Below are 121896 nucleotides of genomic sequence, written 5' to 3'. Positions count from 1 at the left end.
GGGTCTAAATAATCATGTGGAAGATTCAAGATGGCTCCTCAGAGAAACGGTCGTGTTTATGATTCGTTAGTTAAGTGCTGTAAAAAGTGTCTAAAAGTTGCACAAAGTGGTTTGTTATGTGCAAAATGTGGAACCTTATCACATAGTGGCTGCCTGAAGCAATTAAAATCTATAAAATATATCGACGATGAAACAGTTATATGCTGTGAAGAAAGTGTGAGGTTAAGTGATACATCAAACGAAATCTTGGATAAAGGGGCTGACGATGAGGACCCGAGGATAACTGAAATCAGGTGCTTAAAGAAAATTATTTATCAAAATGATATTATAATATCAAATCAACAAATAACGATAAATTTACTAAAAGAACAAATAGATTTATTTAAATATATGCAATTAACCGACCAGTCGCCATCTACTCAACAAAATTTGAATTTAGTAAACCACTCTAACAGAAACCTCAATTTTGAACGACCGATACAGTCTAGCAGTAAAGAATACCCAAAAAACAAAAAAACTACACCCGCAAAAAATATTGCTGTTAATGAAGGTCTAGCTGTTGATAAAGAAAGGAGTTCCCCAACAAAAACTGTGTTTAAAAATGTTACCAATAAAAATAAACAAGTTGTTTCCTGAATCGAAAATAATAAACAATTATCAGCTGATATCTTAAGAATACAAACGGAAGCAAAATGTTCAGATATTATTAATTTAACAAACGATGATAATTTGATAAATATTGAGAATACAAATTCGGTTACAAATACTAGTGGGCAAGAATGGAAAATGGTTAGACACAAAAAAAGGAATGGACGTTTTGTTATAGGTAATAATGAGAACTCAGAAATCAGTGGTGTCCCATAATTTAGCCATCTCCATGTTACTAGAGTAGACCAACATACAACGGCAGAAAATCTTAAGAAGATGTTAGAAAAACACTTTCCAGAAGTAATATGTACGTCGTTAATGGCTAAGCATCCCAATATATATTCATCTTTTAAAGTTTCAATTTTTGAACAAAATTTCGGTAAAGCGATGGACCCAAAACTATGGCCAGTAGGCTCCTATGTAAGTAGGTTTTTTATGAAGCGTCCAACACATACGCAAATAAAGTGAATTATAAACAAATGACTTTTAAACAGGAAAAAGGAACGGATGAGTACGATCTCCTACTGTCAAATATTCAGGGACTAAATCAATTTAAAATGGATTGTTTATTTGCTGATTATAAGGAGTCTGACTTGAAATTTCTTTGTATGACTGAGACGTGGTCAGCTGATGGCGAGGTGATTCATTATAGTTTTCCAAATTTTAATATTGTAAATTCTTTTAGTAGATCCCAATATAAATGTGGTGGCGTTGCAATCTGGGCAAGGAATGATATGAAGGTTAGTTCCATTTTACTCGATCAGTACTGTGTTGAAAAAGACATTGAGGTATGTGGGCTGAAGTGGCATTATAATTTAAATCAACACACAATTTTAGTTTGCTACAGATCTCCTAAAGGTAAATTTGATGTATTTTATGAAAAACTTAATCTTATTTTAAATTCAAATTTTAAACCAAATCAATTCTTATTTTTAACAGGCGATTTTAATGTAAATTCCATGACACTAAATAATTTACACAGATTTTCTGGTCTTCTAGCATCTTATGGTTTGTCACCCAGAAACTTTACACCTACAAGGTCGACTTCCACATGCGGAAATATTTTGGATCAGGTATATACAAATTGTGATGATTGTATAGGTACTGTAAATGTAAATACTGAATCAGATCACGATATATTCCTATTGAGGTTGAATTTTATTAATCTAACTATGACATCAGTTCTAAATACTTTCAGAGTAACACATGAAGGCGCTATAGATGTATTCAACAATCTCTTGAGTAAAGAAACATGGCAAGATGTTTATCATGCAACTGATGTTGAGAGTAAATATAATGCCTTTCATGATAAATTACAGTTCTATTTCAATATTAGTTGTCCTATTAGAAAAACCAAACATTACCAAAACCAAATAAAAAAAACATGGGTCACACAAGAAGTAAAATCTTCTTCAGAAAGTCTGAAGGAGTTGTATATTTTGAGTAAGGCATACCCTGACCTAAAAACTCTATACAGGCAAAAAAAAATCATCACAAAGTTCTTGTTGAGGCCACAAGGGGCCAGTTTTATTTTAACAAAATCTCTGAATCCTCTAACAAAAACAAAACCACATGGGCTGTTATAAATGAACTTAATGGAAAACAAAAAAATCACAAACATATCTGTCTAAAAATAGATGATACTAGGATTACAGATTCAGATATAATATGTAACAAATTTAATGATTACTTTATAGATGCACCAATAGATATAATTAGTAAAATAATTCAATCAGATTTAAATTTTCAGCATTCCAACGATTTTAATCAAAATAGTTTGTTCATATCCTATGTAACAGAGGAAGATATCTTAGACATAATAAAATATAAAATTAAAAACAAACCATCGTGTGGTTTTGATGAAATATCAGGTATAGTAATTAAGAAAATTGCGTCTCAGATTTTGACACCACTTGCTCACATTATAAATGCTTCTTTTAATGCTGGTGTTTTTCCCAGTTTGCTGAAAACTTCTATCATTTCACCGGTATTAAAACAAGGTGATCCTGAATTAATGTCAAATTTTCGACCATTGTCTGTTCCATCTGTGATATCTAAGATTATTGAATATGCAATGCTAAAACAACTTTTATTATTTTTAGATATCAACCAAATTATCACAAAGCATCAACATGGATTTCGAAATAAATTTTCTACTTCCACAGCCATTAACAGTTTCTATAAGGAAGTCTTAATCTCTATTGAAAACAGTGAAAATCCAACTGCCATTTTTTGTGACCTCAGTCGTGCTTTTGATTGTGTGCAACACGATGTACTCCTTGATAGATTGTACAGATATGGTGTTAGGGGAGTTGCCCATAGTTGGTTTGGTTAGTATCTGAAAGACCGGCATCAAATAGTTAGAGTGAAAAATAACTTCAAGATTTCAATGTCTGATCCGATTGTTAATAAAAATGGGGTACCACAAGGCTCCATATTGGGCCCGATATTATTTATTTTGTATATTAATGAATTACCAAATGTAATGTCTGATGCATTTGTATCAGTTTATGCTGATGACTCAACAATGCTATATCGCGATAAAGACATAAATTTTTTACAAGATAAAATAACAAACTCACTGAAGACCTTCTCTGATTGGTCGCTCCTGTTTAATGTTCACAAAACTAAATTTTTATCATTTACATCTCGTTCAAATTCTACTAAACCAAATTTAAGTATTTCCATCAATGGTGAGGGTATTTTGAGTTGTAGTGATGTGAAGTTTTTAGGAGTGACTTTCGACTCTCATTTATCTTTTAAGACTCATTGTTGGAATGTATGTAAAAAACTCAATTCTAAATGTTATCAATTGAGAAATTTGGGTAGAATACTTAGTCTGCAACACCTTCGTCTTTTTTATTTTGCTGAGGTACAATCGACAATGAGTTACGGTATAACTGTCTGGGGTGGCTCTTCTAGTATAAAGGACGTTTTTAAGGCCCAAAAGTGTATTGTCAGATGTATTGCTGGTGTTCCGTATGGTTGGTCTTGTAAAAACCTATTTAGAGATTTAAATATATTAACAGTGTATGGAATTTACATTTTGGAATTATTGATACTAATTCATAAAAATAAAAGAACTTTTTTATGTAACAGTGATATTCACTCACACAACACAAGAAATAAGAGACAGTTTGTAGTACCCTATCGACATTTAGAAATAAGTAGGAAGTCATCTACTGTCTCTGGTTTACTACTGTATAATCAACTTCCTCAAAAATTTAAAAACATTCATTCAACTACAGCTTTTAAAAACCAAGTCAAAGAGTACCTAGTGACCATGTGTCCTTATACATTAGGTGAATACTACCAGAGTGTATCTGTGAATGCCCAAGCTGCAACATAACCAAATTTAATATTATTTTAATTATATTATGATGTCCATATTGTACGTTTTATATGTATTTTAATGTTTAAAATATTTTTAGTGTATTGTTTTCATTTTTTTTGTAATGACTTTATAGTGATTTATATTATACTTTGTAATAATTTAAAATTTATATTTATAATTTTAGTTTTGACTTGCTGTAAACCTTGTTGTAACTTACAGTCAAATAAACTATCTATCTATCTATCTATGTCTGCTGTATAAAAATAGTGATGAACTTGATTGCAAGAAATATAGGGACATTACAGACTTACTTACTTATTTTACGACAATTAAGGCAGCACTGATATCGATCTTTTTTGCACATGTGTAGTTGGGCCCAACGTGTTTTGTTGGCCGACGATATTATGTAACCAGATGTTAGCTATTTTTAGTTTCTCAGAATTTTAAGTTCTTAGAACTAATTGATTTTTTATTTTTGTTTATGTGGTTCATTTCGGGAAATAATCTTTTTTTATAGTTAATTTCTGTCTCCAATATCTTGACATCTGACAAATTCAATGTGTGGCTTGTGTGCAATGGTGTGCTACTGCACAAGAATTTTCTCTATTTTCCAATCACTTTTGTGCTGTTATTGTTTGTTTTAACCACTACGATGTTTGCTTTATATTTTGCCCATCACATTTAAGACAAAAAAGTTGTTATTTAGGAATTTTAGGTTGGTATTGAAGAAAGTTGGTATTTACAAAGTTGAAAAGTTGGTAGTATTATAAAAAAGTTCTGGTCTGAAAAGTGTCTGGTATTCAAACTTCGAGAATAAGCTGCAATTAGATATGCTGTTATATTTGGCTATTTTGATTTTAGGAATCTCACTCAGCAGCTTGATTATATTGTTAATTAAGCCATTTACTTTTGGGGTTTTAAGCCATTAAAACGCCACGCTTGGCTAGTGCGTGTTGGTGAGTTGGTTTGGAAGTAGGGGAAGGAAAGGGTGGATATGGAAATGCTTTGAGTTTGGACATGGTTTCTCAAGGAATGGTAGGCTGGGGAAATTCATGAGCTCGCGTGGGGAGGTGTGCTATTCCTGAAGTAGATCTATTCCCTGGCAGGACCGCAGAGAAGTATACACCTGCTACCACTTATATCAACATAAATGCAGAGAAACTCAGTCGTTAAAATGGAATTGGTCAGAACACGTCGCCAGATTATCAGACTGACGACCTGAAGCGAGTTAGCAATAACTGGAAGTAAGCCGCACAAGACAGAGACAGATGGAAAAAGCTGAGGGAGACCTATGTCCAGCAGTGGGCACATACAGGTTGATGATGATAAGCCATTTAAGTAAATGATGGCATCTGTTGGTCTGTTATCACATTTCTTGTCATTTAAGTCTAAGTTGTAGATTAGTTGCTTGAGAATTTTACTGGGATAGCCGTTATTTACAATATGTTGTATAACATATGCCATTGACTTTTAGATTCGATCAAACCATGTTGTTTTCGGCCTTCTTCGTTTTTTTGCTCAGGTGGCTGAGAGTCCAATATTAACTTCGGTACGCGATGGTCTGTAATTCTCTGTATATGTTCGTATCAAATAAGTTGTTTTTGTTGTATTTATCCTAGGATGGTGGTTGTTCTGTCCACCTGTCTGTAAATAATAACTGCATTATTTAATGCAATGATAGACTTTAAGATCCCATCTAAAGTGACGAAACTTCCCGCACAATAAACAGCATTTAAATAGATTTTAAATTTTTATCAATATTTTTTAATCAAGTTTATATCCTTCTCTCGACTCTCAGACAGCTTCTATCCACTTCTTTCAATGTTCAACATTTTGTTTGTTGAACAAACCTCAGTCTCAGAGCAGTATTCAGATTTTTGTCACAGAACAATTGCTTAAATTTTAAGAACGCTGCCCTTGCCATTTCTATTCGTACCCTGATCTCTTGGTCTGGATCTAATTCTGTGTTGATGTAAGCTCCCAGATATTTATATTTTGTCACTCTCTCTATTTGCTGTCCACCAAGAGTTAGTTGTTCAATTTTATTGGACTCCTTGATACTATCATAAATTTGGTCTTATCTGTGTTGATGTCAAGTCCCATTTGAATGCATTCACTATTTATTGCATCTAGTATAGTTTGTAGTTCTTCTATACTCTCAGCCATAATTACCGTGTCATCTGCAAATCTGATGGTGTTTATGATTTCTTCACCAATTCTTATTCCCTCTTTTCTTTCCCATAAGGCTTTTCTGAATATGACCTGTGAGTACACGTTGAAAAGCGTCGGAGACAAGATGCATCCTTGCCTAACCCCTCTCGCAATCGGTATATTATTTGTTTCTATATCGTTCACCTTTCTTTTCCAAACTGAGTTTCATCTATCTGCTCCTCACATTTCTTATAAATTCGGTTTTGAACAATTTTCAAGAGAATCTTTAAAGGGTGGCACATTAGGCTTATTAATCTATAGTCATTACATGATTTGGAATTGTTGTTTTTTGGTAGAGGTAAAAATATCGATTTAAATTGCGATTGCTCTTTGTATAAATTATAATATAATGTTTTAAAAATCGCTATGTTATTTTGTATCTAATTAAACTTTTTTAATTTAAAATGATTTATTTTTTTCGCGATTAATGCGTACTCGAAAAATTCTTGTTAAGTTTTGTTTTATCGGTTTTGCAATATATAATTAATTACTAGATATTCTTCCGATTGGCTCCCTATCTATTTAGCTAAAACTTAAGGCCTCTTTTGACATAATAATCTCAACGTTAATATCCCCATAGAGCACGTGTCTCCGAATTTAAAATCAGCTGTAAGGAATTCCCCTAAAAGCAAAGATGAGTGCGGGAGAACAGCATCCGTGCTCATCTGAGCAAAATGTGTGACACAAAACGGTTGTCTCCAAACAAAATGGTCGTATGTATACAAACGAAATGTAACGTTTCGACGAAAACCACGTCATGCGAAACATTATTTCAGCAGCTCGCAGAGTTGCCGTTGTAAAACAAAGGTAATAAACACGCACGGCATTTTACGCTCTGACTGGTGTCAATGGGACCAACCCGCACACATTACGGATATCTACGTTTGTACAAACCGCATTACAACTTTTGTACTATTGACTTACATCTATTTACCTTTAGCTCTTAAAGGAAATGCCTCTTCGATAATTAATAGCAAAGTTCCCAGAAATATCCAAGTTAGTTGGTATAAACAAAAAAATCAACATTAAAAACGGTTATTTACATTAAACAAGAAATATATTATATTTAAGAAATTATTTATTTTCAGTTTATACATCATTGATAGTTGCACCAGACAGACCTATACTAGAGATTTTTTCTTCTGTACTATAATAGACCAGTGAAATAAAATTCTCATACATGTAAAATGTAAAGTAATTCGTTTCAAAACAAATTCATAAAAAAATTGAAGTTTTGGTAAACAAATATGAATTTATGTCAAAAGCAAAATCACCGAAAATCACTATTTTTAACTTTTTTCAAAACTTTTTTCGTAATAAAAAGTTTTCAGTTAAGTTTTACGGGTGAAAAATTTGACACTTGAAAGATGAACTACTTTAAAAAACTAGCAAAACTTCTTAAGGATTATGCCTTTAACCCTGTAACCCTCACACCTTAAATGCATTGATATATAATTCTAAAAATTCGTGTGAGTGTTTTTTAAGCGAATACAAACGTATTGGCGGTGTTGGTATACGCAATTTTTGTATAAAAAGTGGAGTTTAAAAATGTTGCCCTCAAGTAACATTCTTAATATTGTTCTGAAGCTATTTTCTTGTGGCATTTTAAATTAATTACTATTTAAATGGGAATAAGCCACAATTAAAGGTTAAAATACGTTTATTGACGTTTCAATTTCCACTTCGGAAATCGTTCTCAAAAAAAAAAAAAAATTTTTTTGAGAACGATTTCCGAAGTGTTGAATTTGTTTATTAGAAGTTGTAGAACACTTTATAAAATCTCATTTTGTTTTTTATCTATATTTTTAAGATACCTGTCTAAGTTAAAATACCATTTTCAAAATTATAATTTACTAAAATCAAGTTTAAATAATGACCTGATTTGTTAATAAAGTTTTTCGTTAATAACTTTGCGAGAAATGAATATAAAATAATGTCATTTCGATATTCGTTTAGCTGGCAACTTTTCACAAATTAAAAAAAAAAAGCTGTTCTAGGGGACCATTTGTGACCGAGATAGCCATTTTTTTTTCAGAAATTCACCATTTGTTTATTTACTAATATTAATAAATGAAACCGTGCAATTATAACGTTCAATACTTATACTTAAGAATAACTATTATAAAAATTGAATATAGTTGATTTTATTATTATAAATAACGATTTGAAAACAGCAAGTTTCAAATAATTCCAAATATGAAAAGTGGTGGGGAGAATGAACCTGTCGCTTTAAAAAGTGAAATGGAAACTTCAAATTGAATTTGTATGAAAATTTTACAATATCTCCCGAAGTACTGGGCCAATTTTATTCTGGCCTATATCAAGAAAATAATAATAAATGCAAGGTCAGTTTTGTAGCAGCCACACTTGAGAAACAGTTGTAAACTAGACGTTAGAATAAGTGTGCACTATGCACTTGGCTAAAGAAGACATTTAATTTTTATCTTGTGGTGCCTTTCCGTTACGGATGTTGGCTACTAGCATGGCAATTCTAACTTTATTGACCACAGCTCGAAATAGTCATGAGGTGGTCAAGGAAAACCATTTTCGTAAGTTCTGGAGCCAAGATATTCTTTTTCTTCCTAGTCTCCTCTTTCCGTAGACGTTTCCCTGTAATATAAGTTGCAGCAGGTTATATCTATGATCGTTTCGCATTATATGTCCAAGATATTCTAGCTTGCGCTGTTTCACTGTGGATATAATTTCACATGTTTTATCCATCACCACATCTCAAACGCCTCGAGTTTTCCCATGGATGCCTTGATTAGTATCCATGATTCAACCCCATAGAGCAGCACTGTAAACACGTAGCATCTCAATACACGGATTTTCGTTTTTAAGGGTAGGTCGTGGCTCTTAAATATCTTGCTCATTCTGGCAAATGCTGACCTGGCTTTTTCAATTCTTTGTTTTATTTCAACTGAGTGGTCTTATTGGTCGTTTATGGTGGTTCCTAAATAGTAGTAACGGGGCACTTGTAGTATTTGTTGCTGATCTACCAGTAATTGACAAGGTGGAATATGCTTTTTACTGATGACCATGTACGTTGTTTTCTTGATGTTAAAATCAAGCCTGTATTCTTGACTGATTCTCCACAATTGCGTTACTAGTGTCTGTAAATCTTCTAAACTGTCTGCAAAGAGGATGCTGTCGCCTGCATATCTGATGTTATTCAGACGCTCACCATTTATGAGAATACCCTCTTCGATATGCTCTAAGGCCTGGCTCATGACGTGTTCCGAATAGACGTTAAATAATAGGGGAGAGAGTATTAAGGCCTGTCGTACTCCTTTCTTTATTGCAACTTCTTTTGTTAGTTGGTATTTCACCCGAATGGTTGCTGATTGGTTGTAGTATATGTTTTTAATTACTCGAAGGTCTCTGTTATCCAGATCAGTTGCCTTTAGTATATCCATGAGCTTAACGTGCTTGATTCTGTCGAAAGCTTTCTGGTAGTCGATAAAGCATACATAAATTTGACGTCTCTACACCTTTGATATAATACCTGAATCGCGAACAAAGCTTCTCTTGTACCTAACGCATCCCTAACTCCAAACTGCGTTCGTGAGATCTGTGATTCGCATTTCTGATAAATTCTTCTGTGTATTATCTTTAAGAAGGTCTTAAGAATGTGGCTCATTAGACTGATAATCCGATGCTCTTCGCATTTTTTTGCATTAGGTTTTTTAGGTATAGCAATAAATGTAGATTTTAACCAGCTTTCTGGGATTCTTCCCGAGTCATAGATTTTATTGAACGTTGTCATAAGCCACTTTACTCCTTCGTCTCCCATGATTTTTATAAATTCTGAATGAAAGTTGTCGGGCCCTGGTGCTTTACCCGCTTTGGTTGCTTTAATTGCGGCTTTGACTGCGTCTTAAGTGATTGGTGGTCCTGTGTCGTATTCCATAAATATCTGGTTGTTATCTCTGTCGTCATCGAATGTCTTCTCAACGTATCTCTTCCATATACATTCTTTGTTTGTTGAATGCCTATTACCGGGTCGCCATGATCATCGGTCATATATCTTGATCTCTTGGGTTTGTACATTCCTGCTACCTCTTTTACCTTCTTGTGGAGATTAAACGAGTCGTGTCTACTTTCCAATGATTCTATTTCTCTGCATTGATCTTCCAACCATTTGTTTTTGGTTTCTCAAATAGTTTTTCTTATTTCTTTGTCAATTCATTTATACTCCTACATGTCTCTGTTTTTAGCTCTTCTTCTATCCTACATCATATTTAGGATTTTATCAGTAATCCACTCCATCTTTTTAACCGTTGTTGGGCGAATAAATTGATTTTTATAATTATAATAATTAGTGTTGTGTATTAATCTGCATATTATAGGCAAAAATAATTATTTTTCCTAAAGAGTGAAATAATAATTGAAAGGCCAAATACTAAAGAATGTATTTACAACCTTTACTTTAATTTTAAAGTTATAGCCCAGGGAAATAAGCATTTTTTCATGACACTCGTCCGGCCAGACAAACGACAGTTGTTTTGAGTAGTATGGACCTCTGTAACAAAAACCTATATGTTTCCTGCAGTCGATTTTTTGGACTTAATTAGTTATTAACAAATTAAGGTCAAAAAACGGAAAATTTTTGCTTTTTTCGTCCATCAGCAAAAAGTGAAGCATTTTAAACAAATTTTAGAAGAAAAGAAACTTATAAGTCATATGAAATCCTTCAAAATGCCGTTTTCTAAATGTTTATATCCTTATTTGTTGCTTGAAAAGTTGCAAAATAAGTCAAAAATTTCGGTTTTTTATAAATGTTAATAACTTTTTTGAAAATAAACTTATAATATTTATATTTCATGGAATGCTGTGCCTTATAGTGCTTAAAATATGGTCAAAATTTCAAAGTCATAAGTCAAATAGTTTAAAAGTTATTTTATTTGTTTATCCCAAATTAATTTTTTTGCAACAATATAAGTCAGAAAATTATATAGTTTTAGTAATTGTAATGATGGTTTCTGGAAGAAGAAGACTTGTTCTATTATTAACAGTAATAAAAATTTAAGAAAATTAATTTTAAATATTGCAAAATAATTTTGCAAGAACATGTCGCTTTTTTGCTTATAAACAATTAGAATAACTTTTTAACCATTACCTGTAAGAATATTATTTTTTTATATTTAAGAAGCATGAATTTTTTCACAAAAATTGTCCTAAAATAATTTGCGACAAAGTTAGCCTTATTTTTTATTTTATTCATAGCAGCTTTGTTTATAACAATTAATAAATCTAATTAACGTTATTTAAAAGACCATACTTTATAGTTTTAACGTACCAAATTCTAAAAAGATTGCCCTTCAATAAAATCGTCCACAAAGTTTCAAAATGTGGTCCTTAAAATCGGCTGGCTTCGAAACTCACGGGAGCCGAAGGGAGGGGGAAGGAGCTGTTAGCTGTGTCTCTGGTTCTTAATGGATTTCGACGTTCCTTTTTTTAATTTGTATGTACTGTTTGCGTACATTACGAATATGCATTATTTCAATAAATAAATTGTTAAATAAACTATCTAATTTGCTTCAAATTTTTTTTTTATTTTTATTGTACTCGTAATATTTGAGATAATTTTAATTTAAAAACATAAAGATTTATAATTAATTTATACCTCTTTAATAAAATTGTAAATAATTTATTTATAATAGATTTTATGAAAACAACAAATTGTCGTATTCAATTGTTTCTAAAAATTGTATTGCTTTGGAAATATTAATTAAAATAATTTTTCTAATGGCTATTCTTTATTATTTTATTATTATTCTTTTTAAGTTAGAGTTAATTTCATGTTATCGAATGAACTATCCTACAATAAAGTCGTCCCAAGAATGCAACTCAGTAATATTGGGAATATCATTTTAAAGTCATCTACTTTAAAATATATGTTAATGTATATATATATATATATATATATATATATATATATATATACAGGGTGATTGATTAGTGCAAGGAAGCTCAGTAGATCTGTTATAGTAAAAATTACAAAAAAAAGGTATTAACAAAAATTGTAGGCAGCTTTAAACTCCAAATTTTAAAATTAGTTACAATCTTACAGGGTGTTCCATAAGATGGTGGCAGACCAAACTTTCGTTTTTTTAAACGGAACACCCGGTATTTTATTTTAAATTTGAAATCTGCTTTACTTCTACATCACAACAATGTAAAGTTTTATTATGTTATACCGGGGATTTAAAAAGTTATAACCAATATTACCTGAAAATCGTATTGTCGTAATGTCAGTTTCTGAGAAATCAATCATGGCCGACTCAAAATAATTATTGGTAAACGTTAAAATATCTACCAAATTAATACTTTGATAGAAAAATAAAAATATCTAGAAAACTAATAACTTTAGGTATAGTGAGAACTTTATAAAATTTGAAGTACGATATTAGTACTTTTCGATAATGATATAAAATACAGGATGTTCTATTTAAAATTACGAAGAAAATATTGTACTTGCATTTTGACTTACCCTGTATTTGATTTAACAAATATTATAAAACGAATATGTTTTATAATTTTTAACAATTATTAAAAAACTATGATTGCAATAGATCAATGTTCCTATATTCCTTTTTAATTATACAGTGAGTTAAACTTGATACGATTTTCAGATAATATTGGTTATAACTTTTTAAATACCTGGTATAACATAATAAAACTTTACATTGTTGTGATGTGGAAGTGAAGCATATTTCAAATTTAAAATAAAAAACAGGGCGTTCCATTTAAAAAAAACATAAGTTTGGTCTGCCACCATCTTATGGAACACCCTGTAAGATTGTATCTAATTTTAAAATGTGGAGTTTAAAGCTGCCTACAATTTTTGTCAATAACTTTTTTTTGTAATTTTTACAATAACAGATCTACTAAGATATCTTAATTGTTATAAACAAAGCTGCTATGAATTAAATAAAAAAAGAGGCTAACATTGTCCCAAATTATTTTAGGACAATTTTTTTCTTTTAAATTTGTGAAAAAAATTAGGCTTTTTAAATATAAAAAAACAATATTCTTACAGGCAATGGTTAAAAAGTTATTCTAATTGTTTATAAGCAAAAAATCGACATGTTTTTGCAAAATTATTTTGCAATATTTAAAATTAATTTTCTAAATTTTTTTTAATGTTAATTATAGAACAAGTCTTCTTATTCCAGAAACCATCATTACAATTACTAAAACTATATAATTTTCTGACTTATATTGTTGAAAAAAAAAATTAATTTGGGATAAACAAATAAAATAACTTTTAAACTATTTGACCGATCACTTTGAAATTTTAACAATATTTTAAGCACACCAAGTCACAACATTTCATGAAATATGAATGTTATAAGTTTATTTTCAAAAAAGTTATTAACATTTATAAAAAACCGAAATTTTTGACCTATTTTGTAATTTCCTAAGCAACAAATAGGGATAGAAACATTTAAAAAACGCCATTTTGAAGGTTTTTATATGACTCAAAAGTTTCTTTTCTTGTAAAATGTGTTTAAAATGCTTCACTTTTTGTCGATAGACTAAAAAAGCAAAAATTTTCCGTTTTTTGACCTTAATTTGTTAATAACTAATTAAGTCCAAAAAATCGACTGCAGGAAACATATAGGTTTTTGTTACAGAGGTCCATACTACTCAAAACAACTGTCGTTTGTCTGGCCGGACGAGTGTCAAAAACAGGGTACTTTTTTTGCTTATTTCCCTGGCCTATTATATTAATTCAAAAATAAAGATAATGAAATAAATAAAGTAAATAATTTCAAAATTGACCATTTGACCAATTAGCCAAAAAGGGTTTTTGCTGAAAATTTACCGTCACAGTTTTACTAAATCTTAAAAAATCTGTGCAAAACATTTTAGCGTCTGGTTAATTATTAATTCGGTTGGCCCGACGAAAAGAACAATCTTTAGCGCCCTCAGAAAATCGGATAGTAATTACCAGCAGATGAATTGCAAATGACACCCTTCAGTGACGAGGAACAAATATTGTTGAAAAGGGTTTAATTAATCTTCGCTGTAGAATTGAAATCAAGGTCAAATTACAAAAATAAAGTGAGTAGCTATAATATTCAGGTTATGTTCTTAAGTTCAAAAAACCAACGCAAACAATTTTTGGGAGTATAAAGAAGAGCTGAAAACCGAGCTAATTGGAAATATTTAGCTTGACTTCATCTATGAATAGAATATATAGTCCAGTCGTTAGAGACTTGATCTCTACAAACTATAGGAACAAGCTGAATTGAAGCTCAAAATGATGCAAAAAAAGTTCCCACACCTATCCTCGAGCTTCCTTCTAAAATAGGGTGGTAATGATTGAATAATGTTGTCTACCATTGCATTAAAAACAAATAATGTCGTTTCTTTTTTTATCCTTAACACGAGCTCCGTATCAGGATTGTCGTTTAACCTTCTCCCAATAACTTTTACGTTCTTGATTAAAGAATTTCTATACCAAGACGATCGCAAATATTTTTTTGCTCTACAGTATATATTATCAACACATTATTCCATTCTTAGCTCTTCTAAAACAACAGCTCAACTTTGAACTTCACCCACAGATCCATTTCCTGTGACTGAAGTATCTCTAAACCTATAATAAAATCAAAAGACTTTATTTGTAATAAAATTCTTTTTAATTGCGTTTTTATTTTGGATCAGATGCATTATCAATACATTTCTCAATCGATTCTATTACATCTTTAAACCAATCCCGAAAAATTACTAAAAAAGATCCCCAAAATTTTTAGCTATAGGGTATATAAGATCACTGTTTTTGGACCCCTAAAATTTCCAGAGTTTACAATTGTAATTTAGGTGATAATTTTTCGACTGTTCTAACAACCATTCAAATTTCGTCATTTTGTGTCATGTGGAACAATTTCACCCAAACATATCAACATTAGAGTGATAATTGCATTCAGTGCAATTTTCAATCCCTATGACAACACGATCGAGTTTGACAACTTCATCCAAATAAATTTCAAAATGTCAATCTAATGTTAACTTAAATTTTAATAATTTTACTTTCACTAACTGTACTTTTAATAAATAAATGTTTCGTTATGTTGAGTTATGATTTTTTTTTTCGAAAAATTATCCGCCGAATATCCCTCGGACATTGATGAATGCCTCATAATTTCATGACAAATTTCTCAAGCTCGTTGCTTCAGCCTTCGGCTTCGTGCTGTTACCAAGGAACGAGCTTTCGATTGTCATGAAATTATCTCGTCTGTTATCAATGTCCTAGGGATATTACTACTAAAAATTGATTTTGGCCATTGCCATGTCCAAGTTTTGCGCCATAGCAATTCATAAAAAATAATTTTATCAAGTATTTTTATATTTTTGGAAGAGTGCCTAATTTCAGCGCCCCTTCTAGATCGCGTGTAGGTGCCACACCACCCATGTTTAATACGATAAACATGCCTAAACCTACAAGTCTTGCTTCAGATTTTAAGTACAATTTATGACTTTTCTGGTTTATTTACTTGTGGATGTTAGATTTTTGCCGCATTTAGGTTTTTTTTGGCCTGATTTTGCATTTAAAAGTTATTTATATTACAATTTTATGGTTAATGTATTTTAATTTACATACAAAGGTAACCTCATTCACACAGTTAAGGAATGATTTTGTTTAAGTTTCCGCAAAAGTGAAAGAAATGACAAAAAGGAAAGATATTATTGAGTTTCTTTAGATTATGCCTGAAAAAACTCTTAACTCTCAAGCACAAGAACTCATTTTAAATTTAATCGGGTACTTGGAATTCGAAAAAAAAAATGAGTGACTGTTGAAACACTAAAAACTTTTGTTTTCAAAACTTTTACAAAAATTTATTTTAAATTCTTATCGCTACAGTTGCTTCGGTAGAGTACCTTTCTTAAGGGTGCGAGTGTTTTGTGGGTTAGGGAAGTCGCTATCGTATATTATGTAGAGTATAGGTGCCAACACGAAACTTTGGGGAGCTCCTGCTGTAGGAGTAAAAGAGACTGAGAAATTATCTCGCATCTTTACTGTCATTTTACGTTAAGTGAGATACGAGATTCTTGACCAGTTTAGCATGCCAGACTTGGTCAAAGGCTTTTTGAACATAGAGAAAAATGCAGAATGATAGTTTAGCGTCGTTTAGACTTTGAGTGATGTGTGTGACGATTTCTGTCAATGCCGTGAGGTGGAGTGACCTTCTCTAAAGCCGAATTTGAATGTAGGGATGATATTATCTTCTGTAGTAAAGTCTACGAGTCTCTCCTTAAGGATCCTCTAGAAGACCTTAGCCAAGACGTTTAGTACAATGTTGTCAGGTCCCGGTGAATTTGAACTGCCGATTTGGCAGAATTGTTCGACTGTTTGTTGATCCACAGGTGACATGATTGGATGCTCATCCGGTTCCAGTGGATCGAAGGTGGTGGCGAGTTTTCTTTCTATTTTTGGTATGTGTTTACATTTTATAGTCTTTAACTGAATAGGTTGAGGAGAAGAGATCTGTTTGTCTCAAGTTGGTCATTCAGAATTATGTCTGTATTTTATATTTTGTTGATTTCAACAGTTGTTGATTTCAATCAAGATAGCTTAAGACCTTTATTTTGACTATATTCGTCATTTAAAGAATGATACTGGTATAGATACAGTCCCACCATTTAAGTTTGTATACACCACTCTGTAAGTGCTTTTTCGTTTGGTTCTTGTTATTTTTAATATATTTGCCCAAGTTTTTATTTGTTCCAAAATATGGTAATATTCCTTTCTTTTTTATGTGTTTGGCTTTACAAAAATAGCAAAATAGCAAAAATATTAACAAAAATAGCCAAAGTCATAAAAAAGAAAGGAATAACACCAGCTTTTAAAATAAACAACACTTGGGAAAATATATTAAAAACAATAAGAGCCAAAAGAGAAAGCACTTTTTAGCCAAATAATTTAATAAGCTACTTCCAATATAGCTGTAATTCTGGACTAAAATTTTAAAGCAAAACCAACATTTACATTCTATTAATTGGAGAACATTAAATTTTATAATATAATCCGTCATCGGAGGAGTAGCAACTTTCTGTCAATTGCTCTTGCGTGGAGTAAATTTCTGACTCATGTCGTAAGCTTTAAATGATGACGCACGGTTAGAGAACCATGGACTCAACTGTATGGTAGCTACTGTTCTGACCTAAAAATTCATACAACTATATTTAAGTTTCAAGAGACAACTCCACTATAATTTGAAAGCATAACAAGAAGCAAAAGACGCTCCCGTCTGTGAAAACTTTTGCCGGAATCTAGGAAGTATACTTTTCATGATGTACATTAAGTTTTTTTTGTGTATGCATATGTGTTAAACTTAATATAACATAAAAGTAACGCCACTGGTGATTATCAAGACTGAATGAATTGCAAAGAAGTAGAGTTTAACGTGAAGAGCAAAAAAGCTATAAGATTACCTAACGGTAATCATCAGTCCCTAATTATGCAAAACCATAGTTATTAGATTATAATTAAGGAAACGCATTGCAATAACGGCAATATAGCCCAATGCGAACGATGACAAAAAGACACACACACTCAACCCGCCGCCCTTTGTTATACACTAACGAGTTTCTAACAAGGAACGCAAAGACTTTGAAGTCAAGTTAGGCAACCAACCGTCGCACCATGCCGCGTACTCCCCAGAGATCACCCTCGGCAGAGTCAAACTCGGTAAACGTGACCCACTCACCGAATATCAAAGACGCCAATAATTATTATTGTTAACACCGGCTTTAGTCTATTATTTCATTGTCAAAAACATAAAAGCCTATTCAAAATGGTGTGGTAACGACTTTATCCGAAACGTTTTATTAGCAACAGCTTAAAATATTATTAATTTATAATTTGGCAGGAAATTAGGAACAGTTTCAGATTATCAGATACGTCATTATTTATTATTTTCTTCATACATATGCTGAATTACTAAATATTTTTCTTTGATTTATCTTTTAATAAATAAGGAAAATAGTATATATAAGTAACATCTGACTGGTTATGCAAAAACCATCGGTTTTACGACAAAATTTTTCGCAGATATCTGAAGCTTTTAAAACATAGGTGGGGGTTACTAGATGACGAATAGATGAAAAAGTACTGGTATTTTTACCTTGCGTTTTTTTTAAACAATAATTTATGATTACAATTTGATTTTTCAATCAGTTTTTCCCTTATATTTTACATAAACAATATTTATATCATTTTTTTATATCAATAATATCTTTATTTTCCCGTTTTTTAAATTAAAATTAATAAATAATTTTTTTTGCACTAATTTATAAATTTTATTAATTTTTTTATTAACAAAACGAAATGTTAATAATACGTTTTAACATCGAGCATTTACCGTCTTTTAAATTTGTGCGAAATTTCCTCCCGATCAGTCAAATAGTTTAAAAGTTATTTAGTTTGTTTATCCCTGAGGCTAGATATTTAAACTATTGAACTTACTCTACTAATTATACTGGACACATTTAGCAAATTTCATAGGATTCTTTAAGACTTAAACTATCTCAAAAGTTAAATGCATATTGCGTTTTCATCGAAATTATTTACAAAATAAACGTTTGAAAAAAAGGTATGTTTTTTTAATTATCATCATCATGAGCCGTTTTGAGTCCACTGCTGGACAAAGACCTCCTGTAAATAATTCCAATGCATTCTATCTTGAGCACCCTAAATTTAGTTGTGCTGAATGCCAGAATTTTCTTCGTCCACTTTTTATCTTTTGATCTGGCAATATGCCCCGCCCAGTTCCATTTCAATGTTGTAATCCTTTGAACTGCGCCAGTAACACCAGTTTTTCTCGTAATTATTGTATTTGACACTCTGTCTTTGAGGGATATATTCAGCATAGACCTCTCCATCGCTCTCTGTGCCACTTGTATTTTATTGATTACTTTTCTGGTAAGGGTCAATGTTTCTGCTCCATACGTTAGAACTGGGAGTAGACATTGATCAAAGACCTTCCTTTTCAAGCATATGGGAATATCTGATATAAAGAGTTCTCTCAGTTTTCCGTAAGCCAGACCATGCCAGTCCTATTCTCCTGTTTAGCTCCGTTGTTTGATTATCTCTTCCTAATTTAATCTCGTGGCCCAGATATTTATAGCTATTCACCTGTTCAATGTGCGTGCCGTTAGTTGAGATATTTTTCGCCAGTACTAGGTTGGTCATATATTGTGTTTTAAAAAAATTAGTTTTAAGTCCAACTCGTGTGCACGAGCTCTAAAGGTCTTGAAGAAGCTGGCAGGCATGATCTACCCGGTTTGCAATAAGGACTATGTCGTCTGAAAATCTTAAGTTGTTTAGAAATTCTCCATTTATGTTGACTCCAATATTCTCCCAATTATTGTTTCTCATAGCACTCTGCAACAAAGCGGTGAATAGCTTAGAAGAGATGGTATCTCCTTGCCTAATACCCCTCTCGAAGGGAAATAGTGCGCTATTATATATATTCCAAAGAAGAGTTGTGTACATATGATCAATACTGCACTCTGTAAGAGCTGTTAACATGGAGCTATGCTAGACTGAGTCAAACGCTTTCTCAAAGTCTACAAATATTAATATCAATGGCTTGTTGTATTCTGTAGCTTTCTCTATTAAGGATTTTATTACTGGTAGGTGGTCATTCGTTCCAAAACCACTCCTAAATCGGGCCTGCTCTAATGGTTGGTGAAAATCCAGCTTAGGTTCCAGTCTGTTAGTAATTATTTTCATAAAGAGCTTAATAAATGAGATAAAAAGCTGATAGGTCGGTAGTTTCTAATTTTTGTAGTTTCCAATTTCTGTTACATCTCCTATTTTGTGCAATATTATCATAATGGCACTATTCCATTTTTCTGGTGTCTCCTCCAAAGAGGCAGGCATTATAAAGGGTTTTTAAAGCTTTGATGACGTATTCTCTTCCTAATTTTAGCATTTCACTTACAATGCCATCTTGGCCAGGTGATTTGCTGGTCTTCATACCTTTCAACTCTAATTCGATTTCCTCTTCGGTTATATCTGGAAGTTCCTCTGATCCTTGATTTTGTATGGCTGGAATTTTCTCCTCTGGAATGTGAGCATATCGACGATATAATGTTCTATAGCACTCTTCGATAATTTTAATAATTTCTGGTTGTTCATATACAACATGTCCTTGTCTATTTTTTACCTTATAAATGTTCCTGGTTCCTGTCTTCAACTTTCGTTTTAGAACTTTAAGGCTTTTATTTTGTTCTATGGTATTAGTTGTTTCTTTGATATTAAAAAACTAACAAGTAATAATAAACCTGGTAAAGACTGTATCCTAAATGCAGAAGAGTTAGTTTAGTTGTCGGATGAAGACTTCGAAGCAAAAAAACAGAAATTTTTAAAAAATCTACAAAAAGATATCTCAGAAAGAACAGATTTTTATTAATACAACGCAATGGCTCAAAATAACAGTTCTACTTGGTATATAGTCCAGTAATGTCGGTAAAATACGTAAATTACGAGAAAAATCAGACAGAATTAAAACTGTGGAAATAATATTGAATCCAACGTTTTGTGGAAATACATTTACAGAATATGGAATTGCAAAAGAACACAAAGCAAAACAATGTTACACAATATTGAACTATCAGGACTTTTCATACATGGTCAAATCTACGGCATAAAAAATCATTCGAAGGGTCCATTTTTTAAACAAATATGAATTCTGTACATACTGATCATTTTATCTAATAGATCAACGCCACCCATGGAATGTTTATACAGCTTTATTACTTTAGGTCTATATACATCCATATACTTTTTTTCTTTCTTATTCCACCCCTTAGCTACATCAATATTTCCAATTCCAACAAAGTTAGAAGCCAGAAACACACTCCGATAATCCATCCATTTGACTAAAACTACATGGCGTTCTTTACTTGTTACTTGATCTGTAGTTCCTCTACCATTTTTCGACATTTCTTTATCGGTTTTAACAGGAGGATTGTTGAACCTATTGCCTCGAATTGTTCCAGTTGCTAGTATATTTTTTTTATTTTAAGACTTGAAGAAGTTGATACGAGAAAAAGTAATGATCGTAATATAACTTGTGCCGTTCAATATTTATTTTTTCTGTAAGATGAGGAATCATTGTAACACCAAATCCCAATCGTTTTAGCATCTGAGCATCTAAGCCAATATAAACTCCTTGATACAAAACAAAATTAGAGGCGATGCCAGACTTTCCGCATAGGACAAAATTTTTACCACCGGGGAGTAGGTTTCCCCTTTGAGTATTAAATTACAGACAAATGACCCCTAAATGGTACCATTTGTTCATCAATATATAGATTTTCTTTTAATTTGAACTCTAAATATCATTTCCTGATACCATCATACAAAGGACGTACTCTATAGAACTTATCGGTGTATTTACACAATGTAAATTTGATCGAAGTTGAAAAAATCGGTCTCTTGCCATTGTTTCACGAAATATATTGATATGCAAATTTTTGTGCCAATATAAACAAACTGCTGGAAATTTTAGGCAACCGGAAATAATGTGTAAACCAAATAAACTTTCATCCGCAGATGTATTTTTGAATTTTTTCGTTATGAAAAGCATACATATTGGTAAAAGTGGCTATCTGCTCAAACTGCTATTCGTCTATATATTTAGAAAAAATATATATAAAGGATCAATGAAAACAATTTTCGCATTGGAAATCGAATTATCAAAGTAAATTCAAAAATGGAGTTCGTATTACAATCAATTGTGGTTTAATCTTGTATAAATTATTATCTACAAGAAGCTACAAGATGCTACAAGAAAACAGGTTCAGAACATTTTTTGAATATTTATCTTTAGAATTAAACAAAATAGTTAAAATATTCTTTTGCATTGACACATCAGGTGCCAATTTTTACGTACTTATTTACAACTTTGATTGTACCTTTAGAATAAAATTGAGCTTTCCCTGTCGGTAAGTAGCACTCTTTACAGTTAATTGTATACTTAAATTTAATCTTCTGTTTCATTATTAGAGCTGAACACTTGTTTATTTTTAATCAATCAAATAATTGCAGCAGGATCTGAATATTCTTTTGTCCCTGTAATAATTGTACTTTAATTAATTCGAAGAATAGATAATAAATAAATCATTCTGATATAAAGCTGTGAATCAAGGGAAGAACTCAGATGCGCACGGAGCGACCCTTCGTTAAATAATCATTAGAAATATTTCGGATCCCGCACTAAGGTCATCCTCAGATTATGCTCATGAGAACCTCACGAAAATAACAGATGTAGAATGCGAGTTTGTGGTAAAGTTTCTCAAATAAAATACGCAATTGATTATTCAGCAGGGCCAAAGGGCTTTGTTCGTGAATAAAATATCTCCCCACGCTTGGTATGCATTTTTTTACATAGCTGAGTTTTGAGGTTTCGTATACATCCGGCAGGCTTGGGTGTGTTAGTGTGTTAAATAAAATCCCGGAAGGAACTGAAAGACCATAAGTGATATATAATAAAATAATAACTTTCTTTTAGATAGTTTTTATTAGGCTGTGGTCGTACAATATTATTTATTTACTACAATTGTAAAAAAAAACTGTAAATAGCCCAGTCTGGTTAAAAAAAAGGTCGAAAAATTTTTCGCAGATATCTGAAGCTTTTCAGACAAAAGTGGAGGTTACTAGATGACGAATAGATGAAAAAGTACTCGTATTTTTACCTGGCATTTTTTTTAAACAATAATTTATGGTCACAATTTGATTTTTTTTCTGAAGTTTTTTCCCTTATATTTTACATTAACAATATTTATATCAGTTTTTTATATCAAGAATATCTTTATTTTCCCATTTTTTAAATTCAAATTGATAAATAATTTACGAGTATTTTATATGGTCGCCTGAGTGAATATTCAGAGAAGCTTCTTGGCGAATATCAAAGTGGTTTTAGGCCTGGTCGATCAACAACAGACCAGATCTTTGTGCTAAGGCAAATACTGGAAAAAAACAATGAATTTAATATCGACACATACCATCTTTTCGTAGATTTTAAATCGGCCTATGATAGTGTCCTAAGAAATAAATTGTATGAAGCCATGGATGAATTCCACATCCCCGTTAAACTGATAAGATTGGTTAAGGCTACAATGCGTAAAATTGTTTGCAAAGTCGAAATACAGGGCGAACAATCACAGGCATTTGAAATGCATGTTGGGCTGCGACAGGGAGATGCGCTGGCATGTCTCCTTTTCAACATAGCTTTTAAAAAGGCGGTCAGGGATGCCCAAATAGACAGCAGAGGAAACATTTTTAATAAATCATTCCAAATTTTGGCATATGCAGATGATGTTGATCTAGTTGCCCGCACAACACGCAAGCTAGAAGAAATGTATACCACCTTGTCACACGCCTCAAAAAATATGGGCCTGCAAGTAAATGAAAATAAAACTAAGATAATGGCATCAACACCCAACAATAGAGCCAGAAACATTGGCCACCAATTCACGGTTGATAATTCTACCTTTGAAGTGGTGGACAAATTCACATACTTAGGCTCCCTGATCACCAAGGAGAACGTCATGACGGAAGAAATCAAGCGAAGAATAATCCTAGCAAACAAATGCTATTTTGGACTGAGTGGACATATGAGAAGCAGAAACTTAAGCCAAAAAACAAAAATATCCATATACAAAACCCTTATACAACCAGTGTTGACATATGGGTCGGAGGCATGGACCATTTCCAAGGCAGATGAAAATCTCCTGCTTATATTTGAACGAACGATCCTGAGAAGAATATTTGGTGGCATCTGTGAAAATGGTGTTTGGAGAAGGAGGTACAACTATGAGATATATCACAGATATAAACATATATTTGGTGGTAAAGACGTAGTATCCTTGGTCCTGAATGGTAACCACCAACTATACCATACTGATGGGAGACCTAAACGCAAAAATAGGCCACAAGCAGGATGATTCGGAGTTTGTACTTGGACCTCACGGATATGGCGACAAAAACGAAAGGGGTCAAACTCTTATAGAATTTCTTCTGCAACACAGACTATATGTCATCAACACCCATTTTAAAAAAAGTCCCCAAAGAAAGTGGACTTGGCAATCCCCAAATGGCTTGAACAAGAACGAAATTGACTTTATCTTTACTAACAAAAAAGACGCTGTTCAAGACGTAACTGTATTAAATCAATTTTTAACCGGAAGTGACCATAGAATGGTTAGAGCGAAGGTAGTCTTGAACGTAAAGAAGGAACGAAGAAATATGGTAACAAGGACTAAAAATGTTAACTGCGATTACTAACACAAGGGCATACCAGGAAGAAATAGATAGAAACCTTCCGAATGACGTGCAAGATAAAACCGATATTGAACAACTTAACGAAATGTTTGTGGATGCTCTAAGGAAATCACAGAAAAACTGTCAAGTTAGGCAAACAAGGAAAAATGAAAAACTTACAGAAGGCACAAGGAACCTAATGCAAAAAGAAGGGAAATGAAAGATAAGCACACAGTGAACATCGCAGAGCAGAGGAATTTAAATAAAACCATTTCAAAAGCTGTTAGGAAAGATATTCTTCTTCGTCTAGCTATTCACGTCCACATCTGAACATAAGCCTCTTCACGTCTTCCTTTCCATTGTTTTTATTGTACGCTACTTGTAGCCAATTTTTGCCGGCAGTCCTTTTCAGATCATCTGTCCATCTCATAGGAGGTCTGCCTCTGGGTCTTTTGTGTTGGTATGGTCTCCAGTTTAAAATTGATCTGTGCCATTTGTTTAGATCGCTCCTAGCTACATGTCCAGCGTATTCCCATTTCAACTTTAATGATTTTTGCACCATATCGGTGACTTTGGTTTTCTGTCTTATCCATGTGTTTGTTTTCTTGTCCTTAATTGATATACCTAGCATTGCTCTTTCCATCGCGTGTTGAGTGACTCTAAGTATATTCATACTCTTTTTTGTGATTGTCCATGTTTGTGCCGCATAAGTTAATATCGGAATAATGCATGCATCAAATACTTTAGATCTAAGATGTAATTGAATTTGTTGATTTCTGAGTATATAGTTCAGTTTACCGAATGCTGCCCAAGCTAACTTTCTTCTTCTTTTTATTTCCTCAGTTTGAATTTCTCTATTTAGTATTATTTTTTGTCCTAAGTATATATATTCTTCAACTTTTTCTATAACTTTATCGTTTATTATTGTCACGGTGTCTTCGGAGTGCATGACTTTTGTTTTGTTTAAATTCATTTTCAGTCCTATTTTAGAAGATTCGGTATGTAGTTCTAAAAGCATGGTTTGCATTTCTTGTAGGTCAGTAGCTATCAGGATTATGTCATCTGCAAATCGTAGATTACTGAGGTAGCGGCCATTGATGTTTATTCCCTTATATTTCCAATTTAGGTTTTTAAGGTTTTTAAAACTAAGGTGAACAATTTGGGTGATAAAGTATCTCCCTGTTTGACTCCCCTGTTTAGGAAAGACATAGGGGATTTTAAATTATGGCAAGCTTTACAAAAACTCGGCATTAGTCCATCCCTTTTAGGAATAATCACAGAAGTATACAGGGATAACACTACTTACCTAAAAATCGGAAATAGACTATCAGAGCCAATAAAAGTAACTAAAGGACTAAGACAAGGATGCAGTATGTCACCCTTACTGTTTAATTTATATATTGAGGCAGCCCTCCAAAATTGGAAAAACCACTGCCAGGGAATGGGAATCCCCATAGGAAATGACGTACTGTTCTCCCTGAACTTTGCGGATGACCAAGGCGTCCTAGCTTAAGATTCTTATAATCTAGAATTTAGGATAAAGCGTCTATACAGAGAATATGTAAAATGTGGGTCAAGTCAGCATAAAGAAAAGAGAATATTTAGTTATCAATTCAGATGCACGGTTTGAACTGTTAATAGACGAGGACATGGAAATCAAACAAGTGGAAAATTTAAATATTTAGGTACAATTTTGTTCCACAAAAGGAACAAAAAAAGAATAGGGCAAACCATGGTTAAATCAGTTCTTTGTTATGGCTCTGAAGTATGGACAATTAATGCAGATCTGAAGAGAAGATTTTTGGAAGTTAAAATGGATTATTTGAGAAGAAGTGCTAGAACATCAAGGCTGGAAAGGAAGACCAACGAATCTATAAGAAATAACATGAATGCTAGAGAAACGGTCATTGACAGAATAGAAAGAAGAGGTTTAAAATTGTTTGGATACCTATTGAGAATGCCTGACGAACGTTGGTCCCAAAAACTTCACAGATTAAAGCTCTCTGGAAGAAGAAAAAGAGGTAGACCTCGACGCTCATGGAATAAAGGAATTAGAAGAGCGATGGAATAGAGAGGTTTGGAGGAGGAGCATGTTTTGGACCGGTAGGATTGGCAGAGGAGAACGGGAATACGGCGACAGCCGTCTCCAAAATGTATTGTATTTACAATTTGGATCCTGTAATGTATATATAACTATTAGGAAATGTTGTGTAAAACTTATTAAGTTTTACATAAGTCCAAATACCGAAAAAAAGTAAATTATTCTATAATATGTCAATTTCATAGACTATTTATTTGGTAGGTATCTATGTCTGTAAAATAAAAAAAGTCGGTCAAAATTTTAAATCGAATTATAAGCTATATTTAATTTAACCTAAACTTCAAAACTGTTTATACTATTTCCTCAACTCAAACAAGTTGATAACTTGTAGAATTTCGACCCCTTGTTGTGTGTCGGCAAAGAATATGTAATGAAATATGTAGTCACTCCCGAGAATCATCTCTTTTTCGAGTAAAGTACACAGGGAGAAGATATTAATCGGATTACAGAAACAGAGTGAACTTCTACATTTCTTGGTTGCCATTTGCTTTGAATTATTCAAGTTTAAAGTTTGCAGAAATGTCCACGAAGATATTGTTCCAGCGTTTTTGTACAAAATCCGCTTAAGTTTTGCTTTTTGTGATAGATACATATCTTTTACGTATTCCCAGGAGTTTCTCGCTTGTATGTACACTAAGAAAAATATCACAAAAAACAAATAGCATCGGATGAGATTTTATTTGTTTAAAACGATTTGAAATTTTGGATAACTATTATACAATTAAAAAAAAGGCAGTCCAGTGGGACTGCCAGTAGAAGTATATACAGATTGAACCAATTTAAAACGGAACATACAATTTAATATATGTCTGTTTGAACTGCATTTGAAATAGTGGACCAATATAAAACTGGGACAAAAATAAATCCATACGCGGTGATAGACATTGTACAAAATATCGTTCAACTATCTGTCTTCTTTAAAGGAAAGAGGAGCTTGCCTAATAGTCGGAGAGATAGAGCCGAAATTTTGAACTGATCAGTAATATGACATTTCTCTATAGGAATATATTCATTGTAACTGGGTTAAGACTTTGCCTTACAGGCGGACGCCCCTCGTGGTACAGGGGGTGGCTATACAGGGATGAAGTTGTAATTTTTTTCGGAAAAATTAACGATCGATAATATGGCTAAAAATTTGCCCAGAGTAAGATCTTGGTATAACTAGACAAAATCCCAAAGGGCGGACGCGAGAGTGGATACATAAGGGGTGGCGGACAGGGATGAAATTGCAATTTTTTGGGGAAAAATTAACGATAAGTAATATGTCCGCCATTTTCAAACGATTTTTCCGATAAGAAAAAAAAATTTAGAAAAACTTTAAAAATTTCGTCATTTTTCTCACTCTCATTGATGTCATCACATTCATCATCTTCGTTACTTTCACTTTCAATAATATCACATTCATTATCTGCTTCATTTTCAATCACTACTTCTCGAACTGATTCTGGCATCTGAGGTCCACTAAATCATTTGAATTTATATGTTTCATCTTCAAACTCCCAACCAGGTTCTTCAACAATCAATTCTGTTGGTACTTTTTTATGAGCATTTGTCCAAATATTTGAAATATAATGAGCTCGCAGTAGATGTTGGTGTAATTCATGACATGATGGTAAGCTTGAAGCATCGAAATTTTTTAGTTTTTTTTTTTAAGGCTCGTTCACATCATGCAACTTATACTGCCGGTTAAATAGTGAAACTTTGACATCGTTTACTTTTCTTTTTGGAATTGTTCTCGCCAGTCCTGTTCCATATAAGTGACATAAAATATGAAAGTTTCTAAGGTGTCAAAAACTTCATTACAATCGAAGTCAGTTTCACCAAGTTGAATAAAAGCATCTTGATACTTATTACATTTAGCGCATGCGTCTAGAATTACTGATCTAAATGAACGCGCATCATTATTATTTTAATATTTTAAAGTAATAATGATGCAAAATTATTGTCCAAACAGAATTTGTAAAATTATAATTAACTAATGAAAAAAAATTCAATCAATTTAAAAGTTAAAAAAAATATTAAAAATATCTACAAAGTAAATTTCAAAACTTAAAAAATTGATAATTCCACTATTAAATTAATTTTTATTAATAATTATTTGTAAAATGTTAAAGGAATTCTACAAATTGAATTTTACCTATTGATAAATAGAAATATTTTGTAATTGATTATTAATGTAAGAATAAATCAAATTTTTCTTATATCTGATCAATCATTATTTATGCAATATAAATTTAAAAACCTTTTTATTGTAATAAAAAATAAGTAAAATTACTATTTGTTATACCAAAAATATTTAATAGTTAACATTATAAAATTACTTTAATTTAATAAAATATCAAATATCAAACATTTATTCAATTAAAAATTAATTCGTAAAATATTTATATTTAAGAAAAAAATGTGATTTGTAAAGTAAATATGACTTTAGTTTGAAAAAAAAACATTGTCATAATATCATTTTAAAACTACAAAATATTCTATAAAAGATTCAGACGACGACGTAGAGTTTTATCAAATGCTTTAGAAAAGTTTTTCTAAATTTTTTTTCTTATCGGAAAAATCGTTTGAATATTTTTAAAAAACAAATCATGGTATAACTTACAGAAAATCGAAAGGATTCTACAAATTAGATTTTACCTCAAAAAATTACGAAAATTTTCATTTACGGAATTTTTTTGGAAAATTTTGAGGAAAACTCTACTTGACGCTTCTCAGAATAGTAACAGAAGTGAGCATACAAATTTTCAAATCAATCGGTATAAAAATATCATAATAAAATCAGTTTGAAAATTGTTACCGAGACCTAAAATGCGCAGGCAAGTGATACATTTGACCCCGTTTTGTGGCTCTCTGTACCAACCCAGCTATCTGCCCTTTTGGATTTAAAGTTTTTAGGGGCTAAATAATGAGCCATGAAAATGGCGGACATATTACTTATCGTTAATTTTTCCCCAAAAAATTGCAATTTCACCCCTGTCCGCCACACCTTATGTATCCACTCTCGTGTCCGCCCTTTGGGATTTCGTCTAGTTATACCAAGATCTTACTCTGGGCAAATTTTCAGCCATATTATTAATCGTTAATTTTTCCGAAAAAAATGACAACTTCATTCCTGTATAGCCACCCCCTGTACCACGAGGGGCGTCCGCCTGTAAAGCAAAGTCTTAACAAAGTTACAATGAATATATTCCAATAGAGAAATGTCATATTACTGATCAGTTCAAAATTTCGGCTCTATCTCTTGGACTATAAGGAAGCGATAAGTGGTTTGACAGCATAATAACTGCTTGTTTAGTCTAGTTTTTTCAGTGATTCTAGGCAACCTATTTGGGTGGAGTTTTGACTTGTTCTTGAATGAGTTCCGAATCCAGCAGCCCGCTGAAGTATTGGATTTTTATAATATAATTATTTGACAACCTTTTGTTGGCCAACTACCTAGAGCGGAGTTGAGCCGAAATACATTGATTTCGTATGTTCCGTTTTAAATTCGTTCAATCTGTATACGCATTCCCCGTTACAAATTTATATGGGAGTCAATCTGCACAATCATTACATATATAATGCTATAGGTTAGAGAGAGCAGAGAGATAAACAGAATTAGGTATATAGGTATATGGTGCAACGTTTGCTGTATATAAACAACATTTGACCTGTACTAGGAGTATAGTAAATGAAGGATTGAATCAATATTTTGATGAAAATATATATTTTTATTTTCATGTATGTATGAAAGGAGTTGAGTGCAAAAAAATTTTTTTGTTTATTTTGTTATTAATATAACAATACAATACAATACACTACAAACATAATTAAATATAATAATACAATACAAATTAAAATTTAATATTCATAAGTATTTAAAAATACCAATATACATAACTTACTTACGCATATGTTTAATTTACCATGATAATAATATTAATAAAACAAAAATATTGTTTCGTGATACAATTGTCAATTTGTCTGACATTGACAGATACAAAATTTAATTGTTGTTTATTGTGTATATAAGTACACATTTGAACTTCCCTGAGATATTTACAATTTTTAATTTATAATTTAACATGCCCAACGAGGCTCAAGACAAATCTGAACAGAATTGAAAAATAATAATAATAATAATAAATATTAAATATATTTACTAAAGGAACTTTTAAAAGAGAGAAAATATATCTTCTGTCTCCCTCTTACCTATATGTTACATATGTAATAATTTTGCCGATTCACTCCCGTACTAATTTCCAACGTCGAACGCGCGTATGGAAGTATAATTTTAAAAAAGTATGTACAAAAGAAACTTCACCTTGGAAATTTCAAAGTGGATTAAGTAGCTAATTAATTACCGGTGTCGGTCCCAAGCCCGCATAAAAGAAGAGGGTTGAGACGATAGGAGAGCAACTTGTGTCTTGGAAAAATGAAGAAAATGCTAAAAATTTCAACACAGAGCCTATGAACAACCTTGGATTAAAATGAAGACGACTATTGCAAAGAAAACTTACTAGGTATGTTACTAACTACACGGAATATACACGGACTGAGGATAGAGCTAAGAGAGGAGTCTTAATAGCAATTTGAAAATATCTTAAAAATAATATTAAATCGTGAACTATCGTGGTAGTCAAATCATAACAAGGTTGCCAATGTGAGTCCATATTACTAGTATATGAGGAATATACTAGTATCAGTAGTCAATATTCACAATCTTAAGTAGATTTTATTTAACCTTCAGCTGGGCGCGCCGCAGTAATTTGCTGCGTAAACTCAATATTTCCAGGTAATAACCTTAACCTTAACCATTGATATGGTTGATGAAATTCTAATTTTTACCACTTTATATATAAATGAACATAGACATAAAACTCAATATTTGAGAGATAGAGATTGCAGGAATGTGGACAGGAGTGAGTTATTGGCCTTTTTTGGACTCCTCTATTTGATTGGCATAAAGCACAGCAATCACACAAATGTGATGGAACTTTGGGAAAAAGATGGCACAGGGATTGATTATGTTCGAGCAGTAATGAGCTACAAACGTTTCCTATTTATTGCACGTTCATTGAGATTTGATGATAAACATACAAGGAGTGATAGATGTAAAATAGACAAGATCGGCCATTAGATCTTTTTTGACAGATTTATAAAAAATTGTCAAAACTCATACCATTTGTCAGAGTATACAACAATTGATGAAATGCTCCATCCCTTTAGAGGTAGGTGTAGCTGGATACAATATATACCCAACAAACATGCTAAGTACGGGATAAAAATGTACGCATTATGTGATGCTCAAACATTTTATACCGCAAATTTAGAGATATATTGCGGTAAACAAGTCAAGTAAAACGACTAAAAGAGTCCGTAGAAATGACAGGAAGAAACATAACAACAGATAATTTTTATACTAGTATTCCGTTAGCTAGATATTTGCTGCAGAAGAAAGTTACTCTGCTTGGGACGCTGAAGAAAAACAAAAGAGAAATTCCTCAAGAATTTCTTCCACATAAATCAATGGCAGTTCAATCTAGCATTTTTGGATTTAAAAAAGATTATATGATTACCTCTTACGTGCCGCGTAAAAGTAAGTCAGTCATATTATTATCGTCTATGCACAACGAAAGTACAGTTGTCATGGATACTAAGAAACCACAGTTGATTTTAGATTACAATAAAACAAAAGAAGGAGTTGATACTAAAGATAAATTATGTTCATCATACGGTGTTTCACGAATTATATTGAATTATTGAATTATAATGAATATTGGAGGCATAAATGCTTTTGTTCTACATTCCGCTGCAAATTCTGGAAAATCACTCAAAAGGAGACATTTTCTCAAAAACCTTGCAATGAACTTGATGAAAGAACACCTTCATACACGATCACAAATTAAAACACTTCCACGTGATATAACCGAGTTCCTGTCCAGGATGTTTCCGAAGCAACCAGTACCCCATCAAGAAGAAGAAAATCTTGCTAAACGTGGTAGATGCTGCAATTGTTACAGTGAAAAAATCAAGTCGTATACCTCTATGAAATGTACACAATGTAGTGCATTCACTTGTAAAAGACATTCTAAATCTAACATTGTATGTATTAATTATATTGATCAAATAAATTAAAAGTTTTTTTTTGTACAATTAATTAAAATTAGTTAAATTAATAAAGCGTTCTTATTTTTTGACAAAATAAATAGCGATACAGTTAATCAATAATTAAAAGTGTCGAAAACAATAAGAAACTCTCTCTCTCTTGTCGTTTCCTCATTGCTGAGGATCGTGATTTCCTACAATGCGGGCTGTCAATTCTCTCCATCTCTTGCGATTTTGGGCTGCTCTCATGGACTCGGAAAACGTCTCTCCAGTGGCTTTCTGTACTTGATCTGACCATCGGATAGGTGAGCGTCCTCTGCCTCTACGTCCTTCTACGTTTCCGCATACAATTAATCTTTCTAAGTTGTCATTGTCTCTTCTCGCAATGTGGCCAAAAAACTTTAAAATATTTGCAAGACACTGAGAGGAGAGTCTGGTCTAAATGTTTAGCTCTTCGAGAATCGACTGATTGGATCTGTGCTCCGTCCACGAGACGCGTAGCATTCGTCTCCAGCACCACATTTCGAATGCGTCAATCCTTTTCCTATCCTCTGATTTTATTGTCCATGTTTCGGCACCGTAACTGAAGATTGAAAAAATGAGTGTCCGTACCAGTCTCATTTTGAGTTTTTTGGATAAAGAGCGGTCCTTCCATATTTTTGACAGTCGACTCATCGCGTTCTTGGCCATCCCTATTCTTCTGCGAATTTCCGTATGGGAGGAGGCTGCATTGCTTAAGGAAGATCCTAGATACGTGAACTCGTCTACTTTCTCGAATTGATTTAGGGCGCCTGTTGTTTGGAGGATATTCGCGTGGTCCACAATCATGATTTTTGTTTTCTGATTATTAATCTTGAGCCCACACTTGTTGCTTTCGGTTTCTACTCTCTTTATCAGTCTCGACATCTCCTCTTCAGATGTTGCTATCAGTGTTGTATCGTCTGCGAATCTTAAGTTTGAGATCTTTTTTCCTGCAATGGAGATGCCGCCTCTCCATCCATCGAGTGCGTTCCTCATTATGTATTCTCCATATAAATTGAACAGGTCTGGAGATAGTATGCACCCTTGTCGTACACCTCTGCTGGTTTTGAAGGTATCAGATTGCTGGTTTTCAATTCTTATTTTAACTGAGTTATCTTCGTATAAGTTTTTAATTAATATTGCCAAATGATCTGGAACTCCCATCTCATGAAGAACTGTCCAGAGAACTTCCCACTTCACACAATCAAATGCCTTTTGGTAGTCTAGAAAACAGATTATTATTGGAATTTTAAATTCGCGGGCCTTTTCTATGAGCTGCCGCATATTAAGGATTTGCTCTCTCGTACCCTTCCCTTTGACAAAGCCTGCTTGTTCTTGGGGAATTTGTTTGTCTAAGTATTGTTGCAAACGGCGTTTAATGATTCTTAGTAATATTTTGCTTGGATGGGAAATCAGTGAGATGGTACGATAATTACTACACTTTGTAGTTGTTCCTTTTTTATGGATTGGTATGCACAATGATGTGCGCCATTCTCTGGGCCACTTTCCGCATCTCCAAATTTTATTACAAAGTTTCCACATTATGTAACATCCTTTGTCTCCCATGTTCTGAAGGAGCTCTCCCGTGATATCATCGCAGCCAGGGGATTTATTCTTCTTGAGGTGAGTTACAGCTTCTTCAATCTCGGACAGCAGAATTTCAGGTTCAGGGTTGTATGCGATGTTTTCGAGGGCCGAAGTGTGGCCTAGATTTACGTGTTCTTCCCTGTAGAGCTCTAAACAATAGTTTTTCCATGTTTCCAACACTCTGTCGATATCACTTATGATAATACCCTGTTTGTCCTCTATTGCATAGTTCTTGGGTTTAAATTCTCTCGCAAGAATTTTCACTTTCCGGAAGAGGTCTTTGGTTTCATTTCGATATCCGTGATTTTCTATTTCTTGACAGATTTCAGAGATGTATTCTTGTTTGTCTTTTCGGCATCTTCGTTGAATATCTCTGGAGAGAGCTTTATATGTCTGTTGATCACAGGGGCCAACTTTAAGTGGCTTTCTTTGTTCAATCACTTTCCACGTGTTTCTGCTGATCCACGGTTTAATGCTATTATTTATAGATGGTTGGCGACATTGGTTCACTGTTGTTACGATGGTTTCTTTAATATCTGTCCAGGCTTCATCCACACTTTGTTCTGCCCGATTGTTCTCTATTCTGGTTAGTGCTGGTTCAATTCTCTCTTTAAAGATAGCTAATTCGGGGTCCGTTAGCCTAAAAGAACGGGGAGAAGCTTTGCGTATGTTCTTGAAACGTATTCTGTAATCAGCCATCAAGAGCTGGTGATCGCTTCCGCATTCTGCTCCTGGAAATGTTATTGCGTTGGTAATTGAAGACTTCCATCTCGAACTGATCAGAATAAAGTCTATTTGATTTCTTGTTCTATCTCCAGGTGATTTCCAGGTATAGAGTCTACGCGGATGATGCTTGAAATGCGTGTTCATTACAGAGAATTTCCTTTGGTTGCAGAATTCTAATAGTCGGTCTCCTCGCTCATTCCTATCTCCTAGACCATATGGCCCTACAATCATCTTCATGTGGTCATCTAGATTCGTTCTTCCAAGTTTGGCATTAAAGTCGCCTAGTACCACCACTATGTCTTTGTTTGGTATTTTATCAAGTACACCTTCGAGAGCCATATAAAAGTCTTCTAGTGTTGCTTGTTCTGCCGTGGCTGTCGGGGCATATATTTGTATGATGTGGAGGATGGATGTTGAGTACTTTAGTCTCAGATGTATAATTCTGTCATTAACTGCATCATATCCATTTACGTAGTTCTGGAATGTGGGTGGTATTATAATTGCAACCCCATTGATGCTCTCTGTTTGGTGGCCTGAGAAATAAATGGTATTGCCAGAGGCGCTTCGGAAATGCCCCTTACCCTTCCAGTAAGTTTCACTGATGCCAAGCATAGAAATTCGATAATCAGCCATTTCTCTCTCTATTATATGTAACTTTCCAGGATGTTGGATCAAACCTCGTATATTCCAAGTTCCAAATCTGTTGGTTTTCCGAAAAGAGATTTTATTTAGTGTTCCAGTAGTCCTTTGTGCACCTGCGACCTGGTTCCCTGTCGCATTGAGCCCGGTAGCCCATTTCACATCTCCCACCCCGGACGTGGAAAGACGCCGATTGTCAATCGGTTCGCCTGACTGACCTATTCTAATTTTGTAACACTCCATATTGTAGAAAATTGTCTTAGGAATGTAGTGAAGTGGTTTCCTCTTGCCTACTTCACCGCTGTGCAGAGACCATGTATGTGGTTCCCACTGCGCTCTCTGATGTCTGATCCATAACCATACCAGTCCCCATGACCTATGCTCATGGTCAGTTTTAAACTTCCAGCTGCCGAAGTTTAGTTTGCGTCTGGGTTAGACGCTACCTTTCACCATATCTGGCTACCCTCACTTAGTTTAGCCTGCAGACCAATGCAGTTTTCCGGGGTGTGGCACGTGGAGCCATAAGTGAGAGTTGTGTGTCTTATGAGGACCAATTATCAAGAACCATCTCCCGTCTATGACGCTTGATGTGGTCGTCCCGATAAAAGGTACTTCCCCTATAACACAACCCTACACCCCAATAAGAAACTACATGGCAGCAAATTGCTGCGGCGCGCCTGATGATGTAATTATTTAGGGCGCGCCTGGCCTAAGGTTAATAAAGTTGTGTAAAGTTGATGAATACTGGGGGCCTCAGTACGTTAATTTTATATGTATTAAAAACTAAAAGCTAAAACAACATAAAACAAGCAATAAACAACTAAAACACAATAAATGACACTAGATAATAACAAACTGAGTGAGCAACTGTAACATTAATTGAAAGTAAGATTGACAAACCAAGTATTGTATTGGGACATTAGTGCTATTGGGCATCACCAATCTGATGGAAGTTGCACTAAATAGTCAGCTGTTAGTTGGTTGAACTAAATTGAATTTAAATTTAATCTGCGACAAAACAAATCTTACTTACATGTCAGATACAGGAAAGGATCCTTCCTTCAATTTTGTTTTGGATATGTTTAGTTTAAGACCCACACTGGCACACACTAACTAAAGTTCATGTAGCATTGTACATATCTTCTTGAGGTTATGCGAAAACAAAACTATGTCGTCTGCGAATTTCAAATTCGTTAATCTTCTACCGTCAATATTCAGGCCTTTCTCTTCCCTCTTCTTCTTCTTAAGGTGCCGTCTTCTTAGCGAAGGTTGGCGATGATCTCTACAAAGTCTTCCCTATTTTGGGCTTTACTTATTAAACTTTGAAAATCTAATCCTATCCAATCTTTGATGTTGCGCAGCTAGGTCATTTGTCGTCTATCCGGGCCGCGTCTGCCTTCTATTTTCCCTTCTATAATGAGCTGAAGGAAGACTTGTCGTGTCTAAATATGTGTCCAAGATAAGACGTTTTACGCTTCTTGACAATTTCTGTGAGTTCACGTTCTCTATTCATACGCCTTAAAACTTCTTCATTTCTAACGCGGTCGGTCCATGGAATTTCCAGCATACGACGAAATACCCACATCTCAAATCTCTCTTCTTCTTCCTCTTTCTCTTCCCATTTTACAAGCATATTCTAGTACTGCGGTAAACAGTTTAGGCAATAAAGCATCACCCTGTCGGACTACTCTGTCGATTGGGGTATGATCCGTGTTTTATGTAGTTTCACCGACATAGTTGCGTTCTTGTATGTATTGTAAATTAACCTTGTATATCGGTAGTCGATACGGCATGCTTGCAGTATTTCCAGGATGTTGTCAAATTCTACCGTGTCAAAGGCTTTATGGAAATCTACAAAAGCCAGAACGAGTGGTCGATTATATTCTATAGTATTTTATATTACCGTTTTAATGCTCCGTAGGAAATCATTTGTTCCAAATCGGGTATCAAATCCCGTTTGCTCTATTGGTTGATAGAAATCAATCAAGACGGTTGGTTACTATTATTCTTGTAAGGAGTTTGTATAGGTGACTAAGAAGACTTATAGGTCTGTAGTTTTCTAATTCGTGGGGATCTCCTTTTTTGTACAATAGAATTACCTCAGCATTGTGCCATTTGTCGGGTATATTACTGTCCAAAAGGCACATGTTAAAAAGGTTTTTTATTTTCTTAATCCACATATTACTGAAACTTTTTTTTTCTTTACTTAAGGGAAATATAAGGAAATGTGTCTTATTTAACGATAAAAAATACTAAAATAATAATTTTTGCATTAGCTGTCAAAATATGTCATGTTCTTTTAAAAGGACAGCAGTAAGAAGCAGTATACAGTATGGTGGAAATGAAAGGAATAAATTCGTTATTTCGTAAACCGGAGACTTTAAGGAAAAATCCTGAAACCCGTCGATTTTTATTTTTAAATAAGCTATTCGTAAGAATACATTTTTATTTTTGACGTCATCTATGTGAGCGTGATGACGTCATTGCTAAAATTTTTGAATAGAAAGGGGGGTATTGTAATACATCATTTGAAAGGTCTTTAAAATACCTGTTCAGCTATATCAATATGTCTAAGTAATTAAAGTTTGTAATTGTTTAAAAAAATAATTAAATTTTTATTATTACAATAAATATTTATAAAGTATTATTCAATAAATACAACGAAACCTAAATTAAGTGCTCAAATTGTTTACCTTCAGCTAAAATACAATGAGAAAGGCGAACTCTTCTCTAACATTCTCTAAAACTTCCGGAGTTATTTGAACAACCTCATTACGTATTCTTTCTTTCAGTTCATTAATATTTTGTGGTCTATTTTGATACACGTTACTTTTTAAATATCCCCATAAAAAAAATTAAGAGGAGTCAAATCAGGTGACCTAGGCGGCCATTCTATTGTTCCTCTTCGACCTATCCACCGATTTGGAAAGACGTTGTTTAAGTAGTTGCGTACCAAGACAGCATAATGTGGAGGGGCACCATCTTGCTGTAGCCATAAATCATTTCTGTTTGGAAACAACCGGTTCAATTCTGGAAGCAACAAATTTTGAAGAAATTCTAAATATCGAGGACCTGTTAAGTTTTCTTCGAAAAAGTATGGTCCAATACACCTATTATCTATTATTCCCACCCAAACATTAATTTTCTCTGGGTATTGAGTACGGTACTCTTGCATCCAGTGTGGATTTTCCGTAGCCCAGTACCGATAAGTTTGACGATTGACATGACCGTTTAGTAGAAATGTAGTTTCATCAGAGAAAATAATCTTTTTTAAAAACATCGGATCTCTGTTATTTCTTTCTATTATAATGTCACAAAATTCAATTCGTCTGCCAAAATCATCTTCCATAAGTTCTTGTACTAAACTTACTTTGTAGGGATGCCACTTTTCCTTCTTTAGCTGTTTAAGAACTGTTGAATGGTCCATGTCATTATCTAATGCTACTTGCCGTGAACTGTTATGAGGATTATCTTGAAAAGCTAACAGAACGTCTACTTGTTGGTTTTCAGATATTGGTTTTCTACTACCTTTAGGAAGGTCTTTACTATGACCCGTTTCTCTAAATTTTTTCTCAATTTTGCTTACAGTGGATTGTGAAATTGGTTCTCGACGGGGGTATTTATTATTAAATAACGCACATACTTCTTTCTGCGTACGTGTTTTATCTCCATAACCAATCATTATGAGAATTTCAATTCTTTGCGTTTCAGTTAGCTTCATGTTCAAAGATACAAAGACTTTTTGAATACGTTTACTACAATAATACTATTAATCACTTGACAGAAAGACAATTAAGTTTGAATGTCCAACTATCAATGTTCATATTGATAAGGTAACTAGTTTTTTTAAAAAGGTAAAAAGTAGATAAAAGAGACATTTCATTACCAGTGATGGCCTTTATAAAATTTATTTTTGGGTGTCAATAATACATCATATTAATACTTAATAAATATTTATTGTAATAATAAATATTTAATAATTTTTTTAAACAATTACAAACATCAAATACTCAGACATAATGATATGGCTGAATAGGTATTTAAAAGACCTTTCAAATGATGTATTACAATACCCCCCTTTCTATTTAAAATTTTTAGCAATGACGTCATCACGCTCACATAGATGACGTCAAAAATAAAAATGTATTCTTACGAATAGCTTATTTAAAAATAAAAATCGACGGGTTTCAGGATTTTTCCTTAAAGTCTCCGGTTTAGGAAATAACGAATTTATTCCTTTCATTTCCACCATACTGTATATTAGAAAGTAAAACTTTATTAATACAGAAATAATTACAAAGTATGGAAGTCCTTAAAACATTGTTTAGAGTGTAATGATATTTTACATTTTTCGCACAAAAATTGAACCTTTTTCTTGCAAAGTCCGCAACGAGATTGTTTTTCTTGATTAACAATTAAATGGTTTATACCGTCATATCTTGAATGTAAGACTGTGTTGGGATTCCGTCTTGTTGGGTCGCATTTGGTATTTTTTTGTAGGTTTCCAGAAGGTTGCAAGCTATTTATTTTCTAAATTTAAGCTGATCAAGGCTTCCTCCTTCTTTTCGGTCCGATTGCCACGCTTTTTGAAGAGCCATGTCAATTCCATGTACTATTAGCAAAAAGAACTATTTTTTCCCTTTTATAGAGTTCCGGTAAAGACTAATGTTTTGGTCACAGCGGTCTACGCCAGCCATAAAAGAATTGCTTTATCATATTTGGTTGAGAAACAAAAATGTGTCTCTTCTCCTTATGGGAAATCCGTTTAAGAAGGAGATTGACTCCAAAATAGCACCTGCTAACCGTGCAAATTCTGCGTTTTGTCTCTAATGTCGTGTTATTTTCAATGTATATGAGAGCTCACAGCTATACAAATTCGTTAATTGCTTCGATGGCGTCGTTGTCTGTAATGTGCATACATGCATATAAATTTAAATTATAAATCTATACATAAACATACATTTTGTTAATAATTTTATTTTAAAACAAGTTTAGAGGATGTAGGAAAATTGTTATACCTAATTCGCACTTCAAATAGTAAAGGTATAGGATTTTTCTGTATATCCTGTTTATTTATTCTACAAAAGCAAAGAAAATCGGTTTCTATAAGCTTATTACTCGGTGGATGAAAAAGTCACACTGGCTGTACATGTGGGGTACAAACAAAAGGTAGATATGATGAGTGTTTGGCGCTGATAACAACCACACGCCGTTAGAGAAAAGAAAAGTAGAAAAAATAAAGCGTTAGGGCCCTTTCAATTGCCTAATAGCTTTTCTCACGCATTTTCTTTACTACACGCACTGTGCGTAACTCCTTTGGCGGTAATTCAGAATATGCAAACTATATAAAAGGGGGAATGCAGTTTTCTGTTTTTGATGCTACTTTTGACTAAACAATATTGTCTTTGACTATTTAATAGAGAACTAGAATTATAAAGCAAGGGTGGAGGTAAAAAATAAAGGAGGTAAGGTTCAAATTGGGCTGTAGTGCCGTAGAAGAAGAAGTAGAATTAAAAAAGTTTATTTATGTAAAGATACCTTAACTTTTTCTGCTTTTGGGGTCACACCAATACTAATTTCTTTTGGGTTGATCTGTCCAATAGTGCAGTTGGTCTTACAAATTTTTCTCTCTGCACCAGTATCAAGGTTGTAAGCCATCTCTCCTTTCACAACAATATTTCCCAATTTAGTTTTCCGAAAATTTTGAAATGAAGTTGAACCACTGTTTTCATAAAACTTTTCGCTTCTTGTTTCCAGTCCAACGGTACCCAATCCCTTCCAGTCAACTTAATCGTACTATAATTCTTAAAAATTACATGATATTTTTCTTTTCTCACAATTGTGTTGATTTTTTAATGTTTTCTGTATCAACCCAAATACTCTGTTGGCAGGAAGAAATGAGTGCCCTGTTACAGGAAAAACTGTTTTAATTTTTCGTATGCTTGTTGGAGCACAGCTATCCAGAAACTTGCAGCACATAGTTAAAATATTCATATTCTTATTTTGTCCAGCGCAACCATCAGACACCAAACGAATAAAGTCATATCCTAAGAGATCAGCTGATCTCAACTCATTGAATGCATTGGAAGGAACCTCGTTGAATAATTTTTTGCTTCGTCTTCCGTCCAGGTATAAATTGAGACAGTACTGGGATGTCGTCTCCGGTGTAATTATAAACGTATGAAAATGTGTTAGCAACTTGGTGCAAGTTTCCATATTTATTAATTTGTCCAACTATTGCGCAATATGGTGTAATATTGCGTAGTTGGCCGGTACGCTCTTATTGTGGCATTATCTTGAAGAGACAATGCCATTATGGTTTTATTAGAGGTGGAAATAAAATACATTCTTTCTAAGAAGAAAAAAACTCAGCTTCAGAGTCTTAGAAAGTTTGCAGAGCCCTTCGATCAAAGTGCTCTAGGGAGCTACCCTACACGGGTAAAACCATGTGTTGACACTGACTGACTTGAGATCCGAAAATGTCCCATATTTAAAGATAAATTAACTTTTATATGAAACTTTTTCATTTCTGAACCAATTAAATTTAATTATATGTTCCAGAAGGAAGGGCGATGCACATCGAGGTGCGTGATTGGTGGTACCTGATGACATCCCCCTGCTTTGGAGACTCTGAGGCTGATAAAAAAAGCTGATTTTATTAAAAAAACTTAAGAAAAACAATTTTTTTACAATTCACATATAAGGAATAAAAAATGCATAAAATATATCAAAAATGTATATGTCCATATTGTCAAATGTACCTACAGTCCTCTAACACACTACACTCGCGTACACGCACTTACACTCGCGTAGCGCGCACTTGCACTGCACAAAAACACTCACAGGCGGTGGTCGGTGTTGTTGACAGCATGTGCAGGTCCATCCTCGACGACGTGCCCGCTCTACAGCGGCTTCGTCCTCTCTAGCTGTACATTTCCCATCTGCATGTCGCCGGTGAGTTTGCCTGAGCCTCCGTGGTGCTCTGGACCACATAATGGTAGGGCAGGCAGTGACTGGCTACTGCGGAGACATCCATTGCATCAGGTACTTAGCATCAAGTATGCTGGCTCGTCGGAGATATGGCACATCGACGGTTTCAGGCTGCAGAAGGTGGATATCGGCCTGTTAGTTTGGTGGAGCAAAGTGCTCTAGGAAGCTACCCTACACGGGTAAAACCATGTGTTAACACTGACTGACTTGAGATCCGAAAATGTCCCATATTTAAAGATAAATTAACTTTTATATGAAACTTTTTCATTTCTCAACCAATTAAATTTAATTATATGTTCCAGAAGGAAGGGCGATGCACATCGAGGTGCGTGATTGGTGGCACCTGATGACAGGGATTCAGGGATTTATTTGACAATCCTTTACCTACTAAAAGGTTGTATTAGTAAAACTGTCGTAAATAGTACACAATTTAAACAGTTACTTTTGGCAAAACAAGGTTCTTCTGACAATCAAAACTCAAAATAAAGAATTCCTTGTGGTTTTTCTCGCAGGTGTTGGAAAAAGGCTTGGACCTGTTTCTTATGTAACTTTATTTTCATTTTTAAACATCTTTTTTCTTCCTCCGTTTTTTCCACTTAGATAAGGTTTTGTAATTCTAGGCAAGTACTACATTCATCCATGCTAGAATAAGAGAATCCGATGTTGAAATCTGAACAAAATATTTTTCTGAAAAATCCCTGAGTAACCATCTCAGATTCTTCTTTACCATAATTGAACATTCTCTCCGTTTTGACGATATTCAGGTCTGCTGGTAGGTAGACACGTGATGAGTGATGTCCCAAATAATGCGATTCAATAGCTTGAAAACTAAAGATGACCTATTTTACTTCCCCTCTTTTCGGAGCAAACTAACTTCCTTGTCGTTTCCGCCTCGGGTTTCCACTGGGACATGTGATACACCGTTCCTGAATTTTCGGAATACTCCTATAATTCTATGCTTAGTAATAGGCTGCAACACCTTGAGAAAAGCATCCCTGCAAACGTTAAGATTGTTGCCAGCGTTGTTTACAACCGAATATTGGAATATTGTGGTTTTCCTATTTATAGGCTCAAGCTTCTTTCTCTTTCTTTTGGGGTTGGGTAGACCAGCCCGAAAGTATTTCAAAATGAACGCATCTTGCTTGCTTTTTTCTGGGATGGAGTAAAAGGTTTTGTGGAACTCCATGACATCATGTATTGTTAAAAGCTGGCAATGGTATCCAACTCGGTGATGACAGGTGGGGTACAGAGGAAGACCTTTGGCTGAGTACCTTCATGAACATACAAAACAAGGAATTAATTAAACTTTAGTTAATTCAATTAATAGTCTATTTATTCAAGTCAATAGTCAGAATTTTCATTAGGAATCTCTAAATTTTATGAAAAAGTTTAGGAAGTGGTACTAAGCTGGTCATGTTTTTACAACCAACGTCCAAGCTTCATATTTTAAAATCAGACATCATCATATCACTTAAAAACTATTCATAACTCGGACGAACATATACAGGAACTTCTAACGTATCAATGTTCCACCCAGCTATTGACAATTTGTTACAGCAATCAAATGTTAAGTATATGATTGAGTTCAATGATTAGACTTACCTTTGTCGTTTCTGGATGTTTTTTTTCCATTTTTTGGATTCTCTCTTCCTCTTACGCGTCCTCCCTGGATTGACAGATATATTTGACTCCATGATTCTACTTTGTCAACTAATAATATGCAAAAAAAAACAAAAATATGCGATAAACAAAAATAAAACGATTAACATCAGACAAGTTGAAAGCAATGGCGGCCATTCTTGATTTCTCAGTCATGTGATCACAATACAGCATTCTCATTGGCTGTTGGGGAGATGTCCGTTTTTGAAATAAACCTTCATAGCAGAAGTCCGTTTTTGAAACAGACCTTCAACTGTAAAGTTGAAAATAACGTATTTGCGTCCGTGTTGGAAGGTAACTATTAATACCTTTGAAAAGAACAGAAATAATTCTATAAAAAACCGCTACAAACTTAATTTTTATTTTTTACAGATATCCGTCTTTGATCTGAAGCCACTTATATAATGAAAGTAATTATTAAGGAATATATTTTACAAAGGTTTAATGATTGAGTGAGTCGAAACTGTAAAACTATTGAATCATAACTGAAAATGGTATAAAACTGTAAGAGAAATGCTAAATAGGAGCCCACATATGTATTCTTTAATAAATATAAACGAAGATTTCACAAGTAAAGATTTAGTTTAGTAAAATTGAATCAAGTTTCGAAATTAAAGTATGTATTAATTAACAAAAAAAAAAGACAACGAAGTTCAATTTTTAGTGACAATATAAAAATATAATACAGCATATGAGTATATATTTTCAATTTTTTGTTCGTGTGGGCATTGATGTGTGAGTGCAGCAAAGTTTCCATTACTCTTCTTAATAACTTGGTGGAATTAATTAGGTTTCCGTTTATCTTCTAATTACTTTTCTTACCGTCGTCATAACGGAATCCCAAATTGGGTCTTTGATAATCACGTAAAAGCAGCGTTACGCGATTTTCCGCCACATATTTCTATCTGGTTGACAAAACTTTACGCCATCTTGTCACCCACTTCGTGTAAAAGATAAACGAGTGTAGTTGTTGTTTTTGCGTTTTTCAGTTCGGAGCTCTCGATCAAAACATGCAGATGGAGGTTTTTAGGAGTTTAAAAAAAGTAATAAACTGATATTAGGTAAGCTAAAAATTATATTGTTTTATTTTACTACAAAACCTAATATATATATATATATATATATATATATATATATATATATATATATATATATATATATATATATATATTATTATGATTGTTTATTTTGACTTTAATCTTAGTTTATTGAGCCAATAAAAAAGAATTATAACTTATTTGTTATCAAAAGTAAAATAATCCTTATATTACCTGTGTTCGATGGATTCAAAAGATTTTCTAGTTGTCTTTTATCGGGAGAGAAGAAAAGGATAAGAATACAAATATATTATATTACAAAGATTTATGTTTCTTTATTTTATATGAACGAATAAAGCAATTATTAAATTCTGTCGTTATCTTATCAATCAGCATACAAGAAAATAAATCAAATTTTTATAATAATAAGATTATAAAGCTACATACATTTATATTACGTGAAAACCAATTTTACTTAAAATTTTCTTTACTTGAAACAAAAAAAAAAAACAACAAAACTTTAAACTTTTGATTAGCCTAACAAAACCTCAGTTCTTAAATTTGAATGCTAATGACCATGATGTCAAACCGATCCTTCACAGATATAAAATTCAATTGTATAAACACTTACAGCTTATTTTCTTCTTGAGTTGTATGTTGGAACATACCCAGAAAAATCCAGTCTCCTCAACGATGTGATCTCTCCTCTGGCACCTCGGCTCCTTCTTAACGTCTCTGCAAACCTCCTGCAGACTACACAAAAAAACATCTGATTCACTTCTCCAAACTCAGCTACTTATTTATGACACCAGGACCTCCTTTTGTCAACTTGATGCCGTAAGAATACTTTCACATATACTTTATAAAATGCCCACGGTAGATACAAGGACCTCTTTTAATCTACTTGTTATCTCCTTCTGCAAACTATTCACTTCTTTTCGTTACGCCGGTATCCAAACTCACGAACCACTCCCTATCTTGAGACAAACGATTGTTTCCTTTCGATGACAAAAATATAACTAACTTCTCCTGTCTCATGATCGACTCACAAATTCCCATTTAAAAAACGACCGTCCAATCAAAAGCTCAAATTGTGTTTACCATGATTTTGGAAAAGCCTAATTTCGGTTTCAGAGAAAAACCAAATAGCTTACTTTAAAATTGGTTTTGTCAATACATCATTTATACATATTTCAAAAGATTAGAATATGGTCATTTAATACTCGACTATACAAACAATGAAAAGATTAACTTACAGGTAAAATGTCTTCTAATTCTAAACAAAGGTTTTTTGATAATTTTGTTTGAAACGGAAAAACATTTTTGTTTATAATGATATCTGAAAATTTTATTCCGATGGATATTTTTATTTATTTTTCTTTGGTTGGGAAAGAAAAAGTATGACAATATATATATATATATATATATATATATATATATATATATATATATATATATATATATATATATATATATATATATATATATATAATATATATTGTTATGATGTGTTTTTTGTTTGAATGATGAGCAATGAGTATTTTTAATAATATAATATATAGGGTTTTTATCGCGGTTCTCAAAGAATTAGTTTGTAAGTACTTTTTTAAATTATCTTTATTATAACTATTATGGAACACACATATATATCTAACCTAGCCACTGTAAATTTAAAATAAACTATCTTTAAATTGATACTCTTATAAAACTAATTAAATTCTATAGACAATCTAAAATTTAAACAAAACTATCTTCAAAATTGAAATTGTTATAACACTAACTAAATTATATTAACAAAATTTTGTACCTTTCTTTCACTGAATGCCTAAATGGACTGTTTTCTACTATATAGATTCTAATCACCACTGAATGTCTTCCTACTTCAGTTATTAATAATTTTGTTGACATTTAGGCTTTTCAGATCAGAATAAACATTCAAATTAGTAACTAACACTCTAATTTAATAAAATACACATTTCAAACAATATAACCCCACTTATATTCGTATTATGATTAATTTCTATCTGTCAATCCACTGTATAGTTGGTTGCCTAAGCACATGGCTCACTTAAACATATATCTACCACATTATAATTACTAAAATACAACTTTTTACAATTATTATATGCTAATTTCTTAAAATGCCCTCACATAAATATATTTTTATAAAATTCTCTAGTATATAACTTATTTAAAATAATCAAATACTTTTTTATATCTAATATTATGTAGTATATAACTTATAAATTATTTTCTATAAACCCCAATCGTCACAATACCCCAAAATAATATTTAAAATAAATAATTTACTTATTATTTTTTTAAATATTAATTTTCTCATACCTTATTAAATTTAATAATTCAAAATTTTTTTTTTTTTTTATTTAAAATGTGTTAAATACATCCCTGTTCGCTGTCTATGCCAAAACAGAGAACAACGGATCACAGTTCGGCTATTCTATGGTCAAACTGTCATGTCAAATGGAACAATGGATATTATACCAGAGAATAAAATATAACCTTAATTAAAATATAATCTATATTGTGTTCTGTTTATTTATAGATAAAATCTAGGAATTATTTCCATTCAACAGGCTTTCATCCATATGAATTGGTAAGTTTTACACTTTTTATAAAGACATTTACACAATCAATTCTGTATCTAACCCCAAATTATGATTTTTAGGGTACAAATTAATTTCCATATATACAAAATTCAACAAGTATGATGTCAAATTGATTCAAAATAATGAAATCTACCATCTACCATTTAACAAATCAAGTCTATTGAATAAAATGGATATATCAGTAAGTTATTAGTGTTATTATATTTGTGTTAAAGGTTTTTGAAATTCTTTTCTTTGTTTAGTTGACATATTGGGCATTGGGTAGTAATTTCTTTTGCTATACTTATGTCATTCTTTGCAAAATAATTGTCCCTAAATAGCATCCATAGCTTTCTTGAACCAATATGCATATAATTGTTATGTAAATTTTTCAATATTTTCTTTGCTAAAGTTCTAGTTATTACATATACTTCTATGCCATTTATTATTTTATAATATACCCCATCTTTCCTAAGGACTTTTTGTTTTTCACTCAAATTGATCTGATCTCTTATAATTTCTTCTTTAGAATATAATCCTGTACTTTCTACTAATTGATTTAATCCAATTTTTATTGTGCGCTGCCCTATTTGTGGTGTATTTTCTAACCTTGATAAAGCATCTGCCACTATATTGGATTTTCCAGAAATGTATTTGATTTCAAAGCAGTATTCACTAAGTATTAGACTCCACCGATGTATTCTACTGTTTCCATATTTGTTATTTAATATAGACGTTAAAGCTTGGTGATCTGTTTCTATTGTAAATTCATTACCCAACAAATAAAATCTTAATTTTGTGACACAGTGTATTATACTTGCTAGTTCTAATTCTGAAACTGAGTAACCCTTTTCATGTGGCTTTGTGATTCTTGAAATGAATTGTATTGGGTATTCGACCCCATCATGTATTTGTAATAATACCCCTGATAATCTCTCTATTGATGCATCTGTTCTTAGTATGAATGGCTGTGTATAGTCAGGATAGTATATTTTCAAATTTGACAGAAAAATGTTTTTAATTTCTTGGAATGCTAGTTCTCTTCTCTGATCCCATCTCCATTTTACACCTTTTCTCAGTAGTTCAAGTAATGGAATTTCTTTTATACTTAGATCTGGTATCATCCTTTTATAATAATTAATTATTCCAATAAATCCTCTTAAAGTTCTTAAATTGTGTGGTGTTTTATATTCCTGAATGACTTGTGTCCGTTCTGGATCCATTTCGATTCCCTTAGTGTTAAGTTTATAACCTAGATATATTACTTCTTTTTGAAAAAATGTACATTTTTCTTGATTTATTTTTAGTCCAACTTTGTCTAATCTATTTATTATAGTTTTTAGGTGTTTCTCATGATCTTCAGCCGTTTTAGAAAAAATTAATATATCATCAATGTAGTGAATTACAAAATGTTCATATTGATCCAAAATATCATGAAGACATCTACATAGAGCACTGCAAGATGATTGAAGTCCAAATGGTACTACTTTGAATTGATATACTACTCCATCTATCTGAAATCCTGTATACTGTCTACTTTTTCTTTCTAGAGGTATTAACCAGAAACTATGCTGTAAATCGATTTTAGTGAAAAATGACATTCCTGTAATTCTTCCTAATATTCCATCTATACTCATTGGTGCTTCAAATTGCTTTTCAGTAATCTTGTTAATATTCCTTGCATCCAAACATAACCTGATTTCACCTGATCTTTTTCGTACTACTACTATGGGGTTAATAAAACGTGTGTCTGCCTTCTCAATGATCCCATCTTCTAACATATTATTAATTGTTTTGTTTACTTCTTCTCTGTATTTATATGGTATTGGGTATGATTTTGTTTTAAAATCTTTTTCCTCCTTAACTCTTATACTATGGATATAATTCTGTGCAATTCTATTTTCTTTATTGACAAGTCCCTTGTGTTGCTGCAATATGGAAATGACTATTGATTTATATTCTTCAGGGCAATTTAAAACTTTCATCATATCTTCTTCTTTACAAATAACATTATTCTTCATTATGTACTCATTATTCCTTGCTTCCAATTTTACGCACTCCGCCTCGTAGGCATCCATCTGCTTAAAATTTCCATTCCTTAAATATTCACTACAATAATTATTCTTTACATTCTTTTGGGACATTTCCCTATCATCAAAATACATTTCTTCTTCATAAACATCATTATTTTCTTTTAATAATATCCTATCAACTCTTATTCCTTCTTCCACCTCATCTTTCTGCATAAATTTAATTATTTGCCCTTCCAAAGTTACCATTTTTTCTTCAAAATCTATCTTTACTTTCTTCTTTTCCAATTCATCATTTCCCATTAATATATCAACACATAAATCCTTGACAATAAATCCTTGCATATTAATTTCTTTATTAAGAATATTAATTTTAAAATTGGCTAGTTTATCAATTTCACCCAACTTCTTATTATTTGCACCAATAATTTTAATTTTTGGAATCTTTATTATATCTGATAGTTTTAATGTATTAAAAATAAAATTCTCCGAGACTAATGTACTTTCTGAATCAGTATCTATCATAATTTTAATTATTTTATTTTTGGCCAAAGCATTTATATAAATTAAATTAATAGATTCAATAATTTTATCTTCATCTAAAGAAATAAATTCAGAAGGTTTTTCATAATAGCAATGGCCTATCTTGTAATTCAGAAAGTTTACTGCACAAAATTTTGATTATTAGAATTGTCAGATTGTATCTGACCACTTGGATCTGATGTCCTATGTCTTTCCCTACTATGACTTCTACTCACATTCTCCTGCCTTGTACTACTTCGTTCCCTGCCTTCGCAGCTTCTATTCCTTCGAACACAATTTACCTGTCTGTTATAGTTAGGTCGCTCTGTATTTTTTCTATTATTAAAATCTTGTCTATTATTATTAGTACTGTTATTAAAAAGTTGTCTATTATAATTAGTATTATTATTAAAATTTTGTCTATTATAACTAGTATTATTATTAAAATTTTGTCTATTATAACTAGTATTATTATTAAAGTTCTGTCTATTTGGATTAGTGTTAGTATTATTAAAATTTTGTAAATTATCACCATACCTAGTATTATTGTTATATGATTGTCTATATTGTTGATTATCATTTTTATTATATTGAAAGTTATTGTTGTTTTTTCTGTTATTATTACTTGTCATATTGCCTCTTTGTATTCTTTGAATAAAATTAATAAAACTATCTATTGTTTGAATATTTTGTACAGTTACGGTTTGCACAACATCAGCATCAAAATGTCTAGATACATTTAAGACTGTTTCATCCTCTCTAAGTGGTGGTTCTAAATATTTTGCAACTGTTATCAATTTCAATGCATAATCTACCATATTTGATTTTAAATTTTGATTATACTTTCCAAAATATAGAATTTCTCTAAACTTGGCTTGCTCTAATTCACCCCAATAATAATTTAAAAATTTATTTTCAAATGTTTGAAAATTATCTAAATCATTCTCAATACTAGCAAACCAAGTTGCTGCATTGTCATTTAATGTCATTCTAATATAATCTTTAATATCATTAATATTATTCACAAATCTTAATTTATGTTTTAAACTATTTATGTATACTCTAGGATGCAAATTTTTTATATTACCAGAGAATTTAATCCCAGTCTCATTTGTTAAATTTAAGTAAGGTCTCCCTATGTCTCTCATTTGTGAAATATCATCTATTCTCTGTTCCACATTTCTTATTTGATTACAATTTATTTGGATATTTTGTTGTATATCGTCTAATTTTTCTTCTGTGTTTCTCCTGTCTTCGTTAATTTTTACTTCTAAGTTACATTTTTGCAACTCTATTTTCTGTTCTATTTCTATTTTATTATCTTGAATAATCCTCTTTACTTCTGTCCTCTCATTTTCTATCCTTTTCTTGTAGTCATTCCGTATACTTTTTATTTCATTTGCTACTTTTTTCTCTGCAGTTTCAAGTTTTTTATCCATTTGTTTTTCTATTTGCTTTACAATTTTATTATTATTATCTTCTATTTTCTTTTCTAATTTTCTATAATTCTCTTCCAATTTCTGTTCCATTTTTTTCATGTCCTCTTTGACTTCTTTTGAATTCTCTTCCATTTTTTTCGTATTCTCTTCCATTTTCTGTTCTATTTTTTTTATGTCTTCTTTGACTTCTTTTGAATTCTCTTCCATTTTTTTCGTATTCTCTTCCATTGTCTTGTTCATCTGCATCATTAATGACATCAAAGCTGCCATATTGACATTTTCCTCTCTTTCTGGATTCATTTCTGTAGTATCTTGTGGAACTTGAACTAAACTCTCCTCTTGTATAGGTTGTGTTTCTACTTCCACATCTTCTTCATTCTTTTTGCTTCTTGTACTTTTCTTTCCTTGAGACATTTTGAGACTTTACTTGTTCAAATATAATTAAAAATAAAACCTATAATTTTTCCTTTCTACTGATAATTAATTTAATTATATGAGAGCACTTATCTTTCCAAACTAATTCTTTTAAATAGAGAGCCACCGCGTTGGGTGCCAAATTGTTATGATGTGTTTTTTGTTTGAATGATGAGCAATGAGTATTTTTAATAATATAATATATAGGGTTTTTATCGCGGTTCTCAAAGAATTAGTTTGTAAGTACTTTTTTAAATTATCTTTATTATAACTATTATGGAACACACATATATATCTAACCTAGCCACTGTAAATTTAAAATAAACTATCTTTAAATTGATACTCTTATAAAACTAATTAAATTCTATAGACAATCTAAAATTTAAACAAAACTATCTTCAAAATTGAAATTGTTATGACACTAACTAAATTATATTAACAAAATTTTGTACCTTTCTTTCACTGAATGCCTAAATGGACTGTTTTCTACTATATAGATTCTAATCACCACTGAATGTCTTCCTACTTCAGTTATCCTTGTTTTTTGTGAAATTACTTTTTCCAATTATCAGCTTCTACCAATTTAAGATATAGTTTTCTTCACCAGCATTTATACACCACCAACCAAACCAGCAAACAGCATTTATATTTATTCTTCTTTTCAATATACCAATATCCAATTATTATAAGTTGATTTATACTAATCTCCAACCATAATATAATTTAATTTCTTCCAATATACCTTTTTTTTTATCTTCAATAATTATTTGTGTATAATTATAAATGTGCATTAAATTATATGCATAATTTTTAATCTTCATTTAACTCACTATATTAAACTATTGGACTATTTGTACTTGATTCACTGACTCTAACTAACTTTCATAATAAACTGGCCTGACTTCTGACTAAAACTTCCAAAAACTGCCATCTTGAATCCAAATCACGGGTATTTATATCTTTTGGATATTCTAGAACCATCTCGTAAGATATCATGTTCTATTTAATTCTATTTAATACATGTCTGAATTTTCTGGAACAAACCATTTCGCAAACATGGCCATCTCTGGAGATCCAGAGAATTCCATTCTTTTCTATTAATAATTTTGTTGACATTTAGGCTTTTCAGATCAGAATAAACATTCAAATTAGTAACTAACACTCTAATTTAATAAAATACACATTTCAAACAATATAACCCCACTTATATTCGTATTATGATTAATTTCTATCTGTCAATCCACTGTATAGTTGGTTGCCTAAGCACATGGCTCACTTAAACATATATCTACCACATTATAATTACTAAAATACAACTTTTTACAATTATTATATGCTAATTTCCTAAAATGCCCTCACATAAATATATTTTTATAAAATTCTCTAGTATATAACTTATTTAAAATAATCAAATACTTTTTTATATCTAATATTATGTAGTATATAACTTATAAATTATTTTCTATAAACCCCAATCGTCACAATATATATATATATATATATATATATATATATATATACATATATATATATATATATATATATATATATATATATATATATATATATGTATATATATATATATATATATGTGTGTGTGTGTGTGTTATGTTATATGAAATAAAAGTGGTTTTGAGCATTAACATGTATAATTGATGGATTCGACCGTTACTTGATGGAAATTCATTTTATGTAACAATAAAACACTGAAAACTTTGTTTAGCATCCATGCCAAAAACAGATCACTTGAGAAAGGCAATCAGCCGAAACAGCTGTAGTGATAAGAATTTAAAATAAATTTTGTGGAAGTTTTGAAAACAAAGATTTCAGTGTTTTATTGTTACATTAACATGTATGTTTATCAAGGTTATATTTTTAAACCAAAGGATCGCTCAGGATTTTTTTTTGAAAAAATGCATTTTTGCAATACGGGACCCCTAGGGCTATCTACTAGGGTGCCAAATGGCTAAAAGGGTTTCTAAAAATGTACTTTTGAGAGCCCAACGTCAAATAAGAATCCAACAGAGTACAAATTTTACGGTTAATTTATTTTTTTTTTAATAATTTTTAGTATTTACAAAAACTAAATAAATTCAATTACAACGATGTCGGCTAGTGCGATTGTATTATTGGGAAGTTTAATAACCTGCTGCAAGTCTGAAGTGGTAATAAATGCCATTGCATTGGACGATATTTTATCAGAAGATTACATGCCAACTACTCTATTGATGTTAGAAAATCCAAAGATTATTAGCAAATATGAAAATAGTACAGCTAGTGGTAATATTAATAAAAACATACTTGGATTAGATGGATCTTTGGGAAAAGCTATGGAAACGATGGATTTTCACAGGTATGTATGGTTCTTGCTTTTAATAGTGTCCAATCTTTGAACTAAAATGACTATCTAGTATCTGATGTAACGTTATGCTATTTTTATAATTTTATATTTCTTATTATCCAAATTTCAAACAAAAGTATTTTCATACTATTTTGTCTTTAAGTGGTCTTTAAATGTACTGCAGATTGTAATGTAACAATAATTTTTGTGTGTAATCCTAATCTGAACCTTTAAACGTGAATCTTGAATATGTTGCCTGTGTTAGTCCATTTCAAATAGGTAAAAGAAATAAGAAGAAGACTTACTCGCAATCAATTTATTCTTCCAACAACGACCAGTTTCGCATACTATAATTTGCATATACAAATATATTTCGCATACATCTTCAGGTCAACCGTACATAGTTAAGTAAATGCCGAAAATATAATAAACAGTATTAGGGTGCTCTCTGGTCCAAAATATGTAGCAATTATGCCAATATTATATGAGTATGATTATTTAATATGACTTTAAATTAACTAAATAAAAATTAAGTGAAAAATTGATTTATTGAAAAATAAAACTAAATAATATTACTTATATGCTTAGACTTCTTGTATGTGTTATAAATTCGTTATTCGTGTAGAAGTTTATCATTAGTTCTTTATTTTCGTTTTTAATTTCCTCGTTATGTTTTTGTTTTAATCTCCCAATAATATCATCTTCCCTCTGACTTGATCTACTACTTGTTGTTATTGGTAATAAAACGTTTCCTTTGTTGTTTAAGGCTTGTTATTTTCTAGGCCGTATACTCAAATGATGTCCAGTACTTCCTTCCATATTTTTATTTTTGCTGTTGCAATCCTTTCTGATATGTATATCCATACTTTGATGTGATTTTGGTACCTACTGTAGATTAGAATGTATTGACCTTATTTTGATTGTCTTTTTTCTTTATTTTTTTGTTTAATGTAGGGCACAAATGTCTATTTCTTTCTCTTTTAACACTTGGGTTATTTTTTGGTTTCTTGAGTTCAGCGATCTGCTATTCCAAGTAATAATTCTCATCTGGGTTTTGGATGTTTTTCGTTTGTCCTTATATCTTGCCGTGGTTGTCTTCATAACGAATAAAAATTAAAAACCATAAATCCAAAGCTTTAAATTTCAGTAGGGGAGTTCACCAAGCATATCTACCTCGAATCTTTATGAAGGATATATAATGAGAAAACCAGTAACAAATGGTATCGCTATCATAGGCAAAAAGAACTTAAACTTTAGATATACAGACAATACAACTCCATCCGAAGAAGAAATGGCAAACCTACTATAGCTAGTGGAAATAAAAAATACTAGATGTGGTCTCAATGCAAACAACTGGAGCGTTGGACCAGATTCAAATGGTTAATGAGTTTAATTACCTTGGATGCTAGATTAGTTATGCAGGCTTTTGTAAAACCGAAATACGTAGAAGAACAGAAATGGTCCAAAATGATGAGTTGATTATCAAAAACTATGGAAAAACTGCTTCATATCAAAAAACACCAAAATGAGATTAATACGAGACTTAAGTTTAACTATATTTAGTCATGTGACCGAAACAGGGACAATAAAATTGGGCGATAGCCAAAGAATTGATGCTGTCGAGATGTAGTGCCAAAAAAGAATCCTTTGAATCACATGGACACAGTACAGAACAAATTACTCAATCCTTCAAAAGCTTAATATTCAGACTAGACTCTTATTTAGAGTTCATGAGAGTAGCTCAGGATATAAGCCAATGGAAAGAGATAGTTGCTCATATGGTAGGAAATCACAACACTCAGTAATGAGTAATCGACTGAAAAAAGAGAGAGAAACTGGTTTGTTGTCCTTTTGTATTTTATTGTATATTTGTGTATATATTGCGTGCACATTTATAATATTTAAAAATATTTTAGGTCCATGATGAATCAGTATATGTGCCGAAGTTTTGTAGCCGAACAGATAGTAGCCAACATGTCAACATCTAGGGTAAAACGGCGCATGGGACATGTTACATCTGGTATTGGTGAATCTTCTACCCCTCAAACTGATATTTCAAAGAACTTAATATACGATGAGGGATCATCTGGTTACCAAGACTGGTTATCAAAGTAAGATTGATACAAATGATTATGGTTATTTATTATTGAACATAGTATTTGAGTTGTAATAATCGAATGGATAATGTAATAGGAATACATATTTTCATATTAGTAATATTTTTGAAATTGGTATAATTAATTATTTCTTGTCGCTTATTTATATTTCTAAGGAGCGCAACCCTTGAAGATATTTATCGTCACTATGATAATCCTCAGGATAGGATAGATGTCGTTGAAGATGTTGATGATGGAAATCCCGAAGATTTTGAGGAAGGATATAACGTAGAGGATATTAACAAGCAGGAAACCAAGGCTGCTTTAAACCATCGACACGAAGAAACGTATTATTCTGCAGGTAAATTACCCTTATCCTAATCCTATAAAACAACAATATGCATTTCATAATTTAGTTATCTTAGACTTAGTTTTAGTTATCTTAGACTTACTACTCAGTTTTATTAATATTGTAACGATAATATTTTGCCTACCATAGGGTAAGATTTTGGGGGTAGAAGATTGGGGAATAGAAACTATGGGGGTGCAGATAGGGTAAGCAAAATAAACGTTACTTATGCGAACGGGCACTCAGGGGTTAGTTGGAGAGCTGGGGTCGTGGATAAGTAAAAGACAAGGGGGTTTGGATTGGGGCAACTACAGAAAAATGAAATAAAGGGTCATAAATCTCTTGGGACAAACATAATGAAAATAAACCGGAAACACCTCAAGAAATTTAATATAGGGCGCCACTTAAGGTGCCTAATTATACCTATTACAACCAGCTAGTTGTAACTGGAGATATAATTATTAAACATAAAAAAACATATCTTTTCCAAATGGAAACTCAAAAAAAGGGTTAGTTAAAAAAATAAACAAATGTTAAGAAACAAAATTTAACATTTATTTTTGTGTCACCACAAACAGTTACAAAATAGACAATATAAAACACTATATTAATAGTCACAATTCAAAAAAAAATACAGAAAAAACTTACATATCATCCGTTTACAAACTTCAGGAGTTGGAGATACTACATAAACTTACAAGTGTTATCGCACAGAGAATAACCTTTCTTTAAAACAAACAAAACAAATAAATATCGAAAACAATAAAGCTAGCTGTCATATGTTAACATTAAATTTAAAACAAAACTAATCAAATAAAATGACAGCTAAAGTCAAACCATAAAATTTACTACTTTAAATATTACAATTTTTTATCCTGTATGTAAGCAAAATATTATTTAAAAAAATGTCTGTCTTTACTTTAAATTTTGAAACAAAAGTTACCTTAATTCACCAAATCACACTTTGAATGTTATGGAACCATAACTGCAACTAACTGGGGGTAGACCTGGGCTCCACTCTCTGCGTAACGAACACACAAACAAATCCATCTCCAAACTGCCAAAAAGCCTTGGATGACAAACAGGGAGAAACAAAACGAGGATGGAAACGACGATTCTTCCAATCCTCACTCAAAACATTAATTGAAGCATTAACTGCCACAAAACTACTTTTTACTGCTACACATTTCCATAAAAAGGGACCAGAAACAGAAAACCACAAATTCGATGGATGAATTTGGACATAATGCTGGAAATCACCGCTCTTCACCGCGGCTCCAACGAAAGTGACGAAATTATCTTTAAAAATTGCTCGCATAAGTTAGAACAAACAAAGCACTTAGGGTATAAAATAGAATAAGCAAAACGCTAAAATAAACAAAACACAACGAAAATTAAGACGTAGATTAATTTGAAAACGCAATATCGGGCGGTTTGAACAAAGAAATATCGAAGAATTTTGCGCCTGTCACATAAACAAACAATAAAATGAATTTATTATCGACGGCGGCGACCTAAAAAGAACGAAATTTATTAGGGTTTTAAATTAAAGGATACGAACTAAGAAACATTGAAAAAATTCTTCGTTATTATAATGCATATATCTTTGACCGTGGTGAGAAAGCACATGAAATAAAAATATGTCAAAAATGAAATTTGTGACTTATGTCATTTGATCCCAAGTGTGTCCATGACTTATGTGTTATTGCACTTACAGAAAATGGTTATGAAAATAATATTATTAAACAAAGTATTTTTTATTTGTTATAAAAATGGAAGTTTGATAAAAAAAATAAACCTAAAAAAAAGAATGAACCACTTAAACATAATAACTATTTAATCAATATCTTCGTCGATACCTGAATAGTCCAGGAACGCTGTTTTGATCGATAAAAGATTTTCATAGAACCCATGAAAAGTTGTAGGGATTAAGGGAAGCAGATCAAGAAGATCCTTCTTTTTTTCTTTATTTATTGGCACATTTATTGTACAGGGAATATATTGCTTCTAGGGTCACATGTGATGGTAGAAACCTTTTATTTGTTTGAACGCGTGAGTAGTGGCTTTCGTAACTCAGGAAACTGAAAATATGCTTACCGAGTTCTTCTAATTTTTCTTCAGACCACTTGTTTGGTGGAATATTCTTTCATTGGGCAGAATCAGTCTTTGTTTCCACAGGTTATGCTCTTTTTATTAAAGCGATAACTTTTATGAAATTGTCTGTTTCATTGAAAGTCACAAGAAAGCATTTACGGCAAACAGAAATATGGCTACCATTTATTCATAAAAAATATTTGTAGGTTTTGAGGCGAAATTTTTCTTTGTGTGGATCATCTGTATGAGGCCTCTGTAATTTTTTGTCATGTATAGTGAAAAGACTATATAAGCTATATATGCTATATAATGGCTATATAAGCTATTCTCTTGTCGTAACTGCCCAAACTCAAATATTTGGGAAAAATTCTTTTCAGCTGATTTTCAGTGATTTTTGTTTTGCACTTTGCTCGGCATAGTGGCAGAGGTTGAAATGGTCTTTCTGGAATTATTTTACCATTTTTTGTAATATATGACTTTCGAAATACTTTTCTTTCGTAATTTTCTAGCCTTTCTTGTGTCCGGTGGTTTTTGCAGCTGTTGGCGTGATTTTTACGCTCTAAGTAAAATTGCTTGTAGTATTATTATTTTGTCATAGAAACAGAATTGCTTTTAGGAATGTATCTGCTATCAACTTATCATCAACAGACACTTTAAACAAAAAACTTCTGGACATGTGTTATTCGCAATATCAAACAAAACTGAACTGTTTTAGGCTAAATTATTTTCTGCATTATTACGAAATTTTACATGTTTCATTAGCGCCTAGTAACATAAGTCACCGACGGGACGACAATAGACAGCAAGTTCCAACTGGCTCTCTTCACATAAGTCGACTTAAGTGTTTATTCACAAACTCAAGTCGGTATTTTCTCAATATGGTTATTATGCACACTTCGCAATAACAGCTGTAAAAATGCATAGTAGACTAAAGTGCTTAGAGCCGATAATAGTATACAAATCACCTACGCATTTTTATCAAAAAAAAATTCGGAAAATTTAACTTATGTGCTTACTCACCTCAGTCACAGATATAAGGGGATTTCAATTAACACATTTACGAGGGGATTCCAATAAATTTCAAATGCTACAATATATTATATAATTTATATAAAGAGGTTTTTTCAGTTACTATCATTTATCCCATCCTGTACTGTACATCCTTTTGTTATTACCTCCTTATTCATTTCGATTTAAGTAGTGGTGTCAGCCTAGAATGGCTAATATTTTTCTTTTTATTTCAGAAGAATTATCTGTATATACGTTGTACAGTAAGCTTATTTTTTTAATTTTTATGTAGATATGTCTTTTTTTCAATGTGCCTCCAGTAAGTTGTCGTTCCATCGTCTTCGTGGTCTTCCTACTAATCGTCTTCCTATTGGGGAACCGTCCCTCGCCATCTTTACTACTCTATTTGTTGTCATTAGGCTTACATGATCTTTCCATTCTACTCTTCTATTTCTTACCCAGTTTTTGATGTTCTCCACCTTGCACCTGTCTGTACTTCTAGCTCTCTTTCACGGTATCTTACCACTTTTTTATATCTGCTGTATCTAGCATTTTGTTGTGTTTGTTGTGTTCTGTGTTTTAAAAAGACTTTCTTCTCTTCTTTACTTTTTGTCTTTATTTCCTCTCTAAACGGTGGGTTTAAAGAGCAAGAGCTAACTATTTTCACTGCTTTCACCATTATAATTAATCAGCTATGCATCTTATTTATACAGCGAAGCAACATTAAGTGTTAACACGCACTTATTAAAAACAATTAAGGTATTTCTTTATTTAACTATTAATTTATTTAATATTAACAAACATTCTTGTTTATAGGTGGCTATCCAGGTCCCTCATATTCGAATAGTTATGGTCCGCCCAATTACAGCCCTTCAAGTTACAGTCAACAAAATTATAATCCACCAAACTATAATCAACCTAGCTATAATCAACCTAGCTATAGCCAACCTAGCTATGGTCAACCTACTTATGGTTCTCCAGATTATCATCAGAATACGGGCGTGGGAGGAGGCTATCCGCAACATCAACCTGAGAGTAAGTTTCTGTTGTTATTTATTATATTGGGTCTATTGAATAAAAATAAGTATTTGCTTTAACTTCCTCGTATTTAAGTATTTACTTAATATTAATTGAATAAAAGAACAGTAATTACTTTATGTAAAAGAGTTTACTTAGAGCAATAAGTAATCTCTTTTATTTTCAAGTAGTTACTGAATGCATAAGGTTACACAACCTTTTTTCCAGTTATTGCTTCTTATTAGTTGAATAAAAAGAAGGATATTCTACAATTAGTAAGTAATTCCTTATTTGTTAAGGAATCTCAAATGAATACTTACGCCAGTAGTTTATGCATACTTACACTAGTAGAGTGGTAGTTCTAAACATTTTTCGATTATTATAATTATGGCTGACTTTATATATGTTCGTAAACATAAACACTACATGAAAAGAAAAAACGTAAGTCCCAGCAAGTCTAAGGTTCTATTGCGTTTTGAAAGCGAAAGTATAGACTTTCTATCAGATTATTTTTTGCCACAGCTAGATGAAACCAGAGGAGGTGCCCTTAGCTCTCGACAAAGGATAGAGATTTTTCTGCGATACGTTAGTGATACTGGATTTCAACCAGGTATTGCTGAAGATTTCGGCGTTCACCATACGACTGTATGTAAAACCATAAATAATGTTGCTGACAGAATTTTTAAGAAATCAGATCAGTGGATAAAGTTTCCGTCTGACCTGGAAGGTATGGAAGAAGAAAGGACAAAGTGGACAAATCGATTCTAAATACCTACCGTTATTGGCGCACTGGATTGTACCCATGTTCAAATTAAAAAACCTTCAGAATTTGGCGACGAATTTATTAATAGAAAAGGTTTTCCTATAAATGTAAAAATAACGTGTGTTGCAAATGAGGTGATTAAAAGTGTGGACACTCAGTGGCCTGGAAGTGTTCACGATTCGAGGATTTGGAAACAAAGTTCGATTTAACAAGTTATACATAGCTTTAGAGGCAATTTTTGCCTCCTTGGAGATAGTGGATATGGAGTTTCTCCATGGTTATTATGCCCATTCAAAAACCCCCAAAACAGAAGCGAGGAATTATTTAATATCACTCATTCCAGAGAAAGGGTGATATTTGAAAGAGTATTTGGGCAGCTAAAGCAGAGATTTCCTATATTAGGGTCAAAAGTAAGAGTATCTTTGGCAAAAGTTCCAAAGATCATTGTTAGTTGTGCTGTTTTGCATAATATTTGCAAATATCTACGGGACGATTTTGAGTTATCCGAAAATGAACGGGAAAACCCACAGGACCTCCATGATGTACATTACAATGAAGCCGAAGTAGATATCATTCGTCAAAGAAGAGCTGTAAAACGCCAATTAATAGTGGAAACAATATTTATCAATAATATTTAAAAACAATATTTTACTTGATTTTGTAATTTTCTAACGTTGTTTTTAATTTGTTTACTTAAATATCATTGTCAATTTTTGTGCCATAGACACTACAATATAAAACAAGTATTTTTTGTTTTGATATCTATTTAATACACTGAAACTTTTAATACAAAATTAAGAAAACAAAAAATGTGAAACTAAAAATTGCAGTACATATATGGAAATTACAAATACATTAAAAATGGCAGTACATATTTGGAAATTACAAATATATTACAAGTCTATGTATTCTCGTAGTTCTGATACGATGCGATTATTAACCACTTCTGCTCCAAAACTATCTTCAGGAATTCGATATAGCAAAACATTTGTCAATTTTTCTATCAGAAGTTTTTCCCTTTACGCTTGAAGTCTAGCAACATTTAATTGTTCAAGAAGAACAAGTCGTTGCAACTCGTTGTGTTGATAAACTTTCCGTTTCATCGGTCTCTAACTTAAATTTCTTGTTCTTTGGGCGTTTTTTCAGCGTTCCTATAGATGAGGGTATTTGTGAATTGGTACTAGCTGATCCAGTATTTTCTAGATTGTTCGCTTCTCCATTGTTAGTTCCAATGGAACATCCCCCAGGAATTTTCGTGAATACTGAATTTTTTTTCAAAATTCAATATATCCAGAAATTCTTTTTCCCACTCGCGCAATTTAATTTTTTTGTTACCAGTCATATTTTTATCCGTTTTCTTCTTTACATCTGTTTTCATGTTATTGAGAATTTTTTTTAATTTGTCAATAGTAATACTTGTACCAGAAGCCTTAATAAATTGATCTCTTATCCCGTTCCATGCCTTCTCTTTACTTTTAACAATTGCTGGAACCATTGATTTGTTCAGAAGAACCGTATGATTTTTCAATATTTTTACAAATATAAGCCTTTGACAGCCAATCTCGACAGGTAATTCTTCCTCACTTGACGACGACATGACTGTTTATAGCACTAAAATTTAACTGACGTAGATGTATCTACTACACAAAATCTAAACGATGCACGCAACGTTTACAAACTTGTTAAAACTTGTCTTGCAGCTATAAAAACATCACAAGACAATTTTAAAAGTAAATACTTACAAGCATAAGTTAATACTTACAAGTATATACTTAAATTTCAGAATATTTTTCCAGTATTACCTTATAAGAAAACACTTACTTTTATTCAAATAAAAACAAGTAATATCTTATCCTTATAAGTATTAACTTGTGCTTAAAAGTTACTACTTTTAAGGTAACACTTATTTTTATTCAACAGACCCAATGTATATTTTTGAACCAAAGCATTACACATTTTTGAAATCAATATTTCAAAAGCTTTAAAATGAGGTGTCACATGATATACCTTCCTATTTAAACAAATCAAAATTATGACACCTGAAGAGAAATCGCGTAAAGTTCGAAACATTGATGCTATAATATACTACAATTATTTTAAAAATCGACCTGTCTGTGCATTTTGCTTAGGTACTAAAAATAAATAAGATATAAGATAAGATAAGGTATTTTGAGAACGATTTCCGAAGTAGAAATTGAAACGTCAATAAACTTATTTTAACACATTTAACGCCATGTGTCTACCGGTGGGCATTTTCAATGTTTCCTTTAAGACCGTGTGCCACACGTGGACATTTGATGTTACTTACTTCGAGTCCCTGTGGCCATATGTGGTTTATCTTGGTTTTAAGTATGGTGACGTATTCAGTGGTCCATTTTTGGCAGTACAAAAAACTAATATAATTGTGTCTTTTTACATCGTTTACTACAAAAATAAATTGAATTTTATACTAATAAAAATAAAAATAAACGAACAAACCTAGATAAATATTAAAAAACACGTAATCTTAACGTATTTGAAATACAACAAAAAAAAAAACGGGTGTGGCAGTCCAGTGGGACTGCCGGTAGAAGTTATACTTCTATACATGCGTTCGCCGTTAAAAATTTATATAGGAGTCAATCTGCACAATCATAACATACTTATGTAATGCTATAGATAAGAGAGAGCAGAAAGAGAAAAAGAATTAGTTATATAGGTATATGGTGCATCGTTTGCTGTATATAAACATTTGACCTGTAATAGGAGTATAGTAAATGAAGAATTGTATCAATATTTTAATGAAAATATATATTTTTATTTTTATATATGTACAAAAGGAGTTGAATGCAAAAAAAATTTACACATACTCTGCAGTAAAATTCATTGTTTATTTTGTTATTAGAATAAAAATTACAATACAATAAATACACTGCAACATAATTCAATATAATAATACAATATAAATTAAAATGTAATATTCATAAGTATTTAAAACTGCCAATATACATAACTTACTTTACGAAGATAAAAATAAAAAACCAACAACTCGGATTATGTTGTTAATTTTCATTTTATTTAACATTTATGTTTTTTTGCGTATATAACATATATTTAATAAGATTACCGTGAGGTTTTTAAAAATTTCAAAAATAAAAAAGGAAATTCATAATTGGGATTTAAACTCACAACTACCAGCGTATAAACCAAACACGTAAAGGATTTGCCAATTAGACATGACACTAACGGATTTCAAAATTGACAGTTCTCGGTAAAACAGTGATTATTTTAAAATAAAAGAGCCTAAAATAATTATAAACGTTTAATTTTTAATAATACAAAACATATCACATAAATAATAATATTAATACATATTATATTATATATAATATTATATATATATTATATATAATATTAAATATACAAAAGGAACATTTTTATTCTCGAGAGAGAAAGAAGGAAAAATATATCTTTTGTCTCTCTCTTACTCATTATCTTACATATGTAATGGTTTCACAGATTCACTCTCATGCAAATTTCCAACGCCGACCGTGCGTATAGAAGTATAACTTCAATAATAAAAATTAAATTTCTGGAAATGAGATAGTTGCTAGATATGCTTTTGAAAACATTCGAGGCACATTGGCAGGTTACAGTTATCGCAATACGTATTCATTTTTTTTGCATTTTTACGAGCATAAACTGGATTTTGTCGCTGAGACATAGTCTTGTAGCATGGGCTGCACCTTTTTCTGGTAACCCTCTTTTGCCCCTCGTATTCTTTAAAGAAGTGTTTCATCTTGGAACTGGAGGGCCTGGAATTGGAGTTAAATCTTGATAAACCAGAGCCTCGACGATATTTTCTTTAAATTCTATTATTCCCAATTTCTTGTTATTAATTTCTTTATACAGATGCAGAGCATTTACCATAGCTGTTGAAGTAACAATATGAAAAACGAGTCGCTTATACCACTTGACGGTTCTTCTCATGTATGGCGCATAAGATGCCATCTGGTCAGAAGTATCGACAAAAGCTTTTCCTCTGTTGTAATCTACAACCATCGCTGGTTTATGAATTTCTTGTCCTCTGCGATTAACTGTAACCATAGAGTCGTCATGTTTGGTACTGAGCATAACAACATCTCTTTTATCTTTCCATTTACAGACAACTGTTTTATTTTCGTTTTGTTGGGCCACGACTTCTTCTATTTCTTCAAGTGCCCTCTTCGCTACGAAGTTTGGCAATCATCATTGCTATTCGTATCTTTGAAGCTGTTGCTCTAAATAATTGGTTAGATGTGCACTGGAACCAGTCTCCTTGGATAATTAACTGGAGCAATCGGTACTTTTTCCCTCTCATCACATGACCAAAATATTCCAACTTTCTTCTCTTGATGGTGATCAACAGCTCCCGTTCTTTGTTCAGTCTTCGAAGTACTTCACTATTTGTTACTTTGTCTGTCCAAGGTATTTTCAAAATTCTTCGGTATATTCACATTTCGAAGGCCTCTAGTTTATCAATATTGCTCTTGTTTAAAGTCCAAGTCTCTACTCCGTACAGCGGTATCGAGAAGATGTAGCATCTAACTAATCTCATTTTCATGTTTAAGTTAATGTCATGACTTCCCAAAATGTCCTTCATATTAACAAAAGCGGCTTTTCAATTCTAGTTTTTATTTCTTCTGTGATGTCATTGTTGTTATTCTTGTTCCCAAATATTTATATTTGTGCATCCCCGTTTGATGTTGTTATTGTGAATGTACAGGTTTGCATTCAATCTTTGTTTTTTTGGAATAATCATGAATTTCGTCTCCTTGACGTTCATTGTTAACCCTTTCTCTTCACTAGCTGTGACTATCTTGTTTAAAATAGCTTGCAGGTCTTCTACTGTCTCCGCCATTAAAACCGTATCATCTGCATATCTAATATTATTAATTGGTTGGCCGTTAACTTTTATCCCAATCTCTTCTTCCTCCAATGCTTTCTTCATAATTTCTTTCGAATAGAGATTAAATAGCATTGGTGACAGCACACATCCTTGTCTAACCTTGCCACGACTTCACCATTTCTCAATTTAGCTTTTACCATATCTGGGGGATTTTATTTTCTGTTTATCCTTAGGGTTCCTACTAAATGTGTTTGTGGTTGAATTAGACTATTAGACAGCGAAACACTAGTGTACCAGTTATCGGTATATACAGTTCTACCTGCATCCAAAAGTCCCTCCATCAGTGTTGTGACAATTTTTTCGGCAACTGATATATCGTCCGCTCTTTCTTTGCCGGTGTAGACTTTATACTATCATGTATAGCCTCCAGCAATACAGAGTTTGAAAACCTTTATCCCATACTTATGTCTTTTATTGGAAATATACTGTCGGAAATAAATACGTCCTCGAAATGGTACGTTGTTTCGTCTATACAAACTTCTTCGGGAATATACGATTCTTTGAATTTCTTTTCTAATATGTTTAAAAATTTAGAGATTTTGTGGAGTCTTTCTTCCGAATCGATTGGTTGCTCATTGTTTGATAGATGAAACATCGAAAGTAACATCTCAAATCTATTGCGACTCATTATTTTTGGAATTTCATTTTCATAAATTCTTTTTTTGCTCCAGTAATCCCCCAATTTTGGCAAATGCATAAGTCCCATTCACAAGACAATGCCCAAAACTTGCGCATCTCTGTACGATCAGTGTCAACCTATTTACTAAGCCTTGGAGTTCCACTTCCTGCTGGGGCAGCTTCATTCGCAGTGTTTCTTTGTGCAGCAAATCTATTGGTTTCTTCCACAAACAATGAGATAATTTCATCGTCTATGAAGTGTTCAAAGTAACTTATAGGATAGGCTTCATGAAGTTTCTGGATTATATGCTCGGGTACACCGGTGTAGGCATAAAGAAAATTAAATTTTAATCTGTCCCCTGCCACTGGCTTCCAGTTGGTCTGGGGTATATTATAGGTAAAAGGAACTACTTCAGCAACTTTGTTCTCGACGTCAAATGCAGCTAATTCACCTTCATTTGAATCAGAGCTTCCTTCATCATATGAGTAATCTCGATCTGCAATGGAGTCATCCTCGGAATAGTCTGCTGCTTCAACATCAGACAAATTTTTCAAATCCCAAAGCAGTTCTTCTTCTGTAAGTCCTCTTGCTGCCACAATTGTTTAAAATCTGCGACAAAAAAATAATGAAATGCGTGATCCTTGGTGGACATTTGGTCCCACAATGTAAAATTACAACCTGGGACCGCGTGACCATCGGTGGGCACTAAAACAAATCACAAAAAACAAAGCTGAAAAAAAAAGTGTTGTTTAAAATACAATAATAAGCATTTAAAAAGCAGGTAGAAAAAAAAACATTTTAAATATTTGGTCCCAGGGAGTGAAAAACCAATTACAGCGTGGCGCTAAATGTATTTCCATTAAAATAGTAATTACTTTAAGATATCACAAGAAGATAGTTTGCCAAACCTCTGGTTTTTTTTATTACGGGTAAATCTACTTATCAAGGCTTATCTAGACTAATGTGGTAGCATTGGAAGAAACATTCATAGAGAAAAAGCACTGACATAAGCCAGTTCAGTTAATTTATTAAAAAAAATCTGCATTATTTATTGAATTTGATTGCTTTAAAACCATAAATTATGAGAAAAGACATTTTAACAGCACAGTCTCCAATAAATAATAGTATGTCAAAATAAATGGAAGACATATTTTCAGTTTTACAACTTTATTTGTCCAATTTTTTGTGGTAATATCTAAATTATTTCATACGAACTATCTTTATTATTGTAGGTCATGGATCGTATGAGCCACATTACCAAGAACCAGAATATCACAATTCCCCAGCTCCAAAGTATCACGTCTACAACTACTATTCGAAAGACAAAGATCTGTCTGATCTCTTCGAAATTGCCTTGACAGGTTTAGCCTTTCTTGCTTTTAAAATGTTTATTGTACACGTTATAATGTGCATAGCAACGACAACGGTAAGTCATAATTATCGTTTTTATACTTTGTAAAGTATTTCAAGTTATATTTTTAGACAACAAACACTACTACGACAACCGTGGCCATGGCGATGAGTATGAGTCCTACAGCAACTGGAACAGGTAACGGTATGGCAGATATTCCTGGCACAGGCGGTACTAGCACGGGAGGGGGAATGACAAGCACAGGAGGTGGTATGCCATCTACCGGAGCTGATATGCCAGGTACGGGAGGGGGAATGACAAGTACAGGAGGAGGTATGACGAGCACGGGAGGTGGAATGACCGGTGATGGAGGTGATACGCCAGGTACAGGTGGGGGTATGACAAGTGATGGTGGCGATATGCCGAGCACCGGAGGTGGAATGACCGGTGATGGAGGTGATACGCCAGGTACAGGTGGGGGTATGACAAGTGATGGTGGCGATATGCCTGGTACAGGGTCGGGCATGACCAGCGATGGGGGTGATATGCCTGGCACAGGAGGAGGCATGACAAGTGATGGTAGCGATATGCCTGGAACGGGAGGTGGTATGACTGGCACAGGCGACGGTATGACAGACGATGGTATGACTGATATGGGAGGGGGAATGACAGGTGGTGGCACTGGTACTGGTGATGGTGGTGACGGTTCGACAGACATGGGTGGCACTGGAAGTGGTACAACAGGAACTGGAAACGGTATGGACGGTGGTACGGGAGGAGATTCCACAGGTACTGGTGGCACTGACGGAGGAACAGGTATGGGTACTACAGGTAGCGATTCTACAGGTACTGGAGGAAGTTCTGCTATGGACACAGGTATGGACAATACCGCTGCAGATGGAAGTGCAACCGGTGATGGGAGTGATACGTTGCAGTTCAGGTATAAGAGAAATCCAATGCCCCACTTTCCTAATCCAAATAATGAAATCGTAAATGAGTTGTCGAGAAAAATTTTACTTACTATTGAAAGCGCTTTAGTTGGTCATAAAGATGATGGGGTTTGTTTAAGAAAAATACTATGCGAAAATAATAAATGGTCAAGGGATTTAGAAGGAAGGCACAAATTATTTATTCCTCTTTGGAGGTAAGTTATAAATATATTTTTATATATTTGTCCATCTTCTTATTTTGTAGTTCTTATACTTTGAGTGTAGATTCATAAAAATGCTTTTTTATTTTGTTTTTGTAGTTTGGGAATGAGCTGGCTCTCTGGAAAAATTGTACATAATGTAGCACCTGCCACATCCATGCTTGACACACTTAAAGCATCAATATTGGGCCTTGGAAAAGCCAACTGCGAAATTATTTATCAAAAATGCGATCTTCAAAACCATGTAATGGAAAGAAAGAAACGAAAAAGACGAAAAAGAGAAGCTCTCTAATTATTATTTCATGTGTAAAATAATATTAATAGATCCAAAAATATAATATAAGTCTAAATAAAATATAAAAAAATAAATATTAAATAGTTCTACTTATTATTTTCTTTATTACATTTTGTTCAATTGTGTCACATTGTGCTAATAATTGAAAACAAGACGAAATATGTGTATATGAGCCGCAATAACCAAAGCAGAGACAGAATTGGTCAGAACATCACCATCGATGACTTTAACTTTGAGCGCGTTAAAGAATTCAAGTATCTTGGAACAACAATAAATGAAGACAATAACGGATCACAAGAAATAAACAACAGGATCCAGGCCGGCAACAGATGTCTTTTTGCCCTCCAAAACCTTATAAAATCGAAACAACTAACAAGACGTATGAAGATACAGGTCTATAAAACAATAATACCACCCGTTGTGATGTATCGAAGCGAAACGTGGACGATAACAAAGGCAAACGAAGAGAGACTATGTGTTTGGGAAAGAAAAATCCTAAGGAAGATCTTAGGCCCTGGGCTGGATGAAGCATCAGGACAATATAGGATAAGAACTAACAAAGAGCTCGAAAAACTTTACTCAGACGCCAACATCATAAAAGAAATAAAGTCCAGAAGACTCCAATGGGCAGGACACCTCAGAAGACATTTTGACCAAAGAACAGTAAGACTGGTGTGGGAGGAAGTTCCAACTGGAAGGACACCACGCGGACGCTCTCGTCTCCGGTGGCGAGATAATATAGCAGAAGACCTAAGCACTATAGGCGTGGAGAATTTGATGGAGGTTGCTCAAGATAGAAAACAGTGGAGGCATGTTGTCGAGTTGTAGCGCCACGGAGTAAGTAAGTAAGTAAGTGCTAATAAAACTGAAAAAAAAAAACTAAACTGTGTTGCTTGTCTGTTAGTATTTTTGAACTGTGGTATACAGCTAACCACTGAAATTTTCCCCTTTTAATTTGTTTAATGAATAGTGTAAAGTATCTTTGGATAAATTCTAAGAAATAGAATTTAATGACAATCAAAAAACACAAACATAATTCTTCTTTTGTTGACCTTTTTGGCTCTTTTTGGCTCTTTTGATTTCTTTTTTTTTGTTTCTTTTGGCTCTTTTCTGCAAGTTTTTTGGCGTTTTTACGTTTTTCAGAGTATTTCGGTTAGCTCTATGGCGTAGCTCTCTTACTTGGCTGTATTGTTTGGCTCGCTGGTTTGGCTTTCTTGTTTGGCTCTTTTGGTTCTCTCTTTTATTTATTCTTGTTTGGTCATATCCAACTTAAAGTATTTAAGAGTTAAGCTCTTTTTTCACTTAATATACTAATACAAAGATGCCTGGACGTCAATCAAGATATATACGCATGTTTTATTGACTATAATAAAGCATTCGATAAAGTACGACATAAACATTTAATGAATAACCTGAAATCAAAGAAGATTTACTACAACGACCTCAGACGAAGATTTCTACAGAAGAATTCTGAAAATATCATGGACAGAACACGTCACAAACAAAGAGGTTCTGGAAAGGATGAACAAAGAAATGGAAATTTTAAATTCAATAAAAACGGGAAAGTTAGAATATCTCGGACATATTACACGTGGAGAGAAATACACCTTGCTCCAACTGAATATGCAGGGAAAGATTCAAGGAAAGAGAAGCATAGGGAGGCGTAGAATGTCATGGCTGCGCAACCTGAGAGAGTGGTACGGATGTACATCAAATGAACTATTCAGAGCAGCCGTCTCAAAAGTCCGAATAGCTGTGATGATTGCCGCGGAGATGGCACTTGAAGAAGAAGAACTTAAAGTATCGTGACGTAGGAGATTTTAATAAATAGAATTGAACGATACCGAAAAACCAAACATGTCGTGCTGCAAGGGCTTGTGAATGGGATAAATTTATTTGCCGATTGTGGAAAAAAACGCCATCCTTGGAAGCACTTCCTAGATAAAATCTAAACGGGGTAACATATGATTCCGTGCGACATGCCATATAATAGGATTTCACAAGTAAAATACATTGACAAGAAAAACAAAGATGGCGTCGTGCAATAATGGAATTAAGTAAGCAATTAACGCTTAGACGTATGAGCTGTCAGGTGATAGGGATTAACGAATAGAATACGGTGGCAAGGAAAAATATCTCGTCATGCCAGTATCTTATGCGTTGGTAAATAATTAGTGTACGAAGTCAAAATACAACAGAAAACCAAGGTAAGACGATCAAAAATTAAATGGGAAGATCATGTCACACAAGAGGCAGAAACAAGAGTGTCACGGAATGAGATAAGACATTTGGCTTAAAATAGAAAATCATGGTAAAGAAATATTAGAGAAGCACTGCAAGATTTTTATGAATATGTGTTAAAATTAAATAAATATTTTCTACATATTCTTACGCTTCTTGAAATTACTTTTAATTATTCACCAAGAATATTACAATGCTTGTTTACAACTTTTACACAATGACAACTATTAAGAATACTACTGTTACAACTGTGTCAACTTCCTGTGTTAATATACATTTTATGACTCTCTAGACTTTACTAGACATTTCGGGATTTTTCGATAACATCTCGAGAATTCTCGACTTTTTTTATTTCTTCTATCCCGTCAAAGGATTTTTTCTATATAAAATAAATCTCACGTTACTGTTACAACAATATTATAAATATAATGAATTTAATGTAAGTAATCCAATAACGAAAGGTATTAGTGAGTTTATTAATTAAATAAAAACATAAAAAACAATCAGATTTGTCTCAGATTTCTCATCCCTTGATGTACGCTTTACAATTATTAATGCAGGACTGTCTGATCATGAAGCAGTTTATACCAAGTTTAATACTCTTAACAAACAATCCTCGAAAACCCAACGTTTAACTAGGATTTTTTCCGCTAAGAACTTTGAAAGCAATTATTACTTAAAAAAAATGTCTATCTTTACTTTAACACATTCGCGACCAACCTATTTTTAGGTCTGTCCAGTCAAACTGATTTTGGTTAAACATGAAAGAAACATGCCAAATCCACCATTTTTGGGGAGGAGTATTATAATTGAACAAGGATTATAAAAAAAAATGTTTTGGATAATGTCACACATATATGACACTGGTCTATAGTAATAAAAATTTGAACATAACCCAAGTGTCACAAATATGTGACATAAACATTTTTAGCTACTACTTATAAAAAAACATTTATTTATTCAATATTAACAAAACTAAAAATTACTTCCAATAAAAAATACAACATATTGTATAAGTTTAATTTTTTTTCTGTGCCACTCAGCAAAACAAGATGTAACACATAACCCAATGGGCTGTCCATCACTCCCCTTACATTCCTGGCATGTGCACCAGGTGACAGCCCTTTTCTTGGTTGCACTGCACTGTCGACATCTTTTCCGCTTATTTTCTTATTTCAAGTTGTGTGCCGCAACAACTTTTTTTCTGCTTGGCCGTTCTGTTTGTCCCAGTAAATGTTTGATCACTTCCTCTCTAAACTGAAGGTACGTCATTCTTGTTTTCTTTGACATGTTAATATTTTTAATCAACAACCAGTTGCCATTCCACATGCAAATATCTAGTAAGTGAAAGAAAACTTTCATGTACCATCTCAGAGTTTTTCGTGGTGTGCCATAATATGAAGTCATCTGGTCAATTCTGTCAATTCCCGACATAAAGGAATTGTAGTCACGAATCATTACTGGCTTCAACTTTTTCTGGCCTCTACGATTTTCAACTTCAACCATTTCGGAACCATGCTTGGATGAAATCATTATTACATTTCTCTTATTTTTCCATTTTAATACTATGATTGGACCTCTTCTTTGCCATACGACTTCTATTTTTTCTTAATGTTCCACAAACTTATGTCTTCTTTTCATGTAAAAACTTGGCAAGCTCATAACTGTTGTAATAATTGTCCATGTAGATAGTGTGCCCCTTCTCTAAATATTCAGTAACAAGTCTGTGAACTACTTCAAACGCATGCCCATTTTCATTTACTACTGTCCACTTGCCGCTGTAGATTAGGAAATTTAGTAAAAATCCATCAGAGCTAGTAATCTCATAAATTTTTATTCCATATTTACTAGTTTTTTTTGGCATATACTGTCGGAATATTAACCGCCCTCTCCACAGTAAGAGGGCTTCGTCAAGACTTAAGTTCTCTCCTGGATAGTAAACTTTAGAGATATTATTTATAATATGACTCGTAACGTTTTTAATTTTGTAAAGTCGATCTTGAACTTCTACGTCTTCGGCTTGTAAAAACAAATATTTTGAAGAATAGCTTCAAACTTTGATCTGGGCATAGTTTTTCCAAATATTGAAAAGTGATATAGTGGATCTGTCCTCCAGTATAAATGTAAGGAGGGGAGTTTAATGTTTCCCATTAATATGCAGAGACCCAAAAATTGTTTTAAGTCGTCAATATTTATATCCATCCAGCGTCTTAAAAAGGAATATTTTTTTTAAAGTAGGGTTTTCTTTGCGTGAAGCAGGATTTGTTCACTCTACGATTTTTATCAAAAGCTCTTCATCAAATAGTAATGAAAAATATTGTATAGGTGTTGCATCAAGAGGAATTTCTACTTTTATATTTTCTTGTTCAGTAAACTGATGTATCTCAATATTTTCTTCTACATCAAGCCAGTCCGCCTCATCATTTTCTTGTACCACATTTTCATTTGCATCATTCGCTTCGCCCTCATCATTACTCAACTCACCGCCGTCATTGCTCGACTCTCCCCCATCATTGCTAGTATCCTCAGTCTCTCTTCCAGAATGAGAAGGAGAATATTCACTTGGACTAGAATAAAACATTTCATCATTATAGTCCTCCTCGAATTCATATTCAATATTTTCGGCATTTCTGTACTCACTAACTTCCCTACTAGCCATCTCGGCCTCTAATTGAAGGTCTCGTGTACTTAGATGTCGTTTTGACATTGTTAATACGTCTAAAATAAATAATAAGTTATTACACGGTGTATAAATAAGTTAAATTTTTATATAACCTTTCTAAATTATACACAATTACGATACTTTTCGTATTCGACGTTTACATTCTATAAATTTACGTTCCATAAATTTACAGGTTATTTCTTCTTTTGTTAAACGTCCAAATCACAACCCAGCCCCACATAGCGTGTGAAAGAAGGATTGTTTAGGTGGACTGTGGCCAAATTTAGACCCACTGTGATAAACCGCGGTAAAATTATTTTACATTTCATCACGTAAGTTCGGTGTCACACATATGTGTCAGCAGTCCTTAGAAAACTTCTCCGTCACACATGTGTGACGGTTGGTCGCGAATGTGTTAAAATTTGATCACAAAAAAGTTACTTGAATTTCACTGTATAACTTTTAAATTTCTCAGGTTGGGAACTGGCATTTAAACTCCCTGCCACACGAACAAATTCATCTCCACTGGAAAAGTAGTCTGACTATTTGAGGTTGAAATTGGGACACTGCACACCTTGGAAACAGCTTCTTAAGGAACTGGACAATGGAACATGTAGTGATTTATTGGGAACGCCGTTTTTCAAATATTTCACGATAAGAGACGGCTTACAATTAAAAAAAAATAGTGATTACCCCTATCAGAGTTGACACATTACTTTGGGTGTACATCACTTATTCTTCGACAAATTTGTCGGTTTTTCGCAAAACTACATAACGACCGTTCCCTTTGACCAAATCTTTCAACCTCACTTGAATTTATTCCCACTCGATATTGTATACCTTTACCGGCTCCTACCGTTTTCCTTCCCCTCATCCAGTTAAAGGGACTAGTAACAACCGGAATTTTTGTTTTAGACCGCTTCAGACTATCCCGCAAAACGATCTTGAATCAAACAACTTTTCAAATTGTAGAAATAAACAGGTATTATATTGATTATTTTAACTTCGTAACCCGATTATTTCTTTGGGGAATTTAAATGTAAAAAAGACATCAAAATTTATATATAGCCCAGGAGTGTACTACAAAATTTTTATACTAAGAAATTTATTATCCTACACCAGAAATTCAAGCTTTAATGTGTATTTACCGATCCCGTCCACTGAGATTTTAAAGAAATTTATATTAGATTCGGCAAAAAAATTGTACCATCTCCCTTTGCAACTTAAATCTACATCTTCTTTCCTTAAGTTCCGTAAATTAACAAAAGCTATCTGAAAGACCATCTATCTATCTGAAAGACCATCTATCTGAAAGACCATATCTTTCTGATATGGTCTTTCTATCTGAAAGATCTATCTGAAAGACTATCTATCTGAAAGACCATATTATTCAGTGGAAGAGTTTCTTAACGAATAACTAAGAAATTACAGTACGTTTAGGTACAAGCAACTAAAGTATTTTATACTAATTGATGGATTCGACCGTTACTTGATGGAAATTCATTTTATGTAACAATAAAACACTGAAAACTTTGTTTTCAAAACTTCCACAAAATTTATTTTAAATTCTTATCACTACAGCTGTTTCGGCTGATTGCCTTTCTCAAGTGATCTGTTTTTGGCATGGGTTTACACTTTGTAGTCTCTAATGAAATAGGTTGAGGAGGGGAGAACTGTTTGTCTCAAGCTGGTCATTCAGAATTATATCTGTGTTTTTTAATTTGTTGATTTCCATAGATTCTAACAAAGATAGCTTAAGGCCTTTATTTTGAATGTGGAGAATTTTAAATTCGTCATTAAAAGAATGATTATGATCTAGAAGGTGAAGTGCGTATGTAGAATCTGTTTTTCTATTATTGAAAGCCCTTTTATGTTCTGCTATTCGTTTAAAAAAATTTCTACCTGTTTGACCAATGTAAGTTTTTGGACCGGGGATGGGTATTTTATACTATATTGAACGTATTAGTTCGTAAGGTTTTATTATGCGATTTAGTTAAATTTTGTAATGGATTGTATATTTTATTATCTTTTATTTTGTGATATTGATGATTTATATATTAAATTTTAGTAAGTTTTAATTGTTGTTATTTTTTTTAGCCTTGTCCATAAAATTGTACAATTTTTACTGACAATAAAGCATATATTTATTCTAGTCTAATATCTTTTACATCTACCTCAATGAGCAACACTAACAACGTTTTTTATTATTAATTTTACAGTGGGTTGTAGATTTGTCTATTTAGTATAGAAATCCATTTTATAACACGAAATAATGTCAATACTGAACTATCCACAATAAATTTTGTATTTCCATATAAACGCGTTATAAAAGTGGCCTGTCAGACGTAGCGCATTGCGTAGATCTGTACCTACGTTCATGGCTCATAAACTTCACTGTTCAAGTAGGGATAGTATTTAGAAAGGGCTCTCTCTCCCTCTTAACTGCGTACAGCCACACGTGCGAAGGAGGTCGTCATTAGCAAACTCTCCAGGTAATCAGTTCCGAATAATTTACCTTCGTCTTCGAGCACAACGATAAAGCCTTCAAGGACGAAGGACCTGGCTTTAGAATAAGACATTTTCAACAAAAGGTGACTCTAAGTAAAAGTATTTATAATGGCAGATAGTTCTATAAGAAATAGCCAAACAATTAAAACTCTTCGACGTATTTTGGGGGTATTGTACATTTTTTTAACGACAAATATACTTATTTAAAATAAAATTGTCACTTACTCGCGTAATTTGTTCCTTCACATTGGTCATTTAGGCCACGTGGTAAAATATCTGGCCCATTAAAAAAAGATGCAGTCAGTTTTCTCTGTCGTACTGGGGGACTGACGCTGTATTTCAATGCTCAATATATTTTTATTTTATGTCTATGGCTGAAACCATAAAACAATCATAAAAGAGATCTTTCTTTTCAAATTTTGACTATTTTCCGGAGCGAAAATGGAAAATCTAACTTCGCCATTCAAAGAACAAAAGAAAATACATGAAAAATAATTATAAAAAAGCTTGCCAAAAATTTGAAGCTCTTTGAAAAATTCAAATATTTTCCTTAGCTTAATTTTAATCAAAAAAAAAAATCAGAGTGTTTTTGAACATAAAAATATTTAAATGATAATCACACCACTCGAATAAAGGGGAGAGAGAAACATACATTGTAATTTGTTATATTTAAGATTTTCCGAAGAGAAAATAAACAATCTAACCCGGTCATTCAAAAGAACGGCAAAAAATACACGAAAAATAATGATATAAAAGTTTGCCAAAAATTACCTACATCACCTAAATTTTTTTTAAAAAGTTCAAATTTTTTTCCTGCGCTCAATTTTATTTAAACAAATCTAAAAAAAATCATAGAGTTTTTGGGAATTAAAATGTACTTTTTAAAGCCAAGAATCGCTAGGGAAGTTTTTTTTCGAAAAAAACACAGTTTTTGCGATAGGACCCCAGGAGCCACCTAGGGAGCTAAAAATTTGGCCTAACTAACCCCAGATAAAAATCCAGCCGAGTGCAGATTGTACCATCCGAAAGTCTCTGCCATCCAAGCCAATGTCTCTTAGACCTTAGATCAGTATAAAGTGCTTAACACAATAAAAAACCTTTTGGAAGTCAATAAAATAACAGTACATGTCTATAATAGATATATAACGATATATTTGAGTAAGTACTTTGTAAAAGAACTAACAAAAACTCTATGGCAGCGATCGAAATATAACTATAGATAATTGGTTTACTTCGGTGGGCCTTGCTAGTGAGCTACTGAAAGAACTATACAAAATTACTATGTTGTAAACAATAAGAAAAAATAGAAACGAAATATTTCTATAACTTTTAGAAATGCAAGGAAGAAATCCTAAAACTTTAATGTTTTTTTTTTAAATAAGGGAAAACGTTGGCAATTTACATGCCAAAAAATAATAAATGCGTATTATTGCTATCAATAACGCATGAAAGAGGAAATGGTAAGCCGGCAATAATTTTGAACTATAATAAAACCAAAGGAGGAGTTGACATATTTGCTCAACTTTCTTCAACATCAAGATTTTGATCAACATGCGTTGTACCCAAAAAACGAGAAGATGGCCCTTATGTGGTTTTTACGAAATAATACACTCTACTCTTGATTCATATATTATATAGGTATATATTGTACTATACAATTATTAAAAGTGTCAAGAAAACTTTATGACGGGAAGGGTATGTGACTGATGTGACCATATTTTTACAAAGCCTTGGATGAAACACAGAGTTACGCCGAAATCTTCGATAAAGCATCTGCAAAGTACTTAAGAAAGCTAGATGGTTTTTGAAGAGAAAAAACGTACAGTTTTTTACTACTCAAATAAACTAAGACGTATAATTATAAAAATCATCACTTATCAAGAAAAAACAAGCATATCACATATGGCTTCAATCCAAAAGATCCTCAAGACAAAGAAATATACGCTAAATGGAATAGAGAAGTTAAAAAAGACGTGGATAAGGCAAAAAATATAAACTGGGAGGCTAAGTGTGATGAACTGGATGTATTTATGGGTGGAACAAAAGTGGCACAAGCTTGGAAAACATTAAAGCAGTTTAGGAAAAATTAAAAAAATAAAGACAACATTTCTCTCATAAAGTTAAATGAATGGGAAGAATATTATACGAAACTGCCGAAAGGGGATAGAGTAGAGTACAGATGGGAAAAGATAAGGGAATTATTAGACAACAGAGACGAAAGACAGGAAATCCCTATAATAACATTATCTGAAATGACGGAAACCTTAAAAGAGGTTAAAAACGGAAAAGCCGCAGGGCCTGGAGACATTCACATAGAGCTGGTTAAATATGGGCCGACTGCACTTTTAGAATTAATAGTAGACCTTTTCAATAAATGTATGTATGGAGACCAGCAAATTCCTAAAGATTGGAATAAATCTTATATAAGCTGCATATATAAGAAAGGGAATAAAAGAGACTATTCCAATTTTAGAGGTATTAGTGTGACGAGCTCTGTGGGCTGGTTGTACGGCAGAATATTAAAGAAGAGGGTTAAAAGACACATACAAGATAGTGAAGAACAAAGCGGCTTTCGTACCGGGAGATCCTGCCTTGATAATATATTTATCCTACGACAAATAATTGAAAAGCGTGTCGAAAAAAGTAGAGAGACCCATTTGGTATTTATAGACCTTGAGAAAGCATATAATAGTGTCCCGTTAAAGAAAATGTTTGAGGTCCTCGAAAGGTCCGGATTGGATTCGACGTATATCCGAGCGATATATAAATTGTACGAAAATGCAGTTAGTTGTGTAAAAATTGGAACTAGAACCTTAAATGAATTTAAAGTCACTAAAGGCCTAAAGCAAGGATGCTGTTTGTCACCGACACTCTTTAAAATATACGTCCAAGAAGCATTGAGGAATTGGAGAAATAAATGTAGATTTATGGGCATCGAAGTGGGACAAGAAACTCTGTATATATTGTTGTTTGCAGATGATCAGGTGGTGGTTGCAACCGATGAGGAAGATATAAATTATATGAATCGAAAATTATTTGAGGAATATGCCAAATGGGGGCTTACTGTAAACATAAGCAAAACAAAATATTTAAAAATTGGAGGAAATACCACAGATCTGAGGCTTGAAAACGCAGTCATAAAAGGCTGCAACCAGTATAAATATCTTGGAAGCATCATATCAGCAGATGGCAGAGTTAAGATAGATGTACAAAACCGAATAACCCAAGGGAAAAAATGCATCCGAATACTGAATTCATTACTGCGGTCTAATAAAATAAAGATGCATACCAAGAACGAGATAAAGTAGACGTTGTGGAAATGGATTATCTTAGAAGGTCATGTCGAGAATGGAAAGAATCAATAATGAGGAAATACGAAACCGTACAGGAATTAGAGATACTCTTTCAGATAGAATGCAAGGAAGGCAATTACAATGGTATGGTCACGTGATGAGAATGGAGGAGGAGCGGTGGCCAAAGAAAGCCTTAATGTATGTTCCGCCATAAAAAAGGAAAAGGGGAAGACCACCAAATTCCTGGAGAAGAGAAATTACAAAAACAATGCAATCTAGAGGCTTAGAAGAGGGAGATTGGAGAGATAGGAAAAGATGGAGGCTGAAATGAGGGAAGCGGCAATCGCCGTAGGTACCCCCTTTATATGATGATGTATGATCATAACCAATGAGAACCTTTTGTATAATTTTCTATTTTATTTAGTTAACTAATATGTAGTTAAATTATTCTTGCTTTTGTAAGAAAAATAAACGTTTTAATATTGATTTTTGTAATATTGTGCAAACACAAATTGCTGTTATGATCGCCAATATTTGCTAGAAACAGGCCCTGTGAGAAAAATAATATGAATAAAATAACTTTTAGAAAAATTATATTACTATAAAAATCAGTAATAAGTAATTTAAAAGAAATTTTAAATTAACTGCGTCAACATATTTTTTATTACGCTTCACTTTAAGTGGCGGAACGTTTTGGAGAAAAGTCTCATAAAAGAGATTTGAATTGGGACGGCAACACTGATGATGTGTGTGATACTTCTCTCGTCGACTGGCTGAACTGGCTCCGAGGCCTTAATCATGATGAATCGGGAAGAGATGACTCAACGAAATTTCTCGGTTACATACCGTCGGCGGCCAATAAAACAGATTAGGTTAAGGATTAGATTGCGATCAATCATGCGGTTCTTGTCCGATTAGGCGAGAACGTTTCTCAGGAATGCTCCTAAGTTTTCAGCATCCATTGATGTCCATTCTACTAGAAGAAAAGGGTTATTGGAAAGTGAACAAGGGAGTTTTATTGCCGCTTGTAATTGCCAGAGCTGCCGATTGTATTTATGGCAAGTTCGCTCGTTAACTAATCTTGGAATACTCTACAAAGGGAATAGAAAGATTTAGTTCGGAATAGTTTTCCAACGAGTATTATATCTAGAAAATTTCCTGTTCTGTTACACAAACAGAAATTATACTTTAAAAATTAACAAATAAAATTTCAATATTTAAATATATAAATAAAACTTTCAAAAAATTTTTAAAAACCCAAATGTTGAGTCTAGACAACCTAAAAATGCATTTTTTTCGAAAAAAGTGTATAATTTTTTTTTTCGAAATGGCTATAGGGCTATATATAGATATAGCTTATAGTTTAGAAGTTTTGTGTATTTAATCAAAAACTATATTTCTGATATTTTTTAAATTTTCCCTTCAGATGCAATACCTTCAAAAATCCAAAAAAAACTGTTTTGTAGATATTTTTTTTCGGTTTTCCTTAGTTTATAGATTTCAAAGTAAATCAAGTCAGGGTTTTTTTATAGGTTATATATAATTTGTAATAACTAAGTCCTTAAGGATATTCAAATATTGTACTATTAAGCATTGTTTTTTCAAGCATTTTATGCGTTTTGCGGGGTTGGTTCTATTTTCTGAGATGAACACAACCTTATTTAATTAAATAGAATAGAAATATGATTTGTTGTTACTGTAAATTGTACAATTTTATGGACAAAACTTACAAAAATTTTAAAAAATAATGTAATTTTTTAGCTATTTGTCCACTAAATAATATGGTCTTTAAGATAGACGGGCTTTTGTCAATTTATGGAACTTAAGGAAAGAAGTTGTAGATTTAAGTTGCTAAGGGAGATGGTTGTATAATTTTTTTGCCTTCTTCTTCTTAGAGTGCCATATCCCTACTGAACGTCGGCGACTACCATGCTTATAATATTGTTATACTGATCTTGGTCTTGCGCTACGTGTAGCAATTGGTCCGCTGTCAAACCTGTCCACTGCCGCAAATTCCTCAACCAAGAGAGTTTCTTCCGTTATATCCATTTCTTTACTTCGATTTTACCGTTGAGAATTAGCCGAAGGAACTCATATCTTGGTCCTCTGATTATATGTCCAAGATATTCTAGTTTACGCCTCTTAATAATATTTAATAGAGTTCGTTGATGTCCCATTCTTTGAAGAACTTCTTCGTTTCTGGTTCCGCTAGTCCATGGAATTTTTAGTATCCTTCGATACAACCACATCTCAAACGCCTCGATTTTATTCATGATATCGGCGTTTAAAGTCCAAGTTTCACATCCATACAAAAGTACAGACCACACGTAACATCTTGTAAACTTTTCACGGATTTCCAAATTTAATGAGTTATTGGATAATAGAGGCTTGAATTTTTTGGATTTTGGGTAATCCAACATCCAAGGTATTTGAATCTCTGAACTCTCTGCAGCGGTTGTTGGTTTAATATCAGTTGGGTTGCGCCGATATCCACTTTACTGGTCACCATGTGTTTAGTTTTATCGATATTTATCGACAGTCCCCAATTTGTGCATTCCATGTCAACTCTATTGATTAGCTCCTGCAGATCGCCGATGTTTTCAGCTAGAATCACACTATCGTCGGCGTACCGTATATTGTTAATTATTTTTCCTCCTATGATAATTACTTTTTGATCTTTTAAAGCTTCCCTAAATAGATTCTCAGAATACATGTTAAAGAGGGTGGGAGACAGTACACAGCCCTGTCTTACGCCTCGTCCAATAATGATTGGCTTTAATTCTCTGTTGTTGGTATTAATAATGGCTGTTTGGTTCCAGTAAAGTTTGGCAATAAGTTTGATGTCTTTCTCATCTAGTTGGATGCTCTGCAAGGCGGTAATTAGTCTGGTATGCTGAACGCGATCAAATGCCTTTTCAAAATCAATGAAGCACATATATACGGGTTTTCTTACCTCCCAACATCGTTGAAGGAGTGTTTGCATAGAAAATAGTGCTTCTCTAGTTCCAAGGCATCTCCGGAACCCGAACTGCTCTTGACTAATTATTTCTTCGCACTTGTTATTAATTCGGTGTAGAAGAATATGCAACAGTATTTTAACGACATGGCTCATTAAACTAATGAGTCTACAATCGCTACATTTCTTAACGTTTGGTTTTTTAGGTAGAGGAATAAAGATCGATTTTAACCAGTCCGATGGAATTTTACTGGTATCATATATTTGACTAAAAAGTACAGTGAGTTCTTTTATATTGTCATTTGAGAGTAATTTTAGCCATTCGCTGTATATTTGATCTGGTCCACTGGCTTTGTTGTTTTTGGCTTGGTGTATGGCTTTTTCCACTTCAGTGTTTAAGATTGATGGTCCTGTATTTGCACTTAAGTTAGGTAGTGATCCTCGATCATCCTTAAATAATGCTTTACTGTAGTTTTCCCATTCCTCCATTACTTCGTCTTCTAGGGATAGTGCATGACCTTCATTATTCGTTAATGTTATGGGTGTATTTCTTTTGTATACTGTAACTTCTTTTATTTTCTTATGTGTGTTATATTCGTCATGTTTTCGTTGCCATTCTTCTAATTCCTCACATTTTGCTCGCATCCATAACTCTTTGGCTTCCCTGATTTTTCTTCGAATCAGATTATGCTTTCGTTTATACTCTGAGTTATTTCTATTTTTAAGATGTCTTCTTTCGTCCATCATTTCGATTATTTCATCTTTCATCCACGCTTGCTTTTTATAATGGGTGACAGTTCCACTTTGCGTTGCTGTATCGATGATACCAGTTTTTATGTTATCCCATCTTTCTTCGACTGTTGGTACATTGTATACTTGTGTGATGTTGTCTCGAATTTTTTCGTTCATTGTCTGTTCAAAGTGATGTTTAAATTTTTGCCTAATATAATATGAATTTCTTTAAAAACTCAGTAGACGGGATCGGTAAATACACATCAAGGGTTGAATTTCTGGTGGAGTAGTCATGATTAGGTCTTGCTGAAAAAAGATGTAGGTGTTTACGAATTAAACAAACAGTTTCTAGTATATATAAAGAGGGAAGAGTTAAAAACCCGTGATTTTTTAAGTAGCTTCTGCAATGTGTTATTCTACCGAGGCCAAAAAGTTACCGTATTGCTCTTTTTTGTAATTTAAAAATAATATCAGGTAGAAAAGCTGTACTAGAGTCCCAAATAGAAACGCTATACCGAAGATGAGACTCAAAAAAGAAAAATATGTTATTTTGGAAGATGCTAAATTTATTTCCTTCTAAACAGATCTTATTGCTTAGCAGGCTGAGGCTAGTTTCTTACTTTTTCTAGACCATTTAAGGTTGCTGTCTATAAAAATACTAAGAAATTTTAATCTACGTTGAAAGAGAGTACAATAGAGTCGGACCAGGTTTTTATTTTAAGTAGATAAAAAGTTATAATTGCATGAAGAGTTGCAATATTAGAGTGTATCCAGGTAATGCTGGTATCATCAAAAATGAAAATGTTTCCATCAATTTTTAATTTAGTGATGTCATTTATAAATAAAGATAAGGAAAAGTCAAGGACCCAGTACTAAACCTTGTCTTGAATACGTCTTCAAATCACATTTGAAAAATATTAATATTTTAAAGGCAAAGAGGCAGATACAGCCATCGTTCATGCCAAAAGAAGGTTTTCAAGCGTTATTTGGTGATTTTTATCGGATCTGCCCATATGATTTACCTTTCTACATCATTACGCTGCATGTTTTAAAAATCTTTATAAAATAATACGAATCAATTTATTAACCATATTCAGAGAAGCTAGAAATTTCTTGACACGTGCGAAAAACTCAGTTTTTTAAGAGTTTCTGAGGATTTTGCTGGATTCTGCAATCTCGTCTAATGTTAAATGTGGAAAGGTGAAAAAAGTTGGATAATTTCAGTAAAAATTCCCAAATAACCCTTGAAAATTTGTTTTTTAACATAAACGTTGGTTGTGGTTTTTTATTTAAAAATTTTCTTCTTCACATATTTTTTGAATATGAATTGGAGCATTAGTTCAGGTTGCATTTATCTCAAAAAATAGGATTCCTTATACAAAAACTTGCAAAAACTTAGAAGCTCTGAAGGCTTCAACTTCGTTTTTTGGGAGTAATCGGTGCTATTTCAGATTTTTTTAATGTTCTAAATGGCACAGTTACTTGAAATTAAGTCGCTTAGATATAACCTTAAATTGAAGAAACCTGGCTCGTTTTTTAAACATGCTAAGATATTGCAAAAAGTCTAGATCAATCTTTAACATCAAGACAATTAATTACTCGAATTGTAACGATTATTTTGCCTACCACATAGGGTATTAATATAACCGGTAGAAAATTTGGGATAGCAATTATTGGGGTAAGTATAGGGCAAGCAAAATAAAACGAAACTGTTGCGAATGTCTACTCAGGGGATATTTGGAGAACTGGTTCGTGGATAAGTGAATGACAAGGGGACTGAAATGGGGTAACTACAAAGATGAAACAAAAGGGGTACTTACATGAGTCTTCTGGACAAACAAAACACAAGGTTCTCAAAGCTATTTAAAATGGATGCCGCCTTAAAGAATCTTCCTGCTGGATGTCAGAAAAGATTTAGACAGTTAGTTAAAAGAAATAAACAAAACTAAAATGGATGTATTTGGGTGTCAAGGCAAAGGGATGATAAACTAAAATTTCACTTAATCTTAATGTTTATTTAAACAAAACCTAAAAAATGATATTGATTGTATAGATTTAAAAAAATATGATTAACCCCGCTAAAACTTACAAAAAGCGTTAAAAACCCTGAAAAACATGTTTTTTGGGGGTTTAAATTGTTTCGCCCAATTTATGAATCTCATAAAGAACTCAGTTACTTCAAATTATATACATCCTATAAAAACCCTACTTTGATCTATTTTGAAGTCTATAAACTAAAGAAAATCTCGAAAAATACCGTAAAAACAGTTTTTTGGTTTTTGAAGTTAGCGCTCCTTACGGAAAGGTCTAAAGAAATCAGAAATTTAGTTTTTAATTTCTCCTCCTCTATCCTAAATCCCTCGTAAGGATGTGGTGACGTTATGGTATTTGACAAATGGTTGCTATCTATTCTTCTCTCTCCTGGGCGCGGTGTGCTGTCTCAGACAGAGAGTACCCGGTAGCGCACTTTATTTGGTCTGATCATCGGAGTGGCGATCTTCCACGGGTTCTTTTATCATTTACCTTGCCTTCAACCACCAACCTCTCCATGCCTTCCATTCGTCTGGTAATGTGTCCAAAGTACCTCAATATATTTTGGTTGATGATTGTGGTAAGCTAAGTGTTGATGTCGAGTTCTGTCAATATTGAGACATTTGTGCGATGTACTGTCCACGGTATGCACATCATTCTACGATATACCCACATTTCAAAGGCCATTATACGTCCTAAGTCGCATTTATTAATGGTCCAAGTTTCTGACGCATAGGTAGCGATAGGAAAGATAAGCGTCCGTACTGGGCGCATTTTCGTGATCCTGGTTATGTCGGTATCTTTCCAGATTTTAGTAAGTTTGACCGCTGATCTGGCCATTTTAAGGCATCGACGTATCTCTTGGTCTTCTGTACATTAATTTTATGTCCATATTTACGACTAATAGTATCTAGTCTGTTCAAGATGTATTCAAGGTCATTTGTTGATGATGTTAGTACTAAAGTGTCGTCAGCATAGCGTAGATTGCTGATTTTTCGGCCTCTGACTGATATTCCTCCTCGCCATCCGTCGAATAAGATGCGCATGATGTGTTGATGTGTTCTATATATATATATATATATATATATATATATATATATATATATATATATATATATATATATATATATATATGTTTATATATATATATATATATATATATATATATATATATATATATATATATATATATATGTTAGTTTTGATATTTCCGCGGGAGCTGTATGTTATATCAATGGTATTCCGGGTTTGACTCCGCGTTAAATGTTGTTGGTTTTGATAAAAACCATTTTGACGACGTTTCGGCAAGATCTCACTTGCCATTTTCAAGTCTCTCTGGATGGTCTGCTTCTTGTCGATTCCACTCCACTCCACTCCACTTCCACTCGAACATCGACAAGAAGCAGACCATCCAGAGAGACTTGAAAATGGCAAGTGAGATCTTGCCGAAACGTCGTCAAAATGGTTTTTATCAAAACCAACAACATTTAACGCGGAGTCAAACCCGAAATACCATTGATATAATATATATATATATATATATATATATATATATATATATATATATATATATATATATATATATATATATATATATATATATATATATATGTATTGAATACCGTGGGAGAGGATATTATCGGAGTATATGTTGTTAACTCTTACGTTTGCTGTGTTGTTGATATACAGTTGTTTTCGTAGGTATACTAGATATTCGGGGGTACCCATTTCTCTCAGTATTCCCCACATGTTATGCTACTTTACATTATCGAACGCTTTTGAGTAGTCGACGAAGCACAAATATGTTTCTAGATTAAATTCTCTAGATGTTTCTCTTATTTAATTAAATACACAAAATAGAAAGAAAAACTAGATCTGTAGCAATTTTCAAACAAAATTTTTCGAAAAAAAAGTCCCCGAAACATAGGTCCCCCCTTAATCACAAAATGACGTGTTGTAGGGTTTTTTAAAAAAGTTGCCGCAATTTCTGATAATTCTTATGCTTCGTTTTTGTCCGATCACCCTATAAATTGATAAATATTATTAAGGCAAAAATAAAATAATAAGTCAGTAATATTTCCAATTTACAATGATTGAATCTTATATAGTAAATAAAAACAAAATTAATTTAAAGGTTGACATAATATCTGTAACGATTGAATTATCCTGTATTCTTATCTAACGCATAACTCTTAACGTCTCATTCAGGCGGCTTCTTCTAGCTGAAAAGTCGTCAGACTAGCGTAATTATTTTTATAATTGAGGGTCCAACTCTGACGATTGCCTCAAGAGACACATTTGGATCCGTCCTAACGAGAAAACTAAATTAGGAGGAAACGCTGTGTCTCTGTATATAAGTTTTGTCTTATCGGGCCTCGTAAGCACGCTATTCTGCCTTAATCCACAGAAGCAACGAAGACAGGAGTCAATTAGTAGCGCCACATGACATCTCAGCCACAGATTGATTGTAGAACGGCCGTCAAATTTATGGGAGAAGGCTGTTTGACATTAACTTTTAGTCTAGTCAATACGTATTAATTATTGTGTTCAAATTACACTTATAAATCACATTAAAATATTAAAGAATGAAAGTAAAATAAAAGGTAAAAGAAAAATATCTTAGTGGTCGGCTGTAAATAGATACGTTTATTGATAATTTTTACGTACATAGTAAACACTACAGGTCATGTCACAATATAAATAAGTCACTTATGTATACATAGAAAATAACTAAGAAATAATACAAGAACACACAAAAATAGAAATATCTATCTACATAAAAGTCTATGATGACAGGTCACACCGTTGTCATTAAGAATATCTTAACTCACAGAAGTAGTCAATCTGCGCATGGCAAAAATCTGCGAGACGAGCTTCTTACATAATCCGACAATATGGTGCGACCAGTTCAACCTTGTATCCATAGTAACACCCAGTGGCGCACCCAGAATTTGTCTTAGGGGGGTTTTTGAAATTTTTTTATGCTACCTACCTCTATTTTGAGTTCATAAAATTTAGGTTTTGGTTTAATTTAAAGTACTGAAGATAGCGGTGCCAAACCGCTATGCATGCAGGTATCTATTATCCTGCCTACCAACTAAAACCACCCTCTCTTACTTGTGCGCAGTTGACTGTCGCACGTACCGTACTCCGAAAGTGGGGTGGCCACTGTAAGGCTGACGACATTTTTGGAACACTTCCTTCTCTTATCTAGATCTTATCTATTGTTCTGAAGGTATTTTCTTGTGGCATTTTAAAGAAATTACTATTTTAATGGGAATAAGCCACAATTGAAGGTTTTAATAAGGTTATTGACGTTTGAAATAAATCCAACTTGTAAATACAATACATTTTGAAGACGGCTATAGCCGTATTCCCGTTCTCCTCCGCCAATCCTCCCAGTCCAAGGTATGCTCCTCCTCCAAACCTCTCGATTCCATCGCTCTTCTAATTCCTTCATTCCATGAGCGTCGAGGTCTACCTCTTTTTTTTCTTCCAGGAGGCTTCCATTTGTGAAGTTTTTGGGGCCAACGTTCGTCAGGCATTCTTAATAGATGTCCAAACCATTTTAAACCTCTTATTTCTATTCTGTCAATGACCGTTTCTGTAGCATTCATGTTATTTCTTATAGATTCGTTGGTCTTCCTTTCCTGCCGTGATGTTCTAGCACTTCTTCTCAAATAATCCATTTCAACTGCCAACAATCTTCTCTTCAGGTATACATTAATTGTCCATACTTCAGAGCCATAACAAAGAACTGATTCAACCATTTTTTGCCCTATTCTTTTATTGTTCCTTTTGGAAATATTGTGATCCCACCATAAGGAGTTCAGACATCCTACAATTTTACGTTCCTGATTAATTTGTGTTTAATTTCGGTTTCTCCCAAGCTGTTCTTATTAATGAGTATACTTAAATATTTAAATTTTGCCACTTGTTTGATTTACACGTCTTCGTCTATCAACACTTCAAACCTTGCATCTGAATTGATAACTAAGTAAATATTCTGTTTTCTTCATGCTGACTTGTAACCATCATTTTAAATATTCTCTCTATAACGCTTTATCATAAATTCTAGATCAAAAGAATCTTGAGCTAGGATGACTTGGTCATCCGCAAAGTTCAGGGAGAACAGTACGTCATTTCCTATGGGGATCCCCATTCCCTGGCAGGGGTTTTTCCAATTTTGGAGGGCTGTCTCAATATATAAATTAAACAGTAAGGGTGACATATTGCATCCTTGGTTTAGTCCTTTAGTTACTTTTATTGGCTCTGATAGTCTATATCCGATTTTTAGGTAAGTAGTGTTATCCCAGTATACTTCTGTGATTATTCCTAAAAGGTATAAACTAATGTCGAGTTGTTGTTAAGCTTGCCACAATTTAAGTCTTGGAACTGTATCATACGCCTTTTCTAGGTCGATGAAGTTATCAGTGCAAGATCAAAGATCAAAAATTCAAACGTCAATAAACTTATTTTAACCTTCAATTACGACTTATTTCCATTAAAATAGTAATTAGATCTTATCTCTGTCGTTAGCTCGGTTGGTGTTTCTCTTCTTCTTCTTTCTTTTTTATGACTGCTTGGATGTAATTGTGAACACTATTTCATCCCTCCGTATTTCCGGTCATTTTCACGATCATCTCTCTTACAGTGTTTATCTGTATCTGTCTTTCTGAACCCATCAAGATACGCCCTAAAACAGACAATCTAGCCAGTCCCTTAGGCTCGGGATCAGCATCTTTGTCCACTGAGCAACATCTTCCTTGTTGTTCCACTCTTCTTGCCATCTTTCCATTGATCTTTCGATTTCTTCTTTTTTATAGCTGTTATAGCTGTATGCTTTCTTCTCCCATAGAGATGTCTCCTTTCTACTGCTAACACATGCAGAGGAATACAACCCGTGATAGTCCACAAGGCCGCCGCAGATACAGTCCTGTAAGCGCATGCTACTCGCAACAGACTCGTTCTGTCTACTTTTTCATAAGCCTAATATTAGGTATCGATATCTAAATATAATGAAAAATATTATGAATTATTGTGTATTAATACAATAATACAATAATTATTGTGTTCTACTTATTTAAAGTGGTAATTTAATTATTCAATCAGCGTTTTGGATTTTTTGTATTATGTGTGAAAGACATATGGTACATTTTCCTACTATTCTTTATATATTGTTTACTTTATATGCCCTGGGGGGGGGTGGGTTTAACCCCCAAAACAACCCCCTGGGTGCGCCACAGGTAACACCTAGTAACTTTACTGGTTCAGATGGATTAAGCCATCTATCATATTACAAAGTTCATGATATATCATAAAAACGCACAATTTGCACTGCAGAGTGAAAATTATATCTTGTGGAGGGAAGATGTAAGCTTTGTGCAGGCAGCAGCAGCTTGTTTCAAGGTGACGAATACATACAGAAGGCTCGTTGAATGGTTGTGAAATTCTTTTTGTGACTCTATTTTTAGGTTTGTATAATTTGTTAGCACGTAATTTAGTAATTAATAATAAACTGTATTTTTAGACAATCAACTTTATTTTGATGCTCCAATGGACATTATATATACATATATAAATATATATATATATATATATATATATATATATATATATATATATATATATATATATATATATATATACACAAGTTTACAAGGTTGGGTTACAGATTCCGGTTTGATCTACGTTTATATTCCATCTTTCTTGGTCTATTTTTATCCTATACATATTCAGCACACTGCTCACGTCCCAGTTGATATCGAACAATTGCTGTTACATGTAGTAATACAGGTGTGTTAGATGTGAATTTGAAGGGTTAACGGAATGGTGAGGGGGTGAGAGAAGAGCAGCAGCACGTGCCGCTACTAACTGCCTCACGTGTCATTTCTAATTACATGCAAATAGGGATGGAAAGGGTTAGAGAAGGCGGCTGGTGAAAGGCGTGGATGGGCCGGATAATTTTGTTGATGGGAGGCCTGTTTGGAAAGGACGTTCAAACACAGATTTGTTCCCAAGAATCGGCCGTATTAAATATAGCGTAAGGGTCACACTGCATGTATTTATTTTAGAGTTCCTAATTCAAGGGAGAATAATTTATGATAAAACCAAAATTTTTAATCAAATTTTATAAAGATTTATTACTTGGTTTGTTAGTATAACAATATTGCTGTTCTTAATTCTTATTAACAGATACATTGTCGAAAGAATTACTTTTTTTCTTTGAATATTGTAAATATTCTTTCACAGTTTATCAGTTTCTATTTATGTATTGGAAATTACATTTCCGGTTTTCCCAATTGGTTTATAATCTCAATAAATAAAATCACGTGTGTTACTATAGTTTGTACAGGTCACTAAAGTTATCGAATTCCAGTTTCTACTCTGGTCTTTGAATTGACTGCACCGAAATTATATGTATTGGAAATTATGAGTTGGTATAATGATCTAATCGACAATTTTTTTAATTACAAAACCACGTCATTTCTAATTTCAAAAGGTCTAATCGCGTTTCTAACGATGTGTTATTCGAATATTTATTGAAAGTTTTTTTTTTAAAGTATATGGAAAAGTTTATATGGTATGGGAATTAATTCTTCTTTCATATTATTGTGTACTCCTACGACACAATTACTTATAATGAGTCCGTTAACAACACCGGTCTAACAATGTGATAGAAAGCATACATTAAGTCAAAATATACAGGGTGTTTCAAAAAGGTATGTCATAAATTAAATCACGCATTTCGGGGACAAAAATAAATTGATTTAATTCAACTTACCTTAGTACAAAAGTGTACACAAAAAAAGTTACAGCCCTTTGAAGTTACAAAATAAAAATTGTTTTTTTGCATTATCTCCTAAACTACTTGACATTTTGTAATAAAAATGGACACGTTACTTTCTTGTTCTGAAAGCATTTTTCATAAAAAAGAAACAACAAAATCTAAGTGCACAGAAAAAATTGAAGAGGAGTGTTCAGCCCTAAATCTCCTTAAACTTTTTGAGTACGTTCAAATCAAATGAATTTCGTGGCATCATTAGTTCAACACATTATTTTTAAAATTTTTTTGCCTCTTATCACTTTTGTCAAAAAACAGTTTTTATTGAGTTACGGCCCTTTTCATTAACCTTTAAAAAATTACGTGTAACTAAATACAAGGCTTAAATGAATTAACAAGTACAAGAAATGTCTATAACCTTTATAAATATAATATTACAATAAATGTTCAAAATGACCCCCATTTTCTTCAATACACATTCAGTATCGTTTTAATAAGGAAAACCGAATGCGCTGAAAAATCATATTTTTCTGAAGAAATTGATTTGCACCTTCAATTATTTTAACCCTAAATTGTTGTTCGTCCTCTATTGGGACAGAATACACTTTCTTTTTCATAATCCCCCAAAAGCAACAGTCCATGGACTTCTGGGTGGACAAGAAATAGGTGCGTCACGACCCCTTCCAATCCACCGACCAGGATACTGCCTGCAAAGGTATTCCCGGACTTTATTACTGTAATGCGGTGGAGGCCATCTTGTCTAAACCACATATTTTGCCTTATTGCAATATTCACTTCTTCCAAATACTCTTGTAAATCGGTTGCCAAGAACTGCAAATAATTATCACCATTTAAATTGTTGGAAAGAAATACTGGGCCTATTCCATTTCTACTGAAGGTAACCTCGTCGGCAAACAAAATATTTCTAATAAAATTAACATTTTGAGTAGTTTCCATTAACAACCAATCGCAAAATCCAATCTTTTTAGGATAATCTTCAACCAATAACTCTTGAACCGCTGTTAAGTGATAGGGTTTAAGCAGTTGATCCTTCAAACGCCTCCAAATCCTTGCGTAATGAACATTTAGTTGAGCAGCTATTACCCTTGTACTTGTTCCAGGGACTTCTTCAATGATTTCTAAAATGTCTTCATCTGTAGCATCTATTATTAGACGAACACTATTGCCAGCAACTTGCGGTTGGAATGTACCCGTTTCCCGTAAACGACGATCAATGGTCAGAAATAATCGTCTATCGGGTGTATTTCGATTGGGGTATTTTACTGCATAACGCCTTGCGGCTGCTGCACTATTTCCTTGACATTCACCTACGATATTCCCGATAGTTTATTGAAATCATAATTTAATCTGATCCAACTTACCCAAAGTTAAATGCATATCTGCCATTTCCTAAAATGTGTAGGCCATTGTAATATCAAAATTTTTAATATTAATCTTATTCACACAATAAATGATAGCTTCAAATTATTGACTATTATGTTTGTAATTATTGTATCCGTAGAAACTAATTGCAATTTTATGGCCAACTAGGAAAAACCTAGTTTTTCGAAAAAGTGATAAGGGGCAAAAAAGTTTTAAAAATAATGTGTTAAACTAATACTGCCACAAAATTCAATTGATTTGAACGTACTCAAAAGTTTAGGGGGATTTAGGGCTGCACACCCCTCTTAAAATTTTTCTGTGCGCTTAGATTTTGTTGTTTCTTTTCCGCAAATTCCGAAAATGCTTTCAGAACAAGAAAGTAACGTGTCCATTTTTATAATGGACACCCATATATAATGGCCCAAAATGTCAAGTAGTTTATGAGATAATGCAAAAAAACAATTTTTATTTTGTAACTTTTTTGTGTACACTTTTGTACTAAGGTAAGTTGAATTCAATCAATTTATTTTTGTCCCCGAAATGCGTGATTTAATTTATGAGATACCTTTTTGAAACACCCTGTATAATATTATAGAAAACATTTACGGCCAAGCAATGAAAAAAATAATTTTTCCAAATATTTTTAATGAAACTAGTTAAAAATGCCTCAACTAAGATATGTTTATGATTTTTTACCAAAAAAATTAACAATAACATCTAAAAAATTAAGGGTGCCTGTACGCACCCTTGGTCAATACTGTTGTACATAAAACATAATTATTATTTTGTATGAAACGGTTCGAAACATCCAAGATGAAGATGAATTTTACATTTCTTACATAATATATAGTATGACTTTTGCATAACCTACATTTCTTTCGGCACTTGAATCTTGCCTCCTAATCAAATAACCAATATTGTCAAATCTCGCATCGCCAAGCAAACTATCTTTGGAGAGACGTCCATAACATGAGTGAGCAGCCACTTCTGTGTTTACTATTTGAGCACAACGTTCAAATTTTATAAGTGATACCGCTAGAAGGGATCGAAATTGTAATTGCGACATTTTACTATCATTTGCAATATTGTAAAACTTCCAGCTATTTACGACTCTGCTATCAATAAGATTAATAAATAGAGGCCACCACCATTTCTTTCCTCTTATTCTGATTCGCTAATTAGCAATGCCATTATCGTGGAAATCCACACCACCCATAAACATGTTGTATTCGGCAACTGCATTAGGCTGAGATACCAGGATATTCTTGTGTCCTTTCCGACTGTATCGTTCTGTTTAAAAAGGTAGTAAGGTGCAGGTATTTGTTATTACCGTAACAGCAGAATTATCATTTTATCTCACGAGTAAAACTTTAGACACAGTATCAAATGCAGAGTCGAATGTTCCTGTGTTGTGTTTTTGAACGTTTTGCTATTCTGTAATGGACGCTTTGCAGTGCGGTTTTCTCTTATACTTATAGTACCTGTGGCAAAAGAGCATCAGAAGAAAATAAATTGTCGAAAAAGACTCGATGCTCTTGGGGTTTGTCAACTACAGAAAGTAACTTTAAAACTAACTTCGTTCCCAAACTATTACCCGAATCAAAATTATCATATTGTTTTCCTCCATATGGTGTAAATTTGTATAAATATCCTGTATGTGATCAAAGACACCACAATTTAAATCTAAATCTTTTTTTATAAAAAATATATTATTATATATTGTATAAAAAATTGTAAAAATTTTTTAGTTAATGTTGCAAATGTGTGTGTTTTTGTTGTTAATTAATTTTAGATGTTCTGAAATGCGGGTCTCTATTCTTCTGTCACTTTGGCCGATGTAAATTTTTTTTCAAGAAGCACAACAAAGCCTATAAAACCCCAAACTTATGTAGAAAACTTTAAAAGATTTCTAAAGATATGCAAATATTTAAATTATTATAGAAATAAGTATCGTCAGTTGTCATGGTAACCAACAAACAATAGCTCCTAACAACACATTTAATTATTTTATTTTGAATTAAAGTTGTCTTAAAGATGTGTTACGTTTTTCTCGTGGTTCTTAACTAAATAAATCAAATCTTTAGTACTAATTTTGTTTTAATCACGTTAAATTTTGTCGACCTACTTCTCTTAACGTTGCTTATGGCACAAGCCAGATAATACAAGATTCTGACTCATTTAGGACGAGAGACGGGTATTGTATTTATTTCACTCCCTTTGAATACTAATAACGGAATTCATAGGGCCCAGTGGAATTTATTTCATAAATACAAAATTGTTCCCAATGCCTAATTTATTAGACAAATTAGTGACAGCTTTGAATCTCACGGTCCTATTGTGGATCGTGAATTTGCTCGGAATACCAAAATGATGGAGCTTTTAATAGTGGGTAAATTCAATGGAGAGTTATATATATATATATATATATATATATATATATATATATATATATATATGTATATATATATATGTATATATATATATATATATATATATATATATATATATATATATATATATATATACATATATATATATATACATATATATATATATATATGTATATATATATATGTATATATATATATATATATATATATATATATATATATATATATATATATATATGTTCGGAAAGATTTCCGCGGTTAGTACAATTAAACCTAGAAACATTATTACTATTATAAAAATTAATATTAAACTCACCAGTCTTCCGGGTTGAACCGCGTCGATTTCCATTTTGCCGAGCTTTCGACATATTCTCTGATGTCTTCTTCAGGGCTTCCGAGGTCTCAGTCTCCCGAGCTTCCAGACACTACTACACTCACTAGTCACTTCTAGTTCACTTCTAGTTCTACTGAGTGAGTGATTTTTCAGTCCTTCAAAGCCAGCTTCGATAAATGTAGTTCGAGACAGCACTTGGTCACAGCATCTTCGCCCTCTTCTAAAACCGGCTTGCTTAATTGGTACAGCAGCCTCAATAGTGTTAAATATTTTGTTATATAAGAGCCGTTCCAGTAATTTGTAACAACAACTGAGTAAGGCAATAGGCAGATAACTTTCAGGCAGCTTTTTGTTTTTACCACCAGGTTTCTGAATTGCGATAATTTCTGAAGGTAGCACACCTGTATTTATCATGTCGCTAAAGAATTTCTTAAGCCACTGGGGTGTTTTTGTAAAGGTGTGGACTATAAATTCAGGATTCATTTCATCAAAGCCAGCTGAGTTTTCTGTTTTGTTTTGATTAAGTGCTTTGTTTATTTCACATATTTCAAAGCACGTAAGTATTCTGATGTTGCTGAAAATATTTACTGTAAGTTGTTTAAGAACTCTTCGGACAGCCGATGTATGAGTTTTTCAGATGGAGCTTGGGAGTTCTCAATGATTCTGTTGTTTATCTTATTTGTTGTATTACCCTTACTACGAGGAGTAAAAAGTAGGAAGTTTTCATAAATAGAATTTGGGCCCCACATCTCCACTTTGTTAAGCCAATAAAATAGCCGGCAAGCTATGGATGCCACCTCTACTGGTGGGATAATTATAGACTTTTCATGTTTTAAAGATCTTCTAGCTTTAGTTGACTGAACTATTTTTAAATAAAGTCGTCCCAGATACGCAACTTACAAATATTGTCAATATCATTTTGAAGTCTTTACTTTAAAATGTATAATAAATGTCTGAATTGTCAATTTGAATGAGTCAGATAAAATTAAATTATTAGAAGAATTCTTTGTATTACAAAGTAAGAAAACAAAATTTGTTCATAATATTTGTAAATATTAATAAAATACCACAAAAAATAGCTTCAAAACATAGTTTTTATACAAATTAATATAAAACAACTAATAATATTTTTTAGTAACGTTGTAAAACAATTATACACCGACAATTATAGACCTCCAGTAGAAGATGCATAATTCGCAAGGCTAAGTCTTGCGCTGCCAATGAAAGTGCCCTCTTCTCACCGATATAATATATTCAGATGTCAGCTAACCATTCCAGTGAAACCTAAGAGTTAGTGTTCCCGTTGAATACCACGTTCTCTTCCTGTCTTGAAGACAAATAGTATAAATTGAAGGCATTCGGTAAATTTCGGTAATTCCTTGTACACGTATACAGGAAGCTAAAATAGACAGGATCGCACTAGAGTGAAAAACAATTATTATGTCGTAAACAAATTTTAAATTAATGTTCATCTTTATGTGTTAGAAAAAGTTGTGAAAATAAATGAACATGTTGAAATTACAAATTGTGACATAAACTAATTTTCGAAACCAAATTCAGATTTTTGCTTTATTCTGTGCCTTCAAAGAATTGCAAGGCAAAACAGACGTTGATAAAGATGTTAATAGAGACATGGGGAATCTAAAAATTGCATTCCACAACATATCTCCAAGCAAAAATCCCTAGCGAATTTGGTTTCTAGTACTCGTACAGAGTAAATCGGAATAAAAGGAAAAAGACAGTTAAGATTTTTTTTTATTTATTTACGCTGTAACCACCAGGGTTATTAGCGACCTAAAAAATATAATTCAGGTAAAGTTAGAGAAAATTACAATAATTGATACAGTCCTGAGTCTTTAAGATAACTTATAGTGTTTTTAATGTTCATGTTTTTTCCTAGGGCTCCTTTATATTATTTGGGATAGTGTGCTTCTTTCTTGCTACTTTATATGTTTTGCACTGAATTAGTATATGCTTCACGGAGAGTGTTACTTGACAATTTTCACACATTGGTGGCACAGTTCGCGTAAAGAGGTGTTTATGTGTAAAGTTACTGTGTCCTAGTCGCAAACGTGTTATTCTCACTTGGTCGTGTCTATTCGCTGTGGGTTGGAGCCACGGTTTCATTAATTATTTGATTTCCTTGAGTTTATTTTGTGATGCACTCCACTTATTTTGCCACGCACTTAACACTTTATATTTTATTTCTGATTTAAAGTCATCTAAAGAAACCTCATTAATAAGAATGGAGTCCTGGCTGAAGGATGCTAAGTGGGCTAGTTCATCTGCTTCTTCATTTCCTTGTATACCCGAATGTGATGGAACAAACATGAAGTCAACAGTGATCTTATTATAATTTAGAATCTCTCTTACTGATTTGATATGTGAGGCAATTGGATTATTGGTATATAAACGTTTGATAGTGTGAAGTGAGCCTAGTGAATCGGAGATTATGAGAGACGGGGACTGTTTTGACTCTTTTATGTGGATAAGTGCTTGTAATATTGCAAGCAACTCCGCATTGTATATCGAAGTAATGGGATTGAATTTAAATTTTAAGGATGTATTGGGTGTAAGGATGAATGCACCAACACCGTCTGAAGATTTGGATGCGTCAGTGTATATCTTATGGTGATTTTTATAAGTTTTCATTTCTGTTAAGAATGATTGTTTGATCAGGTCTGTTATAGTCTCACGTTTTTTATATATACCAAGGTTAGTATTAATCTTGGGAATTGGTATTAACCAAGGTGGAGAAGTTAGGAAATTTGTTGAGAGACTTTCAGGAAATTCAAGATGTAGGTCATGAAGGTTTCTTCTAACTATTTTGTAAAATAGTGGATCTAGTCTTGTTGTACAGAAAGTGTCTTAAAATCAATCTGTAAACGTATTGGTATAAGTAGGGTGTTCTTTATTACTAGCTATTTTAGAAGCATATGAGAGAGAAAGGTATTTGCATCGTAAACTTAGTGGTGGTTCTCCTGTTAAGCATTGTAAACTTTCAACTGGTGTCGTTCGAAACGCACCTGTAGCTATTCGTAGAGCAGCAAACATTTATAATGTTTTCAATACTGATACTTTGCTTGGTGAATAAACTATCACACCATAGTCGAGTTTAAATCTAACTAAGGATTTATATACATGTAACAGTGTATTTTGATCTGCTCCCCAAATTTTGCTGGAAATAGTTTTCATAAAATTTAGTCTTTCTTGGCATGATTTTTTAAGTTCTTCTGTATGTTTTTTCTAGGAGAGCTTTGGTCGAAAATCGTACCTAAAAATCTGATATTATTTGTGAAACTGAGGGTTTGATTATAGACAGTTAAGATTTGATTTCATCTATAGTGCGTCTGTATTTCATATTTCGCCCTAAAAGGGCTCTTCCGAACGGCTATTCACAGTTGCTCTGAACGTGAAAATAAATCTCTTTTGTCTTAGGAAGTAACTCTAACATGGCCTAGTATGGACGCAAATAGCGACATCTGATATTAAAATCCGTAAACTAATTTTCGAAACCAAATTAAGATTTTTGCTTTAATCTGTGCCTTCTAAAAATTGAAAGGCAAACCAGACGTTAATAAAGATGTTAATAGAGACATGGGGAATGGCTGAAGAGCCCTTTTAGGGGGCAATACGTATAAGCGGATATACAGACGCACTATACGTGAAATCAAATATTAACTGTCTTTTTCCTTTTATTCCGATATAGTCTGTACGAGTACTTGATCACTCACTTCTTTGTTCAGGTCTCCATAGCCAGACAGTAAAATTTCCAGGTATTTTATTTCCATTACTTGTTCAATACTTAAGCCATCAATTTCTATTTTACATGTGGTTGTTTCTTTGCTGACTAATATTGTCTTAGTTTTCTAAAATGAGATTGTCATATTAAATTCTTTTGCTCTTATGTTAAATCTGTGGACCAGTATTTGCAGACTATCTTCATCTTGGGCTATCAATATTGCATCGTCTGCGTAACAGAGTGTTTTGATTTCTTTGTTTCCCATTCTGTATCCTCTTCCTTTGTTACCGCTTTTGATGATTTCATCCATGATCAAATTGAAGATCATGGGGCTCAATGGATCCCCTTGTCTTATTCCGCTGAGTATTTCTATAGGATCTGTAAGTTTTCTATTTATTGTAACTTCCATTTTATTGTTTTGGTAGACATTTTTAATAGTTTTCATAATATTTAGGGGAGCTTCACTATTATACAGAAGATGGATTACATCTTCGAGTCTTACACAAACGCTTTCTTTAGGTCAATCAGACACAGAAATGCTGGTCTATTATACTCTAGTGATTTCTCAGTAATTTGCTTTTCAACGAATATTGCACTGTACACAATCTTCCACTGCGAAAACCTTGTTGTCATGCTTATGTACAATGTAATTTTAAAATATTTTTTTATGGGTATAACTGTAGAAGAAATGCACTGTAAGGAAAAAAAAAGAAGTATATAGAAAGACTAGAAACTATAACTGACTATAACAGCAAAAAAAGTTGAATTTAAAATGTTATTGTGTTAAAATAACTTACAGTGCGTTTTGTAGATCGACTTGAATTAATATGGTGAGTCCATTCCTGGCAAATGGAAATAATAGTTCAACCAAGCCGAAACGATGGTGCAAGAAACACGAAACTTTGGCTTTGTAATGACTGCTCTAGTTACGCGGTGCTCATTGTCGCATTTAGAATAGGACACAAGGAATCGCCTTGGCCTTTAGCGTTAAATCCGTATTATACAACAACGTGTGTTCTCGGTTGCCTGATTATATATACACGTGATTACTGATTACCAAATCCATTAAACAATGGAAACAAAACGTATTATTGCGGTTTGAATTTGAGTACGGTTGGTGTTTTACTGTTAATATAAATTAATAAAAATATTGCTTTTGCTCAACATCAAATATTAAGGATTTAAGTAGCGTTCATTTATTTCAAATATAGGTGCAATTAAAACAATTCTTTTCTACTGTGAATATAATTATGAGAGTTTATGTCTCTGTGTTTTTAGTCCATCCATAAATACTACCGTAAACCAGGGTGAAAAGAAACTGGAGGGTGAATAGAAACTTGTTGTTTAGAAGTTGTTTAAATTTAATCCGGGAAGTAACTATTGAGGAACATAAACTCACCAAATGATAAAAAACGCCAATCTAGTGGATTTTGTATTTTTAAGAGATGGCAATACTGGACAACAGCAATTTCAGTTGAACAGCTTATTTTGCCACGTTTCAAAGAGCTGATATAACTTTTTGTAAGAAGGTAAGAAAAAATACATTAAATAAATAGATAATTAGTCATAATATAGCTTAGGGTGTATACTTAACATAAATACTTGGCAAATTTATCATAACATACCAGTAATTTGATTTGAATGTTGTTTTGTAAAAACCTACTGTTGTGTTTTCACCCACTGTTGTGTTTCCACTCACCCGATTTCTTTTTTTCTCCAGTATTTTTTATTTTGCTTTCAGATTAACCATGCCACGAGACTATTCACATAATCCAAGGTCCAAATTTTACAAAAAAACCAATCGTGAGGCTCTTGAAAGGGCCCTAAACGACATAAGAAATGGAATGTCTTATAGGAAGGCAAGCAAAGTACATGAAATTAACTATTCAGTGCTCTATAGGCACCACAAAAACCCTAACTTAAAGACACCTGGAGGACAAACTACACTAATAAAGTTGAAAAAGGAAGTTATACTGATACAATTGATAACCTGTGCTGATTGGAGCTATCCCCTAGATAAATACGATCTTAGATCTTAATTGTAAAAACATACCTAAGTTTAGCAACAACTTACCGAGAAAAGATTTTGTACATGGGTTTTTGAAGCGACTACGAACACGGCTTTGTTAAAACATTAAACGAACTTGAGCAGCGGTTTCACTCGAGACTTTAAATGTGTATTTTGATCACCTGGGTGCAGAACTAGAAGGTATACCGCCATCTAATATTGTAAACCCCGAACGAGTGTGCAACTCTTCCAAAAGCTGCACGTCCGTCATGTTTGCGGCAACTGTTAATGGCAAGGTGATACCTCCGTACATCGTGTATAAGTCTCAAAACATTTACCAATCATGGACAGTTGGCGGGGTAAAAGGTGCGAGGTCCAATCGTAGTCCTAGAGCCTGGTTTAATGCAATTAGCTTCGGTGATTGGGTCACCAAATTAGCAATTTCAGCATTTAAGGACTTGCTAGGAAAAATATTCTAATCGGCGACAAACTCTTAAGCCATTTTAGTCCCAAAACTGTCACCGAGTGCTTAGAACATGATATCTCATTAATTTTTTTGCCGTCAAATTCTATACATATGCCCCAGCCCCTTGGTGTGGCTTCTTTTTGCCCTTTAAACGACGCATGGCGGAAAATTTTTAAAAAGTGGAAAATAGATGAAGGAAGATGGGCGGCTACCATAGCCAAAGATCGCTTTCCTCATTTTGTTAGAGAGCTGATGGACAGCTTTAGACCCAACCAACCAAAAAATATTAATCTGGTTTTAGAAAATGTGGGATAACCTCGTTAGACCGTGATCAAGTCCTAAAGATTTGACCAATGTTCAAGAAGTAGAAGAACATGTTAGCAATATAGTGGCTAATATGTTGAAATCCGTGAGGTATTCTGATACTCTTACACAACGACGAAAGAGAATGAAGGTCGCCGTAGTAGCTGGTAAAAGTGTAACTGGAGAAGACTTTAGAGAAGAAGAAAGTGAAGACGAATAACTTGATTCAGATGCGCATAACGACAAAAATATAGAAGAGAATGAATCGAGTGAAGATGAAGAGGTCGTTAACAGAAGTAAAGGGGAGGTCGAATCAGATGATTAAGAGATAAATACTCCTTTAAGCAAGATTGATAAAAATCAAAAACGTGAACAGAAAAAAGTGTTCCTGTTCCTAGTGTTTTCTACAAAGGTAGAATTTTTAAACAGGTTTATCCCGTTTCGAAAGAATCTATTCAACTATCAGATTGGCTACTGGTTCCGTTTTCAACCACTTTTGGGAAAAGCGAAAGATTCAAGTTTTGTATTGGAAAAGTGTTAAAAACCATTGATGAAAACGATGACATTTACGGAACTTTTTTAAGGCATCGCCAAACCAAGTATCCCTTGGATTTATTTATGGATTTCCCACGAAACCAGATAAATTCATCCATCTGATAACTTCGAGCTGCCAAGCAGTTCAAATAGGGAGATTCTTAAATTTCCCATCAACCAAAATGATCTTAATTAATGCAATCTGTTATTTTTACGAAGATTCTCTTGCGAGAATTAACGGAGAAGATTTAGATTTAAGTTAAAACTTTTTTATTTGTTTCTACATTATGTAATTTTTTGATCCTATAGTTATAACAGTACAAAAGTTATGCTGTGAGAATTAATGCAACGCAACAGGGTCTTTTGTGTTCCCTAAAGTAAGAAAGTCATATATTTTTTTTTATATTTTCATACTTAATAAACGATATAAATTTTAAATGTGTATGTTTATTATATTTTTTTACTAAAAAAATTAATTGCACATATTAGTAATACATTTTTAAATGTTGCTATTGACCTCCAGAATGGTGTATAAGCCAAACTAATGCAAACAAAGCACTTTCCTTTCACCCCGTTTGGAGGGTGAATAGAAAAATACTACTTTTTTTTATTTTTTTTTTATTGGGAAACTTTTTCAGATATGCTCATTAGGCCCTTAACCTATTAGCCGTTACACAAATGCCCCCTATTCGCTCCAACAGCTATGAAAAAAAGAAAAGAGAACTTACGATTACTGATTAAATAAATACAAAGGAATTGTGGTTTGTTGCTGGAACGACAATTCTGTCGTTATAATTCCTAATAATTAAACCACATCACCTAGTGAAAAGGTTTTCCCATAAGGAGAAGAGAAACATTTTTGTTTTTCAACCAAATATAATAAAGCAATACAATTCTTTTATAGGTGTTGTAGACAGCTGTGACCAAAACATTAGTCTTTACCGGATCTCTATAAGATGGAAAAATGGTATTTTCCGCTAATAGTATATGGAATTAACATGGCTATTTAAACCTCGTGGCAATTGGGGTGAAAAGATGGAAGAACAGTTGATCAGCTTGAATTTAGAAGGCAAATAGCTTCTGAAAACCTGCAAAAAGATACCAACAAGACGGAATCCCAACACAGTCTTACATTCAAGATGCGATGGTATGAACCATTTAATTCTTTATCAAGAACAACAATCTCGTTGCGGACTTTGCAAAAAAAAGATTAAATCTTTGTGTGAAAAATGTAAAATACCATTAAACCACAAACAATGTTTTAAGGATTTCCGTACTTTGTAATTATTTTTGTATTAAAAAAGTTTTACTTTTTAATATATACTGCTTCTTAGTGCTGTCCTTTTAAAAGAACATGACATATTTTGACAGCTAATGCAAAAATTATTATTTTAGTATTTTTTGTCGCTAAATAAGACACATTTCCTTATCTTTCCTTAAAGTAAAGATAAAATTTAAAAAAAAATAGTTTTAACAATAAAACTCTGTAGGTTAAACAGAGATTTCTAATATGGCCACGACCGTATACTTTTTTTATCATATTCAGCGAAAGATTGTTAAAAATACATTTTCGAAATATTTGGTTCCGTGTTTTGAGCAAGATACAATACTTTTATCCTTGTCAAAATATTATTATTTTGCAATTTAAAAAATTGCAAATAACTCAAAAAGAAGGATTTTTTAATTTTTTAAAAAACTATCAAGATAGAAAAAGTATTTACTTTGGTGAAATACGCCTAAAAAAATTCGGGAAATTGTTTTATTGCTATAAGGTATTTGTGAATAACGATTTCTGGCCCCTTTGGAAAAATAAAAAAAAAACCGTTCAACCTAAAAATATATAAAATCAAATAAAAAAGGTTTGATACGGTAGAAATGCAAAAATATAGTCGGTTTATGTTCTGTTTATAAGGGTAAGCCGCTGGCCTAAAAGCGAACATAATTAAACTTAAAACATTCATTTCACATAACTTTCGTGCCAACTCAAAAAATTATTAAAAAAATTTCCGACTTGGAATTATATTTCTTTGGGCATACAATGCCTTTTTTCGTCACAAAAACTGACCTCATTAGTTACTGTTCGAACTCCCATACATTTCCGACCGAGAAACTTTGCTGCTTGTTCCGATGATTGGCGGCATTCTGCATCACTGACCAGCCACGTCATCATTTTGACTTTTTTGTAGTATTTGTTCTCACTTCACCCTTAATGAAGAGATACGCATTGGGGGCTGAAATGAGAGTATATATAAATAACGATAGTCACACTACTATTTTAGGTTAATTTTTAACATGGACGTAATCTTTTATTTCCTTAAAATAAGTTAATTACGAAATCGTCGTTCGGTCTGGATAAGTTTGGTTAGTCTTTCACTGAACGACGTTGTCTATTTATTCAGAAAGGAAACCAAATACAACATAATTATGCTAAAATCTTTTCAATGGTCAACATTATTACTTCTCACTACGGACGTTAATCTAAGTGTATTTTAGACCAAGCGACACACTGTAGTGTGTCGAAATGAAGATTAATATATTTGTGTTAATTTCATACTACTACTACTAAGGATTTCCACAGTTTTCACTGTCTTCCTTCACTCAACCGTTTTCTCCAATTTTCCCTGTCATTCCAGTCTCCATTTCGCAGGGTTCTTTTCTCCATAGCCTCGTCGATTTCATCTCTGAATGACCTTCGGGGTCTTCCTCTCTTTCTTCTTCCAATCGGGCTCCATTCTGTGATTTTGTTTATCCAGCGTCCTCTGTCCGGTCTTCTGACGTGGCCGTACCAGGATAGTCTTTTCTCCTCTATATAGTCGATTATGTCTGATTGCACTCCCATTCTCCGCTTAATCTCTGCGTTTTTAATTCTGTCTCTTTTTGTAAGTCTACAGCTTTTCCTCAGGAACTCCATTTCTACTGCTCTTATTCTACCTCCATTTCTCTTGTTTATTGTCCAGTTTTTGGACCCATATGTCAGGATACTTCTTGTCAGGGTGTTATATATTCTCTTTTTTGTCTTTATCGTAATGTTCTTATCCCACAACACTGAGTTTAGTTGTCTTATACAGTTTCTTGTTTGTCTCAGTCTGTTGTTTATATCTTCCTCTATTTTTCCCTGGTTCGATATTATGGTTAATAAATACTTGAATTTATCTGTTCCATTTATTTGTCTTCCCTCGTCTATCTCTAGGTTTCTCATATCCTTGTTTTCTGTTGTTAGGTATTCGGTTTGCTTTAAGTTTATTTCCATTCCGTTGTTTTTATATTCTTCTGAGATCTTCTTTCTGAGATCTTCTTCATCTTGTGCGATGACTACTTGATCGTCGGCAAAACTTAAGGTGTAGAGGTATTCGTCTCTTACTGGTATGCCCATTCCTTCGCACTTTCTCCTCCACGGTTTGAGTGTCTTTTCCAAGAATATTTTAAACAGAGTAGGGGACATAGCACAGCCTTGTAGAAGTCCTTTTGTCGTCTTAAATGGATTGTAGGCTTTATTTCCACATTTAATAGCTACTTTGTTTTCTTTGTATAGTGCTTTAACTGCTTTTATTAGTGTTTGTCGGATTCCGAGATCATTCATTGCTTCCCATAATTTGACTCTAGGTATTGAGTCATATGCTTTCTTTAGATCAACAAAGGCCAGATGTACCGGTCTACCTTTTGCCATTTTCTTCTCTATCAGTTGTTCTAATGTGTACGTATGATCTAGGCATGATTTTCCTACTGTGAACCCTGCTTGGTCTTCTCCAATTTTTCCTATTATTTCAGTTTCTAGTTTTTCTTTAATAATTTTCCCGTAAAGTCTACCTACCGACGATATAATACTAATTCCTCTATAGTTTTCACATTTTTTCCTGTTTCCTTTCTTATGTACGGATGTGATGTATGCTTGTGTCCATTCCGCAGGTATTTCTTCTCCATTTAGTCCTCTTTCGAACATTCTATGTAGCATGCGGAATAACTTTTCCGTTCCGTTTTTAATTAGTTCGTTTGGTATTCCTCCGGGTCCTTTGGCATTTTTTTTTTTTTTCATATTTCATAATATTTATAATAAAAATAATAAATTAATTTCATAATAAACCATAAATCACACTGTGCATACATTTTAATTTTTACAAATACATTCTAAAATTGCTTACAACGTGTTCAATTTGACTTTTATTAGACCGTTAGTATAAACCTTATTCATATTTAAATGGGAATAAGCCACAATTAAAGGTTAAAGTACGTTTATTAACGTTTCAATTTCCACTTCGGAAATCGTTCTCAAAATACAAACATTAGTAAATTAAACAAATTTTGTTTTTTTGTTACTTGGTGAAAAAATTCTTCTAATTTATTTTAATTTAACTCATTTATATTGACAACTCATACATACATTACACATTTTAAAGTAGACGAAAAAATCCTCATACCATTACTAGGAAGGTCGTACTACGTAATATTGTCTACCAATCAGCTGTAGTTAGAGTGCTAAGAGAGGTGGTATCGGTACAAGTGGTATAAATGATGACTTTGATAGAAGAGTCGAATTCTGGAAAACTATTATGGAACGAGGTAATAGATCAGAGTTCCATAGAAAGGGCACTTATTTTAGTTGAAGCTCATGGTCATGTAAAACGCCAGACATATCGAAACTGACCAAGTGAAAATTCACACTAGATGAAATAATATAGGAAATATCATCTTGAGAAGGTAAATGTTTGGGTCGGCTTTATAAACAATTACGTTATTATATAGTGACATATTTTGTTTTAACTGATCCTCATTATCTGGAATTTCTTGAGGATTATCTGTTGCCACAGCTGAATAAGCCATTTCCAAATAGAAATGATTTGTGGTTCTAACAGGATGGGGCTCCCCCACACTACGGAATTGAGGTACGAAATTACCTAAGTAACGTTTTCTCAGATAGGTGGATAGGTAGAAGGGATCTGTCCAATGGCCACGAAGGTCTCCAAATTTGACCCCATTCTGCCTTTTTGGACTTTGCTTGGATTGGCAGTTAATGAGCTTGTCTTTGAAATATTCATTACCAAATAAATATTTGATTTTGGTATTTACGCCATAAAGACATACACAAAATAACATGGATTTCACCAGATAGAACCACAACCAATCAAATTGACCATGTGCAGCTAGACAAAAGGGCAGCCAGTAGTATCTCAGATGTAAGAACACAACCAAATTTAGATGCAGAGTTAACAAAGAAAGAAACGAAAGACAACAAAAAACAAACAAACTGGACCTGGAAAAACTAAAGATTCAGGAATGTAAACCAAAATTCGAAGTAGTTGCAAATGAGTTAAGGACTCTAAAATATTGCACTTCATAGAGGGCAAATTGAATAATATCAAAACAGCAGTACTGAAAGTGGCAGCGTCCACCCTGGGAAACAAGAAAAAGGCGAGAAGATGAGCATGGTTCGATGACTAGCAAATGAGTCGATGACTCCAAACAGGCATACAACTCAGTCAAAAGGAACAAACTCTACAATATATTGGCTGAATTGGCAATACCACATAAGCTAATTAGATTTATTAAAGCCACAATAGATATAACTCAGGCTTTTTCAAAATTTCGCAGGGATACAGCAGGGAGATGTGCAGGCTCTAACTTTCTTTCACCTGGCACTGAAGTATGCGGTTAGGCAAATGCAAACTGGATGAGGAAATATACTGACCAACATAACGGTTCAACTGGCCGCTAATGCTGATCATAATATTACTATGAGTAGAACATTAACAGGAGCACAGGAAACATACACAGAGCTAAAAACACAAACAGAAAGGCTAGGTATGGAAATTAACACAGAAAAAATAAAAATATTCATACAGAAGAGAAGAAATTGACACAGATGACATTAAAACGGTTGGAAAGTTTACATTCCCCTGGAGTAGAAATATAGAATAGATATATAGATAAGAATGGGAGAGGATAGGCAACCACAAAGAGTACCGAATGCTAGAATGCAGGAAAGGAGATCGGTTGAAAAGCCAAGAAAGCGCTGTGAAGACACAGTAGACAGCGACGCACAAGCCCTCTTAGGAGTCCGTGTATGAAGAAGATCAGCCACAGATAAGCAAGGGTGAAGGCAAAAAATAAAGGAGGCCAATGCTAAATTTGGGATGTAGTGCCGTAGAAGAGACAGAGATTTATACCCAGTATCTAAACCATTGATAGTCTTGTAGGTAGACAGGTTCAATGTTCATTAGACTGCACCAATCGTCCAATAAGTATTTTAATGTTTATAAATTTATTTGTACGCGTATACTAGAAATAATCTTTTATTAAAAAACCAGTTGATTTCTAATATCCTACGCACTAATGGAGATACTGCTGATGAGACTGCTCATAACAAATTTTCATCGGTTTTATGAAATATTTATTATAAAGATGATAAAATAAAATAAAACAATGCAATATCCGTTGATTTCTAAAATTACTATCTTAAACGTTTAAAACATTGCTTACATATAATCTAATGTTATTATAGATTAAATAATTAAATTACAATAAAATTTAAATTTATTATAAAATCATAAAGCTTCAAATTTTGCTTTGGACCATTTCTTAATTTATTTTGATTTTTCCTGCAATTAAAACAAATACTTCAGAAAACCGAATTCGGCATAATTATAATCACTTTACTGTTTACCATCAAAAACCAGCCACAATCATCGGCTGAACAGGAGTTTGAATCTAATGATTTCTTCGTAAATACCAACGAACGAATCTCTGGATTTCTTGTGTACCCATTCAGGCGATCTCCCCCCTTAATTAAATCCAAATTAAGTATTCTCTTTATGGATTTTGCAATTTCCTTTTGCTAGAGACGAGGAAGCGGCCAACAACAGGACGGTATTCGTAAATACGTAAAGGACATAAGCAGTATAATATAGAGGATTGATGCGTCAGGAAATATTTTATATATATATATATATATATATATATATATATATATATATATATATATATATATACATTATTAGGATTTTTTATTTCTATTTAGAAAATTTAGGGAGAAAATAAATTGCAGGTATTTGGTTAGGATTAAGTTTCAAAACAAGTAGTTATTTGTAATGGTGAAAGTGCGGATCGATTAACTAAATGATTCCAAGAACGATTTTACACAATAGTTGTAAATATCAGTTGGGATTTTCCGGAAATTTAATTTTATTTGTAGGCCTTTGTAAATATAAAATAAATAGGAAAGACTAAAAGTGATTTACATAAAACATAATTTTCATTCAGTTTCGTCAGGTAGGAAATCTTATGATTTCTCTTGTTGTTAATTTATATAAATTATATAGAGAAGAAATATAGAAAGTTCTTTTCGATCGTTGATATAGGGTTATTCCAAATTAGTCGTTATGACGTAGTAGGGGTTCCGTCATTAACGGTCAATGGCAGCTTCAACAACTTCAAGCTCAAGCAGATTATCCATGTATAAAAAAAGTATTGGATTGGATGCGTCGAGTTGAGAGACCTTCTTGGCAAGACATTAGTGCATGTAGTCCATAAGTTAGGTCTTTCTGGAGCCAATGAAATTGTTTGGTACTAAAAGATGATGGAAGAAGTTCGATCGGGTGGTCGAGTTAGAAAATCAGCTGACTAGAGTTGGAAGAGTACTGCGATTATAAGATGATTCTCGATCTTTGCTGTATTTGATGACTAGGAAGTCTTGTACAGACAAGGTAAGCTACAAAGATATATGTCGAGTTCTAACATCAAACATTTGCCTTTACCAAAGACAGGAAATGCACTAAAAAATCTGAATTAGAAGATTGTCAGAATCATGCCTTAAGTAATCTTCCCAAAAACCGGCGTAAGAATTACTGTGTGTTGCATTAACCCAAAGAGATCGTGTCCTTCAAAGACAGTAGACTTTTATTTCTTTTTGAGGGGAGTAGGCAGAACTGGAGAGTCCTGTATATTCCATCATCCTGGGCCTTCAAGTAAAGTTCTTGATCGGGACGTTCATTTCTAAGAGAAGAGCAGTGTAACGAAATAGCGTACCTCCGACGCGTGGTACGTGTTATAATTCTTAAAAGGATAACTCCAGAACATACGAACGATGGCATTATCAATAGCGTCCTGCTTTCGAGAAGCTACCGATGCTGCGAATAGAGATGGACTACTCCAGATAGTTATCGAAGTAATCTGTCGACCATAATGTGCTATAAGCTTAAAAATCAATAGATATATACAGGGTGTCCCGGAAAATAGTGCGTTCCTTAAAGGTATGGGCTGAGTGTAGCATTTAAAACAAAAAAGTCTTAAAACATTTTTTATAAAGTCAAACGTTTTCAAAAAAAAATATATATTAAATTTAATCCATTTGATTAGTGTCTACAGAAAAGCAACTACATCCGGCAACGTTGCGCTCCAAAAGGTATGGGCAGAATGGGATGGTTTAATTTATTTTGATACAGAAAAGGTACATTATTTTTGTAAACAGTTGTAGTTACCCGTAGCTCAAGAATAAAAAATAGTATTGTCATGTTTTCGATTTGCAAGTATCACGATATGTTAATTACGTACGGTGAAGCCCACTGTGACAGTAATAGGGCTGTTAGACTTTATGTTGAACGCTCTCCCGAACGACGACATCCTAATGCCCGAAGTTTTGTGAACGTGTCCCAAAGGTTATTAGAGACGGGTTGTGTGATACCTAAAAAAACTAGCGGTAGAACACGAAGTAACCGTAGACTAAATGCAGAAGATGTGATTTTGGATATAGTTAGTAATAATCCAAGAGTAAATACTCGATCTGTGGCTAGAATGGTTGGCATTTCAAAAAACATTGTTCACAAGACATTTACGGAACAACTGTTACATCCTTACCATTACCAACGAGTGCAAGATTTACACCAAGGATTTACCTCGAAGATTAAGATTTTGTAGATGGTTTCAGAACAAAATCGTCAGAGAACCCGAATTTCCGTGTAAAGTGTTGTGTGCAGATGAAGCTTGTTTTACGAGAAATAATGTGTTTAATTTTCACAATTGTCACGTGTGGAGTGATGAAAACCCGTATGCTATACGTAGGACAAATTTTCAAAAACAATTTAGTATAAATTTATGGGCTGGGATTATTGGTAATCGTCTGATTGGACCGTACGAACTTCCCAGAAGATTGAATGGAGAATCCTATTTAAATTTTTTGCAGCATGTTCTACAGATACTTCTTAAAGACGTTCCGTTACAAATACGCTCTGAAATGTGGTTTCTTCATGACGGGGCTCCAGCACATTTTACAAGACATATTAAAGATTTCCTCGACATCACTTTTCCTCGTTGTTGGATAGGTAGAAATGGACACGTTCTGTGGCCACCCAGAACACCAGAATGCAATGTTATGGACTTTTATTTTTGAGGACATCTAAAATCATTAGTATACGACAACCAGGATGAAATTAAAACAGAAGCTCAATTGCGACAACGAATTTTTGATGCTGCTGAAATAATCAGACATAATTTACATACTTATAATATAAAGAATAACTGAATTCGTCGAATAAACGCGTGTATCTGTGCAAATGGTGGCCATTTCGAACATTTATTGTAATAATAATTTTCCATGTAAGTAAAAACAGTATTCAAACTTTAGTTATTAAATATTTAATAAAAACAAATACATGCTTTTTCTCTATCACTGTTATCAGTATCAATACATATTATGCCTAACGATCGATGATTCATGATAGCTGATTTACAGTAATTAACGAAGAATAACAAGGAACGCAACGTTGCCGGTTGTATTTCCTTTTCTGCGAACAATAATCAAATGGATTAAAATTAATAATTTTATTTTTGAAAACGGTTAATTTCATAAAAAAATGTTATGACTTTTTTGTTTTAAATGCTGCAATCTGCACATATCGTTAAGGAACGCACTATTTTCCGGGACACCCTGTATAAGTTAAAACCTTTGGTTTTATTTATTTGAAAATGTTAAAATATCATATAAAGGAACTTGGTGTACAAATAAATATTTACTTTAAGCTTCATTCAAAACAACCCTATACCCTGTTCAATTTAATATTTTGTTCACAGTTATTCTAATACTATTTTTTAAACAAAAAAAAGTTGTAATATAACATATACAAGAAAATTACTAAAAGGTTTTTCTTACTTTTAGGCTAGAAGCAAATAATACCATGTTATATTTTTAGATATTTCTTTATCTCTTGCGTTTTATTATCTCTTCTATTATACATATATTCAAATCACTAGTTGTTTTTAGGCGTAGACAAAACCATATGGTTTATTTGTTTTTTGTTGATATATAAACATTTTTTGGCAGATCCGACTCTTTACCACGATGCTTGTGAAGGGTGTAGAGAAGGGAAAGGGGCAAGCAAAGGAGGCGAGAGCAAGATATCCGAACCTTTTGGGCGAGCCAAGCACATTGTCGCCAGCAATTTGTAATTATCTGTGATAATTATCTCGATTTCGCTTTCTACGGTCCTTTACACGGTCCTTCGGAGATTGAGTTAAAAGTAGTCTTGGAATGATGGTAGGAATGATTTGAGATTAACTTCGAATTATTATCATGGTTTGCACTCGATTACTGTCTTTAGGAGAAAGCAAGTAGACGGTGGTGAAGATATACTAGCAACTTCTTAATCCTGGGTAATTACAGCTTTAGATATCCTACAACTAAATGATTAAATATACTATACTTTGATAGCAAAATTTATGTCAGCTTTATATGAGTTTCTATTTGAGTATTAAAGGAAGTCCACAACTATATTAATTTTTATGCGTGTGGTGAGAGCTTTGGTTAATGAACTGGCTCATTAGCTATAGATTGTGTTGATGAAATATTGCTAACTTAAAATTAAATGTATTGAAATATAACTGACTACTTTAAAAATATTTAAGCTTTTTATGCTGAATATTTATTTTTTGTTTCTCTGGGAAATTAGATTATTAGATCATATACTGATTTGTTAAATGAAGCAAATTATTGGGGATTATTAAACAATATTTATTAACTGGATCCGCAATGTTTAGTTTATACACTCGCGATCATAAAATCCAGGTCACCCAGTGAAAAATCACCGATATTTCATTTTTAACGAGCTTTATCTAAAATAATAGTAACACAAATACAAACTACTAATGCATGTTTCTGGGAATTGTTGTCGGCTTAGCGGTTTCCTTTGCAACAAAGAATTTAAATAGTGTCGATTTCGCGAGAAAGCGCACACTTCTCAAAATGAACGGTACCTGTAACTGCCGCTTGTTTTAAATGTCTCATTTGTGCTTCGACTTTCTGTTCAAACGCAACGATCAAACGTTTATTATTGCCACCATTAGTGTTTATTAGTGCCATTATTAGTGTTTATTATTGTTTATTTTTTGCCAAAAATACCCTTGACTTGTTGAAACGGCACAAATTGTTGCGCTTGTGAAAGACGGTCACACTCAACGGCAAGTCGCAAGAACTGTTGGCGTAAGTCTTTCTACGGTCCAACGAGTGCTTCAACGCTTCCAGGAGAAGGGTTTGCTATCCAGACGACCTGGCTCTGGACGAAGAAAAATGACCACGGTACGAGATGACCGTTTTCTTGTGTTTCAGGCTTTACGAAACCGGACCTCAACTACGATTATGCATCGAAATCGTCTACAGGAAGTAAGAAATCGCAATGTAAGCGTTGCAACATTTAGGAGAAGATTTCGTTCTTTTGGACTATCTTCTCGGGTAATGGCTAGAAGACCGCCACTTCGCCTGGCGCATCGAGCTGCACGACTAGCTTTTGCTCGACAATACGCGCATTGGGGAATTAAAGATTGGAGCAAAGAGTTATTCTTAGATGAATCCCGTTTTTGCATAACTGGATCCGATGGACGTGTAAGAGTTTGGAGGAGAGCCGGTGAACGATTTTCACAAGCTTGCATTGCCCCAAGAATGCCATTTGGTGGAGGCTCGGTCATGGCTTGGGGAAGTGTATCTTCCGACTTCCGCACAGAATTACCCTTCATCGAAAATGGGTTCTTAACTGCACGAGGGGCATTACGGAGATTCTGGAAGAAAATGTTATGCATACCATGGCAAGGCTTGGAGAAAACGTCGTTTTTATGCAGAACAACGCGCGAACACACGTTGCCACGATGAGTATGTAATACTTGGACGAGGTTAAAATTACGAGGTTACCCTGGCCAGCTAGGTCTCCGGACCTGAATTCCATCGAACATATCTGGGACGATTTGAAAAAAACGTATTAACCCCTAACATCTCCTCCTAACGGACAGGAGCCTAAGGATCTGTTAGTAAGAGGGTGGAATAACATACCACAACATGTAATCCGGAGAAAAATTGAGAGTATGCCCCGTCGTCTCAAAGAGGTCATTAGAGCAAGTGGAGGTAATACACGATATTAGTCATTGAAATTTCACTGACATTTTACCACGTTCTGTATTTTTCATTTTTTCGTATGCCTGTTTTATCAACAATTTGGTTTGCTTTTTCAATAACAACAATAAAATACCGTTTTTTTCTTTCAAAACTAACATTGATGACAAATAAAAAATACGTTAGCCTAAAAAAAGGTTATTACTGCACCAGAGGAAAAAATATTCCAGAAACTTGAAATTTTCAAGGTGACCCGGATTTTATGATCGCGAGTGTACAATTTAGATAATAACTCTTTGGATGAGTCCATGTGCTTGATGTATTTGAAAAATATGTGTTTTAAATCTCCCTCTGAGTGTTGTTACACTCAAAAAAGGGGCTTTTTAATACTTCTATTTTAAAAATGATAAATTTTAATTCTAGTACTAGTGCTGTATCGTAACTTGCCTGAATGGGAAGTGGGGGATGAAAAGAGAAGAAGAAAATCCAGATGCAAATTAGTTTACCTTGCAAACCGACACTCAAATATTTTGAAGGACACAACGGTGAGCTTTGGGACGTGGGTCAATAGATTTGGTATGAGGGTATATTTAAAAAAAAATGAGGTAATTGAAATGTACCAATGAAAATGAGGAATTTGGTACTAAACGAAAGGGGAAAATAAAGCGAGCGACCTAGTTTTTTTTTGAGAGACGAAGAAAACTCGAAACTTGACCTTTGAGAAGATTGGTTTAAAAAGTATAAAAAATATGCATACCTAGTAAAAAAAGCAAACACAATTATAATATCTCTTTATATTTCAGATCAGATTTACCTTCTTATTAGTTACCAGAAGAAAGGAACATCATATAAGAGCATTAAACAAATAATGGCTACAAATTAACAATTTTTATTACTCAAGTTCAGACAGATAAACGTATTATGAAATGTTAACAAATCAGCCAACTCAACATAAATAAAATAAAACAGACAGCAAAAAGACCAAAATACAAATTTAGATAATTTAGGTATTAAGTAAATAGTTTTAAAATTAAGTGAAATACCCCCTAATTGGGTAAAGCTGCGAAATGAATTTAAATAGTAAAATTTAACAAAAATAGTTAAGTTATAATGGTTATACGTCAGATATAGTATACTATTGTGATATTATAGGCAGTAAAATATAATTATTATCCATAAAAAATAATTATTATCTATAAAAATCTTTTTACATATTAATTAACTTAACAAAAGGGCACAACAATTCCCTTGGATCACCGGAGCACTTACATGCAAACTGTTAGATTATATTTACAAACAAAGATTATTAGGGGATACCAGACACAATAAAAAATGCATACACTACAGAAAAATTTCACTGCACTGCACTATACTACAGGCAATACAAGTTAACAAGTGTATTTCTTCGGTTGTTCAGAAAGAAGACATTTCGCGATCTTATCTTTAACATTCAGTCAAGTTATTAATTTTAACTTACATAATATTGCTGTAGACTTTACTAACTCATTTTCATCTGAATTAAAACTTATCACTTTATTTTCTTACGTATCTGTTGTACTTGCACTACATTACCGATTTTCCCATCTTTCTTACATTCAACGTGTCCAATTGCGACAAAAACTAAAAACAGACAAAGCCTGAGCAGGACTCCACGTACTTTATCGTACCCTAACCGACATCAAATTTCCCGACGAAAAAATTCCTTCTCTCGCTAGTACACATTTTCCCCACCAGCCTAAGTGGAAAGATTCTTATTTTATTTCCTGCGTAGTTACCTAGGCTAAACCGAGATCAAACGAAAGAGCAATTGGTTTATTATAAACACACTTTTGAAGAATCATTTACAATAGAGGTCGATGAAGAAAAGACATGCGAATGCTTGGAAGTAGACAGCGGAAAGTTTCACATATAAATATTGAAGTTTATTGTTTATTTTTGTAATGTAAAATGATTTATTTTTCTTTGATTTTCTGCATACTAATAACGATTTCGTATATTTCACCAATAAACTGTTCAAAATGACACATGTCCGTCACTCAGTCCAGTCAAAACTGCACATGTCCATACTGTCTGAGCAAAACCACACATGTCCAAATTAAAAATAACTATTTTTCATTCCTTATCAAACAAAAAAAAGTAATTACAACTGTATTTAAATCAGTGTGCACGTAAGTATACTTACTGACATTTTCGTCAAACAAAAATTACTTTCCATTGTGCAAACAGTTTTTGTAACATATTTCAAAACTACTTTAAGTGGACATGTGCAGTTGTGTGTGGACGCTCCTCAACTTTCAATAACGATAATTCGAATCCGTTGGTAGGTCCACTAATTCCCACACATACGAGTCCAGTAAAACAAAATATTTTTGGTATTATATTATAACATTATGTAAATATAGATTTTAACTGCCCCTCGTATATTGCTTGACTCCTGTTATATGCTTTCTACCACATATTATATATTGCACTATCCTTTAGTATGACTTAATTTCCCGTTAGCAGTGACAAGGATCTCGATATTAAATATGAACAAATGATATAACATATAACTATTAGCACGACGAAGGCCGTATACCTCGTTATATATATATCAAACGGTTGAAAGTTAGCTTTCCAGTGCAATATATGGGAGTGCACATATCGTCTAAACTAATGGATCGAGTGTAAGTACGAAGCTGAGTTGTTAAGTTGCAGCTGAGAGGAAATCACTCAGGCAGTATGGCGGATACTTGTCGCCGTTCTAAACTCTAATCAACTTGAGGACGCATGTTGGCTTATCTTTATGCAGACAGCCACTCACTTTACTTCAGTGCTGCTCTCTCCTTTGCTAAACTTCAACAGAGTTCGGCAATTATTTTGGCTTTTAATGTCTCAGACAGATTTTCTCATTTTCTTACAGGAAATTGCAAGCAACTATGGCTCGAGCTCCTACTTCATTACAAGTTATTTCAGTCAAATTTTAATTTTGTCCTTCGGTATACGGCTAATTATCTTTTAGTGCTTGTAAAAGACACATTTCGGGGATATTTTAGACGTGATTGACTCCTACTTGCATATCTCCTTTTAATACTCGTATAATCACACCAGCTTATACATATACATACATTACAGACGATGATTAGCAGGTATGTTTTATTGGTAATACTAAATGTATACTTGTATATCTAATTATGAAATTATACCTATTGTAATATATACAGGGTGTTTTAAAAAGTTATGTCATAAATTAAATCACGCATTTCGGGGAAAAAAATAAGTTGATTGAATCCAACTTACCTTAGTACAAAAGCGTACACAAAAAAAGTTACAGCCCTTTGAAGTTACAAAATAAAAATTGTTTTTTTTTTGCATTATCTCCTAAACTACTTGACATTTTGTAATAAAACACGTTACTTTCTTGTTCTGAAAGCATTTTTCATAAAAAAGAAACAACAAAATCTAAGCGCACAGAAAAATTTTAAGGGGAGTATGCAGGAGATTTCTTCTTTTTCTAGGCAGTGGTGGCAAGTAAAATTTGTTAAAGCAGTGTGCTCTTTACATATTGGTGACTTACAGTTAGTACAATAATGTTAGGTAAACCTGTTCTTCCTGACAGGGCAAAAAGAACATCTTGGTTTTATAGTTGGAGTTGCCCATTGAGAAACTGATGGCTTTTCTCAGATTTGGGATATTGGAACGTTGTTGAAGATGGGACATTAAGAGTTGCTTGCCAAGCTCCGCAATGTAGCTTTTTCGAGATGTTACAATACTAGTGTTATTGTTGTAAATTATTTTTATTGTTGTAAACGGCCAGCGACTGCTAAATAGAGTCACCGAGTATTTTGCCTTCATTTTATCAACAACATCCACTCCGCCTTTTGTGAGGTTGTAATCAGTAATAATCTCTGGCTTCATGGTATGCTCTTTGGGATTTTCATCAATGAAACCATCGCTGTGTAGTATTGAAAGTAGTAGTACATTCTTATTTTATTTTTTGGCACATATGATACAAGTACACACTTGTTTTCATCGTCACCATATGCAAACATGCTACTACATAAAGGTCTTCCTTTTACGTTTGTCAACTCAGGGGGAATTTGTTGTTTGTTTTGACGCAAAGTACCTATCGTTGTCAAGCAATGATCGTTCAATAAAGAGTTGGCTAACGGTACAGAGGAAAAGTAATTATCCGTAGTTACATTTTAAACGGTTCCGCTTATGGGTCGTATAAGTCTTTTTACTACACTAGATGCATCGTTGGGTAGCCTTCAGGTTGTTTGCCGGGGTAAATTTCGAGATTTTGTGTGAAAAATGTTCTAGCGTCCACCGAGGCATAAATATTGACATCGTATTTCGCTGGCTTATTGGCTATATACTGCCTAAATTTGCATCGACTACTGTAATGTAAACATAGCAAGGAAATAAAGAAGGAAAAATTAAGGGATAATTAGCCTAGTAAAGAGTAATAATTATTTAAGTAATTATTACATATACCAAATTGATTAAAGAACAAATAAATTCATAGCTAGTAGGTAACATATTTAATGTAAACATTTTACATTAAACAAAGATTGAAAACTCGACCCAGTTTAAATGTATTACACGAGTCTCAAATATCATGCCACCACGGTTGTTTAAATCACGTTTCAAAAACATAGACCTCCGCTGAAAAATAACACGGGGACCCAGTCAGCAAAAAAAAACAATAACGCGACCTTGGTACTACGACTGAAAATTGAGAATACGGGCTGATAAAAAACCGAACAAGCGGGCCAGCGGGGACTAGTGGGAAGTTGGCACTCTAGAGCGCTCCACGAAAGAAGTGCGTGATCGGAC

At 33.0% G+C, this 121896-nt stretch overlaps 2 protein-coding genes across 2 annotated transcripts; one reads left to right on the top strand and one right to left on the bottom strand.

Moving 5' to 3' along the window:
* Positions 1-20049: 20049 nt before the first annotated feature.
* On the bottom strand, positions 20050-35883 carry LOC140446145 (uncharacterized). The gene is made up of 3 exons (XM_072538675.1): positions 35118-35883; positions 34717-35006; positions 20050-20475 (listed from the first exon to the last, which is right to left on the bottom strand). The coding sequence occupies exons 1-3, from the start codon at positions 35881-35883 to the stop codon at positions 20050-20052; spliced, it is 1482 nt and encodes a 493-aa protein (XP_072394776.1).
* A 9330-nt stretch (positions 35884-45213) lies between these two features.
* On the top strand, positions 45214-70380 carry LOC140446165 (uncharacterized). Its single transcript, XM_072538696.1, has 8 exons — positions 45214-45350; positions 54409-54690; positions 56595-56789; positions 56951-57135; positions 61042-61260; positions 68784-68977; positions 69034-70046; positions 70152-70380. Exons 2-8 carry the CDS (start codon positions 54443-54445, stop codon positions 70342-70344), a joined length of 2247 nt encoding a protein of 748 aa, XP_072394797.1. The 5' UTR covers positions 45214-45350; positions 54409-54442; the 3' UTR covers positions 70345-70380.
* The last annotated feature ends 51516 nt before the right edge of the window (positions 70381-121896 follow it).

The sequence above is a fragment of the Diabrotica undecimpunctata genome, chromosome 7 (assembly GCF_040954645.1).
Source record: "Diabrotica undecimpunctata isolate CICGRU chromosome 7, icDiaUnde3, whole genome shotgun sequence".
NCBI classification, from domain to species: domain Eukaryota; kingdom Metazoa; phylum Arthropoda; class Insecta; order Coleoptera; family Chrysomelidae; genus Diabrotica; species Diabrotica undecimpunctata.
This window is presented reverse-complemented; position numbering and strand designations above follow the sequence as displayed.

Excerpts from the sequence above, each read along its gene's own strand:
- LOC140446165 (XM_072538696.1), top strand. The coding sequence starts at position 54,443 with ATGTCGGCTAGTGCGATTGTATTATTGGGAAGTTTAATAACCTGCTGC. Across the intron at positions 57,136-61,041 it reads AGAAACGTATTATTCTGCAG|GTGGCTATCCAGGTCCCTCA; the intron begins GTAAATTACCCT and ends TCTTGTTTATAG. Across the intron at positions 68,978-69,033 it reads TGTGCATAGCAACGACAACG|ACAACAAACACTACTACGAC; the intron begins GTAAGTCATAAT and ends TTATATTTTTAG.
- LOC140446145 (XM_072538675.1), bottom strand. The coding sequence starts at position 35,883 with ATGGAGTGTTACAAAATTAGAATAGGTCAGTCAGGCGAACCGATTGAC. Across the intron at positions 35,007-35,117 it reads GCATTTCAAGCATCATCCGC|GAGCAGAATGCGGAAGCGAT; the intron begins GTAGACTCTATA and ends TAACATTTCCAG. Across the intron at positions 20,476-34,716 it reads TCAGCAGAAACACGTGGAAA|TTTTTTAATATCAAAGAAAC; the intron begins GTGATTGAACAA and ends ATTACTTGTTAG.